Source organism: Haliotis cracherodii, unplaced genomic scaffold (assembly GCF_022045235.1).
Source record: "Haliotis cracherodii isolate W230 unplaced genomic scaffold, xgHalCrac1.p SCAF_10, whole genome shotgun sequence".
Taxonomy (NCBI): Eukaryota; Metazoa; Mollusca; class Gastropoda; order Lepetellida; family Haliotidae; genus Haliotis; species Haliotis cracherodii.
In genome coordinates, this window is record NW_027266265.1 from 25,338,234 (window position 1) to 25,482,412 (window position 144,179).

The following is a 144,179-nucleotide window of genomic DNA, read 5'->3' on the forward strand; positions in this document are numbered from 1 at the left end:
TCTGTTACCGAAACACCGCCTGGCACTGCATGTTAGATTATTCTACTTAGGCACAAACTAATCTGCTGTGTGAAGGTGTATGAAATAAACTCCAACTGAGATATGCAGTATTGTAAAGATGTGTATACGATTCTCATAATGCTGAGTCTATACCTTATATATTGAGCGCGCAAGTCCGTCATGTACACTCGGTTGTAATGAAGTTACTATATGTTTTCGTGTTAACATACATGTAACATGACAATTTTAACATCTTTCAAATTGAAACAAACTTCCTTTCTTCAATCGATGTGTTAATCTACAAACACTCATTGACATATAGCCACTGGCATAAGGGGGTGTTTGTTCAGTCGCTAAGGCTCTGAAGAGAAGAGTTTCAGAGGGATCGGTGTCTGGCATTGATGAAACCAGGTGCTCTGATATTGTTCCCGCCGGTCGATAGTCCGATGTGTGAGACTGATAGTGAATAAGCGTTAAATACAACAAGTTCTTCCTTATTGTCTAGTTGGACTGGCCAGGTCACCACGCACCCTGTCAAAGAGGGCTACTTTTGAAGCTACTTCTGCCGCTCCTCCAACAAATACCTACTCGTAAATCTATGTGTTCATACGAACTAGAATTCATTTTTAGGTCTGAATATTTCGTTTGGCTATAGGTTTATTGCAGTTGGGCTACTTTGGTATTTAATGTGTATTTTCAACTTAACCTCGTGTTGTAATTTACATTGTTGCCAAATGTACATGTAATGTAAAGTTAACAAGCCCAATCTAAATAACATCGCTGTATTATGAAATAACTGCGTCACCTTAGGGACAGGTACAGCCATAGACTTAGTGAACTCTTTCTTTCTACCGGCAATCTAATGTTTACACTTCATGAGAAAAAAGAAACAAGGATAAAAATAGGAATATAGAATCAAGAAAACAAGATTGAATTTCATGTTTTTATCACATTTGAGATTCAAAAAGCTTATAATATTCACAGTTTATCTCCATTTTTGAAAGTACACACCTGTGAGAGTCTGTCTTATCGACAATAAAATAACATCGGGATTTTTTAATTGACCACATTTGATCACATTTGATCACGTTAACAGTTAACATTAACACTATATGCCCACTAGCTAGCTCCATCATTTCATATACCATCAACATATTGTAACATTCTCAAGTCAATTTACTTTCTGGCATATTCAAAACCAATACATTATGCCGGTTCTACATTGCTATATACTAACGTATGCGTCCACATTCACCTTACACCATCACATTAGGAGTTCTTTGTTTAAAACCAATATTACAACCTGATTCCCAAGTTGAATCGCGAAGGTAAACCCAGACACTTGTACTAACAGTACTACATTGTGAGGGAGGTCGGGTAGCCTGGTGGTTAAAGCGTTCGCTCGTCACGCCGAAGACCCGGGTTCGATTCCCGATGTTGGTACAATGTGTGAAGCCCATTTCTGATGTCCCCCGCCGTGATATTGCTGGAATATTGCTAAAAACAACGTAAAACCATACTCAATCACTAAACTGTGCAATCAGTAAGTGTCACACAAGATCAATATATATACTCATACGCAAAAGAAACGCAAGTCGAGTATGCAGTATACATGTTATTTATTTTCAACAGTAAAGACAAGAAATACTAATAGTGCCAGACTGACAAACATTTGACTGAAGACAGTTTAATGAAGGCAATTGTTTTTTTTAAAATGTTAAGGGCTTACACAGTTTCGGGTCAATACCCAAAATGTCAGTCAATACCTGGTGTGACCACCATTAGCATTGATCACTGGCACACACCTCCTGAACATTGAGTGGATCAGACGATTTGTGAAGGCCCTAGGGATCCTCCTGCACACATCCAGAGCAGCTGTGCGTTGTTCATCGGCAGTTGTAGGGACTGGGCACACATTGTGATGACGTCTTTTAACCTCATCCCACAAGTGTTCGATGGGGTTTAGGTCAGGGCTGAGGGCTAGCCACGGTAAAACACTGATGTTGTGTTGTTGCAGAAAGGCCATGGTAGCTCTAGCAACATGCTGGAAAATGTGTTGTTGATGTTGTGCACAAAATGGAACAACGTGGGGTCTGTTCACTTGGTCGATATACCGCTGAGCAGTGACGCCGTGTCCCCGACCTTGACCAACATTCAGAAAGCACACGGGTCCAAGTCTCGCATTAAGTCCAATCCCTGCCCATATGATGACGCTAGGTCCACCCCATGAATCCCTTTCCACAACGATCACCTCGACGCCGCCAAATTCTGACTCTTCCGTCTGCATGGGAGACACAAAAGCGACTTTCATCAGAGAAGATGACACGCCTCCACTCACGATGACGCCACTGAAGTCGTGCTTGCCGATGCCGTGGTTCGAGAACAGGACGACGTGCTGGTCGGCGACATCTGAGGTTGCCACAGTGTTCCGGCTAATGTGTCGATTATGTGTTCCTATGGTCTGTCGAGCGGGTAATCTGCCGATCTTGTCGAGGTGTGGTGACCCAAGGGTCCGATAATGGCAGAACGCCCTCTAGCAGTAAAGTCGGGAGGGCCCTGTGTCCACCAGAATATTAATGGTTATGCAATGTGGAATTATCACCTTTAAGTGACACAACACCTTTCGATATAAAAGGTAAGTATTCTTCACTAACACCATCATATTTTGGTAGCTGAACACTACAAACACAACTCAACCTGATTGTTAATGACATCCCGAGTGCCTGTGACAATACCTACAACTCGACGACAAACCTTAATCCTGTGTCTGAATCCAACTGGGACATCTGATTTCTTAAAGAACGAACTACCCGACTTCGAACCAGTCTGGGCAGTAGTAGCTGACCTTTCCTGACCTGAATTACCCGACTGACCTCACCTGAAAGTACCTAGGAGAGTAACGGTACTGTCTCAAATTACCCTTGTCTGGAACCGAGTAAACATCTGCCAAGTTTGATGTCTGGGTAACTGATAACCTTCTGTTTATCCAAAATAAGTCTTATGTATAAGTCAATATGTAACGTTTCCTTAACTTATGAAATCCTTGGCCAACATACGAGGTCAGGTCAACTGTGAGGGACATACGAGGTAGGCTGTGAGTCAACTGTGAGGGACATACGAGGTAGGCTGTGGGTCAACTGTGAGGTAAATACGAGGTCGGCTATGGGTCAACTGTGAGGGACATACGAGGTCGGCTATGGGCCAACTGTGAGGGACATACGAGGTAGGCTGTGGGTCAACTGTGAGGGACATACGAGGTAGGCTGTGGGCCAACTGTGAGGGATATACGAGGTAGACTGGGCCAACTGTGAGAGACATACGAGGTAGGCTGTGGTTCAACTGTGAGGGACATACGAGGTAGGCTGTGGGCCAACTGTGAGGGATATACGAGGTAGACTGGGCCAACTGTGAGGGACATACGAGGTAGGCTGTGGGTCAACTGTGAGGGACATACGAGGTAGGCTGTGGGCCAACTGTGAGGGATATACGAGGTAGGCTGTGGGCCAACTGTGAGGGATATACGAGGTAGACTGGGCCAACTGTGAGAGACATACGAGGTAGGCTATGGGTCAACTGTGAGGGACATACGAGGTAGGCATTGGGTCAACTGTGAGGGACATACGAGGTAGGCTGTGGGTCAACTGTGAGGGATATACGAGGTAGGCTGTGTGCGAGGTCGGGTCAACTGTGAGGCACATGCGAGGTCGGGTCAACTGTAAGGTACATACGCGATCGGCTGTGGAGTTGTCATAGTGGCCTGTTGAGGACAACCATTGTCTGAATGAGCATTATATTCCAGAAGCGAAATACCCTGTAGCCATGACATGTATATGTCTAGAATCACGCCATTGCCATAACTTATAATTATCCCAGTTTATATCCCTATTGTATTGTACATTGACTGTCGGCCATCCTGAACGAGCTCTGCAACTATGTCACTTCTCATTATTACTATTGCTTATATTTATGAGTTAGACCTTGGATAGATAAGCCTGGGTCAAGTGACGAAAATATGAAGGCTTTACTCTGAGCCTAGCTAGACTAGTTAGACAAGGAGATCTGGAGCACCAACACAACAGCCACTACCACAATGTGCTGTCCTGGCACATAGTGCTTCATGTATAAAGAAACATGGTATATACCGCAAGCCACCAGACTCGGTGTTGTCACGTCCTACCGACAACCGTGCACCGACCGCTTGCCAAAAGGAGTATGCAAGTTATCAATTACCCAAATTATATGTGTCGCTAACGCATGCAGTCCACGTGTTGTTCGAGTCAACTTAAGTTATAGGATGATATAGCACGACAACATGTGTTAGTTCTCGTTTTCTATTTATATTCATGATCTAACAGATGAATTATTAAGTAATATTCCACTGTAAGTTCATTCGTGACTACATACTTGTAGACCCGTGAACATCCGGGTTGTTAGAGGCCTTCAGCAACCCATGTTTGTCGTAAAAGGCGACTTTGCTTGGGTTAAGAAGCGATTAACGGGATCGGGTGGTCAGGCTCGCTGACTTGTTGATGCATGTCATCGTTTCCCAATTGCGTGGATCGATGCTCATGATATCAGTCACAGGATTGTCTGGTCCATACTCGATTATTTATAGATCGCCATCATATTACTGTAATATTGCTGAGTGCGTTACACACCAAACAAACAACATACTTGTATCACATGATTACACTATCGCTTGCTAGATAAATAGACGGAACACCATCGTCATTCACCAACTGAACAAAAAGATCACTACCGTAAATGAAAGCTGAACAGAACGAACATCACCATCAATCCACAGCTGAACAAACCGATCATAACTGTCAATCTCCAGCTGAACAAAACAATCACAACTGTCAATCTCCAGCTGAACAAACCGATCATAACTGTCAATCTCCAGCTGAACAAACCGATCATTACTGTCAATCTCCAGCTGAACAAACCGATCATAACTGTCAATCTCCAGCTGAACAAAACAATCACAACTGTCAATCTCCAGCTGAACAAACCGATCATAACTGTCAATCTCCAGCTGAACAAACCGATCATAACTGTCAATCTCCAGCTGAACAAACCGATCATAACTGTCAATCTCCAGCTGAACAAAACGAACATCGCCATCAATCTCCAGCTGAACAAAACGAACATCGCCATTAATCACCAGCTCAACAAAACGAACATCGCCATGAATCTCCAGCTGAACAAAACGAACATCGCCATGAATCTCGCGCTGAACAAAACGAACATCGCCATCAATAACCAGCTGAACAAAACGAACATCGCCATTAATCACCAGCTGTATACTTACTTTTGAAAAACAATGGAAAAAATATAGTTTAGCGAAATATAAAAAATGCCTCAATAGGTTCCAGGGAAACACACATATATCATATTTTTACCACGCGTCATGCAATGCATATGTCAACTGATGCTCATTAATAAATACCATTGACTTAACAAGTGTGACTCATCAAGTAAATGACTAAACCACAAGGTGGCGTGTCTCACACAGAAACAATTTTGACTTATCAACGATGTCCCAAAGTCAGAGTGACACGTGACGGGAAATGCATGCTGCAGCACTTAGTATCACAACTGTTTATAATATGCAGTAATATAAATGCGAGTTATAGCAATGAGAAGTGAAGGAGTTGCATGTTGACTCACAATACTGTTGAGATGCAACATGCATTGGTATCTGTTATCAAAACCCCACTTTGATTTCCTCCTTTTGCAAATTGAGTCTCATCACACTCCACCTATCTCTCTTGATGTCCTGAAGTTTAGTCCGGTTAATTGATATTTTTCATTAGGTTATTTTTAAAATTTGAATTATTTCTTTTTCATTACTAATTTGTCAGCAATGATATGCTTGAAGTACACGTTTGTGCATGATTATATACATACTTCGACTGTAAAGAAGTTGCCCGTTTGATTGCTTGTGGGAATATAGATAAATTGTGAGTTTACCAAACAAAGCACTCTCATATCCGGAGTTCCAGACGGCCAGCAAAGTACCTCTGCCACAGGTCAGCGACATGTGACAATTCGTCACATCTTACACAGTCCATTCAACATATTGCATGGGCGGATACAGCTTTTTTGAAAGGGGGGGGGGTGTCTATTTATTGTCTTTGGTGGTAATTTATACAGGATTAAAGATTTTTTTCGAAATAAAAGGGGTGGGTGGGACGCGCATATTTCTTACGTAGAGGTAAGTTACACGTGATCATAGTTGCACTTTTTGCTTTAAAACTCAGTGATCTGAATATATAAAGAGGTTATCACGCGAGTCTGTTTGGGAAATATCCTGTATTTGGAACAAATATTGTTTATTCCTAATACAGTATAGTTACCATCACCAAACGTGATAACCTCTTTATCATATAGATTTATAGTAATTTCATCTCCCACGTATTATTACACTGAGTCACAATGTCATTGATTAGTCAATATAGTTCCAACTGAAACGTGTCTTGTAGACAGCGGCGAGACTACCATGTAGACATAAACACAATTGCCAACACAGATACATTTTCAACTTTGTCGGTGATCGCCTTTCACGGCAATCCATCGATCCGCTCGCAAGAGTGATAGTTTTTGCCGAGTATCAAAGGGAAGCTACTCTTATCTACGAAACGTCTTTTGGGGTCTGCCTAACGTTTCGTAACGGGATTACGGATGCGGTCTATTCGCAGAGTTCTACTACACTGGTGTGTGGACTGATATCCCGACTGTCCTCGCTAAATGTTTTCACAATTTATATTTCCAGAATTGCCTGCAGTAAAAGGACTCGGCTACGCCGAATTTAGACACCGATTTTCTGTTACTGAAACTATTGTCTTCTAACTACATTACGTGACGTCTATAGTCGAAGGAAAAACACGAGCTTTCCTACTACATATACATTTAATTTCTTCATGTCCATAGATAATGTTGATAGTGAAAATCTGGCAATATTTGTTTATGAGGCTGCGCAAAACATTTTGTAATAACTATACATGCACGCCCAATGTGGCTGCTGTAACTTGCTGTACTATGATTAGTGACAGTTATCATTTCAATTTGTCCTGATGGCATCGGCGATAGACAAGAGCGGCGCCACATTAAGTTTTGTTTGTAATCACTGAAAGTAGTACCTATCTGACATTATATGTTTGCCTTTTTATCCGCATATGACTCCAATGGATACCGTTTTATCCGTTGGCGTTGTCTTACCGAGAAAACATTACCAATAAATGTTTCTGTCAGAAACAGTGGCCACCCGTTGCTACACATTCATCCCTAAGACAAGCTCATAGATTCTCAAAGCAAGAATCAATACATCTACACCATACAGTAAAAGTAAAGGTTAGGGTGAGCTCTGGCTTACACAAAGGGCACAGGATTTTAGGTGTTGTTACACAAAAACCATATCTCTGACAGATGCACACATAGTTTGGTAGGTACTTCCAGACCCATTAGTGTAAAGTCTTCACAAACAAATATAAGCTTGATCATCTACCCAGCAACCAGCTAAATAGGGACAACTACCAGGCTGTTCATTAGCAATCGAAAGTTTCAATGTAACATCTATAAAATGCTAACAGAAACAAACAACTTAATTCCTTAAACAGCCCTTTCTAATATCCCAATATTTCATCTTCTTGTTGATTATCCCTTAGGTTTACCATGTTTGTTTGCTTCTGTACGTCATGTTACATATATATTCCAAACAAGCCTACATTATTTGTATTTAGTTCACGGCTCCAACAGGTTTGTGTAAATTAGAAGCGCTCGTTATATCTCCATCGGTTGCCCGTACACCTGATGATGAGCCCAAACGTAATCCGCAGACATCGTTTTCAAAGCATTGTCCTCTAAAAGGTGTCCAATAATTCGGGTAGTATCAGAACCGAGTACTGATACAACTGTTAAGTTAATATCAAACATTATGGACAAATTGTTTTGTTCCAATCCGCGAAGCAGAACAGTATCAAGCTTTGGTTTAAATCGACGAATTTGACGAAATACTGAATAATTAACAGAATATATCTGGATGCATGTGTCAAATTGAACTCGAACGATCGTTTGTCAGCTTATCCCATGTATGCATGGCAGCGACAGATGGCTGGGGCCGCCTACACAGCAGATAGCGATGGCTGGGAACAACGCTGACTGCAGGTTGTGTCTGATAATTATGTCATGTAGTGTGGTCTGGAGTGCACTACCATCTCGGTCCTTATCTCTAGGATTTGCTGAGGGCATACATGCTGCTCCGTTGAGGTACCCTCGGAACATGTGATAATTCAACGAGGCCTGTGTCTCTACATACACATAAAACACGTTTTTACCGATGTTCAATCTCAATTGGGGAATGCAAGATTGTAAAAAGTTCAGGTCAAGCACAGTGTTTCTATGGTAGCTAGTCGAATGCAGTAACCTACATGGTCAGACACGATCCTTACCCAGAAGTCAGATGCAGCTTCCTACAGGGTCAGAAATGTCAGACGTGATCCTTACCCAGAAGTCACATGCAGCTACCTACATGGTCAGACGTGTTCCTTACCCAGAAGTCACATGCAGCTACCTACATGGTCAGACGTGATCCTTACCCAGAAGTCAGATGCAGCTACCTACATGGTCAGACGTGTTCCTTACCCAGAAGTCACATGCAGCTACCTGCATGGTCAGACACGATCCTTACCCAGAAGTCACATGCAGCTGCCTACATAGTCAGACATGATCCTTACCCAGAAGTCACATGCAGCTACCTACATGGTCAGACACGAACCTTACCCAAAAGTCACATGCAGCTACCTACATGGTCAGACGTGATCCTTACCCAGAAGTCACATGCAGCTACCTACATGGTCAGACACGAACCTTACCCAAAAGTCACATGCAGCTACCTACATGGTCAGACGTGATCCTTATCCAGAAGTCACATGCAGCTACCTACATGGTCAGACACGAACCTTACCCAGAAGTCAGATGCAGCTACCTACATGGTCAGACGTGATCCTTACCCAGAAGTCAGATGCAGCTACCTACATGGTCAGACGTGTTCCTTACCCAGAAGTCACATGCAGCTACCTGCATGGTCAGACACGATCCTTACCCAGAAGTCAGATGCAGCTGCCTACATAGTCAGACATGATCCTTACCCAGAAGTCACATGCAGCTACCTACATGGTCAGACACGAACCTTACCCAGAAGTCACATGCAGCTACCTACATGGTCAGACGTGATCCTTATCCAGAAGTCAGATGCAGCTACCTACATGGTCAGACACGAACCTTACCCAGAAGTCAGATGCAGCTACCTACATGGTCAGACGTGATCCTTATCCAGAAGTCAGATGCAGCTACCTACATGGTCAGACATGATCCTTACCCAGAAGTCACATGCAGCTACCTACATGGTCAGACACGATCCCTACCCAGAGGTCACATGCAGGTACTTACATGGTCAGACGTGATCCTTACCCAGAAGTCAGATGCAGCTATCTACATGGTCAGACATGATCCTTACCCAGAAGTCACATGCAGCTACCTACATGGTCAGACGTGATCCTTACCCAGAAGTCAGATGCAGCTACCTACATGGTCAGACACGATCCTTACCCAGAAGTCAGATGCAGCTACCTACATGGTCAAACGTGATCCTTACCCAGAAGTCAGATGCAGTCACCTACATGGTCAAACGTGATCCTTATCCAGAAGTCAGATGCAGCTATCTACATGGTCAGGCGCGATTCTTACCCAGAAGTCAGATGCAGCTTCCTACATGGTGAGACACGATCCTTACCCAAAAGTCAGATGCAGATACCTACATGGTCAGACATGATCCTTACCCAGAAGTCAGATGTAGCTACCTACATGGTCAAACGAGAACCTTACCCAAAAGTCAGATGCAGCTACCTACATGGTCAGACATGATCCTTACCCAGAAGTCAGATGCAGCTACCTACATAATCCGACAGATATGGTCTATGGGGATTTAGTTGTTTTCAGACATTATTTTTGAAAACCGGTTCATATAAAGATGCCAGGAAATTCAGGTTGATTGTACCTTCAATGAGAATCAAGTATTGCCCACATAGTCAGACACGATTGTCTTGAAAGAAAGGTTGATCTGTACCTACTATGAGAATCAAGTACTGCCCACATAGTCAGACACGATTGTCTTGAAAGAAAAGTTGATCTGTACCTGCTATGTGAATCAATTAATGCTCACATAGTCAGACACGATTGTTCAGAAAGAAAGGTTGATCTGTACCTGCTATGAGAATCAAGTACTGCCCACATAGTCAGACACGATTGTTCAGAAAGAAAGGTTGATCTGTACCTGCTATGAAAATCAAGTACTGCCAACATAGTCAGACACGATTGTCTTGAAAGAAAAGTTGATCTGTACCTGCTATGTGAATCAAGTAATGCTCACATAGTCAGACACGATTGTCTTGAAAGAAAAGATTATCTGTACCTGTTATGAGAATCAAGTACTGCCAACATAGTCAGACACGATTGTCTTGAAAGAAAGTTTGATCTGTACCTGCTATGTGGATCAAGTATACTCACATAGTCAGACACGATTGTCCAGAAAGAAAGGTTGATTGTACCTTCAATGAGAATCAAGTACTGCCCACATAGTCAGACACGATTGTCTTGAAAGAAAGGTTGATCTGTACCTGCTATGTGGATCAAGTAATGCTCACATAGTCAGACACGATTGTCCAGAAAAAAAAGGTTGATCTGTACCTGCTATGAGAATCAAGTACTGCCCACATAGTCAGACACGATTGTTTCAGAAAGAAAGGTTGATTGTACCTGCTATGTGGATCAAGTAATGCTCACATAGTCAGACACGATTGTCCAGAAAGAAAGGTTGATCTGTACCTGCTATGAGAATCAAGTAATGCTCACATAGTCAGACACGACTGTCTTGAAAGAAAGGTTGATCTGTACCTGCTATGAATATCAAGTACTGCCCACATAGTCAGACACGATTGTCTTGAAAGAAAGGTTGATTTGTACCTGCTATTTGAATCAAGTAATGCTCACATAGTCAGACACGATTGTTCAGAAAGAAAGGTTGATCTGTACCTGCTATGAGAATCAAGTACTGCCCACATAGTCAGACACGATTGTCTTGAGGGAAAGGTTCGTGTGTACCTGCTGTGAGAATTAAGTATCGCCCACATAGTCAGACACGATTGTCCAGAAAGAAAGGTTGATCTGTACCTTCCATGTGAATCAAGTAATTCTTACATAGTCAGACACGATTGTCTTGAAAGAAAGGTTGATCGGTACCTTCCATGAGAATCAAGTACTGCCCACATGGTCAGACACGATTGTTCAGAAAGAAAGGTTGATCTGTACCTGCCATGTGAATCAAGTACTGCCCACATAGTCAGACACGATTGTTCAGAAAGAAAGGTTGATTGTACCTTCAATGAGAATCAAGTACTGCCCACATAGTCAGAGACGATTGTTCAGAAAGAAAGGTTGATCTGTACCTGCTATGAGAATCAAGTACTGCCAACACAGTCAGGCACGATTGTTCAGAAAGAAAGGTTGATCTGTACCTGCTATGTGAATCAAGTAATGCTCACATATTCAGACACGATTGTTCAGAGAGAAAGGTTGATCTGTACCTTCAATGAGAATCAAATACTGCCCACACAGTCAGACACGATTGTCTTGAAAGAAAAGTTGATCTGTACCTGCTATGTGAATCAAGTAATGCCCACACAGTCATACACGATTGCCCAGAAAGAAAAGTTCATGTGCACCTGCAATGACATTCACGTAAGCATTGTATAGTCAGACGCGATATCCTAGAAAGAAAGAACATTTGCATCGAGATTCAAGGAACGATCATATAGTCAGGGATGATTTCATAGACAGAAGTGTTCATGTACACCTGCAATAAAAGACCAGTGCATTTAATATAGTCAGAGATGATTTCATAGAAAGAAGTGTTCATGTACACCTGCAATAAAAGACCAGTGCATTTGATATAGTCAGGGATGATTTTATAGAAAGAAGTGTTCATGTACACCTGCAATAAAAGACCAGTGCATTTAATATAGTCAGGGATGATTTCATAGAAAGAAGTGTTCATGTACACCTGCAATAAAAGACCAGTGCATTTAATATAGTCAGGGATGATTTCATAGAAAGAAGTGTTCATGTACACCTGCAATAAAAGACCAGTGCATTTAATATAGTCAGGGATGATTTCATAGAAAGAAGTGTTCATGTACACCTGCAATAAAAGACCAGTGCTTTTAATATAGTCAGGGATGATTTCATAGAAAGAAGTGTTCATGTACACCTGCAATAAAAGACCAGTGCATTTAATATAGTCAGGGATGATTTCATAGAAAGAAGTGTTCATGTACACCTGCAATAAAAGACCAGTGCATTTAATATAGTCAGGGATGATTTCATAGAAAGAAGTGTTCATGTACACCTGCAATAAAAGACCAGTGCTTTTAATATAGTCAGGGATGATTTCATAGAAAGAAGTGTTCATGTACACCTGCAATAAAAGACCAGTGCATTTTATATAGTCAGGGATGATTTTATAGAAAGAAGTGTTCATGTACACCTGCAATAAAAGACCAGTGCATTTAAAATAGTCAGGGATGATTTCATAGAAAGAAGTGTTCATGTACACCTGCAATAAAAGACCAGTGCATTTAATATAGTCAGGGATGATTTCATAGAAAGAAGTGTTCATGTACACCTGCAATAAAAGACCAGTGCATTTCAACGACAGTCAAGTAATGCTCAGTCAGTTACGATTTCCAAGAAAAAAAATGATGTTCGCCTATAACTGTAATGAGAATGACGTAAACTTTGTATTGTCAGACACGATTGTCCGGAATGACATTTAATGTACACCTACACTGAGAGTGACTTAAACTTTGTATTGTCAGACACGATTGTCCGAAATGACATTTAATGTACACCTACACTGAGAGTGACGAAAACTTTGTATTGTCAGACACGATTGTCCGAAATGACATTTAATGTACACCTACACTGAGAGTGACGAAAACTTTGTATTGTCAGACACGATTGTCCGGAATGACATTTAATGTACACCTACACTGAGAGTGACTTAAACTGTGTATTGTCAGACGTCAGACACGATTGTCCGGAATGCCTTTTAATGTACACCTACACTGAGAGTGACTTAAACTTTGTATTGTCAGACTGAGAGTGACTTAAACTTTGTATTGTCAGACACGATTGTCCGGAATGACATTTAATGTACACCTACACTGAGAGTGACTTAAACTTTGTATTGTCAGACAAGATTGTCTGGAATGACATTTAATGTACACCTACACTGAGAGTGACTTAAACTTTGTATTGTCACACACGATTGTCCGGAATGACATTTAATGTACACCTACACTGAGAGTGACTTAAACTGTGTATTGTCAGACAAGATTGTCCGGAATGACATTTAATGTACACCTACACTGAGAGTGACGTAAACTTTGTATAGTCAGACACGATTGTCTGGAACGACATGTGAGTGACTCATACAGTCGGACATAATGACCTGGAAAGAAAGAGCACGTACACATGCAATGAGACCCAAGTAAAGGTCATATGGGGCCTCTAGTAGGTTGTTGATTGCATACGGAGCATTTTTGGAAAAGGTTTAACTGGACATCAGGCTCTTATTCGCTTCGTAACAATTAAATGAAAGTGTTGGTGGGGATAATTAGGTTGATGACCATATTAATATGTGTGCACTGTCTCGGAAATCGCCGCTGTGACCTAACTTATATTTTTTAAAAACCACACACACACACACACACACACACACACACACACACACACACACACACACACACACACACACACACACACACACACACACACACACACACACACACACACATATATATATATATATATCTTATCACAAGTGGCCGATAGATAGTTAAGTCGGCCAAAACAAAAGTTTTAGACATTTTAGTAGGTTGTGGGGGCGTGGAATACAACAGGTTTTGGGTAGTGCAGGTCAGGTTATGTCACATGTTATGATATGAGCTTACCTAAGGATTGGACAGACACATCACATGACCGTGTGTATATAAGTCTTTGACAACTGTTCCTCGGTGATGTAGCTGCGTTAAACAGCCATGTGGAATCGGCTGTGCTTCATCCTAGCGGTGCTGTCCGCTATACAAGCTACAACAATCAGAAAGAAACGTTCCCGAGGTGAGGCACTTTAAAAATTATTATTTTTTGCTACTGCTCACATGGTACTGACATTGCAATTAATTGACTGTGAAGATGCCTTTATCTGTCGATGCCGTAGTAGATTTGATGCTTGTGAGAATGGTATCTTGTATTTAAAGGAAAGATTAGACTATAGTTTGTTGTTGTGTTGATACTTCGTCATGCCCATAGCCTATTGTAACATTGTTGTATTTATTGTCGCTCACCGAGTACACAGTACAGCTCTGAACACATGTCTTCACCTCTATCTACTGACATACGGTAACAAGGATTCTTCATTAAATGTTGAAGAAGATTCGTCACCTTTACAACAACGTCTTCGGGACACTATCAGGTACATCTGTAAACTGTTTGGGAGACGTGTTGCAATAGAAATATATGAAGGCGTACACTATACATTGTTTTATCTGCATATTTCAGTCGAGCGACAGGCGTACTACAACAGCGGCATCAACAATAACTATGGTAAGTACTCGTGCATCTGCAAGGCGAAAACTGTGTCAGGCATACACGTATTTAACATAATTATGAGATTTGTAGTATTCTCAATGTAAATGAAGGTATATATGCTAGTGCCCACATAATGCGAGTCCCTGTCGTATACGTGGACTTGAAGCCTCAAATCATGACACTCAACTCAACAGATGGTTGAACCTGCATGACTGCTATGTATTGTATGTCTCATGTATAATATCACTCACTGACATACAGTAGCTATGAATGACCAAAACGAGAAATTAGCACATGTCCGCCCAAAAGACATATTAAAGCAATGCATTGAAAAACACAAATATTTGCACAGTGAAAGGATAATTTCTGTCCAAAATACCCGTGCATACGGCCTGTGACTCAGCTCTCATAGTTTACTTTTCCTCATTATGTTCTTTTGTATTTCTTATGTAGGTGGAACATAGTAAACTAATACTAATACTAAATGCTCACTGTCTACTGTGTAAACTGCATTTCTGGCTTCCTCAGTGTGGAATACTCCAGTGGATGTGGAGTTTGTCCTTGATTCCTCGGACACTGTGGGGGCAGACAACTTCCGGTATATGATCCAATACGTACAGAACCTGGTCCGTCACTGGGAGATAGGCCCGCAACGTATACAGGTGGGCGTGGTCACCTATGGTAATGGCGCAAGAAACCAGTTCTACTTTAACAACTACCAGACAGGGGCGCAGCTGGTCAACGCCATAGGGAACATCCAGTATCAGAGTGGTGCTGCAGATCTGGGAAATGCTTTCAGATTCGCCTATGGAGATGCCTTCACCAGCCAACATGGTTCACGTGATCATGTGCCACATGTCATAGTACACATCGGCAATGGCGTCTCCAGTAACAAAGCCTTCACCCTGCAGGTACAGCCATATTTTCAGTCAGATGGGCCATGTCAGTGTAGTTACTAATCTTACGGACCCGAATGTATAACACCAGGATCCTTCACCCGTCTGGTTAGCTGTTTTCATTATGACCCTGATTATCCTGTGATTGACATTGTAGGAGGCCCAGGCAGCCCGGGATCACGGTGTAGCCATCTACAACGTTGCTGTTGGAAGTGGTGTTGACACCAATGAGATTCAAAATATCGCAACAAGCCCAGCCTCGAGATACGTGCTCCATGCGGACACCTACCAGTCACTAGACACCCTTGTCAATCCACTGGCGACTAAGATCGAAAACGGTAGAGAATACACGCTAAACCTTTTGTCAATTCGTCTTACACTTGGCTCCCTTGAATTTTAATAAACATGAAATATAATTTAAAATATATTTTGGGATTGATGAGTGAATAAATACTTGGAAACGTAATAAAGACCGGTTGTTTGTGTTCATGTTTCAGAGGTTCCAGGTTCCAACACCATGCTCCCTCAGCCTAACGGTGCGTATGGCTATTTTCAAGTAATGTTTGACAAATCACGAAGTAATATGAAAAGAAATATCTTAGCTATTATGTTCACAAAAAAATACATAGCATCTGCCTTGCGTAAACCAACGTATAGCTTCTTCGTGTCCAACCAACAGGCTGTCTGCAGAAGGCGGATCTGGTTTTTATGATTGATTCCTCCTCCAACGTTGGCATTGCCCAACATCAACAGCTGGAGAACTTCCTGAAGAACTTCCTGATCAGACTACCCGTCGGCAAGGACAAGGTGCAGGTTGGCCTGATACAGTACAGCAGTTACCCCTCTGCTGGCTTCCCCCTCAGCATGTACACTGACAGGAACGACCTTTTAAAAGCCGTGGACTCTCTGCGCTATATGGGCGGTGGAACAAACACTGCTGATGCCCTCAAGTACATGAGGGAACAAACCTTCTCACAGACTTCTGGAGCTAGGACTGATGTTCCTAGAATCGGCATAGTTATAACCAACGGTCATTCTTCTAACCCTACGGCCACCACCACTGAAGCTGACAAGGCCCGATCTAGCAACATCGGACTAATTGGTGTCGGAGTTGGCTCAGGGCTCGATTTGAATGAATTGAACAACATTGCTGACAACCCACATACGTCCAACACCTTCACCATCAGTGATTACGACCAGCTGCAAAATTCCATACCGCAGATTCTTAATGCTGCATGTAACAGTAAGCATGAATCATTGACTTGTGATAATTCAGCATGTACACATTATTCTCTTTATGGAAAAACGTATTCTTTAGGACATTCAACTTCGCCAAGAACAAGTGACAATAACTTAGTATACATTTGTAGAAAACGCTCATTTGTGGCTCCGTCGTGGAGAAGACGAACGAACACACGTTTTGTTCCTTATTGTAATACATTGGCATCCCATGGAAGCATATAACCTACAATGAGTTAACAACCATTAACTGATCAGCTGTGTGTTTAATAGTGCAATTTTCTTTCAGTTAATCGGATGGTTCCCGGTCACACTGGAGGACAGGGTGGGTAACAATACTGTTAGAATTTCCCGCTCAAATGCATTCTTCTGCATTACGGACGTTAGAAAAAAAAAGAAAAAAAGCCATTAGATTTACGTGTTATGTTATCTGCCACAATGTATATCTTATGCAATAGAAAGTACAGCAGGAAACCGCATATCATAAACCTGTTCGGCTTTATCTATGTGGAGCAGGGCTTGAGGTCATACCACACGTGACATCCTTACCACGTCAGGTTCTCAGTTTGGCCACAAGGCATCCGACTTCAGGAAGAAGGATCGTTGTACGCATCCCAGTATGACTCTCGGATGGTTTATGGTCAATTATGTATGCAAGTTACTTACACATTCTACTACATGTGATTCCAATTTGTATTCTGTTAAGTTTATTAAAAATAGAAATGGAGAAATGTGTGACATTTGTCAACTAATTCCTTACTCACAAGAGAAGTAAAGAGGCCCTGTGTCAACGGGCTTGTGCCGAGCATAACAAAATCCAATCTTCTATTACCCTGGATTGCATGTTAAATATACGCATTAAGAAAGATCAATATCGTCCAAGTTGACAGATGGCTGTACACATTCCAATAACCCGCCTTGGATAATCGTGTTCTTCTTTCCAGTATGTGTTCTTATGGTGGTTTATTTTAAAACAATATTTATTTGTCCATTTTAAGTAAAAGGCATGTATCCAGACATTTCTCAAGTGTACAATGGATACTTTCTTCCCCTTACTATATTCGTGTAAATGACGCACGGGGTGTCCAACTGGCGCTATCTGTGTTGGCAGGGGTAACACATCCTCCAGACACCTGTCAGGACAAGTTAACCAACTGCCACGAGTATGAGAAGAGTGCGTGCGTCGATTACAAGTCGTGGGCCACAGAGAACTGTGCTAGATACTGCCAGATATGTACACGTACGTCTTTAGAACAGCACACTTGTACACAATTGAAAGGTTTAATTCTTGTGCTTATTTTATCTGATCGTTATAATTTAAGCCTGTACGCGTAATAGACAATCATTGAATATTACAATTAAAATGTTAATCCGTTGTTTAAAAAATAGTGGTCTCAATGGAGTGAGTTCCTAAGCTTCATCGTTGTACATGACTGTTTTGCCTGCCCATGGATACGCCCTCGTCCCTCTGCCCACAGCCCAGTTCACCGTCACTGAGGAGTGTAAAGACAAGCTGGACAACTGCAAGATGTACGCGGCCGACACGTGTCAGTCTTTCGGGCCCTGGGCACACACCAACTGTCGTCAGTATTGCGGATTCTGTGGTAGGTTCAACTTCCTCATCCTCACAAGACAGTCACTACATGAGTTCAGAACCCCGCATCTACATACAGATACATATAGCGGACATGACACCGTCTACATACAGACACATGTAGCGGACATGACACCGTATACATACAGACACATATAGCGGACATGACACCATCTACATACAGATACATATAGCGGACATGACACCATCTACATACAGATACATATAGCGGACATGACACCGTCTACATACAGACACATGTAGCGGACATGACACCATCTACCTACTGACATATATAGCGGACATGGCACCATCAACATACAGATACATACAGCGGACATGACACCGTCTACATACAGATACATGTACCGGACATGGCACCATCTTCATACAGATACATATAGCGGACATGACACCATCTACATACAGATACATATAGCGGACATGACACCATCTACATACAGAGACATATAGCGGACATGACACCATCTACATACACACACATATAGTGGACATGGCACCATCTACAAACAGATACATATAGCGGACATGGCACCATCAGCATACAGACACATATAGGTGAGGTGAAATGGGGTTTTACGTCGCGTCCAAGATTAATGAACTTATATAGCGACGTGCATATACATGTGTGTGTGTTTGTGTGGCTGCGTGTACTACTAGTCAGGACTGATGCCGATTTATAGTGCTAGCGCACTGAGATACCATGCCGCAGTTTAACATGAATACCCCACTCAGACACAGTATACTGACTCCGAGCCGACCAGTCCTTGTTTTAGCCCCTTAATGCCGAGCGCCAGACAGGGTAACAACAAGTACCATCTTTTAACGTCTTTTGGTATGACGCGGCCGGGGATCGAACCCCGGACCTTCCGCTCTCCGGGCGGACGCTCTACCACTAGACCACGGAGGCGGTCCAGACACATATAGCGGACATAACACCATCAACATACAGATACATATAGCGGACATGACACCATCTACATATAGACACATTTAGCCGACATGGCATCATCTACATACAGACACATATAGCGGACATGGCACGATTAACATACAGACACACATAGAGGACATGACACCGTCTACATACAGACATATATAGCGGACATGGCATCATCTACATACAGACAGGTTAATTTGTTCAGTTTACTGTGATTTGGTCTGACACCGACTAAACAATGGGTTGTTTTTGTTGTAGGCGACTTCTCAGCAGGATTCTGTGAGTAGCTCCATCTCCCTGGCCTTTTTCTGAGCAACCAATAATAGAAGTTCCTCGCACGTGCACGTTTAGAAACGTTTGGGTTGCGTTCTACAGCCTGTTGTAGTGCTCCTGTCGTTCTTCCGCCAGGTGATGTTAAGTTATCATTCACAATTAAACCCGTGAAAATCCGGATCAGATCAGGTCTTCAGCAACCCATATGCTTGCCGTAAAAGGCGATTATGCTTGTCGTTAAGAGCCGACTGACGAGATCAGGTGGTCAGACTTGCTCTCTTGGTACATGTCATCGTATCCCAATTGTGTAGATCGATGCTCATGATGTAAATCACTGGATTGTCTAATATAGACTCCATTATTTACAGACTGCTTTCAAGGTTGTTGAGTGCGGCGTTATACAACAAACAAACAAACATTCACAATGACTACGTTACCTTTGTCTACCCTTTTCAATCTCACTATGATGTATCATCATATTATATATACCAACACGCGTCGATAGCAAGAGATAAATAATGTCGATCGCATAATATAACTTTTTCGAGTTTTGGAAATATGCTGTATGAAATGTTGAGGGTGAGATGTATTATCCGTTATCGTTATAAATCATTACTTTTAAAAATAATGTTCCGTGTGATGCTCACGATGATGTTTGATGTTTCGAAATAGTAAGAGTGCATCATGGCGCGAGAATATATCTGTAGATATCAACTGTCATCACTTGACTGAACATATTCTAACACCATGATATTGCGCCAGTTGGGCAGTGTTTCTACAAGGGAAAGGCGTACAAGCAGGGAGATCGATGGGACGATGGTTGTGACTACGAATGTGTCTGTGAGAACGGCAATACCGGGAAATACCGCTGCTATAACAAGTACGTATTAGACTCATCACTGATGCTGTGAGTGAGAGTAGCGACATAGAGTGTGGTCACAAGGAATATTAGTAAACAAGGTAAACATGCCCATCGCTTCTGCAGAGGACCTCTCACTGCACTGCGCGTTAAAAAGTAGCGTCTCACCGAGGTTTGGGGCTGGAGGGTCATTGGCTGCCCGTATATCACGTTAAGACAATCTTTAAGCATTGTCACATTAACATTCTAAACATTTTGATAACTAAAGATAGGGTCCCAAGAGAATAAAATGAACAGCATATTGTCTAATCTGTTCAGAAGATCTAAGTAAGTGTGTACTACCTTCGTGTAGGTGTCCTATATATAACGACCTGCCGGGCCAGTGCACGCTTGTGGCCACCCCGGGGCAGTGCTGCCTCAAGCCCGTATGCAACTTCCAGCAGAAGGTGACAACCAACACCGGATCTGGGCTGGGCAAAACACCAACAGGAATCAGTGAGTGGCAATCGGTTATAGTCTGGATACAGGTCTACAAGTATCACTTCAGACAAATTCGAGAATAATCCTTTTCAGTGTAGATCATATGCCCATTCTACATTACAGTGTTAACAATGCAGACGTTATTTAAACAAGGCGCAACCGCTTTGCTTCATAGGTAAAGATAGCTAAGTTGCGAACAGAAGATAGACCTGTTGAAGCCATCACAATATGGGAATCGAACCACCGACTTGGCGCTTTCCGAGTAGACGCTCTAGACACTAGACCACAGAGGCGGACGGGTTTTTTTCGAATCTGGTGGGAATAACATCTGAACAGGGAAATTTCACTCTTACATATTAAAGATAGTTATTACTGATAAATATAATTCTATGCACTATAAATGGTTGATTTCGAACTTGATGATAGGGTTGCGTGACATTCTTATTCTTAAGAAGATGTTAGACGAAGTATAAATGTTGCTAACAAATGTTTGTTCACGTTCATACCAAAAACCAGTAGACAATAGACTGTTTAACTGTTGCTGTCCTGGCAGCGCGGTTAGCCTCACCACTACCACAGTACACCATTTCTTTACAAGACGTCATCCTGTCTTATATTACACCAGTAAGTCATAACACACACATATGTACATAGTCTCATTCTTCTCTAACATCTTTTGAGGATGACTGCTTCACGCATGAATTGATTACACGCAAATAATTGGCAAATGGTAGTTATCACAAAAGGATTTTAAGACACCAATACATGTTTGCAGCCCATAGACACAAACAGCTAAAAGGACAATATCATCTGACAAAGCAACAGCAATACCTGTATTGTGTTAGGGTGTAGCTGTACGCATGGAACACAAGATGATTCTTTTTTAAATGCAAACTTTGGGAACACTAAGGGACTTATTACACAACCTTGCCTAAAACCTAGTGGACATGTAAAAAATCAGCCGTAACACGTCCCTTCACTCAAACATATATAGACTAAATGCTTCTATACTAGAAACCATAATTTAGATCTATCACCAAAATGGCAAAATTCTGAAAAATGCATCGAACCTACCATGTGATTTAGATCGATAGTGTTGAAAAACAGTTTGAACAATGAAGAGAATTAGCCATTGAGCTGTAGCCTTTTAGGACTTCAGTTTGCGATTCGCTGATTTTATCATGAGAACTTGGAGAAGAAATGTAAACTTAATGTTTGCTCTCTAATAGGTGTCCTGCATAACTGCATGTTTGTACCTTATGTCGATGTATGACCTCTCTTCAGGCGTTTGCGTGTACGATGGTAAACAGTACTATCAAGACGAGAGTTGGGAAGTGGGCTGTGACTTCAAGTGTAGCTGTATCAACGCTCAACGAGGGGTTTACAGCTGCCAGTCTTAGTAAGTGGAGGACGTTGTTTACCACTCTGCAACCACCATTGGTGCTCTTTTGAAATTGTATGGAACATGCGTCACAAGGTGTGACCAGGTACATGTGGAAAGCACCAATGGCCAAATAGACATTGGGAGATGCCTTTGACAACTGCACACCAACTGCTATGTGATATATGAGGCTATCAACCGCCGTTTGGTACGCAGGGTTCGGGTATTAGGGGGTATTCGTGAGTTACTAGTTTGGTACGCGGGACGCCAATAGAATTGTAGTTGATACTCACATTCAACATTTTAAACAAAGTAATGGTGTACGTAAAGGTTTCCATTATAATAACTTAATTTTTTCGATATTAACCTCAAATCGCACCCTTTTCTCGAAGCTTTTGATAGTTGTGTTAAGTGGTATTCGAGATTCAGCCCTGAGCAATGAGACTCCGAGTGAAAAAATAGATGTTATTCGGGTTTTCGGCGCCCTCATATATGGTAGAGTATAGCAAGTAAGTATACCCAGTAGTGGACAGTAAAGTATTTATTTCGAACAATGCCACTTCCCAAGCAATACCTGACGCCCAAGTGATATTGCAGCTGCCCAACGTACAGCAACCTGCCTTCTTCCTGCCATCTCGTCAAGTCTCCAGGCCAGTGCTGTGAAACACCATCGTGTGACTTCAACCAGCAGGTCGGCAGTTTCACTGGAAGCGGGACCACTTCTGGTACCGGCAGTTGTAAGTTTACGTTTATAATCTACACATTTCTACTTTCAAATATCACTGCATATATCAGACTGAAGATCTACGTACTTTTGTTTAGCAAACAAGCCCAAAGAGCCATTGCCGTGTGAGGATGTCCTAACAAACTGCAATATGTATGAAGCCTCATCCTGCAAGGATCCTTTCAGACAGTGGGCTATTGACAACTGTAGGAAGACATGCAATTTGTGCGGTACGTTATTCAACCATTAAATGTAAAGGTGTTCCCGTGTTCTCACTCACTCTTGAAATGCATACATCTTGAAGATTAATCGTTAATTATTACTGAATGTATCTATTTACCAAAATATAACCATTCACTGTGTATTTCAGAAAACGGACTCTCCAAGCCAGGACCAAATGGTAGGTAACATTTCTGACAATCACGATTCAAAGTAACAGGTAAAATGAACCCAGAACACTTGGCAGGATTGACCCCGAATGTTTTTCTCAATTTCAGATGTGTGTTTCTATCAGGGGAAACCCTACCATCAGGACGAAGCCTGGAGCATCTCGTGTGACGTGGATTGTGTGTGCGAACAAGCGACATTTGGATACTACAGATGCAGTAATAAGTACGTTTATGTTACACTTATTTTGTTCTGCTGTAGTGGCAGGAGTTTACATGCTATTTACAGCAATAGAAGAGAATAATCTACCACCAGTGATTATACTAATACTACACTACAACAAGTGAGTTAGTGAGTGGGTTAGGTTCAAAGCTGCTTTGAACAGTATTCCAGTTATATCACTGCGTCTGCTTAATGTGGGAAGAATGCACAGAGTGATGCAGGTCTTAGAAGTTTAACACGTATTATGGTGCTGACAAAGCTACGGACATAATCAGAGCAAACCGGGACTCGAACCTCACGATAAAAGGTAGCAGTAAACGTCGAGGAAGAGGACGCAGTAGTTGTACAACGAGCTATAAGTAGAACCAGTACCAATCCAAGTACTGTAGGAGATGGCAGTAGAACCCGTGGACAGTATGTTCAGCTGCAGTAGGTACTGGTTTGAGGAGACTGACCTTAACGTTACTGTGCGTCTACTTGAAGGTGTCCGAGCTACATCAACATTCCCAATGGTTGTTACACCAAGAAGAAGACCGGGGACTGCTGCGAGACTGTTGTGTGTGATAGGGGCTCTTTTGTCCCTTCCACTACTAACCTCAAATCCATCGGGAACGGAGGAGGAATTATAGTGACTGGTTTAGGCGGTTCCCAGATTAACGTCCCCCCAACCTTCCCTAGTGGAGCCACACCCGGTCCGGGATCGGGGGGTACCGGCATGCAAGCTCCTACACTCAGTAAGTGACTGGATAACGCCAGTATTCCAGTACGGTGACATACACTCTAAATGTATTGACTACATCAGTACTTTTGGTCAACCTTAATACTAAGATTAAATCTAATGCAAAGAATCAAAACAAAGTGAATGTCAGTGCTATGTCAGCTGCCAGGTGCACCGGTTTGAATCCTTAAATAACTAGCCGTATAGCCCTTTCGCCTTCCTGCTGTACTCTATGTGGGTGTATTAGGAAATATTTTACCGTATTTCCTAGCATTAATATCATCTGCACATGGAATTTGGAAATGACGACTATTTCACTTCAGACGGATGTCTGTACAGCGGTAATCTGTACGTCCAGGGTCAACAGTGGACGGATGGCTGCCAGCAGACTTGTGTCTGTACTGATGCTACGAAGGGGCTTTATAAATGCAGAGCCAGGTAGGTGTGACGGGAGAGAACTGTTGATGCTACATATGAGCCTCCAGTAAGTGATTGCGATTGTTAAACTAGTGCATCGAGATCACAAATTATGTGTATTGTGCTGTTGTACTGCACGTTATCAGACCTATTATACTTATGCTCTATAGTGTAAAGCCATGACTTCAAAATCTCTGTTTATTGCAGATGTCCCTCATATCAAGGCATACCGCAAAACTGCATCATGAAGGCTGACCCGAACGACCCCTGTTGTAAGATTCCAGGCTGTAACCCCCTGACCGGCCAGCTGCCTATCCCAGTGTACGGACCAAACGTTCAGAACATCGGAGCCGTGCAGCCTCCAAGTATTGGCGACCTTATCTCCGGCACCTTCACTGTGAAGCACTCTATCAACTTTAATGGTGGCACCGTGGCCCCGCCCACCGCCCCTGCGGTTGTGCCCACTGGATCAGGAATAGGTACATTATTCACCATCTGACTCCAACCTAGCTTCCTTCTGTAATACATAATCTTTATTACATGCATCATTAAACTGCATCTTGAGTGTGCGGCATCGCATCTGTGGATATGGATTTGCATAGTACTGCATCCCAAATGTGTATGTGTATTTCCAGGGTACCGGCCCGCCCGTGTGTATTTTGAGGGTACAGTACCGCACGTGTGTATTTTCAGGGTACTGTACCGCACGTGTGTATTTTCAGGGTACTTAGCGCCGGTGTGTATTTTCAGGGCACTGTACCGCACGTGTGTAATTCAGGGTACTGTACCGCAGGTGCGTATTTCCAGGGTACTGTACCGCACGTGTGTATTTTGAGGGTGCTGTACCGCCATGTGTATTTTGAGAGCACTGTACCGCATGTGTGTATTTTGAGGGTGCTGTACCGCACGTGTGTATTTTGAGGGTACTGTACCGCACGTGTGTATTTCAGGGTACTGTACCGCACGTGAGTATTTCCAGGGTACTGTACCGCTCGTGTGTATGTTCATGGTACTGTACCGCACGTGTGTATTTTCAGGGTACTGTATGTACAAGGGGCAGCGGTACGCTCAGAGTCAAACATGGCAGGATGGCTGTGATTATAACTGTGTGTGCCAGGATGCCACGGTCGGGAAATGGAAGTGTAACGAAAGGTAAGATAGAAACATAAATTGCGATGAATCGTTATGTAGTAGGTTTTGCTGTACATGTGGTAGATCTATGCATATCAACTATTCAATATTTCCCCTGCTGGATATTCAACAAATACCTTTGAACGATATGAGTAAATCTATATTTCACCTGCTTGAGATGTATATTGCGCTCATGTGACAAGTGTATTACAGGAACATATGTGTGTCTCCACTACTAGAGTGTATACAGTGTGCTCACAACATATCTGTAAAGCGGGTGACCTTTACCTTTCCTATAGGTGCATGAAGTATGAGAATCTCCCCCAGCCGTATTGCAAGCTGATCCCAGACACAGCTAACCCCTGTTGTAAGGTACCTCATTGTGATTTCACCGGCAAATACGGGGAATTGTTCGGCACCCTAACGCGGCCTCCAGTCACCCAGCCGGCCACACAATACCCACAGACACTCCCAGTCATCACCACGCCCGCCCCAGGTCAGTACCTCTGCAGTGCCAGGAAAACCCTGTATCCCCTGCAACCGGGCATGTCTGGATAGCATGTATTTCGTCAAATTTTGTTTCAAATGTCCTTTTCATCACGATATGTGAATGTCCTTGTTTTATTTGACAGTACTATACAACATAGTCCAGCTCATAAGTCCAATGTATTCTACATCTCATGCACCTGTATACATTTTTCTAGCGTTTTGTGACTACAAAGGCCAAAAGTACAACCAAGGACAGATGTGGTATGATGCATGCAGCTTGAAATGTACCTGTGACAACGCCCGGGCTGGTTACTACAGATGTGTGAACAGGTGAGTTTGTTACAACAGTTCATTTGCTACATTACACAACCAGCCATAGGTAACACCGTGTAGTACCATACCAACTCGCTGATCTTGTCTTGATCTATAATAGATGTCCCCAGTACGACAATGTGCCCGCAGACTGCAGTATGGTGCCCGACCCACAGGACCCCATGTGCTGCACGGTCCCCAAATGTATGTTCGGCTCAACCTCTGGTGGGACGTCTGGCCAAGGAAATATACCTGTTCTAAGCCCGGGCAATTTCAACAACCAGAATCCAGGCGGCAAGCCATCCGGCGTCGGTCAGTGTGCAGTTAAACACAAACCTAACGCATATTTTGCCTCTTATTCAAATCTTAGGTTTTCAAAATATTTAAGTATATCAAAGTTATATATTGTATTCAAAGCCAAAAATACGACCAGCTCTGATGTTTTCAATCTCACATAACTGTATAATTGTGTGTCCCCGTTAGGCTACTGCGAATACAAGGGCACACGGTATCAGCAAGGTGACAAATGGCAAGATGGCTGCCAGCTGAAGTGCGAGTGCCAGGACGAAGACAGTGGTCTGTACAAGTGCACCGAGAGGTAAGACAACAGTTAGACTGAAATACCAATCCTCAAATCTACCCTTATGATTGAAACATTGGTCAAAGGGGAAGGTACACAGATATGCAACACCGTACCCTCCTTATTTGTCTGCATGTATAGGAGGAGACATGTGGGGCTCGTACTGTGAGGTTGGCATGTATTGACATGTATAGTTTATTTACATTGTCATGCTGACAATGCATGCTGGCTAGTTGACTGTTGCAGTGGTAATTAAAGATCCGTTTTATCACCTTTGTCTTGTCTACATTCAATCTTGTTTTCAAAGAAATTATCACACGTAGATAGAGCATAGATTATTGAAGATCTTGAGATGAACAGATTTATTACCGTGATTGTCTAAATGGATTTTCATTACATTTTAAAATAAAAGAAGTATACGGTTTTTCAAATTCTTGTCAAGGACACTTGTATTTATGATCATATCAATTGTACTGATATGTAACAAGTCATATGTAAAAAGGTAGTTCATTTTTGGAAGCCAGATTCTCCAACGTACATGGGCAAACTTCCACTTAGCATCTCATCTATAGTTCTTAAAGTGAAGAACTCTGTTTTAATAATGTGATTGTTTGACGTTCTTCTGAGACATTCCAAGCAAACATCTTCGAAACAGTGGTTTAATTCGATGTTTCCGTTCAAATAACGCAAATGTTCATTTTTACATATTTGTATTGTGGAAATAAGTGACAGCTGGTTTTATAATGCAGGTGCCCCCGCTTCCCGGATATGCCACCCCAGTGCACTCTGATCCCAGATTTCACCGACCCATGCTGCAAAAAGCCGTCATGTGACTTCACGGGTACTTCTGGGTCTCTGTCAGGTCATGGTAACCTCAACACTCCACCCCCAGGGTACTTCACCCCTTCCCCCGGCTACACAGGAACTCCCATACCAGGTACTCACTCATTTCACCAGTTACAGAGGAACTCCCATACCAGGTACTCACTCATTTCACCAATTCCTCAACCTCCCGTTGCACAGGTACTCCCATACCAGGTACTCACTCATTTCACCAATTCCTCAACCTCCCGTTGCACAGGTACTCCCATACCAGGTACTCACTCATTTCACCAATTCCTCAACCTCCCGTTGCACAGGTACTCCCATACCAGGTACTCACTCATTTCACCAATTCCTCAACCTCCCGTTACACAGGTACTACCATACCAGGTACTCACTCATTTCACCAATTCCTCAACCTCCCGTTACACAGGTACTCCCATACCAGGTACTCACTCATTTCACCAATTCCTCAACCTCCAATGACACAGGAGCTCCCACACCAGGCATTCGGAAAGCCAAAGATAGAGTACATGTGTGATATTTCACGAAATAACGATACGGAATCAATGCTGAGAGATGCGGGTACATGACATGACTCTGATTCTGGTTTGCAGCCTACTGTGTGTACAATGGCGCCAAGTATTTCCAGGGTGCCACATGGAATGATGGCTGTGACAAGCAATGTCGCTGTGAAGACTCCGTGAAGGGACTGTACGTCTGCAATGACAGGTCAGAAACTCATCTATGGTAACCTGATTAACATTTCGTCAGTCCACTTCATCTACTACAACATCAACTTCCCATTAGAAGTCTGTTAAATGGCTTCTCCAACCTGACTGTTAGTGTGAAGTGTTGTGGAACATCTAACAAGCGTTGTAAACATAAGTTGGGAATCAACTCAAAACTGTCAATACACTCGTCTGGTGTTTGGTTCACCTAAATAAAAGTTAATGTGAAATTATGTTATGGGCAGCGTGTCAGTCATCGGGGTCTGTAAACATTCAGAAACCACCGGATTGATGAAACTGAACTTTGTGACACTTGTTTCAACTCGTATTTGAATTTGTTTAAGTTACTTTATCCAAGAAGCTGTTATTTCATTTTTGAAGGGCAAAGCTAAAACTGAGATGTAGTTAGTGAGTTAAACACCGCTTTGAAAAATATTCCTTCAGTTGAGGACAACAAGAAGGGGTTTCACGTGTAGAATCTGACGAGCCAATTCTGTAACAACCATGCTTCACTTAAAGTGAACAAGAAGAGTGTGGTCCCAAACCTCCATCTGTGCATTTTTGTATGCAACCTAACCTATGATCTGTGTGGTTGAAACACTCTTTTTGTAACTCGTATTTCATCTTAATTAACGTTTACTAAGCCAAAGAGTTGATGTAAAAAATAGAAACATGACACATTTTGATGTTGTCAGCATTTGGTAGCTTTCTATTAGAGAAAATGAAATAATACATGTTTATTTTCTATGTCTGGCAATGTTAGTGACAGTCAATACTTGGTGTTATAGATGTCCGGCATACGACAATCTACCACCGGAGTGCTCCTTCGTAACTGACCCTAAGGACCAGTGCTGTAGAATACCTTCCTGTCAGTTTGTACCCACTCAGGGACAGATTACTGGCACCCTGTCACCTAACATGATCCCTACAGCTGTACCCGGCAAAATCACTGGACAAGTTCCTACCCCTACCCCAGGGCCTGATGGCAAGACTCCATCGCCAATCAGTAAGTACTGATCATTACACGAACTGAGCCCACTGATTACAACTCAGTCTAGCAAGGGACTGGTCGTTTATTATAGGGGTGGGGCATGAACAAATGGCACTGTTGATTATTTATAAATACATTTTGTTATATATTCGGACATTATTTAGGGACTGGTAATCTATTATAGGTGGGATAAAATGGGCTTTAACGTCGTATTTCAAGAAGATTGCCTTTATATAGCGACGTGCATAGTTTTTATTCTGCTAGCTCACTGAGGTGTTGCTGTCAGACCTGTTAAGTAACTGACATGTTGCTGTCAGACCTGTTAAGTAACTGACATGTTGTTGTCAGACCTGTTAAGTAACTGACATGTTGGTGTCAGACCTGTTAAGTAACTGACAAGTTGTTGTCAGACCTGTTAAGTAACTGACATGTTGCTGTCAGACCTGTTAAGTAACTGACATGTTGTTGTCAGACCTGTTAAGTAACTGACATGTTGCTGTCAGACCTGTTAAGTAACTGACATGTTGTTATCAGACCTGTTAAGTAACTGACATGTTGCTGTCAGACCTGTTAAGTAACTGACATGTTGCTGTCAAAACTGGCATGTAACTGACATGTTGCTGTCAGACCTGTTAAGTAACTGACATGTTGCTGTCAGACCTGTTAAGTAACTGACATGTTGCTGTCAAACCTGGCATGTAACTGACATGTTGCTGTCAGACCTGGCATGTAACTGACATGTTGCTGTCAGACCTGTTAAGTAACTGACATGTTGCTGTCAGACCTGTTAAGTAACTGACATGTTGCTGTCAAACCTGGCATGTAACTGACATGTTGCTGTCAGACCTGTTAAGTAACTGGCATGTTGCTGTCAGACCTGGCATGTAACTGACATGTTGTTGTCAGACCTGGCAAGTAACTGACATATTGCTGTGGGACCTGGCAAGTAACTGACATGTTGTTGTCAGACCTGTTAAGTAACTGACATGTTGCTGTAAGACCTCGCAAGTAACTGACATATTGTTGTCAGACATGTTAAGTAACTGACATGTTGCTGTGGGACCTGGCATGTAACTGACATGTTGTTGTCAGACCTGGCAAGTAATTGACATGTTGCTGTTCTATCAGACCACTGCATCTACAAGAGCCACGTGTACCAGCAGGGCCAGGAATGGGAGGATGGATGTACCTACCACTGCACTTGCCAAGACGCACTCAATGGGAAATATGTATGCAAGGAGAAGTATGTGATAGGTCTTGACACCTTCCTAATCAACATCCGTTCTGTACCATGTTGTTCACCATTTTGAGTATATTCTGAAATCGCATTATTAATAGTACATTTGTGCTTTATGAAAAGCTTATGAGAGATTTTGTTAGCAGCTCATTTTACAAATTCAAGGATGAAACTTTTAAGAACCGTCAATCTAATGCTGAAAATTCGTGCAACATGTACTTCCTATTGACAGATTGCTATTGTTGTTCCCAGATGTGCGCGGTACAACAACCTTCCCCCGCAGTGTACATTGGTGAAAGATGCAAGCAACCCCTGTTGCATGACTCCAGACTGTATTTTCTCTGGCACGAACGGTCAGATCTCAGGCAGTGGACAAATAACACCCAAGCCTAATGTCACTCCCTCACCAGGAAGTGGAGCCACCCCGAACCCCAATGTTAGGCCAACGCCTAAACTGCCCAAATGTGAGTATATTAACTAACTGTTACATTCTGCAGAGTATCTACACCAGGTGAACACAAAGAAAAGTCGTCAAAAGTATCTGATTTTATGTTTCCCTGATATAAAGCTTTACATTATGCAACAAACAAGCAGCTGGTGAACCATGTTGAAACTGACCTACCTCTTTCTCAGCTGTGTGTATATACCGGGGCCAGCCCTATACACAGAGTCAAACCTGGTTTGATGGGTGTACCTACAAGTGTGTGTGTGAGAATGCTGACCAGGGCGTGTACAGATGTGACAACAGGTTAGTGTGTGAGTGGCTGGGGTGTGCACATTATTACATCATCGTGTGTGTTGTATAATAATATAATATAAAAAACAATGTCAGAAAATAATTTTGGAATGGAAATACGTGTATTCTAAGACGAGTTTCGGAAAATCAGTATGACAAACAAAGGAATGTAATTTGTATTCATTGTTATAAGCGTCTGTACAGTGACGGGCCATGTTGAGAAACTCCCCCTTTCCTCATAGTGTAAACAATGATGTTTGTGCCACCTGGTTCTTTTGTGGAATTACTATTTATGGGCTCTCTTATTTCTATGGACAATAAAGAGGATGATTAAAGCAAAAATTGTTTGCACAAAATGCAACAATCCTATTTTATTGTCTTGGTCTAACAAGGTGTCCGACATGGGATAAGCTGCCGTCCGAGTGTAGTCTCGTGGCTGACCCTAAAGACCCTTTCTGCTGCACGGTACCCAAGTGTGACTTCCATCCTCATTCCGGCAACATCACAGGGTTTGTCCTGCCTTCTGTAGCCCCAGGGACCATCAATGGTGGTGCCGTGATCCCTACTCCAGGGCCTAACGTGACCCCAAATCCACACCCCGGTGTGTCGCCCTCCCCGGGCTTCTACCCACAGTATACTCCAGCGCCGTTCCCCCAAGGTACGTCTGAATCCTACATTACGGTAGAACTGCGAGGTATTTATGCCACAGCATGTCAGTTTGGATGCCGCAAATAAACCATAATCACTTAGAGTATATGTGATGGATGCTGCTTTGTGTTGCTTTGTAGGTGTATGTGTTTACAAGGGGAAGACATACCAGAATGGAGAGCAGTGGCAAGATGGCTGCGACTACAACTGCGCGTGCCTTGATGCTGCCGGCAGATACAAGTGCACAGAGCGGTCAGTTTTGTTTTGTTTGTTTGTTGGTTACCGGCCGCATTCGTATTCTGTTATTAGGTAACAGAAACATTCATTGAGTGGCATTGAAAATGTATTTCAACATATTCTGTTGTGTCCAGGTGTCCCCGCTTCGGCTCCATCCCTAGTCAGTGTAGGATGGTGCAAGATGTCTACAACCCATGTTGTGAGAAGCCCTACTGTGACTTCACCCCGGGCCATGGCTCAGTCTCGGGTACCGGTCTACCAGGCGTCTCCCCGAATGCTTCGCCCATTCCCAAAAGTATGCAGTGTAGACTCCCTCCAGTATTATAACTTTTCGAGACAAAAAAAAACATCTAGCGATGTGAAAACCAGGCTTCACCAGCAGATTTCAGTTTTCTTTGTGGAATTTGTTCCATGGCCCTCTTAACGGTGTGTGTCATGCTGTGTTTTCAGAGATGTGTGTGTACAATGGAGTGGCCTACGACAAAGATCAGACCTGGAATGATGGCTGTCAACTCAAGTGTACCTGTGAGGACTCCGTCAAGGGAGTGTACAGATGCGATCAGAGGTGCGCATAGAACCGAATATGATTAAAAAAAACACAAAATGGAAAACTCGTTTTGAGCATTGTTCTAAATGTTTAACATCAACAACAGGTCATGCACACACAAACATGTGGACTCACCGCTTGTGTTACAAGTGTGTCTTCCCCGAGATGAAAGGACTCAAAGAGCAAATACATTTATATCAGTGCTTTCCGTTTTTAGATGTGCTCGGTATGACACAGTTCCTGAGGGCTGTCGCCTGACTACTAGCCAAAGTGATTCCTGTTGCCGTGTGCCATACTGCAGCCCCATTCCAAATACAAATCCTACTCCCGGCCAAGTAACCTATGCCCCGGGTGTATCTCCCTCCATCCAACCAACCTATGGCCCAGGGATCAACCCAAACATTATTGCCACTCCGAAGCCATACCTGTTCCCCACTGCACCGCCTGGCAAGATCACCGGACAGACTGTCAACAACCCCGACAAGAATAAGCCCCAGAACACATGTAGGTACACCAGGATTTGTCCTGTTCCTTGCGTGTCTCTTCACCAGTGTGTGAATTCCGGCGTGTCTCTTCACAAGTGTGTGAATAATGGCGTATATTTTTACAAGTATGTGAATAATGGCGTGTCTCTTCACAAGGGTGTGAATAAAGGCATGTCTCTTCACAAGTGTGTGAATAATGGCATGTCTCTTCACAATTGTGTGAATAATGGCATGTCTCTTTACAAGTGAATAATGGCATGTCTCTTTACAAGTGAATAATGGCGTATCTCTTTACAAGTATGTGAAAATGGCGTGTCTCTCTACAAGTGAATAATGGCGTATCTCTTTACAAGTGTGTGAATAATAGCTTGTCTCTTCACAAGTATGTGAATAATGGTGTGTCTCTTTACAAGTGGGTGAATAATGGCGTGTCTCTTCACAAGTGTGTGAATAATGGCATGTCTCTTCACAAGTGTGTGAATAATGGCGTGTCTCTTCACAAGTGTGTGAATAATGGCGTGTCTCTGGCGTGTCTCTTTACAAGTGTGTGAATAATGGCGTATCTCTTTACAAGTGTGTGAATAATGGCGTGTCTCTTCACAAGTGTGTGAATAATGGCGTGTCTCTTCACAAGTGTGTGAATAATGGCGTGTCTCTGGCGTGTCTCTTTACAAGTGTGTGAATAATGGCGTATCTCTTTACAAGTGTGTGAATAATGGCGTGTCTCTTCACAAGTGTGTGAATAATGGCGTGTCTCTGGCGTGTCTCTTTACAAGTGTGTGAATAATGGCGTGTCTCTTCACAAGTGTGTGAATAATGGCGTATCTCTTTACAAGTGTGTGAATAATGGCATGTCTCTTCACAAGTGTGTGAATAATGGCGTGTCTCTGGCGTGTCTCTTTACATGTGTGTGAATAATGGCGTATCTCTTTACAAGTATGTGAATAATAGCGTGTCTCTTCACAAGTGTGTGAATAATGGCGTGTCTCTCTAAAAGTGTGTGAATAATGGCGTATGTCATCACGGGTGTGTGAATAATGGCGTATCTCATTACAAGTGTGTGAATAATGGCGTACATCTTTACAAGTGTGTGAATAATGGCTTGTCTCTCTACAAGTGTGTGAAAAATGGCGTGTCTCTTTACAAGTGTGTGAATAATGGCGTATCTCTTCACAAGTGTGTGAATAATGGCGTATCTCTTTACAAGTGTGTGAATAATGGCGTGTCTCTTCATAAATGTGTGAATAATGGCGTGTCTCTTTACAAGTGTGTGAATGATGGCATGTCTCTTCACAAGCGTGTGAATAATGGCGTATCTCTTCACAAGTGTGTGAGTAATGGCGTACATCTTTACAAGTGCGTGAATAATGGTGTATATCTTTACAAGTGTGTGAATGATGGCGTGTCTCTTTGCAAGTGTGTGAATATTGGCATATCTCTTTACAATTGTGTGAATAATGGCGTACTTCTTTACAAGTGTGTGAATAATATATCTTTACAAGTGTGTGAATAATGGCGTGTCCCCTCTACAAGTGAGTAATTAATGGCGTGTCACTATATAAGTGTGTGAATAATGGCGTGCCTATCTACAAGTGAGTAATTAATGGCGTGTCTCTCTACAAGTGAGTAATTAATGGCGTGTCTCTCTACAAGTGAGTAATTAATGGCGTGTGTCTCTACAAGTGAGTAATTAATGACGTGTCTCTCTACAAGTGAGTAATTAATGGCGTGTCTCTCTACAAGTGAGTAATTAATTGCGTGTCTCTCTACACGTGAGTAATTAATGGCGTGTCTCTCTACTGAGAGAAAGCGTCATTCCTTGATCCAGGGGGCATTTGTTACTATTTGTGGAGACCATGGATATAGTTACATATCTATCTTCTGAGGTTCAGGACAATTTGTCAACAATGAAAGCAAATGTCATATGAAGTTCACTGAGAAAACAAAATGTGAAATGCTGGACTTCCTCATTGATAATATCTATGTCAAATATGGGGATTATACATTCAGGCAAGAAGTAGGCGTCCGCACGGGCACCACTTGTTCTCCCCTTCTGTATCACAAGAGGGGGGACTTCAACTTTCCAATGCTCAGCTTTCCTTTTATGTCGAGCAATATTCCAGCAGCTCCAGCCTTTGGTGTCTACATTTCACCTCTTTTAGGTACAATCGAGCATACTCCTATTACCAAGATACCACTTTCAACACACGATTCTTTGAACATCCAAGGCCTCAGGGAAGCTTTCAAAGCGTTTTATGGCAGACATGTTTCCGTGTTTTTTCAGGTGAACAATTGACATGCATTTGCATGTGTTTGTGACGGGTGCCCCCGGTGCCGCTTGGTATCATCACTATTTCATAGTGATTCATTAACACATTGTCATGATAAAGTCGGATTCGTACAATCAACACTGCTTTTGGCAGAGGTCTCTTATGATTCTGGAAAGGGTTTTGTCGCTTTTTTTCACGGTTGTGTAACTGATGGTGAGTGTATTTAAGTTGTGTGAACAATGGGGTGTGTCTTTACAGTTTTGTTTTTCATGATATGTCTCTTCACAATTGTGTGACTGAAGTATGTACCTTTACAGTTGTGCGACTGATATCGTGTAACTTTATAGCTCTGTGACTAATAGCGTGTATCTTAACAATTGTCTGACTAACATCATTTATCTTTACAGCTGTGTGATTAATGGCATGTGCCTTTACAGCTGTGTGACTTATGGCATGTGCCTTTACAGCTGTGTGACTAATGGCATGTGCCTTTACATCTGTGTGACTAATGGCATGTGCCTTTGCAGCTGTGTGACTAATGGCATGTGCCTTTGCAGCTGTGTGACTAATGGCATGTGCCTTTACAGCTGTGTGACTAATGGCATGTGCCTTTACAGCTGTGTGACTAATGGCATGTGCCTTTACAGCTGTGTGACTAATGGCATGTGCCTTTACAGCTGTGTGACTAATGACATGTGCCTTTACAGCTGTGTGACTAATGGCATGTGCCTTTACAGCTGTGTGACTAATGGCATGTGCCTTTACAGCTGTGTGACTAATGATGTCTCTCTTTGCAGCTGTGTGTCTATACAACAATGTTGTGTATACACAGGGACAGACATGGACGGATGGATGTGATTACCAGTGTGAATGCACTGATCAGCACAACGGCAAATACACCTGTACAGAGAGGTGACACAACTGTTTAATGTGTAGCTATAGAACTGCATCACAATATCATACATGGTCACATACGTTCATAATTGTTAAAAAATATTAGGTAAATTATATTTAATTTTCAAGCAGTAGCATATCATACACATCATGTTAGTATATCACATCCTCACCTATAACTCTCTAATAATGAGGTGTAACAACATATACTCTTTAACAAATGAGTATCTGGATAGATACATTCTGGTTCTGCATTGGCTACGTAGTCATACATACTATGTTGTTGTATAGGTGTTCAGTTTTCTTAAACCCACCACCCTTCTGTGTAATGGCCGTGGATCCCAATGACAACTGCTGCAAGAAGCCAATATGCAACCCGCTCACTGGTTTGACTCCAAGCCCTCAAAACACGCCCGCCCCGACCCCCGGGATCAGCGTGGCTCCAGGGGTCAGTCCAACACCCGGTACTGGTGGTGTTTTACCAACACCTACAGGTGACTGGCCTAATACCTATATACTACACATCACACCAGTATATTTATCATCACCATACCAATATACCAAACATCATACCAATATGCCAAACATCATACCGAAATATCAAACATCATACCAATATACCAAATATCATACCAATATACCAAACATCATACCGATATAGGGTTATCATACCGATATATCAAACATCATAACAATATACCAAACACCACACCAATATGGCAACCCCTTTACCAATATAGGGTTATCATTCCCATATACCAAACATCATACCGATGTAGCAAACATCGAACCGACATACCAAACACCATACGATAAGCCCCTTATCATACCAATATACCAAAATCGTACCATAATACCAAACATCGTCCTTATATGTCAAACATCATATCAATATAAAAAATCGTAACAGTTTAACAAATATCGTCCTTATATGCCAAACATCCCACCAATATACCAAGCATCGTACCAATGTACAAAACATCCCACCAATATACCAAACATTGTACCAATGTACAAAACATCCTACCAATATACCAAACATCATACTTATGTACCAAACGTTGTGCCAATGTACCAAACATCGTACCATTGTACCAAACATCGTACCAATATACCAAGAGTTGTACCAATGTACCTATGTACCAAACGCTGTACCGATATACCAAACATCATATCTATATACCAAACGTAGTATCTATATACCAAACGTGGTACCAATGTACCAAACGTTGTACCAATGAACCAAACATCATACCTATATACCAAACGTTGTACCAATGTACCAAACATCATACCAATATAACATACATAATACTAATAACAAAACATCATATAAATGCACCAAATATCAAACCAATGAACCATAGATAATACCAATCTTCCAAAACATCATACTAACATACCACAAATCATACCATTATACCAAACATTGTACCAATAAAGCAAGTAGCATGCCAATATATAAGCCTGTGTTTCTGTGAGGTTACGTTTTGAAGGTAAACTGTAGTTGTGAATGTGTTGATGTGTAGGCGTGTGCGTGTACCAAGGAACCAGCTATGTCCAGGGCCAGCAATGGTACGATGGATGCACAAAGTCCTGTATATGTGAAAATGGGAAAACTGGTTTCTACAGATGCAGTGACAGGTAAGCCATGACATTTCAGGAGCATGTTGTAAGGGAATCATGTAATGCGGCTGCATTAATGACGAATAATGCAGAACTACCATTAATGTCACAGCTCTGTTTTGCCCTTTCCCCAAATGTATCTGTTTCATGTCAGTGCTCTCAAGTAAGATTGAAATTAGTGTTCATGTATTATGATGCATTATATGTGATGTAGTATATAAACAAAATCATTTCATGACATCAATTCCTTATTAGTTGTTTTGTTCCATGTTAAAATGGGAATACGTCCTGATTCGGTAAGTTTTACTTCAAATTAGATTCTAGGAAAAATGCGAGCTAGTGTATGGTTTTAAAAAAAAAAACTATATGTGTGTAGGTGTGCCAAATACGACAACGTTCCACAGCAATGCCGCATGGTTGCTGATCCCAAAGACCCACAGTGCTGTCAGGTTCCTGAGTGTACCCCTACCCCCGGGCCTAATGGCTACCCCACCCCTGTGCCAGGCGTATCACCCACGCCCTCAGTCGTGACCAACGTGCCTGGCTTTGTGACTGGAGTTGCTCCCACCCCTACACCTGGACCAGACGGCAAGACACCAGCACCAACACGTAAGAGCCAAGATTCACGTAGTCAAGGAAACTCGCTCTCTTTAAACACAGGTTGTAACTTAAATGGACAGCATTTGAAGTTACATTTTGGTTTCCAGTAGCGTGCATCTACAAGGGCCACACGTACCGACAGGGAGAAAGATGGCAAGATGGCTGCCAGTACAACTGCGTGTGTGAAGACGAAGTGACGGGCAAATATAAGTGCAATGAGAGGTTAGCCATATTGCATCACGATTTTTCATAAATGAACATTTCTAAATAAGTATTAAATAACTATTAGTTGACAAGTGTTGCATGTTTCAAGATCTCCTACAACGTAGATAGTGTGTATTTTGCAGATGTGCTAAGTATCCATTCATTCCACCACAATGTTCACTTCGGAGAGATACGGACACTGATTTCTGCTGCTACAAGATGGTGTGTGACTTCTCCAAACCTACCATCAACCCATTCCAGACTCCAACGCCAGGTCCCAACCAGACGCCAGGACCTAACGTTACACCTAATCCCAACCAGACGCCAGGACCCGTGGCAAGTGAGTTCATATGTGACAGTATTTCAGACTGGGTCAAACAACAACATATTGGTAACAGCTTCCATATAAGGATTTGTCTGTTCTATCAGTGACTACAACATGTACAATGTCACATGAAGTCATAAAAAGCGAGTATTACTGAACAAATTGCATTGATGATCACTTACTTGCACGATTTGCAAATGTGATTTCGTATTTTCCCATCTAATCAATTACATCCTTGTGATCTGTTTTAATGTGATTAAATATGCTAGTATGTTTCTAGAGCTTTACACAAATATTCATCTACTGAATAGATTTTCCATTACCATTACTTTAATATATGAGGAAGGTAATATTTATCCTGGCATTACAAATGGCATATCTATTCCATGCCCCAGATTTCTGTATGTACAAGGGCGTGCCGTACCGCCAAGGCCAAGAGTGGACGGAGGGGTGCTTACAGAGGTGTCGGTGTGATGATGCCTCCAGGAATTATTACACATGCTTCAACAGGTATGCACAAGCGTAATTGAAGAATCAAGAATATCTAAAGAGGGTCAGTTCTTTTGACCTTTCCAAAACAGATATATTAAAGGCGCCATAAACAGAAGTCCTGCTAATCCCAAACTTGTATGTCAGGTGTCCGAGTTACAACCTACCGCCGTCTACGACGTGCACCCAGGATGTCGACCCCAACGATGCCTGCTGTCGAATTCCTCATTGTGTCCAAACGCCAACGCCATCTCCCAATGTTGGACCAAGCTCTAATCCTAATGTGAACCCTACACCTAACCCCTATCCCCAGCCTACGATTATTCCTCACGGCACTATTGGTGGAGAGAATGCAAACAAGAACCCACTCACCAACCAAGGTACTCATACAGTAAACTATCATTTGGGGAAATAGCATATTTCATGCCACAGTAAGTAGAGTGAGTGAGTTGGGTTTAACGCCGCTTTTAACATTATTCCAGTTAATCACGGCGTGTCAGCTTAATGTGGGAGGAAAGCCCGAAGTGATGCAGGTCTCGGACGTTTACCACTTCGGTAAAACCCACGAGCACGGGTATGGTGCTGACAAACCTAGAAACATAATCGGGGTGAACCGGGATTCGAACCCACAATCATAGGTTTCTGGCGTGTCCAGGGGACGCAACTCTGCACAGCGAATCGCGGCGCCTTAGACGACTGGGCCACCCGTGCCCCCCACAGTAAGTAGAAAGTATTGGGCAGTGGTCTTATCAATTCGACTGCGATCGCAGTATAAGTTACAAACTGCTTATCACGTGTGTCACCCGTGGCTAGGTATATGTGTCAATGCGTTGTTCCTATCTCCTCTGGTGTCACCGCTAATAATAAAACATATGCTAAATTATGTGTACTCATTTACTCCTAATGAGTCTATGTCCATTGACTGAAAATACCTCTTTGCTGTATTCCAGGGTTCTGTATCTACAAGGGCCAGATGTACAAGCAGGGAGACAGATGGCAAGATGGCTGTGACTATAATTGTGAATGTGTAGATGAGAAGAGTGGGAAGTACACATGTACAGAGAGGTATGACGTCACACTGAACAATGGGTCAAGGAAACATAGTTTGGGTAAAAACACGTACATGTATATAGCCTAAGTATGTAAACTAGCTGGAAAACATACCACATGACTACCTGCAGACACTATTCCAAAATTCCTTTGAAACATATTTTTTTCAGATGCAATAAAATTGCCAGCATTCCCGCCTACTGTAACGTCATTCAGGACCCGTATGACACATGTTGCAAGAAGCCAGACTGCCCTACCCTGTCAGCACTGGTGACGACCCCGCGGCCAAATCCCGCTGCCACACATACACCGAAACCTCCCAACGCTTTCTCTACGCCAGGTCCACAAGGAACACCAACCCCAAAAAGTAAGAACTGCCAAGAAACACGTACCGTTGGTCCATAACTTGTCTATTAATATTTTGTGAATACAAATGCATAATATATGTAAAAGAGCTCACTATTCATTGATTGTTTACATGTATGATATGCTTTGTTTAGAACATAGTTGCTATTAATATGTGGGAACCCGTTTTGAGATTTGTGAGCTCATTCGACACTTATCACAGATGCATGCGTGTACAAGGGACAGCCCTACACACAAGGCCAGCAGTTCTTTGATGGCTGTAATAAAAAGTGTGTTTGTGACGATTCATCAAGTGGCCACTACTCGTGCGTGGACAGGTGAGACACAGTACAAATACAATAAATATGAGAACTGGACAGAATGGGAAAGCAAATGTAAACGTCACTTTTATAGAATGTGTTGTAACGTGTTGGGCAAATACATATCATTGCCAGTTGATCAAATCGTGTCACTCACAGTCGGTTTACAGTGCCAAATTCAACTAACCTTGTTGTAATAACCTGCTCTTGGTACACAGGTGCCCGAGCTACCCCAGCATCGCCCCTAATTGTGTCATGGTGCCAGACCCACTGGACCCCACTTGCTGCCAGGCCCCCCAGTGTAACAACCAGCCCCACCAAACCCCCAGTGGAATACAGGGTACTATCACGGGCTATGGCAAGCCGCCTACACCCGCCCCTCAAGCCACTCCAGTCCCAGGAGGCATCACTCCGACACCCGGTGACCACCAGCAACCGACACCAGCATCAGGTACACGCTACATAGTGGGGGTATACAGTTCAAACTGATTAGTGGTTATAGTGCATCTGATAAATGATTGTTGCTTGACAAACTTGGCAATCTTAAATAAATGCATTTTATTTAAATAAGGGTAGCTCAAAAGCAATTATTTCTTAACCCTTTCTCAAAATTCCTTGAATTATATTAGTTCTTTGTGTCAATTCTGTGTCATATAATGAAGGATGTGTTTCAGGGTGTGTGTACAAGGGCAAACTGTACACACCTGGGCAGAGGTGGGCGGATGGCTGCGACTACACATGTGTGTGTGAGGATGGCATGACTGGCAAATACCAGTGCACTGAGAAGTAGGTTGTTGGTCACTGGAACATGTAACACAACTGCACACTTATATCCTGCCCATTATTATACAATCTAGATAAATGTTTATGTCAGACTATTTGACCCTTTATTATCACAATTAATCTTTTTCTTGGATGATGTTATCAATGTAGATTCAGTTATATGGTTACAGTTTGCATGATCGAAGGCGCACTGTGAATGTTTTCTGTATTGTAGATGCCCAAAGTACCCAAACATGGCACCTGGGTGTCGCATGATAGCAGACTTTACCAACCCCTGTTGCATGAAGCCTGACTGCTCGGCCCCAACTCCGGGGCCAACCATCAAGCCACCCTTGGGACAAACACCTGCACCTACATCCTCACCCCCAATCAACCCTTCTCTAGGTGAGGCAGTGAAACTACTCTGAACACGATTTTCGTGTTGATAGTTATAATGGCACATTCCAATATTGTACAGGTTGATTTGTCAAAAGACCATTGATATAGCACCCTGTATTCCAATTACTTGTTTAGATTTTGTTTAAAATGTATCTTGCTGTAAAACAAGACAGTCACAACAATCCCACAGACACTAACTAACATTTAACTATCATCTAACCTTTATATATACTTATACCCATTTTGTATTGTGCCAGTTCCGATACCCGTGTGACCCTATAATAATGACTCTGCTATGTTTACTGTAGATTTCTGTGTGTACAATGGTGTGCCCATCAAGCAAGGCCAGACTGTGAACGTTGGGTGTGACAAGGTGTGCAGCTGTGAGGACGCCAAGACAGGCCAGATCAACTGTGATGACAGGTGAACCTTAAGCCTGTGTAGTCACACAAACTTCCACTACATCGTCCACCAGTGTGTTATATTTTCCATACCACAAATATGACTAAAGTGGAAAGTTAAAAGTACATATGTCACTCATGATTATATTATAGTTTTCTGTCCCAGGTGTGCTACATACCCACAACTGAAGCCTGGATGTACGATGATAACTGACCCCAATGATGCTTGCTGTCAAATTCCAAAGTGTAACAGCCCTAACACCAATGGTAACCAGCATATTCTTACAGGAATGCCTGGTTCGATTACTGGACAAAGCTTGCCACCAAGTAACCCCAATCCTCTGACAAAAACAAGTAAGTCAAAGTCATACCGTTACAAGTAGAAAACAAACAGTGCTTATGTTCTGTCGACTGTGGTGGTTTGATGGGGGATGAAGGCATTAACACGTCTACACTTATTCCGCCTTTCAGCAGGCTGTATGTATCACGGCCGCACCTACACACAGGGACAGACCTGGGATGATGGATGCACCTACACTTGCGAGTGTCTTGATGACCACAGCGGCAAATACAAGTGCAATGAAAAGTCAGTATGAAACGCTTGCAATATCTTATTGTTAAAATCGGTAATGTCCTATATTCCATGTGCAATAAAACGATCTTATTCGTGATTCCAGGTGTGCCAAGACTCCCAACGTACCTGCAAGCTGCAGTTTGATTCAGGATCTAAAGAATAAATGCTGCAGAGTTGTCTACTGTCCAACCATTGTTCCCACTCAGACTGTTCTTCAACCAACACCATATCCAATTGGCTACACCCCATACCCAGGAGCAACACCTTATCCAGGACCATCGCTGTATCCTATTGGTCAAACACCTTCACCAGGAGCAACACCATATCTTGGACCGACACCATATCCCATTGGATACACACCCCTCCCAGGTGCTACACCTTATCCTGGTCCGTCTAAATACCCAATCGGATACACACCTTACCCAGGCGCAACGCCATATTTAGGACCAACACCATATCCCATTGGATATGTTCCATTTCCAGGGGCAACACCGTACCCAGGGCCATCAAAATATCCCATTGGAGCAACTCCTTATCCAGGAGCAACACCGTACTTAGGACCTACGCCATACCCCATAGGATATACCCCATTCCCTGGAGCGACTCCATATCCAGGGCCTTCTAAGTACCCTATTGGATACACGCCATTACCAGGTGCAACACCCTATCTGGGACCAACACCTTACCCAATTGGATACACACCATACCCAGGAGCAACGCCATATCCAGGTCCGTCCAAATATCCAATCGGTTACACACCCTCACCTGGAGCTACTCCATACCTTGGGCCTACTCCATATCCAATTGGCTACACGCCATACCCTTATGCCACACCATACCCAGGACCATCACAATATCCCATTGGATATACGCCATACCCTGGTGCAACACCATATCTTGGACCAACTCCATATCCAATTGGTTATACACCATACCCATCTGCTACTCCTTACCCAGGGCCATCTAAGTACCCAATAGGCTATACACCAAGTCCAGGTGCTACTCCATATGTTGGACCAACACCTTACCCAATCGGATACACACCATGGCCTGGTGCAACCCCCTACCCCGGTCCAACACCATACCCAATAGGTTATACACCTTCACCGGGAGCTACACCATACCCAGGACTATCGATACACCCTATTGGATACACACCATTCCCTGGAGCTACACCTTACCTTGGACCAACTCCATGGCCAGTTGGTTACACGCCATGGCCATATGCAACACCTTATCCTGGACCATCCAGATATCCCATAGGCTACACTCCATCTCCTGGTGCAACACCCTACCTCGGACCTACTCCATATAAAATAGGATATATCCCCTTCCCTGGTGCTACACCATATCCAGGTCCCTCAAAATATCCAATTGGCTATACACCAAGTCCTGGTGCAACACCCTACCTTGGACCAACACCATGGAAAATAGGATATACTCCATCTCCAGGAGCAACACCTTACCCGGGACCATCAAAATATCCAATTGGTTACATTCCATATCCTGGTGCAACACCATACCTCGGACCCACGCCCTATCCCATTGGTTACACGCCCTATCCAAGCGCAACACCTTATCCTGGGCCAACTAGATACCCAATTGGATACACACCTAGCCCAGGTGCTACTCCATATGTTGGACCAACACCTTACCCAATCGGATACACACCATGGCCTGGTGCAACCCCCTACCCCGGACCAACACCATACCCAATAGGTTATACACCTTCACCGGGAGCTACACCATACCCAGGACCATCGATACACCCTATTGGATACACACCATTCCCTGGAGCTACACCTTACCTTGGACCAACTCCATGGCCAGTTGGTTACACGCCTTATCCATCAGCAACACCATACCCTGGACCAAGCAAATACCCCATTGGCTATACACCAAGCCCAGGAGCTACACCATATCTTGGACCAACTCCATGGCCAATTGGGTACACCCCATGGCCTTCAGCTACTCCTTATCCTGGACCAAATAGATATCCCATTGGGTACACACCCTCTCCAGGCGCCACACCATATCTTGGACCTACTCCATATCCCATAGGCTATACACCATGGCCTGGTGCGACACCTTACCCTGGACCATCGAAATATCCTATTGGCGCAACACCATATCCAGGAGCTACTCCTTATCTTGGACCAACCCCCTGGCCAATTGGCTATACTCCGTCTCCAGGAGCAACACCATACCTTGGTCCAACACCAGTTCCAATTGGATATACTCCATACCCTGGCGCTATACCGTACGCTGGACCATCTAAGTACCCAATTGGATATACACCTAGCCCTGGTGCAAATCCCTACCTTGGACCAACGCCATATCCTATTGGATTTGTACCATCCCCAGGAGCAACACCATACCCAGGCCCATCACGATATCCAATTGGCTCAATTCCATTTCCAGGTGGAACGCCATATTACGGTCCAACACCTTATCCCATTGGATTTATTCCATCTCAAGGTGCTACCCCTTACCCAGGGCCATCTAAGATGCCCATTGGATACACGCCTTTCCCTGGAGCAACACCTTACTTAGGTCCAACACCATGGCCAATAGGATTTACTCCATCCCCTGGTGCAACACCATACCCAGGACCATCACGTTATCCAATTGGATACATTCCCCCATACCCAGGAGCTACTCCATATGCAGGACCAACACCATGGCCAGTTGGATACACTGTGCAACCAGGAGGCACACCATATCCGGGACGCACACCATATCCGATTGGCTATACACCATGGCCAGGAGCAACGCCTTACCCAGGACCAAACAAATACCCCATAGGTTACACTCCTAGCCCAGGCGCTACACCTTATCTTGGACCAACACCTTATTCTATTGGCTATACTCCATCTCTAGGTGTGACCCCCTATCCAGGACCATCTAAATACCCTATTGGATACACGCCGTATCCTGGTGCCACAAAATATGCCGGCCCTACACCTTGGCCAATAGGATACACGCCATCACCAGGTGCTACGCCTTATCCAGGTCGTACTATTAATCCATTCTCAACACCATATCCTGTTGGCGTCACCCCATGGCCTGGTGCGACGCCCTATCCCGGACCATCTATCTGGCCTATTGGAATTACACCATATCCAGGGGCCACTGTCTATCTAGGACCTACGCCATGGCCGATAGGATACACGGTACGCTATGGGGGCACGCCTTACCCTGGACCTTCTAAGTACCCACTAGGAGCTACGCCTTTCCCAGGAGCTACACCGTACCTGGGTCCAACGCCCTACCCAATCGGATACACTCCCTGGCCTGGAGCAACACCATACCCCGGTCCCACTCTGCCACCAGGATACACTGTTCAGCCAACGCCAGGACCTACCCCTGTTCCAAGGCCTAAAGGTTAATCATCAAAGAATACTTTAACATCATCATAATTAGAAGCAAACTGTCCGTCTCACGCAGTAATACGTGTGCATAGCTATGGATAAACGTATAAATAACATACTTTTCGATGCTATGAAGTTGTAAATGTATTGAGCGTGACATCATGAAGATATGTATTAATTAATTGGAAGGTTCCTTTCTTCATAATTTCACCTGACGCTTTTTAGATATGTTTGTAATGTTGGCATTATGTTTTTCATGATAATTCGGAGTGTTCATTCATGCATCTGTTCTTTAGGAATGTGTGTGTACAAGAATCAGTATTACCACGAGCAACAAACCTGGTATGACGGCTGTACCAAGACCTGCCGCTGTGAGAGTGGAGACACAGGAGACGTACGATGCCAGGATAGGTGAGTGATTAAGTTGTATCCCATAGAGCAGAAGACACCGCTGCCGTGAGGTTAGTTATTAGGACTGATGATGATTTCATATTTCATAGATAATTTCAGGTAATAAAAATGCTATATATAGGAACAAGTGAACAAAGACACAATGACAGAGTAATTACTTATCAAACCTGGGTTCCAATAGATCAAAGATTATTGTAAAAAAAACTACATAAGCATATTCGATTGCAATTGATTAATAAATTCCTATCTTGCCTTCCTTATTTATATCAAGAGAGTAATGGACTTTTATGAAGAGCCCCTGTATAATTACCGTCATTCTTCTGTGCTAGATGTGCCAAATACAGTATGGCTCCCAACTGCATGCTGATGCCTGACCCCAAAGATCCTTCCTGTTGTGAAGTTCCCAGCTGCCCACTAGTTCCGTCCGGAGCAACTCCGACCCCTGGATACATCCATGTGACGGGGAAACCTGGCGTCATTAGCGGCAATGGGCCAGTGAAACCTGTGACTCCAGGGCCGACCGTGTATCCATACTTCACCCCCGGACCTACTCCGTCACACAACCCCAACGCCACGCCCGCTCCGAAGGCTGGTCAGTTCGCCCTTTGGTCTCTTCTCATAACATTTCCATTTCCAAGTTTTTCTTTCGTTAAACCTATTAAAATCTAGTTGCAAGTGCAGGGGCAGGGTACAACCTCCCAGTGTTGTGTGCATGCCGGACATTAAATGTAATGGCATTCTTTCTGTGCCGCCAGGTTGCATGTACAAGGGCAGAATACAACCTCCCAGTGTTGTGTGTATGTGGGACATTAAATGTAATGGCATTCTTTCTGTGCCGCCAGGTTGCATGTACAAGGGCAGAATACAACCTCCCAGTGTTGTGTGTATGTGGGACATTAAATGTAATGGCATCCCTTCTGTGCCGCCAGGTTGCATGTACAAGGGCAGAATACAACCTCCCAGTGTTGTGTGTATGTGGGACATTAAATGTAATGGCATTCTTTCTGTGCCGCCAGGTTGCATGTACAAGGGCAGAATACAACCTCCCAGTGTTGTGTGTATGTGGGACATTAAATGTAATGGCATTCTTTCTGTGCCGCCAGGTTGCATGTACAAGGGCAGAATACAACCTCCCAGTGTTGTGTGTATGTGGGACATTAAATGTAATGGCATTCTTTCTGTGCCGCCAGGTTGCATATACAAGGGCAGAATACAACCTCCCAGTGTTGTGTGTATGTGGGACATTAAATGTAATGGCATCCCTTCTGTGCCGCCAGGTTGCATGTACAAGGGCAGGGTATACAAGCAGGGTGAGAAGTGGGATGATGGCTGCGACTACAGCTGCGAGTGTCTGGACGACCACTCTGGACAGTATCTGTGCTCAGAGAAGTAGGTTTACAGGAAGCTTCAGGTTCTTCGTGTTTCATAATGTTAGTTGTCTATTATTGATATATTATATGAACATGCACAAGGAGATATAATGAAGTATTATGAAGTGAAAGTCTAATAAAATATTTCATATTGAAAGGATGATTCCTAATATCACAGTTACACTTATACCACATCTATTTTCTTAGTTCCAGTTAAAGTAAAATCGTTTTATGGACATCAGTGTTGCCATACAGTATAGGTGTGAGTTATTCCTCCAGATGCCTGCGCGTGCCAAATCTACCTCAACGTTGTGTCCTTTTGCCGGACCCTAACAACAAATGTTGTAAAACTCCATACTGTGACTTCCTCAATCCGACACCTTTCCCTGGCGGTATCCCCACGCCCAGCCCTGTCCAGAATCCATCACTTGCTCCGGGCCAGACCACTCCGGGTACTCCCGGGATCGGAACAACTCCACTAAGTGCCAACCATAACAACAATGTCAACGTTGGTAAGATGAAAAAGAGTTATATATAGATGCAATATTATATACTCAGTCAAATTAAAAACGTTACATTTTTAAAAGTAATCCCATATATGATATACAACGGACAAATGTATCAGAGAAGGTAATTTTTAATCATTAATGTCCAAAGAAGGATGTTAATTAACGGTGGTAACCATAATTTGTTCCAAGCACCTACGGTATTCGGTAATAACATCAACAGTTTAAATCCCAAGTCCCAAGCACGAGAATCTGATGGCACACAAGTTCAGTAGCGTGTATGGCCACCATGTGCGTTGACAACTGCCACACAACGCCCCCGCATGGTCTTGCGATGCTTGTGAACACATGATTGGGAAGACGACGCCATTGTTGCTGCAAAATGGTGCCAAGATCTTGCAAATTATGTGGTTGGTTCTGGAGAGTGCGCAGACTTCTGCCAAGAGCATCCCAGACGTGTTCGATGGGATTGAGGTCGGGAGACCTTGACGGCCAGTCCATGACGTTGACTCCCGCATTCTGAAGGAAATTCCTTGTCAAAATTGCTGTGTGGGGTCTGGCGTTGTCGTGTTGGAAGATCAAACCGGGTCCATGTGCTGCAATAAAAGGCAGAAGTTCTGGTGCCAGTACCTGGTCGCGGTATTATTTGCCACTATAGTGCTGTGCACATGGTTTTGATCGATTCACCTGCACAAAAACGGGTGTTATCTGAAGACAATACGTGGCCATTACTGTTTAAATTCACAATAAGGGCCCACAATGATAACTGGTCAAAATGTTAAAATTGTAGGATTGTGAAGTTTTTAATTTGGTTCAGTATGTGTACAGGAACTTGGTCCTACCCCTACCTCAATCTAGCAGGAATCATCCTATCCGTATCTACCCGTTGATAGCATGTGGTGTTTTTGGCGAGCTCGTTATTGTCTTGACGTGGTTTGACAATGACGATTCTATTCCACCTGCTCAAGACGCACCACTTTATCCACACGCGACACTTTCCCAAACCACCTGCACGCACAGCTTCGTCTACATGCACTATGTCTCCTCCATTTATCACTTTCTCCCCACGCACTACTTCCTCAACACGAAACACTGCTTTCTACACACGCTCTAGTTCCTCAACATGCACTTCATATAGACAGTATGTCTTAAACTCTGTATATACATCAGCACAACAATAACTATACACATGTCATGTACATTATTTTCAATTCCCGACATGGGTACAATGTGTGAAACCCATTTCAGGTGTCCCCCGCCGTGATATTGCTGGAATATGTGTTAAAAGCGGCGTAAAACCATACTCACTCACTCACTCACTCATGTACATTATTAACTACAACCAAGCTGACATCAATCATGTAAATAGTCACACTAATCAAGTAATATCGACAACACATCCAACAACCATCCACCCACCACACCCTGTCACTAAACACCCTCACAGACACCTTCACTTGAAATCTCAACACCACCAACTGAAACTGGGCGTTAATGTTGCATCCCGATTATATCGGCCAGATATTAGTGTGTTTGGTCGATACCTAGCAAGATGTTGAAATTAGCAAGAGACGATCTGTAAGTATAGAGTACAGTGATCATATTGACCTGTATTGCATTAAAATGTGGGGATCCATCGTGTAAGTAGGATACATTATTAAGGGGGGGGGGGGGGGTGTACATCATATATCTGTAGAAACGCTGATTGAACCACCAGAATTAACTGTCGTTGCCTTATGTGTCATAGGGATGTGTGTCTACAAGGGCAGCTTTTACCGCCAGGGTGACCGCTGGACCGACGGATGTGATAAGTCATGCGTGTGTGACGATGCTGCTATTCAGAGATACACGTGCAGAGAAAGGTTGGATAATTTGATGTATTTTCTTCAATGTTGTTGCAATCCATTAATGTCTGAAGAAACATTATATAGCATGATATGTTCATCAGTGGGGCCATCTAACGCATAACTGTACAACTTTGCGACAGGTGTAAATCATTTGGAAGTGTACCTGCTGGTTGCGTCATGAAGACTAACCCACAAGACTCGTGCTGCCTTGTGCCCGACTGTACCAAACTGCCACTGGTTCCTATTGCTGTAACCCCTGGGACAGGAGTAGGTCCCTCAGGGTCCAACATTCCGCCCCACACCACATATGGCAGTGGCACCGGCATAGGAATCACACCACACACGGGGACGGGACCAAGTGGGTCCAATGCGCCTGGTGTATCTCCATGGTATGGACCCGGCTTCACTGGTTATGTAGTACCCACAGGTATCCCTGGTACTTTCTCCGGCACCAGCGGAAATGGTCCTAACAACCTGAATCCACAATATGGTAGCATAATAACAGGTTCTGGAGGTAGGTCATCTAAGCGAAACAATATTTATTTTAATTGTTTGTTGTTTAACGCCGCACTCAACAGTATTCCAGCTATGTGACGGCGGTCCGAAACAGTGATTACTAACAATCAGGATACACAATATCATACAATTATCAGTTCTACATGTATTATCATATCAAATATTGTTTTTAAGTTTGACTAATATATTTAAATATTCACGAGAAATCTAAGGATATTAAATTCAGAAAACATGCGATCTACTGTAGCATGCTGATAACATGTTGATAAAATCTGTTACAAGTTGTGCCAGTGTAGTGTTCCTGTCGCAGCAGCCTGTGTCTATCTGTGCTGTGTCTGTCTCTGCGCAGGTTTGTGTGTGTACAAGGGCGTGACGTACAAGCAGAGTCAGGTCTGGAGTGATGGATGTAACTACAAGTGTGAATGTGTGGACGCTGTCAGAGGAAACTACAAATGTACAGACAGGTGATTATTTCTTATCTTAATCTTCCTTACAGCGTGTCGTTGCAGCCGCCGCCATCCTACTTTTATGTCATACTTTAGCTTTATGTCATACTTAAGCTTTATGTCATTATTTAGCTTTATGTCTAAATGTACTTTAAAAGGTGATCACAGCAACGTTTATTCAGATATCTCAAACATCATATGTACCAAATGATCTACAGGTAATCCTCATGCTTAAGAAGGGACACATTGAATGCTGTTTAGCAACTGCTGTTGAGTGAGGAATCAACCTGTTGTAGTCGGTGGCTGTTGGAGTTCTTGTCGCGTACATTCAATATTTAGTCATTCATAGGGGATTATCTATATGTCAATGTTGTGATGACTGAGTACAGTAAGAATAAACCAATCCAGATCGAGTATGTAACGTTGGTATAATATTGTCTGAGCTTTTCGAAAGATAAAGACTCAATTGTTGGTCTTGTGCATCATCTAACTGAATCTTAATCTTGACTAGTACTAAGCACATATCATTCTGAAACAATCTTGCATTTCTCTGGCTGAATTAAACCGTAGTCTAAGTGCCCAAGTGTGTTGCTACCCTGACATTGCTGTACTAGGAAGTCCCATGTTGAGATGTGGCCTGTGTGCACTCATGTGGATGTTCTGCTGCAGGTGTCCTCAATATTTCTTCCTGCCGCCGCAGTGCAGCTATGTAACAGATTCCCGAGACGCGTGCTGCCAACAGGCACGCTGTAACCCTTCAGCATTCCTCACCCCAAGTCCCGGCTCCTTTGTCACCCCTACCCCGGCTCCAAACGGCAATCTGACCAACGTTACACCCACCAATGGCGGGGTATTTGGCGGCAGTGGTTTACCACCGAGCCCCAGCCCATCCTTCGGTTCCTTCTCCAACAAACCTACACATACCCTCAACCCTCATACTGTGGGAGGTATTGGGGGGAGCGGGACCCCGCCCGTCAGACACACAACATACGACATCTTCACTGGAACCAGGCCACCAAGTAAGTGCCGCACAATCAAACATGTAAAAGGTATCTATTTGACACTCAAAATAAATACTGTTTAGTCGGAGGCTTTTTCTGCAGCCACCAATCTCCTTTACTACATATGTCAACATGGTTACTACATATGTGAACAACTGGGTTACTACATAAGTGAACAACTGGGTTACTACATATGTCAACAACTGGGTTACTACATATGTCAACTTGGTTACTACATATGTCAACAACTGTGTTACTACACATGTCAACTGGGTTACTACATATGTCAACTGGGTTACTACATATGTCAACTGGGTTACTACATATGTCAACAACTGTGTTACTACACATGTCAACTGGGTTACAACATATGTCAACTGTGTTACTACATGTGTGAACAACTGGGTTACTACATGTGTGAACAACTGGGTTACTACATATGTCAACAACTGTGTTACTGCATATGTCAACTGGGTTACTACATATGTCAACAACTGTGTTACTACATATGTCAACAACTTGGTTACTACATATCTCAACAACTGGCTTACTACATATCTCAACAACTGGGTTTCTACATATGTCAACGAAAGGGTTGCTACATATGTCAACTGAACCTGGGTTACTACATATGTCAACAACTGGGTTACTACATATGTCAACGAAAGGGTTACTACATATGTCAACTGGGTTACTACATATGTCAACAACTTGGTTACTACATATGTCAACAATTTGGTTACTACATATGTCAACAACTTGGTTACTACATATGTCAACAACTTGGTTACTACATATGTCAACTGGGTTACTACATATGTCAACAACTGGGTTACTACATGTGTCAATTGGGTTACTACATATGTCAACGAAAGGGCTACTTCATATATCAACATCTGAGTTACAACAAGTTCTCAAATGTTTACGATGTGAGAGTCGGCTTCTTGTGTGCCACCATTTTTTGCCAACATATTGCCTTACTTTAGTGACTGTCACTCTGTATTGACAGATACGTGTGTGTACAAGGACGGCACACTGCACACCAAAGGCCAGACCTGGGCAAACGGCTGTAAGGAGACCTGTACGTGTCAGGACTCGGTCACCAACGACATCAGGTGTAACCAGAGGTAACATCAATATGTTCTGTATTGTTTATACGATATCTTCAGTAAACACATGGCATTTATGAAATCATATGAAACGCTCCTACCTTCCAAGGTGTAGATCTCTACATTCAGCAAGTCCGTTGCTAGATTTGCAATGAGAAATATTATGCCAGTTTTATAGTTGACGATCTAGTCCTCGGAACCGTATTTGCCCTCATTTCTCGAAACCTGCGTTGGTGATATTTATGCTGTAAGTCTGACTAGTTTCCAAAGTCACAATTCCAATGCAGGTGCAGGGAATTGTTACATTGAGAGAATGTTTTATTTTATTGAAGACCATCTACTAGTGATTACTGATTGGGAGTTTTCAATGTTGTCTTTTGTGTCGACATGTTATACACTGTTTCCTAATCTACATGCAGTGTTCAGATAAATGCAACTGCAGCTCCAGATTCACCATATTCCGTTATTAGACTGATCACAATTCATTCCATGTCATAGAGGAGGATTGAAGACTGCCCAGAATGAAATGTGGGTGTGCGTCATCTTGCAGGTGTCCAGTCATCGCCGCCATCCCGTCCTTCTGTCATATGGTCCAGGACCCTCAAGACACCTGTTGTAAGAAGCCTTCGTGTAACTACCAGGGTACACCTCTCACTCCCATGATTGGCAACAAACAACCCACCACATCACCAACACTCAGTCCTTCAATCACCAATGTCCTGCCTATAGGCACTCACGCTGTATTCTCTGGCTCCGGCCACCCACCGGGAACAGTCTACTCCACGTCTATGGGAGGAAGAGGTAACTTCCACTCATGTGAACAGAGCTCCAGATAACGTTTTGGGCAATTGCGTTTTCACTCTAGGGTTGCTATTTTAATTGGGTTATTACATTTTTTATTGGGTAACCAATATTTTTTCACTCATCTCTTTATCACTCTATTGGGTATTTCCCAAAATTAGTGAACATTTTGAGATTTTAAAAAAATGAAAGAATGTTTTAGATGTTTATTACTGTTCTAAATATATAGGCTTGATTCGGAAAGTAAATTAGCCCGTAATTATGTTTCGGTAATTAGCTCCTTTGTACGCATGCTGAAAAAGTTTCATTCGTTATTTACGCGAGCTGTTTTTATTCATTTGAGTTTTTCATTTAAGGCATGCGTTTCTGTATGTGTACCTCCAGAACGTGCCTAACCAATCGTGTGTTTTTGACATACCCCGTTGTTCCCATAGATGTGTGCGTGTACAATGGTGTGATGCACAGGCCCGGCGAGACCTGGGACGATGGCTGCAAGTTTACATGTACTTGTCAGATCAAGGGAAATGGCCTGTACTCATGCAGTGACAAGTAAGAAAACATGTACTTCAGCTGTTCATCTGTATGACATTACCTTTATTCGTCAGACAGTATTTGCTCAGACAGTAGGTAGGGTTCGAGCATGTCGGCGTACAGACAGATAAACTGGTAAAAACAAAACATAGATAGGATATGTCATAGGCTTAAAAGACGCACCAGTTGAAAGAGCCCACTGTTTTGACGAACATCATTACATTGAAAATACGTAGAATAATTCATAAATGGATCGGAAAAAATGTGATGAAATTTATCTGTTTTCACTTTTTCACACTTTAAAGCCAACTTACTAAATATATTTTAGACTTAGTAAACTTGATGAGATGGCATTGAAAATCCGTTCAGCTAAATCTGAGTATTCTTGTCATGCATAACTACGGTTACACTGGGCCTTACCTGTCACCACCAGGTGCCCGACATTCCCGCCACTGCCGTCGTACTGTCAATTCATCCCAGTTGTTGGGCAGTGCTGCCCCAGTCTTCACTGTGACGTACCCAATGTAGGACAGTACCACCCAGTGCCACAGCTCAACCCAAGCCTCACCCCCAACATTAGCCCAGGCCAGACTCCCACCATGCAGCCCACCAACAGCCCGCAGCTTATCGTTGGACCTGGTCAAGGAAACGTGTTTGGTGGAAGTGGTCAGCCCGGCCATGGCTCCCTGGTACCCTCCAACCCTACGATAGTAGGTGGGATTAATGGTGAGACAGTTGTTGGTGGTAAATTCCTCATTAAAAAGAAATTTTGCTGCAAGCTGTGTACGACACAGCAACTACAGCAATAGGGAACTCTTGCCCCTAATCCTTCCCTTTCTTTATTTCCCAATGATGTTTGTTTGTTTATTGTTTAACGCCGCAATCAGCAATATTCCAGCTATATGGCGACCACCCGATCCCGTTGGTCGCCTCTTACGACAAGCATAGTCGCCTTTTACGGCAAACCGTAGACCTATTCTACCCGATGATTAACTGGACTTCTCATTTAACAGGAACCTTTGTATGTGTATTATATTAAACATCTTTGCAGTGTCAATTCATGTTAGTTTGGGACTTGTTTCAGACAAGTGTATCTACAAGAACAAGATGTACAACCAGGGAGAGAAGTGGGATGACGGGTGTCAGTACACCTGCACCTGCATTGAATCTCAGTCCGGATTCTACAAATGTTTGCCTAAGTACGGAATCTACATTTAATTACATTTTCTGCTTCCAACATTTAATCTGTAGATCGCCTCTCTGCTGAATCTGTGTGATCCTATGCTGTGACATGTCATTTCTCTTTATCAAACAGATGTCCAACCTACTCCAAGAGCATGCTGCCAAATGGCTGTTACATGACTCACGCTGTTGGCCAATGCTGTGAAACTCCCGTGTGTTCTAAGCCTGATGGTTCAATAGTCAACCCGTTGTTACAACCAAACGTGTATCCAGTGTTTGGGTCTTTCTCTGGCGGCTTCACTGGTTTCCGTCCGGGCTACACTCCCGGCATCTCCGCCACATACGGCGGCCGAATAGGTGTGTCTGCGTTTTCCATATGTGTGTAAAGAGCGTGTCAACTGTGTGAATAATGTGTAATATGTGTTCCAGCTGTGTGTATAACGTGTATGTATTCCAGATGCCTGTGTGTACAAGGGCAGTCTCTACAGTCAAGGACAGAGGTGGACCGATGCCTGTGACTATGATTGCGAGTGTATTGATTCCTCAGTTGGACAATACAGATGCACACCCAAGTGAGCCTCTTTCGGACATTTACACACTCATAAAGGAGAACAGTTTGAATTCCTTTTTGTTAACTTCATCAAACTGCTCAGAGCTATTAAAATAAAAATCCTAAAAATCCCATCATATGACTGACTGATATAGGAGATTTAACGTGCGCTTTCCGACTGTAGCGTATTTCGCACACGGGTGTATTCCGAAAAGGGTGAAAGGGTGTGTGCAACCCAAGAGGGGGCTTTTAGGGGTTGCTTATATTGAAGTTTTGGAATTTTTAAATTCGGAATAAATGCCGAGGTGGGTGGAGGAGGGAACTAAGGGAGCCGGGTGAGGTGGGTGTTTGTATGTTTATTGAGTTTTGGATTGGTAGATTAATGAGTTTTTAGATGCTCTTAATTAGATCTGTTTTGATTAGGAATACGCCTAGGGCCTTGAAGTTTTCTAGTTTATTTTGAGGGTTTAGTATTTCATCTAGAGTAGGAACCTTATTTAGATTGAGGGTGGTTTGTAGTGTGGTTCTGTGTGTTTGGTAGTGGGTGCAGTGGATGAGTACGTGTTCTGTGGTTTCGGGTTGTTTGCAGTGGGGGCAGTTGCCTGTGGTGTGTCTTTTAAGTTTTTTTAGGTGGTTATTTAGGTTCGTGTGTCCTGTTTGGAGTTTTGTAATTAATCTGTCAATTTTTTTAGAGGGGTGTGGGATTTTAGGTTTGGATAGTGGTTTTCTAAGCACTTTTTTGATTTGGCTATTTGAGTTTTGATATTGATTATGCCATTTTTTGGTTATTTTTTTGTTTGTTTACACTTTTAATTTCTGATTTTGAGGTGGATAGGTTTAGGCTTATTTCCGGAATTTTGAGAGATAATTTAGCTGCTTTATCGGCGCTTTCGTTGCCGTACGTGGGCGGGGATCCACAAGAAGTTTATTTGTTTGCCTGCTTTTGTTAGGTCGTTGGAGCTTTTAAGTATTTGGTTTATTAATTTAGGTCGTTTTTAGGTATTTTTGTTTTGGAGGGCTTGTAGTCCACTAAGGGAGTCGGTGAGAATTAGGATTTTATTGTTGTTTTTAGATTGTTGGTTATGCAGGGCTGAGGCCATGCCCATAAGTTCGGACGTGAATATAGATTGGTTGTTTGGGAGTCGGTAAGATTGTGTGGATATAACTGGTTGTGTGGTATGGACTCCGAAGCCTGTGTGGTTGGAGATCGGGTCTGAAGATCCGTCAGTGTATATGTGAAACCAATTTGGCCAATTTTCGTGTATGTATGCAAGTGTGGTGGTTTTAGCTATGTTTGGGTCGGTTTGTTTATTTATTTGGTTAGCTAGCGTTGTGTCTATTTTGGGTATTTTGAGTTTAGGGGTGAAGATATTTGATTTTTTGCAGTTTTGTTTAAGATTTTGAGTTTGGTGTTCATTGCGGTAGTTAGTTATTCTTTGGGATATTGAGGTGAATAAGGGGTGTTTGCGAGCTAGAGCTTGGTTTCTTGGGCTAATGTTTTGGTTAATTAAGTTTTGGATGAGAGGGTTTGTTTGGGACGCAGAAATTAAGGCTTAGATGTTCCCTGCGTAGATTTAGTGGCATTTCCCATCATATGATTGAAGAGCATTCTTGTACTCTTTCATCCTGCAGGTGCCCTACTTACACCAAGCTGCCCCCTATGTGCAAGAGTTTGAGTGTGGCTAACAAGTGCTGCCCACAAGTGTCGTGCCAGGGGCAAAACACCACCCCCAAGCCTGCAGTGACCACCCCTAGCGGTGTCACTGGTCCCTGTGTGGATGTGCTTCCCAACTGCGAACTGTATGAGGACTCGTCCTGTAAGGCTCCTTATGAAGACTGGGCCAAGAAGAACTGTGCTCGACGCTGCGGGATCTGTTGTATGTACATCTAAGCATAACCCACTATGTAATTAATTGTTTTGTTTACACTTTCCATATATCGGTTGAACGTATGTATCGTATTCCCAGTGATAAAATAATCTAACTCAGACAAGGTAGCAGTTATATGGTATGATTTTCTACGATCATCTTAGACATGTTTATCGCTGAAAACTCGTCACTGATTGGCTGAAATAGTGTCAATGTGATGTATCATTATCGTGAATGGTGACAGTAGCGTGGCCTTTACTTACCCAGATACACCGCCGCCAAGCACCGTCTGCCGGGACAAACTGGACAACTGTGCGAGCTATGGGAAACCATCATGCAGCGGCCAGTACCAACAATGGGCAAAGGTCAACTGTCAGAAGTATTGTGACCTCTGTCGTAAGTAATAATCTCTTTCCAAAACATCTATGAGGCACAAACGTGCTTCTCCAGTATGTAACTAATTTTGACTGTATGCAAATGTTGTATATCGATATTATGTGTTGAAACGTCCATTTATTGAAAATGCTGTTCTTGTGTGGAAGTATTTGCATTTACCTTTTTTCCGTCAAATCAGTAAATATTCCTATAACGTACGTTGACATACTGTGGGTGAAACTTCAAATACCTTGTGTAACGTGCTGCCACAAATGTCATATGTAGAAAACAGTATGAAAACTGTCCAATGTTTGTTTCTTAGGGGAAGCTTTTATTAATCATATAAGTCAAAAGGTTATATTTAATTTATCAGCCACAGTACACTTCCCTCTGTATGCGATCCCTGTTGTTGCTATACTGACGTGTGTGTATTACGTTATGACCTCTTCTTCAGCTAACACTGGCGTGAGTTCCACTCCCCCGGCAGGCTGTGCAGATAAACTCAACAACTGCAAAGCCTACAGCAGCTATTCCTGCTCAGGACAATATGAGCAATGGGCAAGGACAAACTGTGCCTCCACCTGTGGATATTGCCGTAAGATATACCACCACATTCACCAGTCTGTAGTTGTCTTATAAAAGAACAATGTAATTATACCACAAAGATTGAATCCCTATGTTACCTCAAATGGTTATTTGATTTTTATATGTCCCACTCTACTTTGAACAGGACATTTTAGAGTTAGTATCGGCAAAGTTTATTCTGGTATCTTAATAATAATTTTAATATAGCATAAATAATATGTAAATAACAAAATACTTAAAAACTCTGTGTGTTTATAGCACCTTATATATATTCCACTATTCCAAGTATTCCACTATTTATTTTTTCCTTCTTTCACTCTAAAACCACTTCTCCACACTCTACCTTAGTCTTTAGGAAAACATTTAATGTGTTCTTTTTAGAAATCAAAAGATAAAATAACTTTTTTCTTTTCATAAATAATGGTAACAATAAGTATGGAAGCTTCATGGTCGATCGTTTAAGTTGACTTTGAGCAAATGCTTTTCCTTTATCAGAAACTGCTTAACACAATACACATGAAGATGCATATTGAATAACAATTACATTTTAAGATTACAATTAATGTCTGAATCTAAATCTAATCTAAAAAGTAACAATGTCATTAATCTACACTATGATCTATCTCTCAGCCATGATGCAATGCAAGTTTTTTGTCAGGGGAAGACAACTTTTTGTGTGGGTATATTTAAGTCGAGACAACTTTTTGTGAGGGTATATTTAAGTCGAGACAACTTTTCGTGTTGGTATATTTAAGTCGAGACAACATTTTTAGTGGGTATCTTTAAGTCGAGACAACTTTTTGTTGGCAGGAGATCTTTAAGGGGAGGCAACTCTTTATTTATGAGTGCAAGTTCCTTTGTGTCACCTTCGTTACCCTCCTGGTATCATCGCTGCAACCAACACAATCTTGGAATTTGCCCTCTAACCCCAAATGTAGTGGCACTTGTAATTTTGTGTTCGTCTTTTGGGAATGCCTCTCTGGTAGGTTTGGATTATGATTTACGACTGATCTACTGACTTATGATGTTGCAACTTTAATGAGATAAGCTACAGTGCCAGGACGCTATTCTAATACAGTCAGTTTGGAGGGGATGAGATGAATGGTTGAAATTGGGCGCTGTTCTAGCTACCTTGCTCCTAAATAGCCCTTTCTTCATCCACAGCTACTGGCACTGGAGTAAATCAGGGGCATGGTGGAGGTGTTGGTGTTCCCGCCACCGGCTGGACAATATTGATGAAGGGTGTTGCGGGTGTACCAGGCGACCTGTATCAGCTGTGGGCATCCCCCAACACCGCCAGCGCCAATGTCCCCTCAGCACAATACCTGACCAGCACCTACCCACATTCCTACAAACCCGATTTGTCTAACCACTGGAACGACTGTAACTTTGATCATGTAAGTGTTATGTCATGATATGGGTCATAAAGAGCAGCATCAAATGTGATCTCAATGCAAATTAATTATTGGTTACAGTTGATATTAAAATCATGGTAAATAACGGTCAGACAAAAATGGTAAACGAGGAAAATTTCATCCCACCTTTGTTCTTGAGTCCTATAAATTAAAGACCATTTAGACATTGAGATTTGTAATGAGATATGTAAGTTCTAAGCAGACAAATGGTTCTGCTTCACCTCATTTTTCACTTAGGTACAGTTTAAATGTTAAACACAGAAAACAAACAATGTTCACTCTTTTCTTCAGCAAAATTATAATAAACAGTTCTGTTGAAGAAAAGTGTGAACATAGCTGAAAAACTGTAATTTATCTAATTATCGGTAATGATTATAACAAGTTGCTTCTATCCTTTGTTAAATATTGATAACTCCAGATAAAGGTGGGCATCTTCAACAACGGTGTAGAAAAAGCCAGTATTGTGTTCGATGCCCACGGTGCTGACAAGATGAGCTGGTTTGATCCCAGCAGAATCATCTCCTCCACGTGGTCTGACATCAAGACTGCCCAGAAGAGCATCTTCTCTATGATGGGGTGAGTCACTTGAGCTTGTATGGTTGGCAATGGGGACTAGATATGCAACATTCAGGTATTCCATGCCCAGCTTATGTATCTGCCATGCCGGCCACTGTCATCATTCACTATTACAAGCTTTTACTATTACAGTACTTGTTGCTGTGAATGATATTGTCACTCTTAAGTCTTGACCCAATACCTATGTACAATACGTCCAATAACATCATGTAGATGGTACAGTCACACTTACTTCTTCATCAAAGTCTGTTAAAACGTCAAACAGTTTTCTTTTGTAATGGGTTCATTCACTTGTAAGTCTTGGTCCAGTAGTATAATGACTCTCAACAACGTGTCATTGTTTTAATTAAAGGTTAAACTGTGTCCCAACTAACAAAGCAATGAATGATTGAATGAAAACATTTCAGAGACCCAATGACGGGTCGGGAGTTTTATACCAGCGGCCAGTCGGGCTCCTCATGCGACGCTTCAGGGTGGATGATGATTTCTACAAGACCCGGATGCAGCTATGAAACCAAGGGGGCGAAGCCAGCATTTTACTATGTACCAGGAACAACCCAAGCGAAATTCAGCCAGAGTAAGATTTTTTTGGTGGTAAATGACTTACTGAAACATGGATGGGAACTCGTATGATGCTGTATAATCTGACAACATGATCGTCCCAGATGAACAGTAATAAAAATGCTCTGATAACAATGATACTGGCAGTGCAATGGGGATGTGATAATAATAATAATTGATGTTCTTACTTTCAGCTCAGCTAGGATCAGGAGATGTGTTTGCCATCCTGGCACAAGGAGGACAGTGTAAGTAATCAGTTCATTGTTTCATCCAGAGAAGACAGCTTTGTCAAAAAGTGTCAACATGTATAGGTTGGAATGTTGTTTCTGAACACCAACACTTGTGATTTTCATTCCATTCAGGTATTGGCAGTACCAATCCTCCACTGACAGGCTTCACTTCAAACAGTAAGTACTATTATTTAAGTTCAATGTACTTTTCCCCACATACATGTAAAACATGGCGAATAGACACTGTCCCTGCACCTCTCACTGTCTCCCCCAGGTCAGTTCTGTGTGTACAAGGGCTCCATCTACAAGCAGGGTGACACATGGCTGGATGGTTGCGAGTACAACTGTACTTGCCAGGATGCAAGCAGTGGAGTCTATAAGTGCATAAATTTGTGAGTAGAAAGTACATTATTGTAGAGTGACACCTGAGTAGAAAGTACAGTATTGTAGAGTAACACCTGAGAGGAAAGTACAGTTTTGTAGAGTAACACCTGAGTAGAAAGTACAGTATTGTAGAGTAACACCTGAGCAGAAAGTACAGTATGGTAGAGTAACACCTGAGTAGAAAGTACAGTATTGTAGAGTAACATCTGAGTAGAAAGTACAGTTTTGTAGAGTAACACCTGAGTAGAAAGTACAGTATTGTAGAGTAACACCTGAGTAGAAAGTACAGTATTGTAGAGTAACACCTGAGAGGAAAGTACAGTTTTGTAGAGTAACACCTGAGTAGAAAGTACAGTATTGTAGAGTAACACCTGAGCAGAAAGTACAGTATGGTAGAGTAACACCTGAGTAGAAAGTACAGTATTGTAGAGTAACATCTGAGTAGAAAGTACAGTTTTGTAGAGTAACACCTGAGTAGAAAGTACAGTATTGTAGAGTAACACCTGAGTAGAAATAAAAGTATTGTAGAGTAACACCTGAGTAGAAAGTACAGTATTGTAGAGTAACACCTGAGTAGAAAGTACAGTATTGTAGAGTAACACCTGAGTAGAAAGTACAGTATTGTAGAGTAACACCTGAGTAGAAAGTACAGTATTGTAGAGTAACACCTGAGTAGAAATAAAAGTATTGTAGAGTAACACCTGAGTAGAAAGTACAGTATTGTAGAGTAACACCTGAGTAGAAAGTACAGTATTGTAGAGTAACACCTGAGTAGAAAGTACAGTATTGTAGAGTAACACCTGAGTAGAAAGTACAGTATTGTAGAGTAACACCTGAGTAGAAAGTACAGTATTGTAGAGTAACACCTGAGTAGAAAGTACAGTATTGTAGAGTAACACCTGAGCAGAAAGTACAGTATTGTAGAGTAACACCTGAGTAGAAATAAAAGTATTGTAGAGTAACACCTGAGTAGAAATAAAAGTATTGTAGAGTAACACCTGAGTAGAAAGTACAGTATTGTAGAGTAACACCTGAGTAGAAAGTACAGTATTGTAGAGTAACACCTGAGTAGAAATAAAAGTATTGTAGAGTAACACCTGAGTAGAAAGTACAGTATTGTAGAGTAACACCTGAGTAGAAAGTACAGTATTGTAGAGTAACACCTGAGTAGAAAGTACAGTATTGTAGAGTAACACCTGAGTAGAAAGTACAGTATTGTAGAGTAACACCTGAGTAGAAATAAAAGTATTGTAGAGTAACACCTGAGTAGAAAGTACAGTATTGTAGAGTAACACCTGAGTAGAAAGTACAGTATTGTAGAGTAACACCTGAGTAGAAAGTACAGTATTGTAGAGTAACACCTGAGTAAAAAGTACAGTATTGTAGAGTAACACCTGAGTAGAAAGTACAGTATTGTAGAGTAACACCTGAGTAAAAAGTACAGTATTGTAGAGTAACACCTGAGTAGAAAGTACAGTATTGTAGAGTAACACCTGAGTAGAAAGTACAGTATTGTAGAGTAACACCTGAGTAGAAATAAAAGTATTGTACGGTGACACCTGAGTAGAAAGTACAGTATTGTAGAGTAACACCTGAGTAGAAAGTACAGTATTGTAGAGTAACACCTGAGTAGAAAGTACAGTATTGTAGAGTAACACCTGAGTAGAAAGTACAGTATTGTAGAGTAACACCTGAGTAGAAAGTACAGTATTGTAGAGTAACACCTGAGCAGAAAGTACGGTATTGTATGTAGAGTAACACCTGAGTAGAAAGTACAGTATTGTAGAGTAACACCTGAGTAGAAAGTACAGTATTGTAGAGTAACACCTGAGTAGAAAGTACAGTATTGTAGAGTAACACCTGAGTAAAAAGTACAGTATTGTAGAGTAACACCTGAGTAGAAAGTACAGTATTGTAGAGTAACACCTGAGCAGAAAGTACAGTATTGTAGAGTGACATCTGAGTAGAAAGTACAGTATTGTAGAGTAACATCTGAGTAGAAAGTACAGTATTGTAGAGTAACACCTGAGTAGAAAGTACAGTATTGTAGAGTAACACCTGAGTAGAAAGTACAGTATTGTAGAGTAACACCTGAGTAGAAAGTACAGTATTGTAGAGTAACATCTGAGTAGAAAGTACAGTATTGTAGAGTAACACCTGAGTAGAAATAAAAGTATTGTAGGGTGACACCTGAGTAGAAAGTACAGTATTGTAGAGTAACACCTGAGTAGAAAGTACAGTGTTGTAGAGTAACACCTGAGTAGAAAGTACAGTATTGTAGAGTAACACCTGAGTAGAAAGTACAGTATTGTAGAGTAACACCTGAGTAGAAAGTACAGTATTGTAGAGTAACACCTGAGTAGAAATAAAAGTATTGTAGAGTAACACCTGAGTAGAAAGTACAGTATTGTAGAGTAACACCTGAGTAGAAAGTACAGTATTGTAGAGTAACACCTGAGTAGAAAGTACAGTATTGTAGAGTAACACCTGAGTAGAAAGTACAGTATTGTAGAGTGACACTTGAGTAGAAAGTACAGTATTGTAGAGTAACATCTGAGTAGAAAGTACAGTATTGTAGAGTAACACCTGAGTAGAAAGTACAGTATTGTAGAGTAACACCTGAGTAGAAAGTACAGTATTGTAGAGTAACACCTGAGTAGAAAGTACAGTATTGTAGAGTAACACCTGAGTAGAAAGTACAGTATTGTAGAGTAACACCTGAGTAGAAAGTACATTATTGTAGAGTAACACCTGAGTAGAAAGTACAGTATTGTAGAGTAACACCTGAGTAGAAAGTACAGTATTGTAGAGTAACACCTGAGTAGAAAGTACAGTATTGTAGAGTAACACCTGAGTAGAAAGTACAGTATTGTAGAGTAACACCTGAGTAGAAAGTACAGTATTGTAGAGTAACACCTGAGTAGAAATAAAAGTATTGTAGGGTGACACCTGAGTAGGAAGTACAGTATTGTAGAGTAACACCTGAGTAGAAAGTACAGTATTGTAGAGTAACACCTGAGTAGAAAGTACAGTATTGTAGAGTAACACCTGAGTAGAAATAAAAGTATTGTAGAGTAACACCTGAGTAGAAAGTACAGTATTGTAGAGTAACACCTGAGTAGAAAGTACAGTATTGTAGAGTAACACCTGAGTAGAAAGTACAGTATTGTAGAGTAACACCTGAGTAGAAAGTACAGTATTGTAGAGTAACACCTGAGTAGAAAGTACAGTATTGTAGAGTAACACCTGAGTAGAAAGTACAGTATTGTAAAGTAACACCTGAGTAGAAATAAAAGTATTGTAGGGTGACACCTGAGTAGAAAGTACAGTATTGTAGAGTAACACCTGAGTAGAAAGTACAGTATTGTAGAGTAACACCTGAGTAGAAAGTACAGTATTGTAGAGTAACACCTGAGTAGAAAGTACAGTTTTGTAGAGTAACACCTGAGTAGAAAGTACAGTATTGTAGAGTAACACCTGAGTAGAAAGTACAGTATTGTAGAGTAACACCTGAGTAGAAAGTACAGTATTGTAGAGTAACACCTGAGTAGAAATAAAAGTATTGTAGAGTAACACCTGAGTAGAAAGTACAGTATTGTAGAGTAACACCTGAGTAGAAAGTACAGTATTGTAGAGTAACACCTGAGTAGAAATAAAAGTATTGTACGGTGACACCTGAGTAGAAAGTACAGTATTGTAGAGTAACACCTGAGTAGAAAGTACAGTATTGTAGAGTAACACCTGAGTAGAAAGTACAGTATTGTAGAGTAACACCTGAGTAGAAAGTACAGTATTGTAGAGTAATACCTGAGTAGAAAGTACAGTATTGTAGAGTAACACCTGAGTAGAAATAAAAGTATTGTAGAGTAACACCTGAGTAGAAAGTACAGTATTGTAGAGTAACACCTGAGTAGAAAGTACAGTATTGTAGAGTAACACCTGAGTAGAAATAAAAGTATTGTAGGGTGACACCTGAGTAGAAAGTACAGTATTGTAGAGTAACACCTGAGTAGAAAGTACAGTATTGTAGAGTAACACCTGAGTAGAAAGTACAGTATTGTAGAGTAACACCTGAGTAGAAAGTACAGTATTGTAGAGTAACACCTGAGTAGAAAGTACAGTATTGTAGAGTAACACCTGAGTAGAAATAAAAGTATTGTAGGGTGACACCTGAGTAGGAAGTACAGTATTGTAGAGTAACACCTGAGTAGAAAGTACAGTATTGTAGAGTAACACCTGAGTAGAAAGTACAGTATTGTAGAGTAACACCTGAGTAGAAAGTACAGTATTGTAGAGTAACACCTGAGTAGAAAGTACATTATTGTAGAGTAACACCTGAGTAGAAAGTACAGTATTGTAGAGTAACACCTGAGTAGAAAGTACAGTATTGTAGAGTAACACCTGAGTAGAAAGTACAGTTTTGCATTAAGATACACAAGAAAGGGGAGAAGAGTATGTAAGATGTATGTCTACGTGTGTCCAGGTGTCCAGTGTACCAGGACCTTCCGGCAAGCTGCAAGATGGTCAAGCAGCCGGGCGAGTGCTGTGCCAAGCCCAACTGTACCAACCCAGCAGGGGGTAAGCAGTCTCCTCACTCATTGAAAGATGAACTAAATTTGACACGTTTATTAGAGGAGTAGGCACTCTATATGTGGGTAGTTGTAACATCAAGTATTTTCATTCATGTTCTTCATAATCAAAAGTGCAATCTATATATTTGTATGTGACCCCTAATGACACAAACACCCGCTTGCCATGCACATATCTGATACTTATACCGATGTATACGAATGAACATATCAGTGCTAAACCTGATGCACATGCAAGTGGTACGAATCCACATGTCAGATGACTGCTGTCATCTTACCCGACTCTGCGGGATGCTGCCCATAACAACTGGCGTGTCTTACCCAGACTATACTATTTACAGACTACCTTGATGTATTTTCAGGCTACAGTGATATATTTACAGGCTACAGTGATGTATTTACAGGCTACCTTGATGTATTTTCAGGCTACAGTGATATATTTACAGGCTACAGTTATGTGTATACAGGCTCTCGTGATATTGCTAGAAAGTAGCTAATTTTGGTTTGAAACAAGAAACAAAGTATTTAGCATACATGTATCTTTCTGATGCATATGACATGTACAAATTCTGGGGCGGGCATTAATGTTCACCTAACACTGTTTCCCACTGTCACTTCAGCCACATGCTTTTACAAGGGCAAATACTACACCCAAGGCCAGACATGGGACGACGGATGTGACTACAAGTGCACATGCATGGATGCCAGCAAGAGCTTCTACCAGTGTACCCTCAAGTAATAACCAGTTAATTCATCCATTTGTCAGATGAGGGGATCACCATTAACCAAGTCATATATTTCACCAATTTGATGTCACCTGTATTTTTTTAAATGTGGAGCTGGTGGTGGTATCGTGTTGTGTGAGGTCGGTACTAAGATCTATTTTGTGTAGTGAAGGGAGCTTGTGGTGATATGGTGTTGTGTGCGGTCAGTATAAAGATGTACTCTTTGTAGTGAAGGGAGCTAGTGGTGATATGGTGTTGTGTGATGTTGGTTTAAATATGAATTCTGTGTAGAGAAGGGAGCTAGTGGTGATATGGCGTTGTATTGCAGGTGTCTACAGTGGCAACTACCGAAGGTGTGCAATATGTTGGCCCCCCCGGCCGGCAAGTGCTGCCCAATCCCCAACTGTCCACCAGGCTACGTCATCAACTACCCGCCTAACTACGTGCAGGAGTAGTCTCCCTGGGGAAATGCAATCTACTGTATATACCAGATTTGAAAAAAAATAAAAACGTATTTGATAAGACTAGTGTTTTTTAGTTTTTCAATCATATTTTATAGAACTGTTCAAACATCATATCTATCATACAGTGCCAATACAACACTATGTTCAGATACAACAAAACGTCTTCAGTATGGAATGCCCATTCTCCGGACGAATTGGTTATGAATGTCTGAATGTGTACAAACAAATTGCGCGTTGACAATTATCACTTAAGGGACCGACAATTTGAGATTTTTGGTGAGTGGGTGCGTGAGTTTTATGCGACAGATTAGATACTTTTTTCAGCTACAACTACAAAACTGTATTGACTGGTCCGTACTCGGTTAGATATAGCTAAAACATGGAGGGTACAGTGTGACACAACTGTATTGACTGGTCCGTACTCGGTTAGATATAGCTAAAACATGGAAGGTACAGTGTGACACAACTGTATTGACTGGTCTGTACTCGGTTAGATATAGCTAAAACATGGAGGGTACAGTGTGACACAACTGTATTGACTGGTCCGTACTCGGTTAGATATAGCTAAAACATGGAGGGTACAGTGTGACACAACTGTATTGACTGGTCCGTACTCGGTTAGATATAGCTAAAACATGGAAGGTACAGTGTGACACAACTGTATTGACTGGTCCGTACTCGGTTAGATATAGCTAAAACATGGAGGGTACAGTGTGACACAACTGTATTGACTGGTCCGTACTCGGTTAGATATAGCTAAAACATGGAGGGTACAGTGTGACACAACTGTATTGACTGGTCCGTACTCGGTTAGATATAGCTAAAACATGGAAGGTACAGTGTGACACAACTGTATTGACTGGTCCGTACTCGGTTAGATATAGCTAAAACATGGAAGGTACAGTGTGACACAACTGTATTGACTGGTCCGTACTCGGTTAGATATAGCTAAAACATGGAAGGTACAGTGTGACACAACTGTATTGACTGGTCCGTACTCGGTTAGATATAGCTAAAACATGGAAGGTACAGTGTGACACAACTGTATTGACTGGTCCGTACTCGGTTAGATATAGCTAAAACATGGAGGGTACAGTGTGACACAACTGTATTGACTGGTCCGTACTCGGTTAGATATAGCTAAAACATGGAAGGTACAGTGTGACACAACTGTATTGACTGGTCCGTACTCGGTTAGATATAGCTAAAACATGGAAGGTACAGTGTGACACAACTGTATTGACTGGTCCGTACTCGGTTAGATATAGCTAAAACATGGAAGGTACAGTGTGACACAACTGTATTGACTGGTCCGTACTCGGTTAGATATAGCTAAAACATGGAAGGTACAGTGTGACACAACTGTATTGACTGGTCCGTACTCGGTTAGATATAGCTAAAACATGGAAGGTACAGTGTGACACAACTGTATTGACTGGTCCGTACTCGGTTAGATATAGCTAAAACATGGGGGTACAGTGTGACACAACTGTATTGACTGGTCCGTACTCGGTTAGATATAGCTAAAACATGGAGGGTACAGTGTGACACAACTGTATTGACTGGTCCGTACTCGGTTAGATATAGCTAAAACATGGAGGGTACAGTGTGACACAACTGTATTGACTGGTCCGTACTCGGTTAGATATAGCTAAAACATGGAGGGTACAGTGTGACACAACTGTATTGACTGGTCCGTACTCGGTTAGATATAGCTAAAACATGGAGGGTACAGTGTGACACAACTGTATTGACTGGTCCGTACTCGGTTAGATATAGCTAAAACATGGAAGGTACAGTGTGACACAACTGTATTGACTGGTCCGTACTCGGTTAGATATAGCTAAAACATGGAAGGTACAGTGTGACACAACTGTATTGACTGGTCCGTACTCGGTTAGATATAGCTAAAACATGGAAGGTACAGTGTGACACAACTGTATTGACTGGTCCGTACTCGGTTAGATATAGCTAAAACATGGAAGGTACAGTGTGACACAACTGTATTGACTGGTCCGTACTCGGTTAGATATAGCTAAAACATGGAGGGTACAGTGTGACACAACTGTATTGACTGGTCCGTACTCGGTTAGATATAGCTAAAACATGGAGGGTACAGTGTGACACAACTGTATTGACTGGTCCGTACTCGGTTAGATATAGCTAAAACATGGAAGGTACAGTGTGACACAACTGTATTGACTGGTCCGTACTCGGTTAGATATAGCTAAAACATGGAGGGTACAGTGTGACACAACTGTATTGACTGGTCCGTACTCGGTTAGATATAGCTAAAACATGGAAGGTACTGACTGGTCCGTACTCGGTTAGATATAGCTAAAACATGGAAGGTACAGTGTGACACAACTGTATTGACTGGTCCGTACTCGGTTAGATATAGCTAAAACATGGAAGGTACAGTGTGACACAACTGTATTGACTGGTCCGTACTCGGTTAGATATAGCTAAAACATGGAAGGTACAGTGTGACACAACTGTATTGACTGGTCCGTACTCGGTTAGATATAGCTAAAACATGGAAGGTACAGTGTGACACAACTGTATTGACTGGTCCGTACTCGGTTAGATATAGCTAAAACATGGGGGTACAGTGTGACACAACTGTATTGACTGGTCCGTACTCGGTTAGATATAGCTAAAACATGGAGGGTACAGTGTGACACAACTGTATTGACTGGTCCGTACTCGGTTAGATATAGCTAAAACATGGAGGGTACAGTGTGACACAACTGTATTGACTGGTCCGTACTCGGTTAGATATAGCTAAAACATGGAGGGTACAGTGTGACACAACTGTATTGACTGGTCCGTACTCGGTTAGATATAGCTAAAACATGGAGGGTACAGTGTGACACAACTGTATTGACTGGTCCGTACTCGGTTAGATATAGCTAAAACATGGAGGGTACAGTGTGACACAACTGTATTGACTGGTCCGTACTCGGTTAGATATAGCTAAAACATGGAAGGTACAGTGTGACACAACTGTATTGACTGGTCCGTACTCGGTTAGATATAGCTAAAACATGGAAGGTACAGTGTGACACAACTGTATTGACTGGTCCGTACTCGGTTAGATATAGCTAAAACATGGAAGGTACAGTGTGACACAACTGTATTGACTGGTCCGTACTCGGTTAGATATAGCTAAAACATGGAGGGTACAGTGTGACACAACTGTATTGACTGGTCCGTACTCGGTTAGATATAGCTAAAACATGGAGGGTACAGTGTGACACAACTGTATTGACTGGTCCGTACTCGGTTAGATATAGCTAAAACATGGAAGGTACAGTGTGACACAACTGTATTGACTGGTCTGTACTCGGTTAGATATAGCTAAAACATGGAGGGTACAGTGTGACACAACTGTATTGACTGGTCCGTACTCGGTTAGATATAGCTAAAACATGGAGGGTACAGTGTGACACAACTGTATTGACTGGTCCGTACTCGGTTAGATATAGCTAAAACATGGAAGGTACAGTGTGACACAACTGTATTGACTGGTCTGTACTCGGTTAGATATAGCTAAAACATGGAGGGTACAGTGTGACACAACTGTATTGACTGGTCCGTACTCGGTTAGATATAGCTAAAACATGGAGGGTACAGTGTGACACAACTGTATTGACTGGTCCGTACTCGGTTAGATATAGCTAAAACATGGAAGGTACAGTGTGACACAACTGTATTGACTGGTCCGTACTCGGTTAGATATAGCTAAAACATGGAAGGTACAGTGTGACACAACTGTATTGACTGGTCCGTACTCGGTTAGATATAGCTAAAACATGGAAGGTACAGTGTGACACAACTGTATTGACTGGTCCGTACTCGGTTAGATATAGCTAAAACATGGAAGGTACAGTGTGACACAACTGTATTGACTGGTCCGTACTCGGTTAGATATAGCTAAAACATGGAGGGTACAGTGTGACACAACTGTATTGACTGGTCCGTACTCGGTTAGATATAGCTAAAACATGGAAGGTACAGTGTGACACAACTGTATTGACTGGTCCGTACTCGGTTAGATATAGCTAAAACATGGAAGGTACAGTGTGACACAACTGTATTGACTGGTCCGTACTCGGTTAGATATAGCTAAAACATGGAAGGTACAGTGTGACACAACTGTATTGACTGGTCCGTACTCGGTTAGATATAGCTAAAACATGGAAGGTACAGTGTGACACAACTGTATTGACTGGTCCGTACTCGGTTAGATATAGCTAAAACATGGGGGTACAGTGTGACACAACTGTATTGACTGGTCCGTACTCGGTTAGATATAGCTAAAACATGGAGGGTACAGTGTGACACAACTGTATTGACTGGTCCGTACTCGGTTAGATATAGCTAAAACATGGAGGGTACAGTGTGACACAACTGTATTGACTGGTCCGTACTCGGTTAGATATAGCTAAAACATGGAGGGTACAGTGTGACACAACTGTATTGACTGGTCCGTACTCGGTTAGATATAGCTAAAACATGGAGGGTACAGTGTGACACAACTGTATTGACTGGTCCGTACTCGGTTAGATATAGCTAAAACATGGAAGGTACAGTGTGACACAACTGTATTGACTGGTCCGTACTCGGTTAGATATAGCTAAAACATGGAAGGTACAGTGTGACACAACTGTATTGACTGGTCCGTACTCGGTTAGATATAGCTAAAACATGGAAGGTACAGTGTGACACAACTGTATTGACTGGTCCGTACTCGGTTAGATATAGCTAAAACATGGAAGGTACAGTGTGACACAACTGTATTGACTGGTCCGTACTCGGTTAGATATAGCTAAAACATGGAAGGTACAGTGTGACACAACTGTATTGACTGGTCCGTACTCGGTTAGATATAGCTAAAACATGGAGGGTACAGTGTGACACAACTGTATTGACTGGTCCGTACTCGGTTAGATATAGCTAAAACATGGAGGGTACAGTGTGACACAACTGTATTGACTGGTCCGTACTCGGTTAGATATAGCTAAAACATGGAGGGTACAGTGTGACACAACTGTATTGACTGGTCCGTTCTCGGTTAGATATAGCTAAAACATGGAGGGTACAGTGTGACACAACTGTATTGACTGGTCCGTACTCGGTTAGATATAGCTAAAACATGGAGGGTACAGTGTGACACAACTGTATTGACTGGTCCGTTCTCGGTTAGATATAGCTAAAACATGGAGGGTACAGTGTGACACAACTGTATTGACTGGTCCGTACTCGGTTAGATATAGCTAAAACATGGAGGGTACAGTGTGACACAACTGTATTGACTGGTCCGTACTCGGTTAGATATAGCTAAAACATGGAAGGTACAGTGTGACACAACTGTATTGACTGGTCCGTACTCGGTTAGATATAGCTAAAACATGGAGGGTACAGTGTGACACAACTGTATTGACTGGTCCGTACTCGGTTAGATATAGCTAAAACATGGAGGGTACAGTGTGACACAACTGTATTGACTGGTCCGTACTCGGTTAGATATAGCTAAAACATGGAAGGTACAGTGTGACACAACTGTATTGACTGGTCCGTACTCGGTTAGATATAGCTAAAACATGGAGGGTACAGTGTGACACAACTGTATTGACTGGTCCGTACTCGGTTAGATATAGCTAAAACATGGAGGGTACAGTGTGACACAACTGTATTGACTGGTCCGTACTCGGTTAGATATAGCTAAAACATGGAAGGTACAGTGTGACACAACTGTATTGACTGGTCCGTACTCGGTTAGATATAGCTAAAACATGGAGGGTACAGTGTGACACAACTGTATTGACTGGTCCGTACTCGGTTAGATATAGCTAAAACATGGAAGGTACAGTGTGACACAACTGTATTGACTGGTCCGTACTCGGTTAGATATAGCTAAAACATGGAGGGTACAGTGTGACACAACTGTATTGACTGGTCCGTACTCGGTTAGATATAGCTAAAACATGGAGGGTACAGTGTGACAAAACTGTATTGACTGGTCCGTACTCGGTTAGATATAGCTAAAACATGGAAGGTACAGTGTGACACAACTGTATTGACTGGTCCGTACTCGGTTAGATATAGCTAAAACATGGAGGGTACAGTGTGACACAACTGTATTGACTGGTCCGTACTCGGTTAGATATAGCTAAAACATGGAGGGTACAGTGTGACAAAACTGTATTGACTGGTCCGTACTCGGTTAGATATAGCTAAAACATGGAAGGTACAGTGTGACACAACTGTATTGACTGGTCCGTACTCGGTTAGATATAGCTAAAACATGGAGGGTACAGTGTGACACAACTGTATTGACTGGTCCGTACTCGGTTAGATATAGCTAAAACATGGAGGGTACAGTGTGACACAACTGTATTGACTGGTCCGTACTCGGTTAGATATAGCTAAAACATGGAGGGTACAGTGTGACACAACTGTATTGACTGGTCCGTACTCGGTTAGATATAGCTAAAACATGGAGGGTACAGTGTGACACAACTGTATTGACTGGTCCGTACTCGGTTAGATATAGCTAAAACATGGAGGGTACAGTGTGACAAAACTGTATTGACTGGTCCGTACTCGGTTAGATATAGCTAAAACATGGAGGGTACAGTGTGACACAACAAACAAACAAAAGAATGTATGTATTATTGTACACAGAGTGTCAGGTATTACATTTCAGTTGTGTTTTGTACTGGGAAACAGAACTCAGCTCACACTTGACATTGTCAGAACAATTGGCACTGGTTTCCATCTGTCTTCCAGGTCATCAGCAGCACTGAGCTTAAAACATGTTTTCCACCAAGATACTTTCCAATATCATAGCGGCCAAACGTAATATACATTGTAGTTTTGTATTTGGATTAATGGCCACCATGGCAATTTAAATCCGTTGATTAATCAATGTAATCAAGCACACTGTACTGATGCACAGCAAAAAGAAGAATATCTCAATTTCATTTCTATACTGAAAAGCAAAAGAAACGTCACCCCAAATAATATTGCATGAAAAGTTGTCGTTACAATATCTGGGTACAGTTTCTAAAATTTAACATTATCTTGTCCGGAAAAATGAAATTTGATGATCAAAAACCCCAAAGAAGATGACAATAAAACCGATCGCCCAAACGCATCATGGCAACATCCATGGTAGCCCAATGCACGTGAGTACCGTGCAAATTGAAATGCACATGCGTTCCCCCATTTTTTTTCCATCGCTTTGTTACTGCTGTGGAAACTGCTGGACATCCCATGGAAACACACCAGCGACACATTAGTGCGGACACCGTGCGTCGACTGATCGATGTGCAGTAATGTCCTGCCGTCAGCACTGGCTGTCTGACTGGGCGCCTCGCACCTATGCCGCAGATGCGTAGACGTCGTCGGACTGTCCTCGCAGATACGCCGCTGTTGCCAGGGATGGTGCGGACGGAGTTGCTGTCTGACACCTGTGTCAAAGACATGTTGTTCGAATCCATGCGTATTGGCGACGGGCTGCTGCGGGTGGGTTGTGAACAAATATTCGAATGAGTGTATGTAAGATCGGAAGTGATCTATTGTCATGTTCAATTATTGCTTTACTTGAACCCGGCGTTCGCTGACACGTGGTAAACCGGTGCACGCTGGTGTGGTTAATTGCAGGATGTTTTGTTCTGAACAAGCCGGGAATCGAACTCGTGCCTTCGGTTTGATGAGCGAACACTTTAACCACAAGGCTACTCCACCGCCCCATGTCACACACTTGATTTGATATAAGTCCGATGTGATCTTTACGGCCTAACTTTCTTTAAATGGTGACATTCATTACTTATGAACCATATTTATTTATATTTTCTTCATTCAACTTAGGATTTATCGCCACACACTACTGGTCAGTATGTTAGTAACGCCACCCACTCTAAACACCTAACACACTATTACTAACACACCAACCATGCACTCTTCAGCGCCACATACTATTTTAACTCGCCAGCATCGCCAGACATTATTATGTACCCAACAGCATCGCAACACACTGTTATAACCAATCCATCTTCACCGAACACAATTATAATTCATTTACTATTGTCCTGTACTATTATAAACCAAATACTATAAGCCACTCCCACACATTACTATAAACCATCCAATTTCACAGCACTTTTATGATTCGGACATCATTTTCACAACACACTGCAGTAATTAATTATCATCCTCACAACACACTTCAGTGAACAACCATCATCTTCACACCCAGTAAACAACCATCATCTTCACATCCACTAAACTTTCATCATCTTCACACCCAGTAAACTTTCATCATCTTCACACCCAGTAAACCATCATCTTCACACCCAGTAAACAACCATCATCTTCACATCCACTAAACTTTCATCATCTTCACACCCAGTAAACCATCATCTTCACACCCACTAAACTTTCATCATCTTCACACCCACTAAACTTTCATCATCTTCACACCCACTAAACTTTCATCATCTTCACACCCACTTAATTTTCATCATCTTCACACCCACTAAACTTTCATCATCTTCACACCCACTAAACTTTCATCATCTTCACACCCACTAAACTTTCATCATCTTCACACCCACTAAACTTTCATCATCTTCACACCCACTAAACTTTCATCATCTTCACAACACACTTCAGAGAACAACCATCATCTTCACACCTACTAAACAGCCACCGTCGTTGCAGCAGTAACACGACGCTGCACTGACACCCACTAGCTTTGTCCATCGATATCGAAACGTCTTAGTGGCCAAAAGCAGTTTGGTTCGCGGGAGTCGTGCATGCTTTTGGTAGGTACTGTCCGTTTGACGCCAAATGAGAACAATGAATTGCAAAATAACTTAAAATCCGGAATAGCCCATTAAATGTCCACTGCAATGAATACCATGTACCCAACAATATCTGATGTTAGTTATTTTTATTCCCATCAGTGGAAAAAAGTTCACAACTTGAACGGAGGGGAGCACAACGGTACAGGGAATACCAGCATGAGAGGGGTCTTCTCGTGATAATCTTATACCATTTTAACTTGAATACCCATTCCGACACAGCACACTGACTCCGAGACGAGGCCCTTAATGCCGAGCGTTCCTGCAGGGTGCTCTACCACCCACACCAAACAGGCCATCCTCTCGTCCATACAGGGCCCGGCTCTACCACCCACACCAAACAGGCCATTCTGCAGGGCACGGCTCTACCACCCACACCAAACAGGCCATTCTGCAGGGCACTGCTCTACCACCCACACCAAACAGGCCATCCTCTCGTCCATACAGGGCACGGCTCTACCACCCACACCAAACAGGCCATTCTGCAGGGCACTGCTCTACCACCCACACCAAACAGGCCATCCTCTCGTCCATACAGGGCACGGCTCTACCACCCACACCAAACAGGCCATTCTGCAGGGCACGGCTCTACCACCCACACCAAACAGGCCATTCAGCAAGGCACGGCTCTACCACCCACACCAAACAGGCCATCCTCTCGTCCCTGCAAGGCACAGCTCTACCACGTGACCCACACCTAGTTGGAAATTAACAATCGCGCTGTTATTTGCCGATGAAAAAATCGAATTTATACAGAGTTAAAATTAAGATATCGCAGATATGATAACTGAAATCAATTTGCACAAACGAAGCGATTTAAAAAGGTTCCTAGCAAGAAACACAAAGCACCTTCAATAAGGTAATTCAGGCAAGTTATAGAACAGGTAGTAAGCAGTAGAATGTGTTTGTGCTTGGTGGTGTCATAGAAAAGGTCATGGTTGGTTCTGCGGCTGAGGAAACAATCCACATTTTCAAATCTGTCATTTATATTGAAGCATTTGTTGTTGTTTTTAAAACAAGGTTCATTGACTATCAAAATGGTCATAATAACATAATCAATCTCAGTGAAGGGTTTCTCTGCATGCTGTGCGAGGTAACACGTGTGTGTGACATAACGTTGACCGACAGTGAACATATATCCTGACAGTGAAAAGCATATATCCTGACAGTGAAAAGCATTTATCATGACGTCACTAATGTACCTGAAGCAAACACGTACCCGATTCCCATGTTGTAATAATTCTACACATGGACGTGACTGTCTTACTTTGTGCTTGTTCGAGCACTTATCGAAGGACAACAGTAACAACTGTATACAACCGCTAACTGTCCACATGCACACTTCAACAAAACACAACAGACATGTAATTCAACCAATAGTTTTATTGACTGCAGTGTAGGAGAACGTCAATGGCCGGTCTCACATACCAGAATACTTGTAATTGGTGCAATAACACATTTCTCGGCACTTTTCAACATGTTTAACCTCTTGATAGTGAATGATGTTGTATTGGGAGTGAGCAACATTTGACATTACAGCATTCTTGGTAAAACCATGACACCGTAGCTCTCACTGCCGACATGACGTGCCCTCGTAAGTCGAGACAGCAGTGCTGACACCGTGGATGTGACGGCATCCATGACATAATTAGACATGTCCTCATAAGTTGATATCATATTGGTGAGAACAATGACACATAGTTTGTTTTAGTCTTCACATGGAAAATATGTCCAACAATCCTTTGTTAACCATACCAGACATTGTATCACAGCTGACAGCGTCAAACACAAATCCAGGTGAAAATATAGCATCCCCATCGCAGTATCTCCAGCGTTAGTATCACAGTCAAACATGCATTTATAGATAGAATGGTGTCACTTGACATACACAGTATGACACTTGCACAACAGACATTACCTCCCAAATATATCCTGCAGATACAGTACATCATGACACATTCAAATATCAATCTGTTAAGATACCGGCCCATGTGTCTCGGACTCAACTGAGATTTCACGCTGTTTCATATTCTCTCCGTTTCTATAGTTACTAAATCAACACAGCACAAAATATGTGTTATTCCAAAAATATCAGTTAGTCTTATATTTTCCTGGAACAATAAGTGAGATACTAATTTTAACATATTTTCTCCTACCCCAGCAATAGATGTCGGGTCGAGGCGTAACATGACCCACACACACAATCAAAGTGTGACCAGCCAAATGATGGATGGTATCACTAGGAGTTATTACATAATCATACAATCTCAGTCAAACACAAAGCAAAATACAAGTATACTTCAGAGTGGAGAGTACATATTCTGAACTTCAGTGGAAATATGAATAGAAGAAACCCACTCTACACAAATATAGCAGCAAAGGTCGGTAGCTCACCTTATGAACAAATAATGTTATGATACATCAACCTTATTTTGATAAAAAACGATTGGTGGAAAAGATCAAAACCTACAGTTGACCATTGATCTCCTGTGTATGTTGATAATGTGGTGTATGGTGGCAGGCTAGTGAGCAGTGTGGTTTAAGATATGCTTTTTCCTTGCATTGTTATTGCCCATTTTCACTTCGGTGGCACCAAGTATTACGATGTAAAGGTTGAATCAAGGTAACGGTTCATAATATTGAACAAATGGAACATATGCCATACCAAACTTATTGAAAAAAGGATTGGTTTCTAAATAAGACTGCCGTAAGGGTCATGTTTAACATCGGATCCAATTCATGTGGTCACCTTTTAGAGACACGGTAGCTTAGATCATTGTTGCAAAGATTCGGTTTCGTAGGCCTTGTAGTTTCAGAGGAGATGGATGAACCCCAGAAAACAGTGGTGGGTGAAAGTCAGCGGATGTAGCTGGATCACACATCATATGTCAAAAAATGTCATTCATAGAAACACATGTATGCTAAATATCGAATTTCCAATAATGGTACAAGCAAGAATGTCTGAGTGAAGGCCATAGGCCTTGTTGTTTTTGATAAGGTGTCGAAAAAGATATGGACGGACAACCGGACGGTGAAAGCGCCTGAACAAAAGCTCACTTGACCTTCAGTAAGGTGAGGTAAAAACAGGAGACAAACGTGTTAACATCCATGATATACCAGACACAGAACAAGCTCCATTGTGCTCAGTGAATATTACTAAAAGAGTAAGACAATAGGTACCAATATACACTCGGTTGACAGTAATTCTTGGTGCATCCACAACAACGGTTACATTAACATAGAAAAAACTAATAGGGTTCATATGAATTTAATACCCTGTTACAAAAAAGCTGAGATATTTATAGGCAAAAAATGGATTTATGAGATCCAGATTTAACAGTAATACAAGCAATAAAACGCATGTAAAAAAGGGTGTTTTTTTCTACAATTAGACAAAGAGATACATGTTTAATTTCGCAACAACAAACATACCAGTAAGACAAAATATTATGCGAACAGTCAACAACATGATATAAGTGTCAGTAGATGCCGTGGTATTGCACAGGATGAGGAAGAGGACGGGATGACTGAGGATGCCAGCCCCCGCCTCCGCTGTCAACAAAACTACTCATCACACAGATTCAACAAGAGCAGAGTAGATAACAATAACAATAACAATCAATGTAAAGAGTACTACTGAATCAGTGGACAAAACATAACTCTAATAATAATATGGACAGATTCGATTTTGAAGCACAATAAAGAAAGATAACGGAACATATCATAGTGTAGAAGAATTCGTTTTGTAGCTTGGTATGCCATGGTATGGCTAATTATGAAAGAATAACTGTATTTCTCACACACACACACACACACACACACACACACATAATGCCCGCAACAGTGCCTTTAACCATAATTTCATCTCCTATATTCTCTATCTGTAGGCCATCCAACACGCTGCATACCACAGTGAATATAGTAGGCCTCGACTTTTACTCATGTCATAGTTTACATGCTACTGTGATTGGCCGCAGTGGTACTAGAAAGCAGAGCTGTTACAAGGGATATTGCACTTCATTAGTATACATCTGCAAGTCAAGGAAGAGGGTTAGGACCACCAGTCACGCCATGCAGTCACCACGGACCTGCTTGCTGCAAGGACGGCCTATCAACACGAGGGGACCTGCTTGCTGCAAGGACGGCCTATCAACACGAGGGGACCTGCAGATGAGCAGACGACTCAGGCTTCGGGTCTGGCTCACCGCCCGCCCTGAAACGTAAGTCACAACAATGTTGTCATGACGTCACACCACGTACGTACCATCTTAACACAATGATGAAACCGTCTTGTAGGAATGGTAAAGGTGGTCGGGGAGCTTACTGCCACCAGTAGTTCAGCTATCCTATGAGGTTATACTGTTGGTGTACTTACATTGCTTGCTTAGCCATTGCATGTATGTATACCATGTCCTGAAACACGGCAATAACTCCAGTTTCCTAGCACCAACCCCCACGCCACGAATACTTTCCCGCCACGACTGCCTACCCAAACAAGGAATACCCTGATAACAGTGTAGCCTTTGACCTCTGGTATAACATGATAACAGTTTAAACTTTAACCTCTGGTATATCATGATAACAGTAACATTTCACCACAGGTATATCATGATAACAGTGTAACCTTTGACCTCTGGTATATCAGGATAACAGTTTAAACTTTAACCTCTGGTATATCATGATAACAGTAACATTTCACCACAGGTATATCATGATAACAGTGTAACCTTTGACCTCTGGTATATCAGGATAACAGTTTAAACTTTAACCTCTGGTATATCATGATAACAGTAACATTTCACCACAGGTATATCATGATAACAGTGTAGCCTTTGACCTCTGGTATAACATGATAACAGTTTAAACTTTAACCTCTGGTATATCATGATAACAGTAACATTTCACCACAGGTATATCATGATAACAGTGTAACCTTTGACCTCTGGTATATCATGATAACAGTGAAACCTTTGACCAGTGGTATATCATGATAACAGTGAAACCTTTGACTTCTGATATATCATGATAACAGTGAAACCTTTGACCAGTGGTATATCATGATAACAGTGAAACCTTTGACCTCTGGTATATCATGATAACAGTAACCTTTGACCAGTGGTATATCATGATAACAGTGAAACCTTTGACCAGTGGTATATCATGATAACAGTGAAACCTTTGACCAGTGGTATATCACGATAACAGTAACCTTTCACCAGTGGTATATCATGATAACAGTGAAACCTTTGACTTCTGATATATCATGATAACAGTGAAACCTTTCACCACAGATATATCATGATAACAGTAACCTTTCACCAGTGGTATATCATGATAACAGTGAAACCTTTCACCAGTGGTATATCATGATAACAGTGAAACCTTTGACCTCTGGTATTTTATGATAACAGTGTAACATTTCAAACCTGGCATATCCCCACACATGCCCCAATCTAGCTTCATAACCCATTCCGTGAGGCAAGGGATGGTTGACGGATTTCTTTTGGAATTAGTAATTTCTCAAACACCTTACATTTGTTAAAACTCTCGAACTACAAAACCAGTCTACAAAACAAAGCCTTACGCAAATATATACAAATATACAAATGTTTGGCAAGACACAGCAGGTTGTCTCTATCACGGTTGTCTTCGTCGACAAGGCAGACATTTGTATTACAATACTTGATCTCGATAAAACACCGCTTATACAGCGGTACCCCCTGCACGCTCTCACTGACACAAACGTGCACCCCTGGCAAGTTAGGACAAATGTTAACACGAAAAATAGAAAATGTTGCTTTTTCTAAAGACATGTCGTATATCAGCTAAGCAAAATGGTCCCTCCAGATGATTACTGTCAGCACCTCCCGGGGTGGGTTAGGGGTGGTTCCCTCATGACCTATACAACTTAAACTGCATGTCATTTAAAGTAAAAGAAAGATCCCTGCTTATTTCATTTTCCTTGTCTCAGCGACACTATTTGCTCACAAGAAATTTGACAAGAAATATCATTATTACTCAATCATATCTCTGTGAGGCTGAGAACTCCTCAACCCCCCTTGTATAGCGAGATCTCCCTTGTATAGCCTGATGTCCCTTGTATAGCCTGATGCCCCTTGTATGGCCTGATGTCTCTTGTATAGCCTGATGTCCCTTGTATAGCATGATGTCCCTTGTATAGCCTGATGTCTCTTGTATAGCCTGATGTCCCTTGTATAGCCTGATGCCCCTTGTATAGCCTGATGTCCCTTGTATAGCCTGATGTCCCTTGTATAGCCTGATGTCCCTTGTATAGCCTGATGCCCCTTGTATAGCCTGATGTCTCTTGTATAGCCTGATGTCCCTTGTATAGCCTGATGTCTCTTGTATAGCCTGATGTCCCTTGTATAGCCTGATGTCTCTTGTATAGCCTGATGTCCCTTGTATAGCCTGATGTCTCTTGTATAGCCTGATGCCCCTTGTATAGCCTGATCTCCCTTGTATAGCCTGATCCCCCTTGTATAGCCTGATCCCCCTTGTATAGCCTGATCTCCCTTGTATAGCCTGATCCCCCTTGTATAGCCTGATCTCCCTTGTATAGCCTGATCCCCCTTGTATAGCCTGATCCCCCTTGTATAGCCTGATGTCCCTTGTATAGCCTGATCCCCCTTGTATAGCCTGATCTCCCTTGTATAGCCTGATCCCCCTTGTATAGCCTGATCCCCCTTGTATAGCCTGATCTCCCTTGTATAGCCTGATCTCCCTTGTATAGCCTGATGTCTCTTGTATAGCCTGATGTCTCTTGTATAGCCTGATGTCCCTTGTATAGCCTGATCCCCCTTGTATAGCCTGATCTCCCTTGTATAGCCTGATGTCTCTTGTATAGCCTGATGTCTCTTGTATAGCCTGATGTCCCTTGTATAGCCTGATCTCCCTTGTATAGCCTGATGTCCCTTGTATAGCCTGATGTCTCTTGTATAGCCTGATGTCCCTTGTATAGCCTGATGTCCCTTGTATAGCCTGATGTCCCTTGTATAGCCTGATCTCCCTTGTATAGCCTGATCCCCCTTGTATAGCCTGATCTCCCTTGTATAGCCTGATCTCCCTTGTATAGCCTGATCTCCCTTGTATAGCCTGATCTCCCTTGTATAGCCTGATCTCCCTTGTATAGCCTGATCCCCCTTGTATAGCCTGATCTCCCTTGTATAGCCTGATCTCCCTTGTATAGCCTGATCCCCCTTGTATAGCCTGATCTCCCTTGTATAGCCTGATCTCCCTTGTATAGCCTGATCTCCCTTGTATAGCCTGATCTCCCTTGTATAGCCTGATCCCCCTTGTATAGCCTGATCTCCCTTGTATAGCTTGATCTCCCTTGTATAGCCTGATCTCCCTTGTATAGCTTGATCTCCCTTGTATAGCCTGATCTCCCTTGTATAGCCTGATCCCCCTTGTATTGCCCGATCGATACATGTCACCGTGCTGTCACTTTTGCTAATTTAATATAAACTGGAAATTGGCAGTATTTGATAACAGGTTTATAATTACCCTAATATTTGGTGAATCATACTGACTGTGGGTAGCGGGGACATTGCTACTATGGCAATGGCATTGCAAATGTTTGAAACACTTCTATTGCAGTATAGATACTGCCACGGTATTGCCATAGGTAAGTTCTTTAACCGTCATCCAACTTCCCTTCATTATTCCACAGGACAATGCCTACCAGGCAATCAAATCCTAGATCCGTGGATTGCTTGAGAAATACTTTTGGAAAGCTCCTGGCTATTGTTTTATAAATATATGAATTAACCTTTTCTGGTTTGACACCCATGTGTACTATCAATACTCCAGCTCGGCACAACATTGTTGTAGGTGTATTGCCATCGGGCCATGGACAAATGATATGGAACGATAAAATTTAATCTAATTAAAATCATATGCAAGAAATGTAAGTGGATTAAAATTTAAGTGCACCATTAGAAATGTCTACATTATATATCTAATGATGAAATATAAAGTTGATATTTAACTTGTTATGCTGGAACAGTAGGGCATGCTCTAGATGTATACACAGGAGCAGCTGCACACAGTGGACACCCACACTAGGGCTAGCTATAGATGTGTACACAGGAGCAGCCACACAGTGGACACCCACACAGTGGACACCCACACTTGGGCAAGCTATAGATGTGTACACAGGAACAGCTGCACACAGTGGACACCCACACTAGGGCTAGCTATAGATGTGTACACAGGAACAGCTGCACACAGTGGACAACCACACTAGGGCTAGCTATAGATGTGTACACAGGAACAGCTACACACAGTGGACACCCACACTTGAGCAAGTTATAGATGTGTACACAGGAACAGCTGCACACAGTGGACACCCACACAGTGGACACCCACACTAGGGCTAGCTATAGATGTGTACACAGGAGCAGCCACACAGTGGACACCCACACAGTGGACACCCACACTAGGGCTAGCTATAGATGTGTACACAGGAACAGCCGCACACAGTGGACACCCACACTAGGGCTAGCTATAGATGTGTACACAGGAACAGCCGCACATATTGGACACCCACACAGTGGACACCCACACTAGGGCTAGCTATAGATGTGTACACAGGAACAGCCGCACATATTGGACACCCACACTAGGGCTAGCTATAGATGTGTACACAGGAACAGCCACACACAGTGGACACCCACACTAGGGCTAGCTATAGATGTGAAAACAGGAACAGCCGCACACAGTGGACATCCACACTAGGGCTAGCTATAGATGTGTACACAGGAGCAGCCGCACACAGTGGACACCCACACTAGGGCTAGCTATAGATGTGTACACAGGAGCAGCCGCACACAGTGGACACCCACACTAGGGCTAGCTATAGATGTGTACACAGGAACAGCCGCACACAGTTGACACCCACACTAGGGCTAGCTATAGATGTGTACACAGGAACAGCCGCATATATTGGACACCCACACTAGGGCTAGCTATAGATGTGTACACAGGAACAGCCGCACACACTGGACACCCACACTAGGGCTAGCTATAGATGTGTACACAGGAGCAGCCGCACATATTGGACACCTACACAGTGGACACCCACACTAGGGCTAGCTATAGATGTGTACACAGGAACAGCCGCACACAGTGGACACCCACAATAGGGCAAGCTATAGATGTGTACACAGGAACAGCCGCACACAGTGGACACCCACACTAGGGCTAGCTATAGATGTGTACACAGGAACAGCCACACACAGTGGACACCCACACTAGGGCTAGCTATAGATGTGTACACAGGGACAGCTGCACACAGTGGACATCCACACTAGGGCTAGCTATAGATGTGTACACAGGGACAGCTGCACACAGTGGACACCCACACTAGGGCTAGCTATAGATGTGTACACAGGAACAGCCGCATATATTGGACACCCACACTAGGGCTAGCTATAGATGTGTACACAGGAACAGCCGCACATATTGGACACCCACACTAGGGCTAGCTATAGATGTGTACACAGGAACAGCCACACACAGTGGACACCCACACTAGGGCTAGCTATAGATGTGTACACAGGGACAGCTGCACACAGTGGACATCCACACTAGGGCTAGCTATAGATGTGTACACAGGGACAGCTGCACACAGTGGACACCCACACTAGGGCTAGCTATAGATGTGTACACAGGAACAGCCGCATATATTGGACACCCACACTAGGGCTAGCTATAGATGTGTACACAGGAGCAGCCGCACATATTGGACACCTACACAGTGGACACCCACACTTGGGCAAGCTATAGATGTGTACACAGGAACAGCCGCACACAGTGGACACCCACACAGTGGACACCCACACTAGGGCTAGCTATAGATGTGTACACAGGAGCAGCCGCACACAGTGGACACCCACACAGTGGACACCCACACTAGGGCTAGCTATAGATGTGTACACAGGAGCAGCCTCACACAGTGGACACCCACACAGTGGACACCCACACTAGGGCTAGCTATAGATGTGTACACAGGAGCAGCCGCACACAGTGGACACCCACACAGTGGACACCCACACTAGGGCTAGCTATAGATGTGTACACAGGAGCAGCCTCACACAGTGGACACCTACACAGTGGACACCCACACTAGGGCTAGCTATAGATGTGTACACAGGAACAGCCGCACACAGTGGACACCCACACAGTGGACACCCACACTAGGGCTAGCTATAGATGTGTACACAGGAACAGCCGCACACAGTGGACACCCACACTTGGGCAAGCTATAGATGTGTACACAGGAACAGCCGCACACAGTGGACACCCACAATAGGGCTAGCTATAGATGTGTACACAGGAACAGCCACACACAGTGGACACCCACACAGTGGACACCCACAATAGGGCTAGCTATAGATGTGTACACAGGAACAGCCGCATATATTGGACACCCACACTTGGGCAAGCTATAGATGTGTACACAGGAACAGCTGCACACAGTGGACACCCACAATAGGGCTAGCTATAGATGTGTACACAGGAACAGCCGCACACAGTGGACACCCACACAGTGGACACCCACACTAGGGCTAGCTATAGATGTGTACACAGGAACAGCCGCACACAGTGGACACCCACACTAGGGCTAGCTATAGATGTGTACACAGGAACAGCCGCACACAGTGGACACCCACACTAGGGCTAGCTATAGATGTGTACACAGGAACAGCCACACACAGTGGACACCCACACTAGGGCTAGCTATAGATGTGTACACAGGAACAGCCACACACAGTGGACACCCACACTAGGGCATGCTCTAGATGTGTACACAGGAACAGCCGCACATATTGGACACCCACAATAGGGCTAGCTATAGATGTGTACACAGGGACAGCTGCACACAGTGGACACCCACACTTGGGCAAGCTATAGATGTGTACACAGGAACAGCCGGACACAGTTGACACCCACATTAGGGCATGCTCTAGATGTGTACACAGGAACAGCCACACACAGTGGACACCCACACAGTGGACACCCACACTAGGGCTAGCTATAGATGTGTACACAGGAACAGCCGCACACAGTGGACACCCACACTAGGGCTAGCTATAGATGTGTACACAGGAACAGCCACACACAGTGGACACATACACTAGGGCTAGCTATAGATGTGTACACAGGAACAGCCACACACAGTGGACACCCACAATAGGGCTAGCTATAGATGTGTACACAGGAACAGCTGCACACAGTGGACACCCACACTAGGGCTAGCTATAGATGTGTACACAGGAACACCTGCACACAGTGGACACCCACAATAGGGCTACCTATAGATGTGTACACAGGAACAGCCGGACACAGTTGACACCCACACTAGGGCTAGCTATAGATGTGTACACAGGAACACCTGCACACAGTGGACACCCACAATAGGGCTACCTATAGATGTGTACACAGGAACAGCCGGACACAGTTGACACCCATATTAGGGCATGCTCTAGATGTGTACACAGGAACAGCCGCACACAGTGGACACCCACACTAGGGCTAGCTATAGATGTGTACACAGGAACAGCCGCACACAGTGGACACCCACACTAGGGCTAGCTATAGATGTGTACACAGGAACAGCCGCACACAGTGGACACCCACACTAGGGCTAGCTATAGATGTGTACACAGGAACAGCTGCACACAGTGGACACCCACACTAGGGCAGGCACAGTTCACGCACCTTCTACTCAGAGCTGGAATGATATTGGCAGATTGTCAAGATGTCAACATTCAACAATGCGATTATGCCAATACAGTATGCATCCTATGTCGCATCCCAGGTCTATTACTGGTCAACTATTTGACGACTTGACAGGCTTTACATTGAAGTTGTTCATCTGCTACTTACATGGCAAGCCTTCACAACATCTGTGATACAGTAAATACATGATAGAAGTGGCAGCGCTAACATTAAAATGTACAAGACTAAAAGGCATAAGCCTAAATGTATATCTCATTGGGGGTTGTTCAGGGTGAAACTTACTAATATGTACCCGTATGCAAACAATCAAAACAATGTTTGTTTCAATATTATGCAAGTGAATATTGTACACTGTGTTACGCAGCTGTGACAGACAGGCGTTAAATGTGACATACATCAAATATCTTACGACATGAATATGTATTCCATATAGAAAACTCTACCATAAAACATACCAAACACAAACACATACATAATATTTTTTAGTTTGTTTGTTGTTTAACGCCGAACTCAGCAATATTCTAGCTATATGACGACGGTCTGTAAATAATCGAGCCCTGGACCAGAAAATCCAGTGATTGACATCATGAGCATTTGGGATACACAATTGGGATACGATAGCATGCATCATCCAAGCCGGTGAGCCTGACAACCCGATCCCATTAGTTGCCTTTTACGGCAAGCATGTGTTGCTGAAGATCTATTGTAGCCCGGATCTTCATGGGTCGATCTACATCATAATAAACATATAAAATCTATTTACCCCTACCCTTAACAGAAATATCGTTATCAAAAGCTCAGATCTCACAATTATCAAAGTATTGTATTATATGTATAATTTTTTATCACTAAACCAATGTCTAAATATATAGCAGATATACACGATGGGAGTAGCACACATGCAGAGCCCAACACACTCAGCCACTTACAAAAAGTGCATCCAGGAATTCTCGGCCTCTGTTGGGACGGTCTTCGCAAAACATTCAAACACATAGTTCCTTCCCTCGTTGTTGTCCCAGAACACGGTACAGCTGGCGGCATAGGACACGGCGAACTCCAACCTGGATCCAACATCGAAATTTGCAGGTGCCACAATACTGAACGAGAATCTATCTGTGGGTCCGTCGCACGAGTTCTGCACATAAGATGCTGCTATGTCATGAAAGGTGGCCCACCTGTTAGTGCTGTAGCGCACTCGCACCATTTTGTTGAAGGAAATGTTGGCCACTCGGATAACGCCTGTGATGGTCATCCCTGTAATGACGGCATTCTCCAAACTCACCTTTTGAGCAAGAACCTTCTTCATGAAATTTTCTGACGCCCCTGGCTGGGAAAAACAGGCAGTGAGAAACCTGCTCCCCATTGCACGTCTGTCTTCCTCCAGCCCAACACGCAGGTCGGCCAGGGCAGACGCCGGCACTTTGGGCGGGGTATCCACGTTCACAATGTTTCTCACAGATTCCAGATCCAAACCCATAGCGTCCGCAAAACGGACAACTTTCTTTCTACTCGGTGTTCCGGGGGGAGTCTTGTTAGTCTTGAGAGACGATGACTTCCTTAATTCACTACGTGAAAAGTTAAATTCCTTATCTTCATATACGGGACTTTTTGAAGATACAAATTTAAGGAAAGCTTCCTCGGTTGTTGTTTCCAGGAATGGTCGATCGTTTATCTTTATTTTGAGTTCTGGTTTGGCATTGAAATCGGAGTTAGCAATTGTGTTCACAGCCTCCTCAAGTCGCTGTTTGTGACCTTCCTGTGTCTCGCCAAGGTCAGAGCCATTTGGACTGTAAACAGAGTCACCAGAGTGATCATCGGTCTCATGGCCATCATTGATAGCAGTCTCAAAAGGGTCTAACTCATCATCGATTACATTGACGAAAATACCTTCTTCACTGGGAGTATCCGAGCCAACAGTCTCTTGCATCTCAGTCACAGGTTTATCCTCCGGGTCCACCGACGACCCATAGTCCTGCATCTCCTGCATGCTCGTGGCTCCCCCCTCCTCGGCCATCGCTTCAAACAGATGCATGCACTCACTGCACTCACTACAGTCTCCTAAGCGTTCTCGAGGGTTCTGCACGAATGTCGAACTGACACTATATTCGTCTAAGTTGCTATCCCGCACATAGGAGAGATTACGCGGAAGGAAGACAGTCATGTCATCTTCGCGGTCACCGTTCATTGTGGCAATTGTATATAAGATAAGGGAAATCCATGCCGGTTATGTCAGCTTCCATTCAAGTACTAAATCAAATGACGCTTCACAACCAACATGACACCGCCTGTGATATCGTATAATCCCCAGTCTCGCTACTACCACCGAGCCAGCTGACTGACAGTCTCAAGGTCAGTCGACTCGCACGAGGTTTTGTTGATATGACCGGCCGCGGCTCGCTCCGGCTGTCATGTTCCCTCTCAGCCTCTACAGTCGTTCACTGTGGCCTCCCAATGTATACTGTATCCCATTGTGACCCTCCAACTATGAAGGGTACACACTTCCTTCGCAAAGTCACTGAAGGTTATTCGACTGAGTTTACGGCCCTGAATACATCAGTAAGGTTAAGTGACGTCACAGAACTTGACCTCCTGCAAGGTCAATAGGACAAAGGGTACCAGATGTAAACATTGCCACGTGGATGTCAGGCTTGGCTGGCGGCTCAAAGCATCGTTCTTTGTACTGCGGCCGGAGTCAAAGGAGACATCATACTAAGTTTTATTGATTTATAAGTAGGCGATTGCGCCAATTGTGAAGTAGGCGCAATCAGACAAGGCGCTACGGCTGTCCGTATTTTCTCTGTGTTTGACATTTCCCGCCCACTCTGATTTTTTTACGTGAAATAAAAAGTTTTCGCCGCTGTGGAACTGTATGCCCCGATGTGATAAAAAAAAGAAATTGCGCTACAATTACACACAGGTCGGCTTGATCTTTCTTCCGCAATATTTTGAAACAATTAGCTTCCAAAGCATACCGACTCGATCTACGTCCTAAATTAATTTTGGGACTTTCATAAAAATAACTTACACAATATATTCGCTTGCCCGCACTCTTGCTGGTTGAGGTTGGAGGTGAGAAACATACAAAAATACGGATGGCCTAAAAAGATTTACTCCAAAAAGTTAATGTCTCAATATATATATAAGCTTTCAAGAATCTTACATTTTTTCGGGTTTTTTGTTGCTTGTTTTCCAAACACGGTCACTGCACGTGTTGTTTTGGCAAGTATTGTTACATTGTCATGGATATAGCGGTGGTTCGAAGAAACCTCCTATGTTTCTGTTGGAATGTTTGTTTGATACTGTGTCAAGGTTTCTCTTGCAGTATTCTGTGCAATTTATTTACCAAAATTTATCCTTACAAACTTAGTTGTTCACTATTCAGTTTAGGGACGTGAAAAGATTTCCCCAGTCTGGAATTAGCAACTTTTCTTCTTTATTTTTCAGGGCATTATCATTTGCAGAAGCCCGAGGTCTTCCATTAACTGCCCGACGAAGGAGGGCAGTTGAAAAGACCGAGGGCTTCTGCAAATGATAATGCCCTGAAAAATAGCGTTACCGTTATTATAGCTAAAATGGATGGAATTTGTTATCAAATAAAAAGAAACAACAATGTCGATTTTGAAACATTTACTGGAATCAACACGAATGTCACTGACCCACTTTTACAAATAAGGAAACGTCATAGAATAAACCAGATGACGTCACTATTGAACGTTACGTCACCTATCCCTATCCAATGACGTCACCTAACAACGGGCGTGATAATGGCCCGTCGTCAAGTAATATGAGGGCATTATCAAGTTACAGTGGCCCGCTCATTTCTGATAACATGCGAGCGTTTTTATGATAATTCTATCCATTTTAGCTATAAAGGAGTGTAACGATATATCGAACTATCGCAATGATTTGCGATAGTATTATATCGATATAAATCGATTCGGAGCACCTTTAGAATACAGTATGAAGAGGTCGTAATCCTTGCTAACCAACAACATAGGCAGATTTGAAACTTGAACAATTTACTGAGACAAATTAAAAACTTCACATTTTTAAAAGTAATCCCATATATGATATACAACGGACAAATGTATCAGAGAAGGTAATTTTTAATCATTAATGTCCAAAGAAGGATTTTAATTAACGGTGGTAACCATAATTTGTTCCAAGCACCTACGGTATTCGGTAATAACATCAACAGTTTAAATCATAAGTCCCAAGCACGAGAATCTGATGGCACACAAGTTCAGTAGCGTGTATGGCCACCATGTGCGTTGACAACTGCCACACGCCTCCGCATGGACCTTGTGATGCTTGTGAACACATGCTTGGGAAGACGACGCCATTGTTGCTGCAAAATGGTGCCAAGATCTTGCAAATTCTGTGGTTGGTTCTGGAGAGTGCGCAGACTTCTGCCAAGAGCATCCCAGACGTATTCGATGGGATTGAGGTCGGGAGACCTTGACGGCCAGTCCATGACGTTGACTCCCGCATTCTGAAGGAAATTCCTTGTCAAAATTGCTGTGTGGGGTCTGGCATTGTCGTTTTGGAAGATCAAACCGGGTCCATGTGCTGCCATAAAAGGCAGAAGTTCTGGTGCCAGTACCTGGTCGCGGTAAGCAGCAGCGCTGAGGTTGCCACGGATGACAAGAAGCCTGGAACGTGCATTGCCACAGAAAGCACCCCACACCATGACACTTCCGCCTCGAAATCTGTCAACTTCCTTCACACTACACTGGGCGTAACGTTCATGACGGCACCTCCACACCCTCGCCCTACCATCAGCATATCGAAGATTAAATCGGGATTCATCACTGGACACGACTTGATTCCAGTTCCTCTGAGTCCATCGTAAGTGTCGCTGTGCCCACAATTGACGTTGACGTCTGTGTAATTGAGTCAGAATCGGCCCGCAGTATGGCCGTCGTGCTTGAAGGTGAGCAGTTCTCAGACGGTTTCGAACAGTTTGCGCACTCAGTCTACCACTAAACAGTTCATTTCTGGTTGATGTAGCCGTCAAAAATCGGTTACGGAGGTGATGTAAGACAATCTGACGATCCTCTGCATGTGACGTCACACGTGGTCGAACTGGCCGAGGGCGATCAGCGGTGGTACCCGTTTGCTGTAGACGCGTCTGTAAATCATAAACAGTCCGTCGACTACAACCCATCGTCCTTGCGACTTCAGGTACGGACGTTCCCGTCTGCAACATGCCGATGGCACGTTCACATTGCACATTTGAAAGGCGTGGCATGACAAATGGCCGTAAAAACTTTTGTTTTCTTGTGTTTTTCTTTTTTTGTGTTAAAGGGGAAGTGTACACGCAAAAATCACTTTCTTTCTTTTTCTAAACAAAACGCAATTTTAGAATTAGTTAGTATCTGTGTTTGAAAATATACACTCATTTTTTTTCACAGTGAAAGTAGGAAGCTCACAATAGTGTGAAAGTGATATGCCGTTATGAGGCCTTCATTTTACGAGCGAAATAGGCCTGAGTTATCCCCCTTAGATTATGACGTAATTGGTGCCAATTCAACTGGGTCCCTGTCTATTCTCAACGCAAAAGATATCAAGGACCAGTTTGCGGTAAAACAACATGGTCTACACACTCCGGCGCAGTGGTGACTCAGCATAACACAATTCTGGCTGGCATCTGAGATGCTAGAAACACAAAACTATACCTACACCACGTGAAGCGGCTCTAACAAAGCATGATAACGTCATAATGTTTATCAATTGGCACCAATGACGTCATATTACAAGGGACATAAGCCATGGTGTTTTTGTTATGGAAATAGAACACTTGGTAAATGTGAAAAATATAAATCGTTTTAGTGCAAAAAATATGTTAATTAAATATGATGTTTTTATATTTTTGTCTATGACACTTCTATGTTAACACTTTTAATGTGGAAAAAGTACAAGAAAAAAAGGTTCATTTCCGTGTGAACTCGCCCTTTAATGACTGCTAACAAGTATGGCTGAAAACACGTGCGGTATTATGGCCACGTGCCATGTATGTATTCATGTATGTATATATTATTAGATATTATTGTTGGTGTGGTTGTGTATATATTCAACCTCATGTATGCTCTGTAATCACTCTGTGTGATTTTCTAACGAGCAATAAACTTCTGTTCTGTTCTGTTCTGACAAGTTGCACGTCAAAAACCACTTTTGCCACTATAGTGCTGTGTACATGATTTTGATCGATTCACCTGCACAAACACGGGTGTTATCTGAAGACAATACGTGGCCATTACTGTTTAATACACAGTAAGGGCCCACAATGATAACTGGTCAAAATGCTAAAATTTTAGGATTGTGAAGTTTTTAATTTGGTTCTTTATATATGTATTGAAGCTATAGAAACTATCGACTGTTTATGCATGCTATTCACAATATTTTTAGCATTTCTTTTGGGCCTACCTTTAGAATACAGTACCACAAACTTTTCAAACACGTGGCAATACCCTATGAAGTATTATAGCTTAAATGGATAGAATTATTAAACCGCGGTCCACAGTAACTTGATAATGCTCTCATATTGCTTGACGACGGACCATTATCACGCCCGTTATGTGACGTCATAAGATAGGGATAGGTGACGTCACGTTCAATAGTGCCGTCATGGTTTGTTCTATGACGTTTCCATATTTGTAAAAGTTGGTCGGTGACATTGGTGTCGATTGTAGTAAATGTTTTAAAACCGATATTGTTGTTTCTTTATATTTGATAACACATTCCGTCCATTTTAGCAGTAATGACGGTAACGCTAATTTTCAGAGCATTATCATTTGCAGAAGCCCTTTTCATTTGTCTCCTTCGTCGGGCAGTAAATGGAAGACCTCGGGCTTCCGCAAATGATAATGCCCTGAAAAATAGCGTTACCCTTATGTCTAGTATTTTGTTGCCAGTCACACCGGCGAAACAATGCCCTGTGACGTCAGGGGGTCATCGTGTGTGCATCAGCTCCTTCCAGTGATCTATCATCTCTACACGCAACGCCATTGAATACCCCAAGCGATGAGTTTTGAAAATTTGTTTGCAAAATATCACTCTCCTACCCAGAGTTCCATGCGGCCGGCAGCCAGCCAGCATAGTACCTGGTGTTATACTGAGTCACCACCGCCCTGGAGTGTGACAAAATATAGCCTGCGGCGGCGCATTTTTTAATAAAGAAAGCGCTAGTTTGTGAAAACATTTTTTCTTTCATTTTCTTTCGTAATTCAAGTGGCTAAAATGATGATAAATGTTCCGCTGGAATTCATGCTCGACATAAAATGAAAGTTGACTTTTGTTGAAGTCACCCCTATTGTCATACAGTTTTGTGGCCCTTTTTTGACACTCTGAATGTAAATTCGTGCAGTGATCCGAGTCCTGGGGGAGTAACAGCCATGCTGTGTGAGACTGGATAAGGGGTTGGGTAAGACAACACCCACAACCAGATATATTGTGGGACAGTCCTAATTGGATAGCTCTATGGTGACATGAGAGCTTGCTAGGAATCGATGTGCACCTTAAGTAGTGTGTGTGTGTTAATTTTTTTATGTGTAAATATTTTTGCTCCTGTTCCAGATCCTGACTTCATGCCCATGTTTTCCTCGCAAAATAATAATCATGCAGGGCATGTGTTGTGTACATTATTGCTAAACCCGTATGTTAAACAAAAGCAACATGTCATATCTAACCAATGTATATCTGATTACATGTTTCACACAGCATATCCCATGTTAAACTGAGTTATTCCCTACAGGAACTATGCAGGTGCAAGGTCACTCTCCAGACAACACAGGCTTCAGGGAACACACAGGTGACACACTTCCACTTGGTTATTCGTTCAATTGATGGTGCAAGTACCTTTACTTATTGTAAGTTCAACATGATACTTTGAGGATAAAATGTGAAAACAAATAAGTGAAATTGTCTATAATTACTTAGTTTTAGTGTTATTTCTGTGGGACCAGTGATATTTCTGTGGCACAGATCACATTGGCTATCTGCACTTACATTTGCAAAATGTTGGACACTGATACTATCACCAATCAGATTGTGTGATTTACAGTGTGTTATATGAACCCCTTGTATTTCATACTTCAAAGACAAAGGACTGTGATAAGTGAGCCATTGTCATGATTGGTGGGACATGGACCCAATAAGTAGCAGACATTTTGTCACATCTGGCTTCTGACTTGGTCCCTGTTCTATAAAGTTATGGTAGCACTAAGATGATCGTAATTGCCATACTTCAACACAGACTTATGACAATCATAGCACTACGATCACTTTGTGCAAACAGGGACCTATACCCCAAACATAACTTACTCCAAACATGAATTCAGGGTTGGTATAAAGTAACAGTAGTTATTTCTGAGGCTCTGGACAATCACTTTATAACCACCTGCCTTTCCTGCAAAATAACAGTTCCGTTTATTTGTATTCTTGGTGGGAAAAGAAATCAAAAGAGTTCTCCTCCATCACATTCTTTTCACTAATAATGTAACATATTTGGAACATACAGGACTGGAACTCAGTAATGCAACTTTACAAAGCTGGAGGAATAGAGCACTGACTTACAAGTCGGGAATCAGCCTCTTTTATTGATACATGCAATATACACAAATTCTAACAAACTCAAATCCATATCACTCATCAATCTTCAACTATTAACCCGCTGAAAAATGTTTTCTGTATTCCTGAATCTGTAACCAGTCTGAGGGTGTCCCAGCACTGCAGTGTTCAAGGCAAACAGACCATTTCCCAATTGAGCACTGCCCTGATGTCTTGCTGACAGAGTGATAACTGTCAGTAATGTTTGCAAACATCCACACATTCCTCCATTTGTTCATGGCAGTGACCAGTTGTGGCTACCCAGGGGGGGAATTGCTCCTTCCACCTTCAATGATGAGTCTCCCCTCACCATACAGCTGTCCAACAACAACCTGCAACACACACCTGACTTTACACACACATGTACAGCTGGTCCACAACAACCTGCAACATACACCTGACTTTACACACATATGTAATGCAGGCCCACAACAACCTGCAACTCACACCTGACTTTACACACACATGTAATGCAGGCCCACAACAACCTGCAACATACACCTGACTTTACACACATATGTAATGCAGGCCCACAACAACCTGCAACTCACACCTGACTTTACACACATAAGTAATGCAGGCCCACAACAACCTGCAACTCACACCTGACTTTACACACATAAGTAATGCAGGCCCACAACAACCTGCAACTCACACCTGACTTTACACACACATGTACAGCTGGTCCACAACAACCTGCAACATACACCTGACTTTACACACATATGTAATGCAGGCCCACAACAACCTGCAACATACATCTGACTTTACACACATATGTAATGCAGGCCCACAACAACCTGCAACATACACCTGACTTTACACACATATGTAATGCAGGCCCACAACAACCTGCAACATACACCTGACTTTACACACATAAGTAATGCAGGCCCACAACAACCTGCAACACACACCTGACTTTACACACATAAGTAATGCAGGCCCACAACAACCTGCAACACACACCTGACTTTACACACATAAGTAATGCAGGCCCACAACAACCTGCAACACACACCTGACTTTACACACATAAGTAATGCAGGCCCACAACAACCTGCAACACACACCTGACTTTACACACATAAGTAATGCAGGCCCACAACAACCTGCAACATACACCTGACTTTACACACACATGTAATGCAGGCCCACAACAACCTGCAACACATATCTGACTCTACGCACCCATGTACAGCTGGCCCATAACAACCTGCAACACATATCTGACTTTACATACACATGTACAGCTGGCCCATAACAACCTGCAACACACATCTGACTTTACATACACATGTACAGCTGGCCCACAACAGCCTGCAACACATAGCTGACTCTACGCACACATGTACAGCTGGCCCATAACAACCTGCAACACACATCTGACTTTACATACACATGTACAGCTGGCCCACAACAACCTGAAACACATATCTGACTCTACACACATATGAAATGCAGGCCCACAACAACCTTCAACACACATCTGACTTTACACACACATGTACAGCTGGTCCACAACAACCTGCAATACACACCTGACTTTACACACATATGTAATGCTGGCCCACAACAACCTGAAACACACACCTGACTTTACACGCACATGTACATCTGGTCCACAACAACCTGCAACACACATCTGACTTTACACACACATGTAGTGCTGGCCCACAACAACCTGAAACACACACCTGACTTTACATACACATGTACAGCTGGTCCATAACAACCTGCAACACACATCTGACTTTACACACACATGTAGTGCTGGCCCACAACAACCTGAAACACACATCTGACTTTACACACTTATGTACAGCTGGTCCACAACAACCTGAAACACACATTTGACTTTACACACACATGTACAGCTGGTCCACAACAACCTCCAACTCACACCTGACTTTACACACATATGTAATGCTGGCCCACAACAACCTGCAACACACATCTGACTTTACACACACATGCACAGCTAATCCACAACAACCTGCAACACACATCTGACTTTACACACACATGTACAGCTGGACCACAACAACCTCCAACTCACACCTGACTTTACACACACATGTACAGCTGGTCCACAACAACCTGCAACACACATCTGACTTTACACACACATGTACAGCTGGCCCATAACAACCTGCAACACATATCTGACTTTACACACACATGTACAGCTGGTCCACAACAACCTGCAACACACATCTGACTTTACACACACATGTAGTGCTGGCCCATAACAACCTGAAACACATATCTGACTTTACACACACATGTACAGCTGGCCCACAACAACCTGCAACATACATCTGACTTTACACCCACATGTACAGCTGGCCCACAACAACCTGCAACATACATCTGACTTTACACACACATGTACAGCTGGCCCACAACAACCTGAAACACATATCTGACTTTACACACACATGTACAGCTGGCCCACAACAACCTGCAACATACATCTGACTTTACACACACATGTAGAGCTGGCCCACAACAACCTGAAACATACATCTGACTTTACACACACATGTACAGCTGGCCCACAACAACCTGAAACATACATCTGACTTTACACACACATGTACAGCTGGCCCACAACAACCTGCAACATACATCTGACTTTACACACACATGTAGAGCTGGCCCACAACAACCTGCAACATACATCTGACTTTACACACACATGTACAGCTGGCCCACAACAACCTGCAACATACATCTGACTTTACACACACATGTAACTGATTACATCATGTACACTGCAACCACAGCAGTTCACAGTCAGGGTTATAATTACAGCCAATTTCAAAAACAGGAAAAATAGACTAGGTTTTGAAAATGTTTAAGCACAACTCATTTATTATTATTTATACTAAATGCCAAATAATGATATTGATCATGGAAATGTGGCCGAGTATTGGTCCAAGATGATATTTCCCTTTTCAGTTTTTAACAATATAATCAGATGTCAACTGCAGTAAATCTAGATAAACATGGGTATGCAAGTCAAAGGCCATAGCGGCATCTAAAATCAAATTTGATATACGGTAAGAAACATGATACTGACCATGTAAAAAACAGATCTGTCCAATTCTTATTCATGTACATGTATAGGCCAGCGGCCCATGGTACAATAAACAGATCTGAATTCTGTGAGAACTTATTTTAAACCCAGTGGGGATTTTTGCTCCTCCAGCAACCTATGCATATTGTAGGAGGCAAATTAATTGATCAGGTGGTCAGGCTTGGTGACTTGGTTGATTGTGTGTCATCATACAACAATGTAGACTGTTGCTCATAATGTCAACCACTGTTTTGTCTGGTCCAGATGTAATCATACACAGGCTGGAGAGTTCCATTAAAGGCCCCCCATGCAAAGGTTGATGATGGGACAGACAGATGATTTTCAAGAACAACAATACACATTCTTTAAACAAGCTCAACTTGAAGCTGAACTTTGTTCTTCCATTCTGAGGCATAATTTTTTCTAAACTGTTTCAATACAGTTTATAGTGTAATACTGTAATACATGTAATATTGTATACTATGTAATATATGTAATATATGTAATACTGTATAATACATAATACTGTAAGATATAGTTACAGTTATAAATGGAAGCTATATCATAAGAACTTCTCACCTGGCGCTGAATAATGGTTAGATTTTGTTGAGCATCTTTCAGGAGATTCCATATTTGTTGAGGATCAGTGACATTTTTGTTGGTTCTAAAACTATCTCTTGTCTTCCTCAAAGCATACATCCTGCAATAGATGATTGGGGCATGAGATGTTTGCAGATGTGTCTGTAGAAGGTCAACAGGCACCAGTAGCCATATCAATGGTCCAACTATTCAAGAGCTCATTTTGGACCAGTGGTTCAAGAAAAATGTTAAGAGTTTGTGATAAAACAGCTAGTCCCTATGTAACTAGAGAATACAACTAGTCCGTTCTAAACTGGAACAAACAACTAGTCCCTTCTTAACTGGAACATATAACTAGTCCCTTCTAAACTGGAACAAACAACTAGTCCCTTCTTAACTGGAACAAACAACTAGTCCCTTCCTAACTGGAACAAACAACTAGTCCCTTCTTAACTGGAACAAACAACTAGTCCCTTCTTAACTGGAACAAACAACTAGTTTGATGTGACCCTTGATGTGATGTCCTCAGATCTTTGTTTAGCGATAGCGAGAACTAAGGTCTGATTTTAATGAGATTGTTTTCAACTAGAGAAAACAACTAGTCCCTTCTAAACTAGAGAAAACAACCAGTCCCTTCTTAACTAGAGAAAACAACTAGTCCCTTCTAAACAAGAGAAAACAACTAGTCTCTTCTTGACTAGAGAAAACATCCAGTCCCTTCTTAACTAGAGAAAACAAGTAGTCCATTCTAAACAAGAGAAAACAACAAGTCCCTTCTAAACTGGAGAAAAAAACTAGACCCTTCCTAACTAGAAAAAACAACTAGTCCCTTCTCAACAAGAGAAAACAACTACATGTAGTCCCTTCTAAACTGGAAAAAACAACTAGTCCCTACTTGACTAGAGAAAACAACTAGTCCCTTCTTAACTGGAGAAAACAACTAGTCCCTTCTTAACTGTAACAAACAACTAGTCCAATCTTAACTGGAGAAAACAACTAAGTCCATTCTTGACTAGAGTAAACTAGTCCCTTCTAAACTAGAGGGAACAACTAGTCCCTTCTTAACTAGAGGGAACAACTAGTCCCTTCTTAACTAGGGAAAACAACTTCACTCTTGACGAGGGGCTGTGTCTAACCCTGGACTCTTTGAAATTCCTAATAACAATAGCGTTAGACACAGCCTCTTGTCAAGAGTGAAGTTGTTTTCTCTTACAATATAATCTTCTTGATGTCTGCAAGGCAGACCGGACCCGTGAAGAGTCGGGGTAGAATAGCTCTTCAGCAACCCATGCTTGACGTAAAAGGAGAAATTTAAACAGTTGCAAGCTGGACAAACCACCCGGTAAGTAGCCAATGCATTTCAAGTCCACGTAAGGACCCTACACAGGCTCCAGCAACGGTCCCAAACCACCAACACTACTGATGACTGATAACGTAGTGGAAGACCAAGGGTCACCACCCGACGTCAAGATCGTCAGATTGTGTAACAGCATCTTCAAGATTGCTTTGTTACTGCTGCGGAAACTGCTCGACAGACCATGGCGACACACCAGTGACACATTAGTGTGGACACCATGGGTTGACGATTGATGCTCAGACACCTCCACTATCACAGGCCACACCGAGGACCCATTCTGAAACCATGTCATCGCCGGGACTGTCTTCAGTGGGCAACACAGCTCCAGCATTGGTGCCACCAGTGGAGAAGAGTCTTTTTCTCAGATGAGAGCTGTTACTGTATCTCAACAGCAGATGGCAGAAAGAGAGTCTGGTGACACCGTGGGGAATGTTATTCGGATGCTTGTGTTGTTGGGAGAGACTTGGGGGTGGTCCGAGTATCATGGTCTGGGGTGGAATTGGTCTTGCAAAGAGGGTCGGCCCTGTGGTCTTCCAGAACATCGGTCCAGGGAGAGGCAATGGTGTCACAGCAGCTCGGTACATTGATCAAGTCTTGAGACCACATGCCATACCTCATTTGGCATGTCGCCGCAACGAGTTTCAGCATGATAACGCCCGTGCCCACACTGCGAGAGCAACAAGAGACTTCCTCCAGCAGAATGGCATCAGAACCATGCAGTGGCCTTCCCTCAGTCCCGATTAAATCCCATTGAGCACCAGTGGGACCAGATTCAAAGACGGCTGAATGACGTCCGACCAAGGCTGACAACTGCTGCTGAACTGTATCAGGCATTCCTCAGAGTGTGAGCTCAAGTACCTATGGCCTTCATCAACCGCCTCATCCATTCCATGTATCGACGTTACACGGCAGTCATCAATGCACATGGCGGACACACGAGATACTGACTTGTGATGCCATTTTCTCAGAGACTAGTGTGGTGTTTCACTTTAAGAACATTTGACACTTTAATTTCAACCTTGATGATCAGTTTTGCCAAGATTCATCTTTTTAATATGTCTCAAAGAATGTTTACAGTGTTTGGACAAATAAGGTTTCTCATATATCTATCCATGGTGACGTTTCTTTTGTGGTTCAGTATAGTATCAAATAGTGATAAACATTAATAAGTTGCAAATAAATAGCAAATAATTGATGTTAACAAAAGGAAATCCTGCCAAATATTTTGCTAATTTGAAGATGCAGCATACCTAGAAGAAGAAAGGTACATACAATCATTACAAGCAGCATGACACTATAAAACTGGAAGCTGCCGTTTCTGCAATAAAGTCCGGCATGCTATGTTATGGCAAAGCTGTTTCCCTTAATAGCATCCCTAAATCTACATGAACAGATCATGTTAAAGGGCAGGTAGAATCTGGTGCCACCATTGGCAGATCCACAGCAATACCCGAGACAATTGAAAATCAAATTGCTAACGTTTCCCAAGCTGCTGCAATGGGTTTTGGTATATAATCATGATTTAATATTAATAGAAAACAGCAAGTGCTTTTATAACTTATCATAGTGTAACATTTATACAAAATTTCATATAATTATAGAACAGCAAGTAATACATATTACGATCCAGGAAAAATGCAGACACAAAATAGTAGTAGTTTCAGTAATAGCTTTTTAGATAGATGCTAGCTGAAGGTAACGAGAACCCATCTCCCTCACGTACTAGTCAATAAGACAAAAGTTATGTCTACATAGTTTTATAGATTGCCCTGAACTATTTTATTTAAGTATATCACCTATTCAGCAAATACTTCAATTTAGACTCATTAAGGACTAGCCTCATACAAGCTTGTCTATAGTGATACCATAATCTCTTTCCGAGCACACAGTAAATATGTCAACAAGATGAGTGCCAGTCCAACAGGATTAAGTATTCCCCTCTGTCTAGCCATTCATTAATCATAGGGCACACCCCCTTGTGTATCAACAACCAATCATGTTCCTTTAATTGTTCTAAGTTTTGTTAAATACATACAGCAGCAAGACATTAGGCAGGAGGGGTTAGTTGCTCTAACCAAGCAGACCTGTCTCCCACAGCCCGGAGGGTTGTACTGACTCTCTGTGGCACCCTCAGCTATATTTAAGGTATTGTTCATTGTTTATTGATCTTGTACATAAAAGGAGTGTCTTCACATCATTGAAAAGCAACGACAACCAGGGGTCCCAGTAAGTAGAGGTAGCTGCAGTAGCTACCTCTGCACCCGAGGCTGCAGTGCCTCCCTCTGCTCCCGAGGCTGCAGTACCTCCCTCTGCTCCAGAGGCTGCAGTACCTCCCTCTGCCCCAGAGGCCCCAGTACCTCCCTCTGCTCCCTAGGCTGCAGTACCTACCTCTGCCCCAGAGGCTGCAGTACCTCCCTCTGCTCCAGAGGCTGCAGTACCTCCCTCTGCTCCCTAAGCTGCAGTACCTCCCTCTCCACCCGAGGCTGCATTACCTACCTCTGCACCCGAGGCTGCAGTACCTCCCTCTGCTCCCAAGGCTGCAGTACCTCCCTCTGGTCCCTAGGCTGCAGTACCTCCCTCTGCTCCAGAGGCTGCAGTACCTACCTCTGCTCCCGAGGCTGCAGTACCTCCCTCTGCTCCAGAGGCCCCAGTACCTCCCTCTGCTCCCTAGGCTGCAGTACCTCCCTCTGCTCCCTAGGCTGCAGTACCTCCCTCTGCTCCCAAAGCTGCAGTACCTACCTCTGCTCCAGAAGCTGCAGTACCTCCCTCTGCTCCAGAGGCCCCAGTACCTCCCTCTGCTCCCTAGGCTGCAGTACCTACCTCTGCCCCAGAGGCCCCAGTACCTCCCTCTGCTCCCTAGGCTGCAGTACCTCCCTCTGCTCCCTAGGCTGCAGTACCTCCCTCTGCTCCCGAAGCTGCAGTACCTCCCTCTGCTCCAGAGGCCCCAGTACCTCCCTCTGCTCCCTAGGCTGCAGTACCTACCTCTGCCCCAGAGGCCCCAGTACCTCCCTCTGCTCCAGAGGCCGCAGTACCTACCTCTGCACCCGAGGCTGCAGTACCTCCCTCTGCTCCCTAGGCTGCAGTACCTACCTCTGCTCCAGAGGCTGCAGTACCTCCCTCTGCTCCAGAGGCTGCAGTACCTCCCTCTGATCCCTAAGCTACAGTACCTCCCTCTCCACCCGAGGCTGCATTACCTACCTCTGCACCCGAGGCTGCAGTACCTCCCCTTGCTCCCAAGGCTGCAGTACCTCCCTCTGCTCCCCAGGCTGCAGTACCTCCCTCTGCTCCAGAGGCTGCAGTACCTACCTCTGCCCCAGAGGCCCCTGTACCTCCCTCTGCTCCCTAGGCTGCAGTACCTCCCTCTGCTCCCTAGGCTGCAATACCTCCCTCTGCTCCCGAAGCTGCAGTACCACCCTCTGCTCCAGAGGCCCCAGTACCTCCCTCTGCTCCCTAGGCTGCAGTACCTACCTCTGCCCCAGAGGCCCCAGCACCTACCTCTGCTCCAGAGGCCGCAGTACCTACCTCTGCACCCGAGGCTGCAGTACCTCCCTCTGCAGCCGAGGCTGCAGTACCTCCCACTGCTCCCTAGGCTGCAGTACCTACCTCTGCTCCAGAGGCTGCAGTACCTCCCTCTGCTCCAGAGGCTGCAGTACCTCCCTCTGATCCCTAAGCTACAGTACCTCCCTCTCCACCCGAGGCTGCATTACCTACCTCTGCACCCGAGGCTGCAGTACCTCCCCTTGCTCCCAAGGCTGCAGTACCTCCCTCTGCTCCCCAGGCTGCAGTACCTCCCTCTGCTCCAGAGGCTGCAGTACCTCCCTCTGCTCCCGAAGCTGCAGTACCTCCCTCTGCTCCAGAGGCCCCAGTACCTCCCTCTGCTCCCTAGGCTGCAGTACCTCCCTCTGCCCCAGAGGCCCCAGTACCTCCCTCTGCTCCAGAGGCTGCAGTACCTACCTCTGCTCCCTAGGCTGCAGTACCTACCTCTGCTCCAGAGGCTACAGTACCTCCCTCTGCTCCAGAAGCTGCAGAAGCTACAGAGGCTGCAGTACCTACCTCTGCTCCAGAGGCTGCAGTACCTCCCTCTGCTCCCTAAGCTGCAGTACCTCCCTCTGCTCCCTAGGCTGCAGTACCTCCCTCTGCACCCGAGGCTGCAGTACCTCCCTCTGCTCCCTAGGCTGCAGTACCTACCTCTGCTCCAGAGGCTGCAGTACCTCCCTCTGCTCCCGAAGCTGCAGTACCTACCTCTGCTCCAGAGGCCCCAGTACCTCCCTCTGCTCCCTAGGCTGCAGTACCTACCTCTGCCCCAGAGGCCCCAGTACCTCCCTCTGCTCCAGAGGCTGCAGTACCTACCTCTGCTCCAGAGGCTGCAGTACCTACCTCTGCTCCAGAGGCTGCAGAAGCTACAGAGGCCCCAGTAACTCCCTCGTCTCCAGAGGCTGCAGTACCTACCTCTGCTCCAGAGGCTACAGTACCTCCCTCTGCTCCAGAAGCTGCAGTACCTACCTCTGCTCCAGAAGCTGCAGTACCTCCCTCTGCTCCCTAGGCTGCAGTACCTACCTCTGCCCCAGAGGCCCCAGTACCTCCCTCTGCTCCAGAGGCTGCAGTACCTACCTCTGCTCCAGAGGCTGCAGTACCTACCTCTGCTCCAGAGGCTGCAGAAGCTACAGAGGCCCCAGTAACTCCCTCGTCTCCAGAGGCTGCAGTACCTACCTCTGCTCCAGAGGCTACAGTACCTCCCTCTGCTCCAGAAGCTGCAGTACCTACCTCTGCTCCAGAAGCTGCAGAAGCTCCAGAGGCTGCAGTACCTACCTCTGCTCCAGAAGCTGCCAAAGCTACAAAGGCTGCAGTTCCTACCTCTGCTCCAGAGGCTGCAGAAGCTATAGTGGCCCCAGCACCTCCCTCTGCTCCAGAGGCTGCAGTACCTCCCTCTGCTCCAGAGGCCCGAGTACCTACCTCTGCTCCAGAGGCTGCAGAAGCTACAGTGGCCCCAGTACCTCCATCTGCTCCAGAGGCTGCAGTACCTACCTCTGCTCCAGAAGCTGCAGAAGCTACAGAGGCTGCAGTACCTACCTCTGCTCCAGAGGCTGCAGAAGTTACAGTGGCCCCAGTACCTCCCTCTGCCCTCTCCACCTGTTGTCACTCCCCAGTCCAAATAGACCAAAATCAATTAATTACGTGATGAGGTCCAACAATCAAAGAAGGAGCAAGAGGAGGAAAAGGAGATGAAGAACACAAAGAAGGAGCAGAGGATACAAGAGAGAAAGAAAAACTCAGAAGAACAACTGGAAAATGGAGCAAAAGCAAAGTCCAACCAATACAAGCAACAACTCTGTGCACACATGGGTTCAGTGCTTCAAAAGCACAAGGTGGACACACATTGCTTGTCTGCCATCCACAGTTATGCAGGAAGATTTTGCAAATGACAGATCACTGATACATCAGTGGATCGTGATTTTCTACTTCTCAATATAAGTATCGATCACATTCACACACTTTGTAAAAAGTATCGATTCCCACCTTAAGTGTATTCTTTAATGGCCTACCTTTAGAATACAGTACCACAAACTTTTCAAACACATGACAATAACCTATAACGTAATTTGTAGTATTTTGTTGCCAGTCACACCGGCGAAACAATGCCCTGTGACGTCAGGGGTCATTGAGTGTGCATAACTCCTCCCAGTGATCTATCATCTCTAAACGCAATGTCATTGAATACGCCCAGCAGTGTTGAGAGTTTTGAATATTTGTTAACTAAATATATCTTGCGGCTGACATTTTAAAGCAAGCCGTAGTTTACGAAAGCACTTTTATTTTACATATATTTTTTATTTTGTTTTTCTCGTAATTCATGTGGTTAAAATGGTTATAAATTGGAACAAATATACATATATTATTTTTTTGATTCATTAATTTTCATTATTATGCACAAGAATGCAGTTTATTAGCACTGAATAGGGCTGAAACGATATCCTGGGACACCCAAGCATCACGATTCACTCAATATGATATGGTGCGTGATTTATGCCGTATCTCGATTTTTCACGATATGTTTGTTTTAAAAAACTTTTATCACAGATACGTTTTAAATGTGTTTTAACTCTTTCAACACCATAGGCCGGTAAACCGGCCAAGAAGCATCGAGTCCCCAGACAACGTAGGCCGGTTAACCGACCAGGCCGTAGTCACAGCAAAATAGTATATAACTTTAAGAACCTACCTGTCATATCATTCATTTATTAAATCTATCACATTTCACAATGTCTGAAATACTTATTCCATTTCAATTTATCTTTTTTTTATCGATAGATTAAAAATTTATTCACTATTTCATGCAATGTTATGGAAAATATAGGCTAATTCTCGGACTCACACTTCGACAACGGGTGCACATCAAACATGTCAGACCAAAAAAAAAACATTTCAAGCAAATCTTTAAATATATTATACAAAGTTATACATAAAATCAACAAAAGAATATCTAAAAGTTGTCAAACTTACAGCAAAGTTATTATTTCCATTGTGTAATGTTAGTGAAATGACATCTCGGCTTTTGTCGCCTCAAATTTTCGGCTTGGACACGATGTTCAATGCCAAAATATATGCATGAAAAATCTTTGTCACAGCTTGTAACCTAGCATGTTACAACCACGAAGCTCCATATTTTTAATATAGATCACGATTTCCTGTTTAAAATGTTCAGAATAACACGATTTAATCAACATATTTTGTCAAAATCTGAAATTCATCATGCACAAGGAAGGTACCATAGCTGTAATTTGATTAGATGCCTGAAGTCACGTGCTCAAATTTGACCAATCATGAACCTTGTAGCAGATTTCGCTAAGAGAGTGTCATTAGAAACCAATTCTTATCCAAAGAATTCATTGTTATAGCTACATATAGACTCCAGGTGATGTTACAAGCGTGTAGATGAAACAACAAGCTTTCTAACGATGTGTCATATGTCAGTCTTCGACGAATGTGTTATTCATGGGAAGCTTCGAAAACAGAGGTATTTCTTCGTGTTACTGAGTGCTGTTATTGGGAAATGGTTGACAACAGATACTATTTATAATTCTTTTTGAAATAATTTTCCAATTATGTAAACAATGGAAACAAAAAAGAAATAGGAAAGTGGATCTCATGAAATCCTATACTTGCCGAAAATCGTCAAATTTTCGCTTCCTTGGTCCTTAATCTCGATGTTATGAATGTGTTAGCTTACATTTGTTTATTTACATAAGTTGTAAATGCATTATTTAAATATTGTGATAAATATAATAATATTAATATTAATAAACAATAGGATTGGACCTTTAAAATGGTGCATAACATGACTGTTCTGTTGGTTGCAACAATTGTTTGTAATTGTTTTTTTGCCTTTATACATGAAAATGGCAAATCATTAGTTACTGGACACTGGTACATTTAGTATTTACTCCTACTGTCTAGTCACAACACACAAATATGTACGACTGTTACTTCTGTGTTTGCTAGCCATTACATGAAAATGGCAGATGATTCATTAAGTTAAAATACTCATTACAGTATATAATTTATGACTCATGAACATTCATTCACTTTCATTTAAATTTTCATTTTAATAAACTATGTTTAATTCATTTATCTCGTCTTCTCTTGATACTATGTGTATCATAGCGTATCGATATACATATTGAATCGGGATGTAAGTATTGAGATATGTATCGTATCCTAGGTGTATCGTTGCTGCCCTAGCGCTGAAAACATCCAAATGTCGCCACTGTTAGGGTAGGTTACCCCGAACTCTATCCTTAGCCTTTGGATCCCCTTTACGATCAAATCTACTCTTTACGATCATTAGGTTTAGGTACCCGTTTAGTGGCTATTAGATTACCCGAACTCTATCCAAGCTTAGCCCTTGGATCCTCTTTACGATCAATCACCCGTTTATGATCATTAGGGTTAGGGAGAACCCAGTACCCGTTAAGTGGCTATTACAGATTCTATAGCGACTCCGAATATTCTTCACACAAAAACGTCGAGTAAAAAGGCTGAAATGGTTTTATGTCAAATATTTTGTCGACTGGAAACAGTCCTGGAACATTCACACAAGCCACTACTTTCACCGGCTACATTTTTTCAGTACTGATTCAAAATCAAATTCACTGTTGTATCGTGACTAGTCATGCACATGCCTCCCTTGTTCCTTACTATTATCCACAACATCCTTACAGTGTTCCCTACCACACTTTTCTGTCACAAAAATTTCCCAACCAATTATTAAATACCATGTCATTCATGTGTACTCGCGAGTTCGACGTCTGACGCCTGGAGCTGTTTTCAGTTCATGCAATATCGGCTCATTCTTTACCACTCGGTATCTTGTAGATTACAGAATGGAACGAGTGTACCAAATGTCACCATCCGTAAGTGTCTGTAGACTAAAGTCTACCCGTAACCTTTGTACATGTCCATGACCTATTCGACCATTTTCGTTCCGTTCCATAACATCATAGACATGACTAGGTAAATTTGCACTTAGTTTCACAGTGTGGAGGTAGCCCAGTTGGTTGGCTTGTGGGCTAACAATCCGAAGGTCGCAAGTTTGCGTCTGACGGATTCTCACAAAATATTTACGTTTTCACTACTCAGTTACCCTAGTAATAAGTGTTTGGTGTAACATTTATTAAAGAGGAGCACCTTCAGATTTCAGTACCACAACTTCTCCTGATGACGGTTTCTGCTGTAGGTCACATGTCTCCAAGACAAGCAACCAGTTATTGTGAGAATCTGTCTTTCGGACTGTTACCCAGACAGCTAACCAATTGAGCTACGTCCACACTGTGAAACAAAGTGCAAATTTACCTAGTCATGCCTAAGACGTTACGGAACTGAACGAAAAGGGTTGAATAGGTGATGGACACTTACGAAGGTTACAGGTAGGCATGGTGTCTCGTGACTATAGTCTACGGACACTAACTTATGATCCCGATGCCACTTGGCACACTCGTCCCATTCCGTAATCTACAGAGTGGCGAGGAATGATCCGATATGGCGCGAACTGAAAATAGCTCCAGGCGTCAGACATTGAACTCGTGAGTATGCATGAATGACAAGGGTTTTAATAATTCGTCGGTTGGATTTTGTGACAGAAAAGTGTGGTAGGGAACACTGTAAGGATGATGTGGATAATAGTAAGGAACGAGGGAGGCAAGTGCATGGCTAATGATGACACAACGGTTAGTTCGCTTTTGAATCAGTACTGAAAAAATGTAGCCGGTGAAACTGAAAGTGGCTTGTGTGAATGTTCCAGGACAGTTTCCAGTAGCCAAAGTATTCGACACAATACCATTTCATCCTTTTTACTTGACGTTTTTGTGTGAAGAATATTAGGATCCGCTATTAGAATCTATAATACCTACTCAACGGGTATAACCCTAATGATCGCGAAGGGATGATTGATCGTAAAGGGGACCCAAGGGTTAAGGACAGAGTTCGGGTAATCTATTAACCACTAAACGGGTACCTAACCCTAATGATCGTAAAGGGGTGAATGATCGTAAAGGGAATCCAAGGGCTAAGGAGGTGATTGATCGTAAAGGGAATCCAAGGGCTAAGGATAGAGTTCAGGGTAACCTACCCTAACACTAGCGATATTTGGATGTGTTCAGCGCCAATATAATATCCCTAATAAACTGCATTCTTGTGCAAAATAATGAAAATTAATTAATCGAAAAAATAATATACGGTATGTATTTTAGTTCGCTTTTATAACCATTTTAGACACTTGATTTACGAGAAAAACAAAACAAAACATAAATAAAAAATAAAAGTGCTTTCGTAAACTAGCGCTTGCTATAAAATGTGCCGCCACAGGCTATATTTGGTAAACAAATATTCAAAACTCCCCACACCGCTTGGCGTATTCAGTGACATTTCGTGTAGAGATGATAGATCACTGGGAGGACCTTATGCACACTCGATGCCCCCTGACGTCACAGGGCATTGTTTCGCCGGTGTGACTGGCAACAAAATACTACAAATTACGTCATAGGGTATTGTCACGTGTTTGAAAAGTTGTTTGGTACTGTATTCTAAAGGTAGGCCGTTCTACGCTATAGTTTTGAGCCGGGAGTAGTGCACTTTACCGGGCGCACTTTTTCAGATCCAATTAGCGCTGTGGGGGCCCGAACGTGCTTCGCCGGCCCCCTGGCCTGGCTAATTAATGTGTTAATTAGCCGACGCTCTACCACTGGACCACAGGCGCTATCACATTGATTCAGTGCTCGTTTAACGGGTCATTAGCACCCCATTAACAAGCATGCGTAATTCAGAAAACAATTAATTGCGGATGTGTGTGACGTCACTGTCCGCTCTCCCATTCATCTTTTCTTGAAACCACATTCGCCATTGTTTATGTCAACATGACCAACCAATCGGATTAACTGGATTAACGCTTGAAAAGGTAAGAATTTATGGCTAACCCTTGCCCAAAGCAAGCTAACCCTAAGACCGAAAAGAGGTGTTGGATCGTAAAGACGTGTAAGTTTCCCTAAGACCAAAAACGGGTGTTGGATCGTAGAGATGTCTAAGTTTCCCTAAGACCGAAAACGGGTGTTGGATCGTAAAGACGTGTAAGTTTCCCTAAGACCGAAAATGGGTGTTGGATCGTGAAGCGAGAATCGCCGGAGCGTGAGGCACGGTAACGGTTTAGCGAGACAGCGGCAGCACTATATAGCGCGGTAATTGACTAAATGGAAGAGCTCAGGCTGCGCCCGGTAAACTGCATTGTTGCCAATTTATGTACCTGTAGTTGTATTCTGTAAATTTACGTGCTTCGCGCAATAAGGACCTATAAAGCGCTAACACTTGTGGTCTTGTGGAGATCGCCATTTTGTACCGGAAGTTTTGAAATCTAATCTCTTTCAAGGGAGAATTCCAATTTACGACATTAAACAGTCAATTTATAGAATTGGTAAGAGTAAGGACAATAATTATCATTTGGGCTTGATAACACATTCTAGTGGAATCGACAACTGACCTTAGGAAACTCTTCTAACACTAGATGTATGAATGTCGTGAACACCCTCTCGACAACTTCTGTTATAACATGTCTGAGGAGCTGTGTCAAGCGTACTTAGTATTTACCGAGTGATTTCGTCCACGTGCAAGATGCTTCACAGGCATGTCATTGTAATTTTAATATAATGGTATTAAAATCTGTTTACAATACGACAGTCGACGATATAAAATAGCATCCTGTATATACAGGCCAAGATATGTTATAAGAGGTGAGGTGAGGTGAAATGGGGTTTAACGTCGCGTCCAAGCTTATTGCACTTATATAGCGACGTGCATGCACGTGTGTGTGTGTGGCTGCTTGTACTTGTCCGGACTGATGCCGGTTTATAGTGCTAGCACACTGGATACTATGCCGCAGTTAAACATGGATACCACGCTCAGACACAGTATACTGACTCTGAGCCGACCAGTCCTTAAAGGGGCACTGATCTAACGCAATTCCCCGGGACTGGTTGTTGCCTTTGTTATTGTTTTTTCCCAGTGAGTACCCGTATGTAGAGCAGAAATCTAGACTAGCTTGCGACCTCTGTTGCGCCATTCGTAAGCGCATTAGTCACTTTTATGGATACCGGTAGTAATAAGAGCGTATGGTCACATTGATCAACAAAATGAAATACAGTTTTCGAGATAATAAGGAAATGTAGGCATCTTTGTGGGTAGCATCGGTAATGGTGACGAAGTTTTGATAAGTCACTTGCTTGGTAATTTTGCGATTTTCGTTTACACTATTTTGACTTGCAACACAAAGTAAATATTTCACCTGAGCATTGCTGTTTTTATAGTGTGTATATTTTTTTAGTGTCAAAATGTGTAACATATTTATTAAACGTCTAAATATTCAGTTATTTTACAAAGTGACTGAAAAACATTTCCATCTGTATTATTATGATAACGAATTCCAATCATTTTGATGTTTAATGTCATCACCAAAAGACTGAAAATGTCACGTTGAAAAGTACATTTCTATGTTGTTTGGCTTCTAATCCTACATAATAATCTGTTGTGATGTTTGTAGGCCCTTTTGATCGTCTTAATCAATCTGGACAGAATTTTTATTCAAAATGACTGAAATATTTACACATTTTAAAAAATGCCTGAGAGAATCACATTTTACAAATTGACGGTAATCTATACACGCTTACAAAGGAAATGACCTGTGAAAAAAACGTCTATCGCGCATTGAAGAATTTCCCAACCAAGAGGTAGAAAAACAAGAACGAATCGGTTTAAATGAAGGAAAACAAAATGCAAATACCATAATTACAACTTACCAAATTTATGTGTATAAATAGGCAGCTTCCTTATTCGAGGAATGTATCCGTGAATATCCACACAAAGGAATAATATCCCACTCGTCTGCAGCTATACAAAATAACTTATTCGATGTCACGTGTCTCTGTAACTATCAAATATTCTAAATCGTTTCGGGTGTCAAGTCTCAAGGGTCGGCTGAGAAAGGCCACGTGACAACTATTTTCATTATGTCGACGGTTCCTAAAAAATCCATTGAGTTTGATAACAATGAGCAACCAATCAACGTATTATCAGTTAACCCTTTGAACAAATTGTATGTTGTTTTTACATCGGCACTTCACGCCATGATATGAGTGTATTCCCTTTGTTTTAGTAAACCTAGACATGTAAACACTCACTTTTGACATATCCACTGTGCAAGATAACAGTGATTAATCAATCAACGTATTTTCTGTTAATCCTTTGATGACTAGGAACGATCCGTTGATTTACAAAAAAAAGTAAATCAACTGATCATTCATCTCTTGCTGGGCTGCCACGTGCATATTACATAACCTCACTTCAAACCTGGAATTAGATTGAATAATTACCCCCGACACAATAAATGCCAAATGAGAACCTTTGTCAGGTAATCTAAGTGGTGCTACCACTAATTGTACCTGTAATAAATTCATTAACTGAGCATCATGTGAATGACGACAAATACACAAGTGTAGGGTTATACGAGAAAACGTGGATGGCAACAAGGGAGTAGTAATCGTATTATCGACGCAATCCGAAATCCCAAAATGCTTTCACTGCATGGATACTTTTTTTAGTATTAAACTATAACCATCTGGGGTATTTCCAAATGACGACTTCCGATGAGCTCCGCCGTTCTTTTTGTCTGTTTGTTTAGGCTGAAGAAATTATTTAATATGCGCCCTTTGTCGAATCTTTATAGATCACAGTTAACCAATCAGTGTTTATGCAAAAATGCGTAAAACAAATATTGCCTCCAGCCTCCAAGTTTATTTAGCTGTCCTTGCAGACGGTAGCCCAGTCTCTGGTCACGCTCAGTTGCGTTGCGTATCATCCGGGTACTCACGGGGGAAAAAACAATAACAAAGGCAACAACCAGTCCGGGGAATGGCGTTAGATCAGTGCCCCTTTAATGTCGAGCGCCAGACAGGGTAACAACAAGTACCATCTTTTAACGTCTTTTGGTATGACGCGGCCGGGGATCGAACCCCGGAGCTTCCACTCTCCGGGTGGACACTCTACCACTAGACCAGGGGGGCGGTCATATGTTATAAGAATGAATTGGGATTATAAATTGTAAGAACTATCCGGCTCCCTGAAGTAAAGATATTCAGTTGATCACTTGTTGATAGTAGTAAGTAAGCGTATCCATAATTGATATAGATGTATCATATGTGGAGAAAATGATAATTAAATTCTAAATTTTCAACGTGTTCAATCATTTCTTTGATTTGTAAATATTCTGCTTAAATATATTCAACATGACCAACAGGTAACCAGTCTAAAATGTAATCAACTATATGATCAGAGATCAATGATAAATTACCAAACGATTCCTAACACTACAAATCCACTGGTCGCCAGTATGGACATCATGGCATTATTTGTGATGTCACTTGTTTGTCATGTCATGGGTTTGCACTTGTACTGAGGATCTGTTGGCTAGTAGTCAGAAGTGAGAGCTAATTGTCACAAACATACTTTTATGTTATACATTATAATGTACAGAAAACAAACAATTTATGTGACATTATCTTTGATGTTTTTGTAGGAACTAGAACTGACTGTACAAATGTGTTGCATCAAATATGATTGGGTCAATCACATCAAATAAACTGGAAACCCTGCTCTTATCCATAATTCAACTGTTATAACTAAATATTCATTTATAGAAAATCAGCAATTGTTACATCAAGAACAAATGTGTGAATGTGTCAGACCCATGTCATTAGAGTATAATTTCAGACCATTTTGGCATCAGAAAAGCAGGAACCTTTTGACAGATACAGGAGTATATATCAGAATTATGTAGGTTGCCTGATGGATATTTTCTCTTTAATATTCTGGGTTGGAACAGTAGAGGACGTAATGTGTATGCGAGACGGTCCCTATTTGTTAAAATGAATATGTGAGAGGGTCACTTGTACACGTGACTGCCTGTCCATGGACCATGGATTTCTACATGTAGCACTAAAACGCAACTACAAGTGTTATTTAACAAAATAAAAAAAACTAAATTAAGTACATTTATTGATAGTTGAGGAATAGGTCCTCAAGTGCCTTTGATTTTAGTCATAATGGATGGGGTGGTCAGACTCTGTGACTTTCGATTTTGTGACATTGTACCCAGTGGTATGTTATTCATAATATCAATGAATGGTTTGTGTGATTCAGTCTTGATCATTTACAGGCCTCATTTATTCAAGGACCTCTCTTGAAAACTTGTAGAATAGATCTTGTTTTCTTCACTGTTTTTTTTATTTTGTCTAAGTTCCACTGAGCATGCTGATGATCTTGTGTAATTCTTTTGTATATGATCTGTCATCTGAGTGCAATTGAACACTTTGAAGATCCAAAGACGAAGATAGTTTATACATCTGTCATCCTTTCATCTTAATAGAACACAACATCCCTTATAATTTGGTGTTTAAACCAATCCACAACAAAGTTATGGTGCTGATATCTTGCTGTTGCAAGGGTGTTAACTGACTATAAAACTCTTTTTCCACCCTTGCCAAACTTGGGTGGAATTCAGGAATTACATTTTGGCTGGACTGTATAGTCAAATCAAAACGTGTTACGAACTAGACATCCGGTTCGTAAATAACATGGATTTCAATGTGGAGATTTCCACTGACTGCAGGATTTGCAAGCATGTGTACCATCAACTGGGCGTCGAAAGATATTTTGCAAATCTTTTCATGTTTTTAATCAAGGTGCTCAATGGATTTGATGCCCTTTGCGGGGGAAGACCTGTTTCAATACAATATACCGTATTCGACGTAATAAGCGCCCCGCTCTAATAAGCGCCCCCGGAGATATTTGCTAATTTATTGGCTAGTGAACAGTCCCAATTAGCACCCCTTCCGATTGATCAATGTATTATTTATTTGTGTATAATACGTGTGTTAATTGTGGGAATTTAGATTCTGGAAAAAATATATCTGTCGTATGTAAACATTTCAGGCTGTCAGCATAAACCACGAAATTTACGATCTTTTAACCCTGTTGTTTTTCACCAAAATAATATTCTTATAAGGGTCCCCTATTTTTAATTTTGAGAGCGCCCTGGGCGCTTATTATGTTGAATACGGTAGATCTTGATTATCAGATCGTCTTGACCAGGGGCTGCCGTTTTATTTGAAGCAAATGCAAGTGATACGAGAGATGAAATCTGATTTGTCAATAGGAGGGCCATAGAAGGGACATCACTCATAACAGCCACTCGTGGCTCTTCGATTGAGCTTGGGAATTGCACCCCAGTTCGGCAAGTGTGGAAACTGGATGTTTATGATCAGTTAAAACCCTTGCCTCGGGAAGCTGTGGTGTTAACAGCCAAGAGATCGTTCATATGTAATATGTTCCAAAAAAATTAGTTTTAACAGCCAAATTTCATTTCGGAGAAGATGGCTGTGATTTCTTTAAAATTATTTCCTCTTATTTCAGGATTCAACACTCTCTGTGTGTTGTTCTGTGTGGTAGAGTGGATGCTATGTACGTTGTGAAGAGGCTAGCCAGTGGCACAGGCCCCAGTGGAAAACATGCTCCACACACCATTGACATAGCGGGCCACACTTTCAGTACAGATGACTGGACAAATGTTAATCAAGGAGTGCTTACAAAACTTGGTCGGAATCTGCATATGCAAAGAAATCATCCACTCAATTTGATAAAAAGAAGAATAGAAAATTTCTTTTACAAACACTACATAAATCGCAGAAGTAATCCAATATTTTCAATTTATGATCAGCTTAGCCCAGTTGTAACACTTGAACAGAATTTTGATAGTTTATTGGTGCCGTTTGACCATGTTAGTCGATCAAGGTCAGACAGCTATTATATCAACTCCAAATATATGTTGCGGGCACATACATCAGCACATCAGAGAGATCTGATGAAGTCTGGACTAGATGCCTTCCTTGTTGTTGGAGATGTGTACCGAAGAGATGAAATTGATGCCAGTCATTACCCAGCATTCCATCAGCTGGAAGGTGTCCGGCTTTTCACAGAATTTGAGGTTACTTTTCTGGCTACTCAGTTCGATATGTTTGTTGTTATTGCTGCCTTCCTCATGATTGAATATAATTAATGTTATAATGCCTCAACTGAAACAAATTTATTAATTGTTGGGCAGATTGTTGGCTAAAAATGAGAAAATGTTGACCACCTGGATGGGTGTTTTTGATTTTCTAAATAAATATCTTAAAAATTGTTACAAAAATATAGTTATTCCAAGTTCATTCAGTGTAAACTCATAGTCTAGGACTATAATGAGTTTTACAAAACGCATTACTAAACTTTAAATTTAGTGAAATCCCCACCAGCACCATGTGAGTATTGCTGTGTCCGTAGTGTAATGTGACTGTACTGGGTTAGCACAAAGTACAATGTGACAGAGTAAGCCCTGCTTATCAAACAAAACCTCATTCTGTTTCAGTTATTTAAGGATGTGTCAGACTCAACAAATCTGTGCCTGTTTGAAGATGGAAAGAGACTTACTGACAAACAGGCTTTCCACACAACTGATGCTGCTAAACTTGTGGAACACAGTCTGAAGACAACACTGCAAGACCTGACAATCAGCCTCTTTGGAAAGGGTGTGTTTACTTTATGTGTAAAGTGATCATTCGTCATTATTATCGCTGAGATATCAACAATACAAAATAACTTTGCCAATTCATCCATTTGTAATCAGTTTTGGAGCAAATGGATCTTCAATCTGTCCTACAAAGCAATCGTAGTGCTAAGATAATCGTAACTCCATATTTTCACACAGACGTATGACAGTAGTAGTGCTAATATCGCTCTGTGGAACGGGGCCCTGCTTCCTCAATAGCAATCTCTGGTTTCAGTTCTTTCTTTTCCTAATAATTAAAATGTATCATGTGATCACTCCAAGAAGGGAATTTCAAGACAAGTTGAAAAATTCCTTTGTGGCCACTGAACTAGAACTCGCATACAGTAGATGACATTTCACGGTAACTGAATAGGATTATTCAAATGCCTGTATAACAGTAAAGCTCACTATATTTTCTGTGAATCCTGAAAGATTTTGTCCTGTTCTCCTTATGGTGAACACTTTCATGTGCCAGAAATTACCTAATTTATCATCATGATCATGTTAGGTAGATCATGTAGATGTCAACCTTGCAATTTGGGCATAGAAGAGTTACTTCCCTTCTCTGTGCAGTTCCTACTGTAAGGGGGCCATGAATGGCCAACTCATCTAAGGAGTTGCATTTCGATGCGCAGATTTGCTTCCTCCTATTTTAAGATCCACACAATTGATTTATTCTGTTCCTGTTTGTTTCCTCTGGGCACGCCACAAGACTATGGTTCTGGGTTTGAATTCTACATTGCCCTGATTATGTTTCTTTGTTTATCAGCACAATACCCATACTTGTGGGTTTCGCCTAATTGGTTAACGTCTAAGACCTGCATCCCTTTGGGCTTTCCTCCTGCATCAAGCTGACATACTGCTTAAAGCAGTGTTAAACCAAACTCACTCCTATTTTAAGATCCACACAATTGATGTATTCTGTTTGTAGGAAGTGTAGACAACCCATTTTATCATACCTCCATGTCAGAATGATGAGATCTGATTGTTTCACATGATCATGATAAAATACTGTGTATCCTGCCATAAATATCTCAAAGGGAGAATAAAACACCAGAAGCAAGTCTGGCTGCACATGGATTTCTGAAAATCAGAATAAATATTTTTTCCCCACTTCGAAGCAAACGGATGCACACTTTTTCCGAGTCATTCAAATAGCTGTTTTCTATCAATTATGAGTTTGTTTTAATTCTTTGACAATGTCAAATTAAAACATGTCGGTAAGATAAATTTGTTCACAAGGGGTACGTTGGGTTTTATACATCCTGTGTTAGGTTATATGGCCAGAGCCTCATGGTATTAACGCAGGACGCTTAAAACCCAATGTGCCCCCATGATCCTGCAACAGCTTATAATGATTTCCTTACTGCAGGTGATGATACATGCCAATATTGAAACTATTGCCCTACATATAATACTAAATGTTTATGGTCATGAATGGAATACTTCTATGATGCAGATTCCTTAATGTAACTATGGCCACAGGTTGTAAGTTGGACCATGTGGCCATAGAGAAGGCTTCAGTCATGTCTCTGTACCAGATTCTATCTTCATATTTCTAAAGCTTCAGATCACTCTCAAAATATTGCATTCTCTTATTCACGACAGATGTTGAATTGCGCTGGACAGATAGTTATTTTCCCTTCACCCATCCCTCATGGGAACTGGAGATTAAGTTTCAAGGAGAGTGGCTGGAAGTCCTTGGTTGTGGCATTATGGAACAGGAGCTGCTGCAGTCAGGTCAGTTGGCCATAAAAACTCAGCCCCGAATTAACAGAAGGTGATGGTGAATAAAATGTATGCATCACAATGAAATTTCAGCTATTAATGGTAGCCTCATGTTAAACTACACCTGGCTTATTTTAGAAGCTTGTATTTTACAATTATACAGGGACATTTACTTGTTCTGAACCCATGAAGATCTGGGTAATAATAGGTCTTCAGCAACCCATGCTTGCGGTAAAGAGCAACTAACAGGATCAGATGGTGGGGCTCCCTGACTTGGTTGATGCATGTCCTCGTATCCCATTTGCATGGATTGATGCTCATGATGTCAATCACTGGAGTGTCTGGTCCAGACTCAATTATTTACAGACCGCCGTCATATAGCTGGAATATTGCGGCATTTAAGCAACCAAAAAAGAAACAAACTACTAGTTCTGAAGTGTAGTACTGGCTCCTGACCCAAAGAAATGGTGGCCTTACTTTCAAAACAGTAACAGCTGACTGAAATATTCTGATAATTTATGAGTATGTTTGTCACTCATATGAAGTTTAGTTTTATAAAAGGCATCCACAATCTCTTGTGTGCAATTGGATAAAAATGTAGGGCTTAAAGGGCAAGTTCACACGGAAATGAACCATTTTTTCTTGTACTTTTTCCACATTAAAAGTGTTAACATAGAAGTATCATAGACAAAAATATAAAAACATCATATTTAATTAACATATTTATTGCACTAAAACGATTTATATTTTTCACATTTACCAAGTGTTCTATTTCCATAACAAAAACACCATGGCTTATGCCCCTTGCAATATGACGTCATTGGTGCCAATTGATAAACATTATGACGTCATCATGCTTTGTTAGAGCCGCTTCACGTGGTGTAGGTACAGTTTTGTGATTCTAGCATCTCAGATGCCAGCCAGAATTGTGTTATGCTGAGTCACCACTGCGCCGGAGTGTGTCGTAGACCATGTTGTTTTACCGCAAACTGGTCCTTGATATCTTTTGCGTTGAGAATAGACAGGGACCCAGTTGAATTGGCACCAATTACGTCATAATCTAAGGGGGATAACTCAGGCCTATGTCGCTCGTAAAACGAAGGCCTCATAACGGCATATCACTTCCACACTATTGTGAGCTTCCTACTTTCACTGTGAAAAAAAATGAGTGTATATTTTCAAACACAGATACCAACTAATTCTAAAATTGCGTTTTGTTTAGAAAAAGAAAGAAAGTGATTTTTGCGTGTACACTTCCCCTTTAAAGAGAGTAAAAAATATCCCCAGACGGTTTATATATAAGACTGAAGTTTGCCTAAAGCCAATATAGCTGTTGTCATGGTTATTTTTTGTAAGATTATTATACAATATTAATAATGTTGTATTGCATTCTTTCTTGTAGATTAGGAAGAAATGTTGAAATGTAGCTGCAGTAAACATTTAAAATTTCATTGCTGACAGCAACTTTAAGATTATTGTGGAGCTAGGTGAGTTACAGAGTCACTATTACTATGTTGTTGATAACTCTGACTTGCTCCTTCAACTCACTCAATGTGATATAGAATTGTGGGAAAATACATTTGTTTTCTATTTCCTAGATGATCTACAACTTGGCCTATTAGCTTTGCAAATAGCCTGAATGTAGGGGAGGTGCAGCGCCTCATGACTTTATGTGTCTACATAAGCATGATACAAGAGATAGCTGAGTGGACAGTGGTATGAATGCTTGTGATTCCAGCAAGTACAGCAGACAAGATCGGCTGGGCATTTGGTTTGGGCTTGGAAAGGCTGGCAATGAGGCTCTACTCCATTCCAGACATACGCTTGTTTTGGAGCTGCGACTCGGGATTCCTCTCCCAGTTTGATGGGGTTCCCCCCGAGGCTGATGTCAAATACCAGGTGAGAAAACCTGTATACACAATATTTGAGAAAGATCAAGGCAATGGTATAAGAAACCTAATTTTGATCCACCAAGTAGTATAGTGATTCTGGACCACTTCCACTGGAGCCAGATTTATATACCTATACTGCTACTACAGGGGAATTTTTTATGCCAAAATGATGATGCGATTCAACGATCATCATGAGTCATATTAAAAGAATCATCAATATTAATTAATAATGAATAAAATTTACTATAGCCCACGAGGATATTGGAAAGGTATAGACAACGAATGAAGTTCATCAGGCTGACCTCTTGTTTCTTCCCCATGATAAGGTAAAACGCAAAACGTATAAATATGCTTTAACCGTAGTGGATGTGGCTAGTCGCTACAAGGAAGCTGAGCCATTAACCTCAAAGGATTCAACAGAAGTAGCTAATGCACCAAGTCTCAAGTTATTATATATTAGATTGAAAATGGCGTGATCCTCGTTTCCGGAGCAGATCTTGAAAACCGTACCATATTTCATCACCAAACTTGGCACATAGATAGGTCTAGTGGTGAACTGGTGCCTATTTATAGTTTTGGATTTAAAAAAAAAACATTTTCCAGTTTCCATGGCAACAACTTTGATTTAGACTGAAAAGGGCAGTAGTCCTCGTTTCCGGAGCAGATCTTGAAACCGTACCATATTTCATCACCAAACTTGGCTCATAGATAGGTCTAGTGGTGAACTGGTGTCTTTTGATAGTTTGGGATTTAAATATATTTTTTTTAAATTGAGTTTCCATGGCAATGACTTTGACTTTGACTGAAAATGGCGGTTGTCCTCGTTTCCGAATCAGATCTTGAAAACCTTACCATATTTCTTCACCAAACTTGGCACATAATGTCATCTCGCAGTATTGAATACATTTCCTTTCTTGTTGGTAAGTTCTGCATTGCTTGTGTGTATGTTCCTCCAAAAGTGTCATGGACACGGTTGTTGTATTCACTGACTAACTTCATGCAGAAACACAACTCATTACAAATACCACAGTGTAACTGATCTTGAACCTACTCAATTGTATAAACACTGCCTTCTATCCTGTATATATTCTTGTCAACCATACTCTGTACTTCACTTGCTTGATAACGGTGTTAGAACCAACACCGAAACCATCGATCCTAATTGTAATAAAGAAGTTGTTTGTCCGTATGTCTCATCCTTACTCATTACAAATACTGTTACATATTCTATCCTAAACTGCAGATGGCAAAATAACTCCAGTAATAACTTTTTTTAGTGCTGCAATTAGGCCATTTACAAAAAGGCCCCATAGTTCACAGGAGCTAATGCATTGCACACAACTGGACATGTCATATTGGCGTGGGATATGAGTATTTCATGCTTGTTTCAAGTAGATCCTGGTCGCGTGTTTATGGGATCAGTAACTAAACTGTTAACAAAGCACGATGTCGCAATCAGGCGTGGTGAAAAAGAGGCCCTACGTAGTCAAGCTATCGTTGAAAGATTTAACCGGACATTAGCGGAACGTTTGTTAGGATATCAGTATAGGATCGAAATGAAATCAGAACGATTAAGATCAGCCGAATGGGTGACACGATTATCGGCCGTTGTATCAGCGCTGAATAATGAAGTAACGAGATTAATGGAGAAGAAACCATCCAATGCGATTAAAATGAAATCCGTGACTTCCGAATCTTCAGCACCGTGGAGAGGCAAAGAACAAAAACTTCCGGGTAGAGTAAGGGTAAGATATTTATACCAGCCCGGTGAACTCGAAGGAGGCCTACGTCCCGCAACCGATCCGATTTGGTCTCTTAAGATATATAACAATTAGTCGGTTGGTTATGAAAGAAGGACAGCCTATTCTTTATTATCTTAAAGATGGACCGGGCAGGGCATTTGTACGCGAAGAGTTGCTCATAGTTCCCAACAATACAGTATTACCACCATAACCATAAGCATAGGTAGTTACACCATCATTATCAATCCATCTCTTTGTATCTAAGGGGGATAATGATGTCTTGTTCATTCTTAATCCATATATCCTATGATTAAAGTGTTCATCTCGTGTTTGAATGTTCTACCATTGAATAATGCTTCTTTATACTGTTCGTGTTTGATATGCCTTTTTACCACATACCTCTTAACACCCTTAGCTTTTCTTATCTCTCCATTATCGGACTTCTTTATAGAATACATCTTAGGTCTTAATCCGACATACTCTGCTATAGGGGTCCCAGCACATTCATCCTTCATCTTACTTAATACCTTTTTATTTACTACACCTCACATCTATCGCCGTATTGCTTCTTAAGTTCGTTGTAATAAAAGTCATACATTAAGTGTTTTGACAAGCCAAGAATACTCATACCAACGTACACCGGTCTGTTGAATTTTATATTACTCTTCTGCATATGTAGTGCGGCTAAGTCATTATCAAATATCTTGCTTCTGTTAAAAGCCGGACTGGCTATAAGTTTCCTGAGTCTTTCTTCCTAATTAGATCTGACCAATTTAACATCAACATGCTTCCTTAGATTCTCCAAATACTGAGTTATTCATGAGCTTATATAGGTTCTTTTCGAAATCGCTGGTAGCCATCTTTCTTAAATCTGTGTTCAGGTTTATATAGGGCTCCATCCAAGGGCTTTGATCAAACTTTAAAACTCTGTGTATTTTCTTTATTTTCATGCCTAACGATAGATATTACTGGAGATTTCTGTAGTGAACTATATATTTTGTCTTATCCATCAAATTTGGTACGAGTTTTTCTACGTTAGCTGACCTAGTATTACCTATCAAGGAGTGTTGATATTCCGACATCCAATCTTTATTAACCATTAATCTTTCGGGAGCTAGCGGATAACTGTAATAGTCTTTGTGCTACGTATTTGGATATTCCAAGTCAACTTCTAGTATGTACCCTCTATTCACATCAACCTTGTGAATATCATTCACATCGACCAACGCAAAACCACCTGTGGGTATAGGTTGACTCATATTGTACAAATTGCTGGCATCGAGATATAATATGTGCGTATCGGGTTTACTCGGATCATAATCTTCCACAAATTTATTATTAGCCTTAGTATACCTTTTCGCCGTCATCGATATACCACCTCTTAATCCTTTCTCAATAAACAAGTGCATATCGTAATCGGTGAGTAGTTTTAGTTCTACACCAGTCTTCTTCAACAATGCATCCCACGAGAGTCCAGGACTGGAATAGTACCATGCCGGATCCAAACCGTATTGTTTTAAACATGTCTTTCTAAATATCTCAAATATATCGGCGAGTAACAGTACATCGATTTTTAAGTACAGATCGTGATAATCACCTAAATTCTTACAACCTAATTTATCCCAGACCATCAGAGCGTGTTCATAATCTGCATCGGTTATTTTAGATTCTGATAAGTTACTATAGAATGATTCAGTGCAATCAATGGGTGGTAGTTTAGTTTTGTTGAATCTAGACCAATCATCCATATATTCGTAAGGATATACACCTTTTCTCATTAACAAATGATGTGTTAACCGATCAGTATATTGATTTGTTATTGCAAAGACATGGGGATTGTTCGCATTAGCTAAATTGTCCAGGGAAGATAACAGAAACTGTCTGAATCTAGTTTTAGTCAACGAGAATGATATGTATTTTTCCATATTATTAGGAATGCACGTTAAGCCACATTCGGTCTTTGAGATAGCTTGCATGATGAAATGTGAATCATATCCTCTAAGGTTATGAAACTCAACGGGGATGGGTATTGTTTGAGAATTCATTTTTAGTTTCAAGTTACACTCGTTATGAGCGGCTCCCCGATAATTACCCGTGACGTGACAATGATCTCTTACGGAATCCCCATTCAGGGGTTTATTACAAACATGACAACTCCTTGACTTCTTATAGGCCCTCCAATCATCCCTTGTCATACACATGGGTTTCTTACACAATACATTTTCCCTGATTATTCTCTCTTCGTTTTGTAGATATTCTAGGAACTTTCCCACTGCATCGGGACCTCTGTAAATCACGGTCGGGTTTGTTTTCCCATCATACCTTACAACTATATATCCAAACCCACAAGGAATATGTTCTTGAGTTTTGTACGTAAAACTATCTTGAGTTTCTTGATTGCTTCGGCTGGTATTTTCTATAGGTTTGATAAGTGCTTCGAAGTCAGCGTAAATTACGTACAGTACTGACATTTGATTACAATAATGTTCAAATTTTAATATATTTTTCCCTCTTTAGGCATATCAGTCCTGATAGCAGTCTGTCCAACACCTCTGCGGTCTTCTTTATTCGCTTCTAATAGATCTTGTCTGCTGTACCCATGCAGGCATTTTTTGCAGAAATATTTCTTTCCTGCATGTTTTGTTTGATCGCATAATAGCCTGCTTAAACTCTTTATCCATGTATAATGATATTTACCATCTTTTTCGATTAGAAATGAATTGATTTCGGAGCTTATCCTGTGTACAACAATTCCTTTTGGAGAATGTCCGAAAACATTTATAGCTAAATTATTTTGCTTTTCCGCCTTATCAATTTGCGAGATTGGTGTAGGTTCGTCTACACATGTATAAATTTGTCTTATTTTTATCATCGTGTTGATTATTATCTAGTAAATCAATCAATTCAGCTTTTCTCATTCAAGAATAACTGCTCAGCCCACTTTTTTTCGCTTGAGCTTTGAGTTCTCTAACAGTCTGGGGTTTGTTGTATTCCAAACCGAGTAAATCAATCAATTCAGCTTTTCTCATTCGAGAATAACCACATAGACCACGTTGTTTTGCCAAAGCTTTCAGCTCTCTGACATAAGTCATTTTGATATATATAACTACATGTGAACTAATCTCTAATTGGTTTGAATTCTACCCAATCTATTTATCTCATTTCGGTAAGCCTTTTTCCTCTCATAAATAATTTGAAACCGTTTCTTGTCAGCACCGTGACTCTTACATAAACAGTAACTACCTTTTACCCCAATCCCACATACAGAACTAGTATAATTAATATGCCCTTTTCTAATTGCAATGGCATGGATTCCACAAAAATCTGCCAAACAGCTTTTTCCACAATTTTGTGATTGCCCCATGCGTATGAATTTACATCTTGATATGACCCTTGCCATTGTGATAAATATACACTTCTAGTATCATTTATCTCAATGCGTGTCAGCCTAGGTGTCGTGAACAGTCAGCCAGTCAGCACTATTTATAGCTGATTAGTCAGGGTTATTATTAATAGCTGATGCGTAATAGATCATGGCTTATACAATAATAACATTGCTAAATATGGACAGACCAGTCAATCTCAAAACTATAAACGCTATCTCTCGGTCTTTCTGAGCCTCTGACGGTGTATAAAACCGAGAGAGTGTTGGTCTTGGTATTGGGTCAAGTTTCTTTCCATAAAAAAGGAAGTATTCGTGCATGACAGATTCAACATCCTTAAACGTTTGAATTGAATGTCCCTCTTTACGCAGTTCATCATTAATAAAAACTAATCTTAACATCCTATTTCAGGCCCATTGTGCCTGGGCTGCTTGTTCTAATGCTTTATTATGTCTTTTCTGCTCCTCTCCTCTCATACTAGAAAATAAAAAGTTACTCCCGAAAAGCTAGAGCATTAACAATAGCTACACCGACCATCTTCGCAATTGATGCCATACTATGTTTATAAAATATTCAAATGTTAAATTACTTCATTATGTCTTCTGGGATAAGCCCTTGTTTGATGAGCATATCTTTTGTTGCCATTGCCAGTCCTATATCAAGAATCATCATGCCGATATCATAACCATTAAAATCTAGCTTGGAAGGTGTGTCTTTAGTAATCATTTTAGCTATATGGGCATAGCCAATGGCCAAGCCGGTGACCACCGCTGAATGATACATTGCGTTTACCAACATTTTACCATGTGTAACTGGAGTAGTCAGGCTTTTATAACATTACATGAGGGCTTAACTCTAATTGAACTTGTTATGCAATTGCTTGTTGTGATGGTGCAATCGCTTGTGACGTTTTCTCTTCTTCGGTCTTATAAAACAACCATACCACTGCTATAGCAACAACCCCCAGTGTATAGGGAGCCCAAGTTTTAATCGTGCTATGTTCAATATTTGAATTGTGGACCTTCGCTAGCGCACCCTTCCTACCAGCTGCGACTTTTCGAGGATTCTTAGTCACTCTGGCTTGTGATACAATCGCTTTTTGTGGTTGTGCAATCTGTGTTTGTGGTGTTTCCTCGTTCACTTGTTGTGCAGTCGGTGTTTGTATTTCCGTCTCCATTATTAGTAAGTGGGCACATATGTTTGACCATACCTCGCCGTTATTAAAGCGGTGGTCACCGGCGCTAAGAACATTCCGTATCTATGATAAAACTCACAACTTACTGCGCTTATAGCGTGTTCGATGAATGGGTCTTTCTCTAGAGATTCGCATAAATACATGCAATTTTCTGCTGGGATAGGAAGAAACGTACTAGCTACGACTGTGTATAGTTGTAACATAGCTGAACCAGTTGTTTTAGTCATGGTAGCTCCCAGTCTAAACTCCTGATGCGTGTACAGTTTTTTTTATTTCTTCATCGGTCATGTTATCAATTTTTTCAATGGTTAATTTCCCCAAAAATAAAAGAAATAGGTAAGCATATTTTATAAAATCGTGTATTTGCCCTAAATTTTCGCTTTCTTTGTCCTTAATCTGGACGTTATGAATGTGTTAGCTTACATGTTTTTATTTACGAACATAATTAAGTTGTAAATGCATTATTTAAATAATGTGATAAACATAACTTTCATATTTATAAACAATAAGATCAGACCTTTCAAATGGTGTATAACATACAGTAGCAAAGATATTTTTACAAGCAGATATTTTCTTTGATAAATGTTGGCTTCATCTATAACACAATAGTCTCTGGGAACTCTGTCACAGCAGTAAACGTTTCTGGTTGACTGATGTTGAAAGAGTTAAAACATAGGTTAACAACTGATATTGTCAATCTTTTTACCTGCTATGTCATTGTGATGAAACTGCACGAACAGCTCTTGATAAACCATGACAAGCTAACGTTATCACAAACACTGGACCCATTTACATAAATACCTCCAACATTTCTTCCTGAACCTATAAGCTAAACGCACCCATGATGTCACTGAGTCTAGAGCAATGATACCACTATTATTTACTGCATGTTGGACTTGACCATTATGGTGCCTTAAACAGCTATTCTTGAGTCAAATAGCACAGCCAGTCAGACACAAATACAGTTGTGAGGTTTGTCTGAATGTTCTGGTTTTTCCCTTTTTTTATTTTGAATAAAGCTAAACTTTGGATGATTGTACTGTGATTCAATTTGGAGGTAAAAGAATCTTAAACAGTGGACAGAACTCAATAAGTTTTCTTCCACAATATATTGCAGTACGTATTGCGCTACAGAGGAATGTATCGCAATATATCGCAATACGAAATTTGGGGCAATACACAGCTCTAATTTCTTATATTTTGCTCAGCAGTTGCTTTATTTTTGCTATATTTTTGCTATATTTTTGCTAAGCAGTTGCTAAATTTTTCTAAGCAATTGCATAAGCAGCTGGTTGATCGGTTTTTAATACGAGTTTACGGTGCTTCGTTTCCGCTAACAGTTTTCTGACTTTATCCCGTTCGAGCTTGGTATAAATAACATCGTTTTCGCGTTTGCAATGAAACAGGGCTACCCATTTGGTCTGCTCTCTCAGATCTTTCAGGACAGAGTTGTATTTTGGAGTAAGTACCAAAACGCTATGCTGACTATGTCTTCCGGAGAATGCTAAATATGAAAGCATATCTTTCTTTTTTGTAAGTTCTTTACTCGCACTGCAGTCATCTATTATGAAAAGGGTTGATTCTCCTTTGTATTTTTCGTGACATACTCGTAAACAGTCTTGTAAACGGATCAACTTTGTACACCCCAGAATCATTCATTTCCCAATCTCTCAATAGGTATGTTTTATTAACGCTTATAGTCGGGCACAATAATAATATGATTGAAAACATCCCGATAGATAATGACTTTGTAAAATATCGAGAATAAAAGACGTTTTTCCGCAACCAGTTTGCCCGCAGATTATGGCGCAGTGCGGTTCTTTAGGTAAATAATTATTAATAGATCGCTTGCACGAATCTTCCATTCTGTATAATAAGTTGCACGTCCATAATCACATACAAATATATGTTTAATTTACCAGCCACTTCGAAGAGCTTCGTTATGTGTATAGTAACACCCTCACTGGCATTTTCTATTCTCCGCTCACTGCCGTGTAGTTGGTCATCGTCTGTGGTTCGCATCAATACATCCCCGAAAGACAGATCTTTCACGACCTCGTTAACTTCTGGGCTACGTTTTATAGAAGGGAGTTTTTTAATCTCATCCCACTGTAGATATGCCCCGTACCTTGACTATATAGTTGATTAGGCACATACTCGATAGTCAATTTTACTTTTGTAATCTTGGGGTTGTAGAACGCCTCGGTATCTCTTGCAAATGCTTCAGAGGGGTTTTCAAACAACATTAAAATACCCTCCAATGATCTAGCGAGGACGTTTAGATTGATATTCCACGTCGTATCTCTTTTGTTCCTGGTGATCTTTCGGTGTCGAAGCACGCGATCGTACAAAATGGCTAAACTTCCACTATACTGGTTACAAATTTGTCTGGCTAAATCAGGATCTGTTATCATATCATACTCCAGTGGGATATTGTCAATAGAATAGCTACCTTCAGTAGCTTTGATTACTCTACCGTAGTCATTAAAAGTAAGTTCGTATTCTAACCTATCACCAAGGGATGCTTGATAGAAGGGCGTGTGACTATCGTGTAATTCAAAATCTTGCGGAATATAGAATCGGTTTCCTAATGCATCAGCAACAGCCTTATCTCCTACGACGGTATTATCACCACTATCAGCACACACACGCAGTCTCAATGTGTTCCGATTACAAATACCTTGGTACTGTAAGTTTTCCCGTTCTTTAGCCGTTCTCCAGAGATCCATGTAACAGAAGTATACATCGCTGTCGTCAATACTCGAAACTTCATTACCGCTAATTTTAATCGCAATTTTCTTAACAATCAAATGACCTATGTTCTGAACGTGCTCTCTGCTAGCGTCTGTAGAATTCAAACTAATTGTAAATGAGAGTTCCTGGAACTAACACATCATGTGCGCCGAGATTTTCCTGGAACTAACACATCGTGTGCGCTGAGATTAGGAAAGCGAACCGGAAGTATTTGATTCTTATCAATGGTACTCAGGTACAGTAACAGACAGTCGAATTGCTTTGACCCCTAATTTATCCCGAAGTCTGCGTTGTGGGTTTGACTTGCGTCCGTATTGCGAAGACATTGTTATATTGAAATTATGTAACCTTATGCTTAATATAAAAATGGATGATATTAATCTAGATAACCTAACTGATACTAGTACAATCGAAGAGGGTACTGATAAAACCAGCTTCATGAATCTTAACAATGAACTTTTGAAACCAGCCGTTAATGATTATTATGATGCCTTAAGAGAAACTCCTCTTTGTCGTGACTTTTCAAAGTTTACAATAGATAGTAAAGGAATATTGCAACTGATATTGATCTTATGAATTCTCGTACTCGTAAGCCCCTAGCCTTGTCTACAATAGCTAGTAAACATTGCATCAACACAGTTCGTAATGAATTAGGTTTTGTAGACTACTCACAAGTAAACTTTCTGAGAAGACTACTAAGGTTCTTCAGACTGTGCGTACTGAACTCGGTACCATAGATAAAGATAATTAGGAAGAAAGCTCGAAGCTAGCGGACGGACTACGATAATTCCACGTTACAGGTATCACCATACTCGGGGCTCAGTATTAGGGAACTACGAGGTCTTGACAAGGCAATGCAAACAATGCGGGGAGAACTCATCAATAATATAGCAAAGCTATCTGAACTCGACAAGCATATTGCTTATGAGAAAACAAAACTTGAACAGGCGGGTGATGAATTCAGTAGACACTGAAAGACTGCGTAACTTAGAAGACGAAAGATTGGCCCGCCTCGAAGCGGCTAGTAATAGAAAGGCACTTCATTCACAAATCAATCGAATTTGAGGAACTATAGATCAAGTCTTCAACAAAGATACTACACTGGCCGATGAAATTAAAACATTGTTCAGAGAACAGGGGATAACCATTGCCAGTATTCCGCGATTCCACCTACTATAAGTGCTGTTTTTTCATCGATATGTTGTTGATTTTTATCGGCAATATGTGGTGGCACTTGTGGTTGTGCGTCAGTAGATGGCTGTGAAACATGTGGTGTCTGTGGCTTGACTATTCCCATTTCGCCTGTGTTTGTTTGCATTATTGATTCGGTGTTAATATCTGAATTTATACCTGTTTTTTTGTGATCGGTTGCAATAACAATTTTATTACTATAGCATATCACTTGACCGATCTTAAGTTCCATATTACTCGGAGACATGTATAGTCCTGCCCCATTAATGTAGTCTACTTTGGATTGAGCGTACTGTAATACATCTTGATAACGTTTTATTGACGATGGTACGTTTGCGTATCGAGCGCCGTCCCAGAACCAATTATTCCTGTTCGTGTTTGCGACTGTGCACCAAGAATTGCCCATACATAAGTTCTTATTGATTCATTAACTCTTACAACTCCTGGGTTAGTAAAATTATTTTCTGTTTTATCATTAAGAAATTCATTCCAAGCGTTTGCTGTATCGTTTAATTGCACAAATTTTGTAACAATATAAGCTAAACCACACTTAAAACTCATAAGATCTCCTCTCCAATCGTTACACGAAAGTTCCCAGCCATGATTAAGATTATGCAATCTTACAAAAAGATTGTTTTTCTGTTACAACCTAAATAGATCAAATGGTTGATGAGTTTTTTTAACTAAATCATCACTGTCTTCTTTAACAGTTTTTTGTCCACTAAAAGGAACACCTAGACCATTGTTAAGTCCTTTAATATGCCAATCTTTACTCATAGAAATATCAAATTCCTGAAAATACGCTCATAGGCGAACCTATTGTACGGATTATTTGTGGAATTCCATGCTCGATCCTGCGATAATGGTGCACTAATTTCTGTAAGAATACGTCTAATCTGATAGTACACGTGAAATAATAAATCAGACTTTTTAATTCAGATCCTGGGGCATAAAGAGATACACCACATCCTGTTGTGGCACACCATATGACAAAGTTTAACTGGTTCTGCCAAAATTGCATTGGATTGTGGAACTAATCATGCACCATTTTATCGCTAGTTGCCGTGACCCTGTATTTTTCAAAGATATCAGGGAAATGAACAAAAAAACAGAGGCTCTTACTAAAATCGACTGAATTTAAGTTGATTTCATATTTAAGTTATGATATAGTATCTTTGTATATTTAATATGTATGTTACACTCCCAGGAATAACAGATGGTCAGTCTATTCAACTGCTTCATACTATCGATAACTCGGCTGGGCAACTTGAAGTCGCTCTATGCGATGTAACGTATTACCTGTGGTGGACCAATATAAGTGATGCGAGAGATAATAATAAAATATTAATAAATAGAAAACATCACACTATATCTGATGCTTATTACAGCGTATGTTCACTCAATGAGGAAATTTTTAAGCCTTTGGGAGCTTGTCTCACACAAAATGAGTCAAATGGGATGCTGATTTTAAACACTGGACAAAAGCATTTACTTCTTGAATCGGGCTTAGCAGCTTCACTTGGATTTGTAAGAAGAGGAGTAATATTAATACCACCCTACACAACATTGCATGGAGTTAAAGTGCCTGATTTAGTTCCCTATAAAGAGTTGTGCATCCATCTTGATCAGGTCAGTATGACGGATAATATTCAACTCGAAAGTCCTTCAACTCTGGTAAGAGCTATTCCAGTCAAAGATGAAAAATACAATAGCGGTAGAACGGAATCTTTCTCATCATTACAGGGGCGGTCGGGTAGCCTAGTGGTTAAAGCGTTCGCTCGTCACGCCGAAGACCCGGGTTCGATTCCCGACATGGGTACAATGTGTGAAGCCCATTTCTGGTGTCCCCCGCCGTGATATTGCTGGAATATTGCTAAAAGCGGTGTAAAACCATATTCACTCACCTACTCTCATCATTACAATATAAAAAGTTAAAGCGGGGCATTATTTCAGACCTCAAAATTTCTGTATTATATGTAAAACATCAACCTGTACATATAGGATACTTGAGTGTTACACTCCATATTATAAATAATGGTTGATTCGTTAAACACGGTACCGATGGCAAGTTATACGCTTTACACTTACAAGATAATGTATACAAGCAGAAAGAAGTTGTATTCACAGCTAATCTAGGAGATTTAAGTGATGTCGACGTTAGTAGTCTCAATAAAAACACTTCATACAATCTTACTCGCAATGATGATAATAAATGGACTATGGTCGAAGCAAAATCGAGTGGCTACTGAATATCGTCATTGTTCTACCATATGTGATGATGGGTAAGGGACATCAATTAACTAAGATAATAAATAGTGGGATTGTACTCGGGGCTTATATCCCCTCAAAACGAAAGAGTGTGTTAGTCGCTCCCCTGCCCAAAAACCCAGGTCATGTTATTGAGTCGTCCAGCATTAAAAAAATGTTAGTTTAAATTTGGTTACAGAATTCAATGATATTAAAGATAACTTGAATGCTATACCTGATCTTTCTACACTTATTATTAAAGTCTTGTTTGGAGATGCACCAGAAGAGATGCGTTCCAACTATTACCAGCTCTATCAATTAAATGGCTTAAGAAACACAAGCGTCAACGTAGTAGTATTATTTATATGGGAGTATCACCCTTAAGGGAGTCCAAGTTAATAAAGGTGACAGCTTTTCTCTTTCTTAGATATCTATGCAATATAATATACATTTAATAAGGTTGATGTATACTCTCAAAACATTAAAGCAAGATCAATTAAAGATTATTATATGACATAATAATATATATTATGGGTTTATATCCGGTGCTCTATGAAGCATCTGAAAAGATGGATACTGTTGATGGATTTCAATTACATCAAATAAGCGACATAAAACATCAAATAGAGAAGGAGAGGGAGTTGAGAGTCGGATTGTATAAAAAGTATCGCAGAGCTGTGAATGCTCTCGACAGAGTTGACACTGCGCTTGTAACAGCTGGCATGGAACTCGGTGTAGCCGGTGTTGGTTTATTATCAACTATAACCGCGGCGCCTATCGTACTTGGTATGGAAGTAACCGCCGGAGTCTCAGGACTGGCAGGAATAACGATAAAATTTACTTCTCGTAAGTTGCAAAAGAAAGCATTAAAACATGATAATATTCGGATACCTGCCGAAGCAAAGTTGAACAGCATTCAGGATCATATTTCAACAGCACTGGCTGATTGTAAGATATCCGAGGAGGAGTTACGTTTAGTGTTGTCAGAACTCACCAAATACAATGCAACGAAGCAGGAGATTCGATCCAATTCTCGTAATATCAGTGGTATTATCGAAGATGATAAAAAAAGTTCATAGAACAGGGGCGACAACAAGCGCGTCAATTATTCCATGCCTAAAACCAAAGAACTGGTTGGAGATTAAAAATAGATTGTTTCCTATCGTTGGATCACACCACATAAAAATACAATAATTTAGACGAATGCTTACTTAAGTATATAATAATGGAGCATTACAAGCCAATCAAATGGCGAGAATTACCACAGGGTATATATTATATCAGTGATGTCAAACCAACCAAAAACAGTCATCAATTGATTCTTTCCAATTTCGAAAAAGAATATATAGTCTGGTCTCCTAGCAAAATGAACGAAGAACTTAGTAAAACTATTGAATATCACTTTGTTCAAAATAATGGTATGCGTATGAGTAAAAATAATAAAGAATATTTTCATTACAATTTAGTTTAGTCTCATGACAATAGTTGAATCGCATCATCATTTTTGCATAAAAAAACTCCCCTGGAGTAGCAGTATAGGTATATAAATCTGGCTCCAGTGGAAGTGGTCCAGTATCACCATTACCTATACTACTCACCATGACAGAAACTTTTGTAATTGTTTGTACTGATTTTGCATTTCATAATTAGATTGAATTTTTTTTAATCATTTTGAAGGTGCAAGGTTGAATTTCTGTTTTGTTTTTCATTGCTGAAGTGAAAGTGTGTTCATTCTAAAAATCTTCCATGTATGCATGCTCAGCCACCAGCATGAATCAGAATGTGAGTTAGTGTGCGTCTGCTCCCCAAACACCATCAGTGTCACTGTGTAGTGAACATGACACTAGGTTCAGGTCCTACTCACACTGCACTGCCTGGTTGTGCGACATGGATTCTGTGTTGTCATGCATTTTATGTTTCATGAAGACACAGATTCCTATTTCTGATCACTATTACCATGTTTAATGCCCCAATGTCTTTGTTGTAGGGAAAATGACAAAATTTGAGAATTTAGTTTTCCACATCAAATAAAAAACTTAAATACATAACTGATCTTGACACTTCAACAAAAGGTTGATTGTGATTACTGGAGCTTTTTGTGTACATCACTACTTCAAGACCTATCACTATTGTCTGATTCCAGCCAGTCAGCCAGTATCCACAGTGTACAAATGACATTTCATTCTGGGTTCCCGACAGCTTTACACCAAATGATTTCTATGACCTTGTGCGCTCAGTTGGTGGTGACCTTGTGGAGCAGGTCAACCTTGTGGATGAATTCCTTCATCCAAAGAAACAACGACAGAGTCACTGCTACCGTATCATCTACCGGCATATGGAAAAAACCTTGACGCAGGAAGAGGTCAACGTCATACATAGCAAGATTGAAAGAGAGGCTGTGCTATTGTTGGGTGTAGAAATTAGATGATGTTCAAGGAATGTGTTTATACTGTAATAAGTGTGATATGCAAGTGATAACAATAACCTCTGTGTACTTTGGTTAGGCCTGTTCAGATTTAATACAAGCTTTTCATTATTGGCTGTTTCATTGCCCTACAAAGACCAGCAGATAACGGACAATAACAGTACAGTGATATTTGGATAAATGTATTACTGTTTATTTGAAGTATTTAGCGATAGGAATGATATTCTAGATGTAATTAAGACGACACATCATGTGTCCGACGGTGCTGCAGCACATTGAGTGAGTGAGGGCTAGTTCATTAGCTGTATATTTACTTCTGGCATTGTTAAATACAGTTATTATGAACACCACTTAAACATACTTGCAGTGTGTGCAAGTGCTTCCTACAGCTTGGGACATGTGGCAGAGTGGCACTGTCTGGTTAGCACATTGGCAGGATTCATAGCCATATGCCACACATTCCTAGGTCAGGTTGGAGGTGGGACATTTTGTATCTTTAAGATGACATCGAACGCGACCTTTATTTTCCAACTCTGTAAATATACAAAATGCCTTGGAAGGCAAAGGGAGTTAATTTCAGTGAAGTTTATGAATAAAAAAGCATGGGAGAGAATTCAGTTTATGTTGAATCAACTGTGAAGTGTCTTCTTGTAGTTAAAAATGTTGATTATCTTCCACAGGACTGTAAGCGAACTGACTTATTTGGTGTACTTGTATTATTTCAATAATTGCCTTTGTTCATTTTCATGAATAATGTATTTATTGCAGTGTTCTTTTTCATATGACACAATTTGACATATTCAGCTGAAATGCTGCTGAGATTTACTTGTTTTCTAACAAAAAAATAAAAAGATTTTCTTCAGGAATAGTTTCAATTTAGAAGAATAACATCCGCTTTTAGATGACAATACTGGCAAATAGTTTGATTCTCTTCCTTCTATGCCTGACACAAGTGTCACTATGGCAAACACATCACATCACAGGAGAGTCGGTGCATTATTGCACTCCATGAACAGACATCAGGAGAAGGTATCTGCAATGGTTTCTTGATGTAGTCATATTCCACAGATGACAGGAAGACGGGCATCAGGAGAAGGTAGCTGTGATATGTTCTAGATGTAGTCATATTCCACAGATGACAGGAAGACAGGCATCAGGAGAAGGTAGCTGTGATGTGTTCTAGATGTAGTCATATTCCACAGATGACAGGAAGATGGGCATCAGGAGAAGGTAGCTGTGATGTGTTCTAGATGTAGTCATATTCCACAGATGACAGGAAGATGGGCATCAGGAGAAGGTAGCTGTGATGTGTTCTAGATGTAGTCATATTCCACAGATGATCAGGAGGATGTGGTAGCCTGATATGTTCTATCTGTAGTCACACCTTATAGAGATGACAGGCATCAGGAAGAGTAGAAAGATAGGATTTGTCAGTGTTGCACATGCTGAAAAAATATATAATTTATCATTATTGAGATCATTGCCATAAAAAACAACTGGATCAGGTAATCTGTAACCATGATTATGAAATTCAAGGTTTATATGGTTTCAAAAGGCTTTTCATTGATGAGCTTTTAAAACAACCCACCAGAAATTTGAAGAAGGGAAACTTGGTGAAGGAAATTTAATGACAACATTGTATTGAACAAACTTTGATATATTACTCTGCAAACAAAAACCACACAGATGAGTTTAGATGTATATTTTATATATAATATAAATAATCAACAGATGGTAATCGATTGTTCAAAATTGACATACATTATTGTCATTGACCCAGGTTCTTATAGAACAGTAGGTTTCAAGGTGAAGGTCATCTGTTCTCAGTATTTTGTATGGCCACCATTCAAGTCCAAAACTGACTGGTATCCCATAAATGTTTTATTTGGTGAATGTTGTGATTCCTGAAAAAGTATGTTGTCAGTCTTGCTGCGTGAGGTCTTATTTAAAAAAGGCGTTCGGTTGTTGCATAATGGGAAGCATGTGTGGCTGAAGAATCTCATCCATGTAACATTGTGCCTTTAAATTTCCCAGAACTTGCACTAGGTCCGTTCTACCAGTGTAGGAGATGGCTGCCCACATCATTACACTACCATCACCAAATCTGTCCTCTCCCTGTATGCAGTTTCATGCATAACGTTACCCGCGATACCAGTAAACACGACGTCTGCACAGCGAAGCATAAAACGTGACTCAATTGCAGTTGTAGCCATACTCCGTGACCTTGACACCATTGACGTACCAGCCGACGATGTAGGTCCATCAAATCTAGTCGTGTAGCGTGAATACCTTCAGCCCTTAAACAGTTCCACACTGTCTGGGCTGATATCCAGCTCAGTCCTGGTATTGGGCTTCAGTCGTGGCATGTTTTCGTTATTCACTTGCTGTAAGATTGTGGTGGCATGCAAATGAAAAACCAACGTTTTTATAGCCAAGTAAGAGATGTTGCACGTGCATTTCATGTTGGTGTGTTTCGGTGCCAGGCTCTCACATGGTTTTGTTTTTGTGATTTTTCAATTTTTTCACCAAATGTCTGCAGTACCTCATGCTTTCCAAACAAATCAATCCCAATCCATGCAGGAATGACCAATTCATTTTTTGTATTAATTTTGTTTGCATGTCGGCAACAGTCGGCGAGATATTTACTATTTTAATACCTTTGCGTTTCTTTTTTTGCTGAGTATATATATCGAAAATGAAATTGTATATATCTAAGAGGGGCATGTCAACATGATTCTTACCTGAACACTGCCCTGTTCCAAACTGTGTGTCATAGCCCGGTTTACACAGACAAGCTCCAGCATCACATTGAGAGTGCTCCGGCCGACACTGGAAGTCCTCTGTGCACCATGCAGACAAACCAACTTCTAAGGAGAAACAAGAGCAAGGTGTGAACAAGTACACGTGATGGCACATCGTTGGGTTTCCTCCCACAATAAGTAGAAACTGGGTGATAATGCATAAAGCCGCTTTAAACCCAACTCGCTAACTGAGAAAGACTTACACCCAGAATCGCCGATTAAAGAGAGTTTACCTGCAAGTCACATGAGGCGAAAATCGTTTATGGATTATTACAGGGACATATAGAGTAAAACATATTAGAAATGATTAAAATCCTTGTCTACAAGAGTGAATTACACCAGGTGTAGCATGTTACGTCAAGACAGGTGGGGAGGGAGACGCACTGATCATACAAACTGTATCGTTAGCGTAGAAATAGTGTCCGCAGCGGCATCGATTGTTCTCACAGAAAGAGTTGAATGGAAGACAGTGTTCATCTTGAAGACAATGTCCACCCACTCGGCTCACTGTGTATGAAATAAAGCTGTTAGTGGCTACATTTGTCTGTATTTCACCTTATGTTGCATCATTGTTTCCGTTTTAATTGTTGTTTTTATATGAGTTTACTATAATTACATTATCTTTACTTCTGTGTATGGCTTTGAGTAAAGTGTTTTGGTAACCTATGTATGGTATCTCATTTCTGTGATACACTGACAATATTCACATATGTACGGCTGATGATCTCTAATCACAAATATGTTTCAAGTTCACTTGGACAATTATCAACAACGATGGTGAATGAGAGTTAAGTACAGTTTAACTGTTCAGTGTCGAGGGTAAATCGAAAACGTTTGTGGTCTCCAAGATATTGCGTTTTGTTATGAGGGCTTAGAATACGTGTATGAAGTATGTCATCTATTTGAAGACGTAACAAGAAGTTACAGTCAGATAACTGCATCTGTTTTCGAGAATTTGACAGAAGTGGAGAAAACCTTCATAATAAAGCATGTTACCAAAGGAAATAAATGGAAATATGATACGCAGGCTTGAGGCTTCAAATACAACTGTTAAGAAATAAGCTGCTGAATTTAGGCGAGGCAGAAGATGACACTTGGTTTCGTCGTCCTAAAGATATCACGTATTGATATTTAAATGGAGGCTATCCAGCGCATGGTTATTGCTGACCGACGAGTTACAATGCATCATTTCGCAGGACCTGATGAGATCCGTCCAGTCCATCCTGACACTCCAAATGAGCAAGATGGCGGAAAGGGTAGTATCCAGAAATTGCTACACCAAATCAGAATTTCACATGACTGAACACAGTCCGGCCTGCGTTCAATAGGCCGGGGCACTTTTAAGCGCTTTCTTCGCTCTCTCCGCGGACGTTCGGGTGCTATCGAACGATGTGTCAAATCCCGCCGGCAGGGCGTGCGGTTTTCAAAATGGTGATGCAGACTGATTTTAGTAATGTTGTTGAACATTGTAAAGTAGTATTGTTTGAAATAAAGATACGATAAATTAACTTGTAAGTGCACTTTCCACCGAACAGTGATCGCGTATCATTTGACCTGACGAAATATGTTTCCATAGCAATCCATAAATTGGTGAGGAGTTAGGATTCACAAGCTTGAAAATGTTCCAAGTATTTTGGAAATTCTTCAATCCAGTATCCCCATGGTTCTCTATTTGATCGGAAATTCCCCTAAAGTTTGGATGCCATACTATTCTAAAATCTTACAGAAACTTGCTATATAATTTAAAATATCAGTATGTGTATTTGACGTGTTTTCCTTCTACATACGCTCTTGAAATGGGTCGGTCGTAATTTATTAACTATTCCATACTATAATTAAATAACGAAATAATATACTCTTGAATTACTGATTGTATGTGTGTATGGGTGGGTAATAAAATTAATGA

General features: G+C 41.9%; 6 protein-coding genes across 7 annotated transcripts in view; 2 read left to right on the plus strand and 4 right to left on the minus strand.

Annotated features, from left to right (window-relative positions):
- The first annotated feature begins 14,136 nt into the window (after window positions 1-14,136).
- On the plus strand, window positions 14,137-69,533 carry LOC139454204 (uncharacterized). Its single transcript, XM_071235775.1, has 81 exons — window positions 14,137-14,235; window positions 14,677-14,721; window positions 15,235-15,617; window positions 15,760-15,940; window positions 16,100-16,138; window positions 16,282-16,845; window positions 17,131-17,166; window positions 17,953-18,081; window positions 18,320-18,445; window positions 19,655-19,675; window positions 20,432-20,549; window positions 20,881-21,023; window positions 22,293-22,407; window positions 22,987-23,126; window positions 23,212-23,343; window positions 23,484-23,513; window positions 23,611-23,725; window positions 24,206-24,456; window positions 24,764-24,878; window positions 25,065-25,336; window positions 25,895-26,009; window positions 26,288-26,484; window positions 26,693-26,807; window positions 26,911-27,101; window positions 27,273-27,387; window positions 28,119-28,306; window positions 28,809-28,923; window positions 29,711-29,928; window positions 31,042-31,156; window positions 31,403-31,614; window positions 31,784-31,898; window positions 32,279-32,544; window positions 32,675-32,786; window positions 32,906-33,066; window positions 33,222-33,336; window positions 33,536-33,822; window positions 36,871-36,985; window positions 37,259-37,461; window positions 38,497-38,611; window positions 38,970-39,202; window positions 39,301-39,415; window positions 39,541-39,737; window positions 40,118-40,232; window positions 40,359-40,591; window positions 41,162-41,276; window positions 41,432-41,628; window positions 41,830-41,944; window positions 42,145-42,377; window positions 42,601-42,712; window positions 42,924-43,093; window positions 43,396-43,510; window positions 43,655-43,842; window positions 43,960-44,074; window positions 44,166-47,446; window positions 47,730-47,844; window positions 48,174-48,436; window positions 49,122-49,233; window positions 49,494-49,726; window positions 51,468-51,582; window positions 51,708-52,081; window positions 52,433-52,547; window positions 53,199-53,548; window positions 54,540-54,657; window positions 55,190-55,440; window positions 55,875-55,989; window positions 56,405-56,697; window positions 57,056-57,170; window positions 57,287-57,510; window positions 57,611-57,725; window positions 59,336-59,580; window positions 59,839-59,967; window positions 60,401-60,541; window positions 61,696-61,928; window positions 62,365-62,522; window positions 62,930-63,099; window positions 63,278-63,328; window positions 63,446-63,490; window positions 63,588-63,705; window positions 68,181-68,275; window positions 68,907-69,021; window positions 69,340-69,533. Exons 1-81 carry the CDS (start codon window positions 14,157-14,159, stop codon window positions 69,464-69,466), a joined length of 16,173 nt encoding a protein of 5,390 aa, XP_071091876.1. The 5' UTR covers window positions 14,137-14,156; the 3' UTR covers window positions 69,467-69,533.
- LOC139454205 (glycogen-binding subunit 76A-like) lies at window positions 49,911-92,660 on the minus strand. Of its 2 annotated transcripts, none has more exons than XM_071235777.1 (2): window positions 91,041-92,660; window positions 49,911-50,316 (listed from the first exon to the last, which is right to left on the minus strand). In XM_071235777.1, the coding sequence occupies exons 1-2, from the start codon at window positions 92,294-92,296 to the stop codon at window positions 50,124-50,126; spliced, it is 1,449 nt and encodes a 482-aa protein (XP_071091878.1). In that variant the 5' UTR covers window positions 92,297-92,660; the 3' UTR covers window positions 49,911-50,123. The 2 variants fall into 2 exon arrangements, with proteins under 2 accessions (XP_071091878.1, XP_071091879.1); XM_071235778.1 differs by lacking the exon at window positions 49,911-50,316 and adding an exon at window positions 79,714-82,561.
- Window positions 79,714-86,756, minus strand: LOC139454206 (uncharacterized). Its single transcript, XM_071235779.1, has one exon. The coding sequence runs from the start codon at window positions 85,795-85,797 to the stop codon at window positions 84,367-84,369; it is 1,431 nt and encodes a 476-aa protein (XP_071091880.1). The 5' UTR covers window positions 85,798-86,756; the 3' UTR covers window positions 79,714-84,366.
- A 5,999-nt stretch (window positions 92,661-98,659) lies between the features above and the next one.
- Window positions 98,660-114,619, minus strand: LOC139448235 (LYR motif-containing protein 4-like). The gene is made up of 3 exons (XM_071229759.1): window positions 114,529-114,619; window positions 102,380-102,500; window positions 98,660-99,050 (listed from the first exon to the last, which is right to left on the minus strand). Exons 1-3 carry the CDS (start codon window positions 114,612-114,614, stop codon window positions 98,976-98,978), a joined length of 282 nt encoding a protein of 93 aa, XP_071085860.1. The 5' UTR covers window positions 114,615-114,619; the 3' UTR covers window positions 98,660-98,975.
- A 5,128-nt stretch (window positions 114,620-119,747) lies between these two features.
- Window positions 119,748-142,877, plus strand: LOC139454207 (phenylalanine--tRNA ligase, mitochondrial-like). Its single transcript, XM_071235780.1, has 5 exons — window positions 119,748-120,315; window positions 120,736-120,895; window positions 122,524-122,655; window positions 124,382-124,542; window positions 139,191-142,877. The coding sequence occupies exons 1-5, from the start codon at window positions 119,791-119,793 to the stop codon at window positions 139,473-139,475; spliced, it is 1,263 nt and encodes a 420-aa protein (XP_071091881.1). The 5' UTR covers window positions 119,748-119,790; the 3' UTR covers window positions 139,476-142,877.
- LOC139454208 (uncharacterized) overlaps window positions 140,337-144,179 on the minus strand; it is a 25,025-nt gene continuing 21,182 nt past the window's right edge. The window contains exons 5-7 of the mRNA XM_071235781.1: window positions 142,658-142,780; window positions 142,214-142,339; window positions 140,337-140,917 (exon numbers count right to left, since the gene is read on the minus strand). Coding sequence (XP_071091882.1) covers window positions 140,841-140,917; window positions 142,214-142,339; window positions 142,658-142,780 — 326 coding nt within the window. The 3' untranslated portion in view covers window positions 140,337-140,840. The remainder of the gene's footprint in view (window positions 140,918-142,213; window positions 142,340-142,657; window positions 142,781-144,179) is intronic.

Coding starts and splice junctions, on each gene's coding strand:
- LOC139454207 (XM_071235780.1), top strand. CDS start 119,791: ATGTACGTTGTGAAGAGGCTAGCCAGTGGCACAGGCCCCAGTGGAAAA. Junction 120,316..120,735: donor GGCTTTTCACAGAATTTGAG/GTTACTTTTCTG, acceptor ATTCTGTTTCAG/TTATTTAAGGATGTGTCAGA. Junction 122,656..124,381: donor ACAGGAGCTGCTGCAGTCAG/GTCAGTTGGCCA, acceptor TTGTGATTCCAG/CAAGTACAGCAGACAAGATC.
- LOC139454206 (XM_071235779.1), bottom strand. CDS start 85,797: ATGTATCGATCGGGCAATACAAGGGGGATCAGGCTATACAAGGGAGAT.
- LOC139454205 (XM_071235777.1), bottom strand. CDS start 92,296: ATGAACGGTGACCGCGAAGATGACATGACTGTCTTCCTTCCGCGTAAT. Junction 50,317..91,040: donor AATTCCTGGATGCACTTTTT/GTAAGTGGCTGA, acceptor CTTTTATTGCAG/CACATGGACCCGGTTTGATC.
- LOC139448235 (XM_071229759.1), bottom strand. CDS start 114,614: ATGGCGATCTCCACAAGACCACAAGTGTTAGCGCTTTATAGGTCCTTA. Junction 102,501..114,528: donor TTTACAGAATACAACTACAG/GTACATAAATTG, acceptor CATCTATTGCAG/GATGTATGCTTTGAGGAAGA. Junction 99,051..102,379: donor TAACCATTATTCAGCGCCAG/GTGAGAAGTTCT, acceptor TGTGTGTTGCAG/GTTGTTGTTGGACAGCTGTA.
- LOC139454204 (XM_071235775.1), top strand. CDS start 14,157: ATGTGGAATCGGCTGTGCTTCATCCTAGCGGTGCTGTCCGCTATACAA. Junction 31,157..31,402: donor AAATATGTATGCAAGGAGAA/GTATGTGATAGG, acceptor TGTTGTTCCCAG/ATGTGCGCGGTACAACAACC. Junction 59,581..59,838: donor TCGACGCTGCGGGATCTGTT/GTATGTACATCT, acceptor TTACTTACCCAG/ATACACCGCCGCCAAGCACC.